Below are 144,179 nucleotides of genomic sequence, written 5' to 3'. Positions count from 1 at the left end.
CGCAACCATTGCCAAGCCCTTGCACGTGTTGACGGCGAAGAACCAGAGGTTTTATTGGGGCCCTCTGGAGGAAGAGGCATTCCAGCAGCTGCGCTCACGTCTGACAGATGCACCACCATTGGCCTTTCCGGATTTTGGCCTCCCCTTTATCCTGGACACGGACGCCAGCGATGTGGGCATCGGCAGTGTTTTGTCGCAAGTCCAGCAGGGTCGGGAGGTGGTTATCGCCTACGGTAGTCGCGTGCTTTCATCAGCGGAGCAGCACTACTGCGTCACACATAGGGAACTCCTGGCAGTCGTTCACTTCGTGCAGCAATTCTGACCCTACCTGTATGGTCGCAAATTTACGGTCCGCACTGACCACGCGGCCTTGTAGTATTCGCTCCGCATCGACCAGCCTTCGGGCCAGCTGGCCAGATAGATAGAGCACCTGCCGGAGTACAGGTACCAAGTAGTGCATCGCAAAGGGACCAGACATGCCAACGCAGACGCATTGTCCCGACTGGCGCCCCAGGGCCCTTGTGCATGCACCACAGGCGGGGCACGCTGCAAGGAGGCGAGGCCGGAGGGGACGGTCATCGCTCCTGTACGCACGGCGGAGGGCGCACAGGGTGAGGTCCAGCTGACCGACCACGACCTGGGGCTGACCTTGGACGATTGGAGACGGCTACAGCTGGAGGAAGCCCCACTGCAAACGCTACTCGCCTCAGCAGAGGCAGGGGGGGAGGAGTACATCGTATGGGAGGACCTCCTCATGCGATGAGACCCGACAGGGCGCCGGCAATGCCTGGTAGTTCCGGAGTCGCTGCGTCAACAATTGGTTATGGACGTACACGGCCGCCAGCTGCTGCACCTGGTGGGGCGGAAGACACTGTACACATTACAGGGTCGGTACTTTTGGCCAGGTATGACCGCTGACGTGCATCGATGGGTCGCTACCTGCGTCGAATGTGCTCGGCGAAAGCCGCCACCCCGGGTAAGCCAGGCGCCTCTACAGCCCATCACGGTGACCAGGGTCAACGAATTGGTTGCGTTGGACATCCTGGGACCACTGCCGGTCACGCCACGGGGAAATAAATACCTGTTGGTCGGAGTCGAGTACTGCACGAGGTGGCCGATGGCGTGGGCCCTCCCGGACCAAACGGCACAGACCATCGCCGATGCCTTCGTGGGAGGCTATGTCCTTGATAAGGTGGCACCGGAGCGGTTGCTCATGGATCAGGACAGGAATTTCTCCTCACAGCTATTAAAGGACATCTCCGTATCATCCCAAGATCGATGGGATGGTAGAGCGGCTTAATCGCACCATAGCGGCCATGCTGTCCCAAGTGGTGGACGAAAACCATTCCGACTGGGACCTCCACATTCCATCGGTCTTAGCGGCGTACAGGGTGGCCCCGCACGCGGCGACGGGGTTCTCGCCGTTTTTCCTGATGTACGGACGGGATCCCGTTCCGCCTATTGAGGTGCAGCTGACGGACATTCCCGCAAAAGCTGACGCATGACCGAAGGCACTAAAGACCTCCCTCATTTATTTGAGAGAGGCCCGCCAAGCAGCCGAGGCCGCATCGGCCACGAGCCAAGAGAGTAATGTATGGATACGGGAGAGGACAGTGACAGCCAAGCCCTTTAAAGTCGGGGACCAGGCATGGCTACACTGTCCTCAGGTGCCTGTTGGCCTCTCACCAAAGCTGCACCGACCCTGGAAAGGGCCGGTCGAGGTCATTAAAGCACTCCGACCGCAGTGCGTCCAGGTCCAACTGGGTAAGCGACGATGGTTTGTACACCCCACCCTGCCTTAAGCCATACATCTCTCCACCGTCATCTTCACCAACATCACCACCAACATCACGGCCAACATCATCATCATCATCCCTACCCAGGCCAAGGTCGCCGACCACCACGCGCCGACCGGCAGGGGGTTCGGTGCCCTGTGTTCCCTTGTCACCTACAGCACCCCATGTAAGGCCTGACGGAGCGGCGGCACGAGCGGGGGCCGGAGAGACAGCGGCGCCAGGCAAGGCGACACCGGCACCACCGAACCAGGGACCGCGACGAGAGGGCCTTCGAAGGAGGGGGCCGCCACGGTCATCTGCTGCCTGTGGATGTCCGGGCTGTTATGGGACGCTGGCTGGAGACCTGGGCAGGCCGCACAATTGATTTTGTTGTGTTATATTGCATTGTATGGTTGTGGGGGGGTTAAGGGCTGTCGTCACTGTCAGTGGTGGGAGGCATGGGGAGACTTAAATGGTCCATGGGGGAGGCAGAACCGAGGACGGTAATTTTTTCTCCATCGTGTACACGTAAATCAGATCCTCATCCATAGGTGCATGCACACACAAATGCTCATGCTTGTGCATGATATGTCTATATTTTAACATAATAATTACCCAAAAAATTGTAATTCATATAGTAATGGTCCATAGGGGATTCGTCAGAATCGAATTTGTCTAATTCAGTAATCATAGCTTGAGCAAACAGGTTTAAATAGTAATGCATGACAATCAACCCCTTGCTGTAACCAGATTACTTAGTCAAGTACCTGAAAAAATATTATTCCTCTATTAAAAGTGTATTCAGATTACTGTTACTTGGTATATACAAATTATGATTATTGTGCTTTATTTTTTTGGCCATTGAAAGTGTTTTTCAAAAACAATAGGGGGCATGGTTTGATCAACAGAGTAAGGGCAGCAGCAGCCACCATATATGGGTCTGATTGTAGAAGCCAACAGCAAGGTTTTTGGCTATGTCAGTCTAACATACGCGTGGCACTTGACCGTTCATCTTGCAAAGCTTGAGTCCACCAAGGTGTTCGACACTTTGGGTCACAAAGACGCCATCACCAAACTGACAAACGGGTACGAAGGAAAGACTGCACCCAGGCCAGACAGGACACTAAAAACCTTCCAAACTATCAATACCGACAACACATTGCTGCCACTGTAACAAGATGTGTGGTTCCAGTATTGGCCTCATCAGCCAACTGCGTACCCACAAACCCTGACCATCATTGCTGTCCATGGACGATCATCATACTCGACTTCGAGGGATCCCGCCTGATGATGATGTGTTGATGTAATTTAAAAACAGTTAACAATGTAGCTGCATTGGCGAGTGAGGTTTGGCATTTTTCCCATAAACGCACGTGCCTAGCATCACTGCTGAACATCCCAGCTCTGAAATAATAACATTATCTACGTTAAATTAACATGACGTGTTATTTAGAAGAAATACAACGTACAATAGCTTAAATGTAATAATGAATTCCAGATGTGGGATTAGATTTCTTCTAAAGCCATGTTAAATCGGTCATCCGAGACAGAGGTTCCATTTGAAAGTGACCCTCTCAACACTTGGTTAGTTTTGCAGCACTGGGTATCGAGCATTGACGCTGACAGTGAAGCTCCACGGAGGCGTTAGAAGGGAAAATGTCAATGCTTGGTCACCAAAGCAGTTGCATTAGGGCATGGATTTTGCAATGTCAAAATGCCCCGTTTATTGCCAGGGTGGCTGGCTAATAGCAATTTCCTTTCCTCCTCGCAGTGGTGATGCTGCTTTATTGCCCGGCACAGGGATTATCGCTCGAGCGGGCATCGCCGTCGACAGCGGTAGGAGTGGAATTACTCAGCTGACGTTTTTGTTATTTCGGGATTGCTGAGATGAACAAACGGCCACACATAACTGACTGATAGTGATCAAGGGGCCTCATACAGGAGTTGGGTGGAGTCAAACACAGTCCCTTGCAAATCAGCATGAAAATAGAGGACGCTTTTTGTAGATGTTTCCATGATGACATGCAGCATCATTTAGTTCTACCTTGCCACAAATGTAAAGGTGAAGATAAGTAATGTTCTGAGCCTAGGCATGGTTACGACCTTGTCTATTATAAGCAATGTAAATAATACATGATAAATGTGTATCCATGCTCATATCTGTGGAATGTCCACATTCCTATGGAGGGAATTGGGGTGGAGTGGTGACGCAGTGGCGGGCGCATTGCACTCTGAACCTGGCGATTTGAGTTGTATTCCAGACCACAGCTAACATCAGTGGTGAGTGACACCTGTGGTGAAGTATGGTAAAAAAAGAAACCTTATGACCACTGCATCGTTGGCAAATTATATATGAACAAGTCCTGCCCCCCCACACACCCCTTCCCTAACGTGTACTGACCACAGGACGACAGTCAAACAACCCCCATGACCTATATCGACCACGGACAAATTATGGTATCTGGACTATTTACCTTACAGGCGATCTCACCAAGCGTCACTCAAATGTTTATTGCGATGCACATGTCATTTTGCTGATCACAAACGAATTACCTTTCAGACGGAACCCTTCGCCCATTGCCAATTATATCAGCCAAGGCATCTTTGTAAAAAAAAAATCTGCATCTAAAAAATTCTAATTTACAGTACTTATACCACAGGATGAAGGCCTCCCCACGTCGTGCTGGTCGTGTAAGTTGTTGGGAAATTCTTCACCGCATTGGTCAGTGTGTTTAGATGGACTGGTTCATGGTGGCAAGATGTAAACTGCCTCGCCTGGTATATAGGAGCTCTTGAGTTCGATCCCGACCCTGACGATGTCTGTAGATTTGTAGTTTGCATGTTCTTCCTGTGGTCATTTGGATTTTTGTCGAGGTCCTCTGGTTTTCCCTCCACATTTATAAACATGATAAGCCACTTGGCTGAGCTATCATTTGTGTTCAGATCGCTTCTGAAAAAGAGCTAAATAGCTAAGTGGGCCTTACCTGGTAAAATTTAATTTAGTTTAGTTTAAATTTCGATTTAAAGATGTCGTGACTGCAGGGATTCATCTTCTTGGTTCTTTTGTAAAGTCACGTAGAATGGAAATAATAAAATAATAAAAATAAAACATAATAAAATAATTCTCACGACGTTTCGGCCACAACGCAAGCAGCCGTCCTCAGGTGTAGAACAGGTCTGTCGAGAAGACAGAGTCTGAATGTCGTGAGAATTATTTTATTATGTTTTATTTTAATTATTTTATTATTTCCATTCTACATGACTTCACCGAAAGAACCAAGAAGATAGTTTAGTCTAGTATATCACTCACTGCTGACGGATTGTCGTGGCTGGGAATCGAACTCATAGAGCAGTGCGCTCACCTCTCTGACATGTTTCCATCCCATCTAAGTGTTTTTACACGTCGTATTGTACAATAATACTCAAGGTTTCTTTGATTAACGAGAACCCCTCAGAGTGAACTCGGAGAATAGTTCCCATCTGCAATGTTTTACCCTCGCACATTTTGTCTGCTCAGCCTCAATATCCTGCGGCTTTTGTTCGACCAGGCAATAGCTTGGCATTTGGAATTCATCGCCATCAGTGTTAATGAGCTTCCAGGCAATGGGGAGCCCCTGTGAGGGAATAAATAGCCCATCTTTGCCCCAACACTGCTGCATCAAACATAACGCCCTCTCCTCCTTTCCTAATCGTCGCTTGCGTTTCCTTGTACTTTTACTTTCCTTATAAAACAAAACATTACGTAGGAAAAAGACCCGTGCATAGTGTCCCAAATACGCTTGAATGAACAACAATCAAATCGTAAGAGGACTGCCGGTTGCCTTCTGGAGCCAATACCACTGACAGTGAGCCAACACAACTGAGATCCTCATTTAAAATCATGGATCCAGCTGTGCCTATGATGAAGGTTTGTTTTCATCACAAATGCGCATAATTACTATTTGGCTATTGCCTTATTTTTTAGAGTGAGACAAAAACGTTTACTTTTATTACCTTTATATGCAGGGCCAAATAAAAATCACCATCTGGTGTTGAATAAGAAGCACAATTCATAATAAACAGCTCATTTTCTGTAGGCCAATCTCCTGCATGATGATGTGATGTTATTGGAAATTGGAAATATGCTTGTTTCATGACATGGTGCCAATAGCACAACTGAAATGAATGTTAACATTTCAATTTACTACAAGTCTGTACTGTACTACATTTTGTTCAGCTCTTTGTTGATCAAATGCTGAATGAAGGCCTCTCAATGCTGTGTCGGTCATGGCAGTTGTTCGAGCATACTTCACCAGTCTGATCAATGCGGGTTAATGAAGGGTGGTGCCCTGCAGGTCTAGTTCAGCTTTGACTCGCGACTGATACTGACTGTGGTCAGGTGTCGAACTCAAGATACTATTTTCATAGCGCTGTGGGGAAATCACTGCACTACCGCTCCCCCCCCCCCCCCCATTTGCTATGCAATTAACTCTCGTGTTGTGGATAAACCATGCATGCTACTCCTCACTCTTTGAGAGTCGATGACTCAGTGTCAACGTGACCACAAAAGTCTATAAGTAAACCGATTACTTTAAGTCGTGATTAAAACCAGTGAAACATTATGCATCTTCACCCATATTCTACGTAGAGAAATACATTTCTAAGACAAATTTACATATGTTTTGCATTGTCCAAATTTACGATATTCCAGGCCACCCCTCCAGATACATTAATCATGACTACAGTCAATCATACGTTGACTGAATATATACATGTCAAACATATCCATGTTTCCAGAGTGTGTGTCACCTCAATGTTTTTTCCTGATGACTTGTAGTGTCCCTTCAACTTCCGTTGAATGGCAAGCAGAACACGGTGTTCTTAGGTGATGCAACAGTGACTAATACCAGCAAGCCCTCATCTCAAAACCACAGGATCCGTGCAGTTTTGAAATATCTTAACTACAGCTCAGCTGTGACCCTTCTGGATACACTTCCAGTTTGGCAAATTGGCACATGCATGAAGTGACATGTGGTTTGCATCACCAGTAAAAATGCGCAACTTACAATTGGAAGGTTAAAATCAGAGTTGGGAGACCACTCAGTCTATTAGCCCTTCTGGGAGTGATACGAAGTGAGCCTCGTTTGAGAATTCAACATTGGTCATCCTACAGAGAGACTGACCCCTGCCACAAATATATGGAGTTAGCAAGGCTGGCTCAGAGCCAACAACGGATGAGTGTTACAGACATTTTTCTCTTTGGTTCTTTCGGTGAAGTCACGTAGAAAGAAAAATAAATTAAATAATAGCATACGACGTTTCGATTGTAACACAAGCAATCATCATCAGGTACGAATGAAAGAGAAAACAAACCTAGGAAACTTACAAATATAATGCAATACAACACAGAGAGTCGGCTAACATAACAGTCAACACCCTGCCTGGTTGATTACGTTCTTCCAAAGATTGCTAAATTTGAGAGAGAGACAAAACACAGACACGGAGAGACATTGACAGACATACAAGCAGAGAGAGATAACACAGAGACACACAGAGAGAGACACACACATAGGCACACAGAGAAACAACGCCTCTGTGTCGAGGCCTTAAATAGAGAGAGAGGGGGGCAGAGAGAGGTGGGGGGGGGTAGAGAAATTAGCATGTCAATGAGAGATTTGGAGCTTTCGTGACTGCATGAAATACTAGAGCGACAACACAAGAGAGAGAGAAAACACACTTAATCAACCAAACTTAGTAAAATTTGGAAATGTAATGCAATGCAACACAGAGAGTCGGTCAACATACAATTAACGCATAGCCTGGTTGATTACGTTCTTCCAAAGATGGCTAAATTAGAAGTTAAGTGTGAAATTTTGAGAGAGAGACAAGACACAGACACGGAGACACTAAGACAGACACACAAACAGAGAGAGAGACAACACAGACACACACAGAGAGAGAAAACAAACTGCAGGAAATACTAGAGAGACAACACAGAGACACACAGAGAGAAAGAAAACACACTCTCTCTCTCTCTCTGCCCCCCTCTCTTTTTATTTAAGGCCTCGACACAGAGGCGTTGTTTCTTTGTGTGGCTATGTGTGTGTCTCTCTCTGTGTGTCTCTGTGTTATCTCTCTCTGCTTATGTGTCTGTCTATGTGTCTCCGTGTCTGTGTTTTGTCTCTCTTAAATTTAGCAATCTTTGGAAGAACGTAATCAACCAGGTAGGATGTTGACTGTTATGTTAGCCGACTCTCTGTGTTGTATTTCATTATATTTATAAGTTTACTAGGTTTGTTTTCTCTTTCATTCGTACCTGATGATTGCTTGTGTTGCAATCGAAACGACGTATGCTATTATTTAATTTATTTTTCTTTCTACGTGACTTTACCGAAAGAACCAAAGAGTAATTCCTGCAGTCACGAAAGCTCCAAATCAAGTTTAGACTTGATTTGGAGCTGTCAAAGCTGGGATATTGAAGAGATTTTAAGACACTTTTATATTCTGGTGTAAATTGTCTGAAAAAAGTAGGCACCAAAGTATAGCTTCCCACTGAATTGGGTTTTATTTCAACTTTTGTTTCAAATATATCTGCTTTATCTGAATCATACAGTCGATATCACTCATTAAAAAAACATGTATTAATCACACCATTTCAATTGTCTTATCAGATTCATGCCATGAGGTGCAGTAATGTCCTTCTAAAACTCCTTCGATTATCAGAACATCATATCTTGTTAAACGGAGCCTACACGGAGTGAGGAGTTGTGGAACTTGGTTGCATGCAACTGAATGGCATATGTGGACGTCTGCCTCCAGTTGCGGTTGTTTACAGCATAAACAGACTCTACTTTCAAGCGATATTTCTAGTGACATTTCAAATTATTTTCCAACTGTGATCTGTTGATTAATTTCCAGCATTTACGTGGCTTTGCTTCAATATCACATTTAAAACAATGACAGATGAAACAACTATAACTGCCAGTTCTTCATCAGTAATTAATGAAGCCATTGTTTATAATACCTGACATCACCAAAAGAATAAGCCAAGTGGAATTACCAAAATCAATGACATAAACTTCTAAATGTTTGGAAACTTGTTGCACAACCACTCGCTAAGATGTGGACAAAGCAGTTGCAGTCGATGATTAATTTGCCTGATTTCATGAGCGATTTGGTTGAGCAACTGATTTCTCGAGTGTGGAATGGGCTTTCGGGAATGGTCACAAAACTACTTCTGAAGCTGGAGATTTCTGAAAGTTACAAATCAATGCATCATTATGATCAAACAAGTGTTGGATGGCATTGATCGCCATTCATAACCTTAATTCAGTGGTGGGAACTCCACGTAACAATGGCAGGGCCCAGAGTCTCCATTAGATAGCCACTGTTGACTTTCTACAAAGTAGTACCAAATTTTATCAGCCCAGATGAATGATCGGCTGAGTTGACCCCTGATAGGGCCACTTGGATGAAGGAGGCAAGAGAGGAGATTTGCCCTGGGCATCACACAAAAACAAAGGGCCCCGCACCAGGCCTGAATTTTTGTTACTTATGAATAAGGCCTCCAGCCCTGAGCCTCCAGTGACCTCTGGGATGCCCTGCCTGGGCAGAGTTTCTAACTTGCAAGCGTCCAATTGTTAGTCAAGCGCTCTGCCACAGTGCAGTACTGTAGAGTGTGTGAGCATATTTCACTAGTCGCTTTTGCAAAACAGATAATGGATGTTGCCGGGGCACTCACATGGTTAAATCAAGAACATCAATCAGGATACATCCATACTGCACTGTTTTTGATGGCATCCCAATATAAATTATGGATGAATGTTATAGAGAGGCATTGCTGTCCCATATATCTATTTGCCATAAGATTTACTGTATAGCACAGAACTATATATATATCTGAGGCAACAGCATTGAAACTCTGTGTTCATATTTTAAAATGTCAAGTCAAGTTTAAATTATTTAAAGTAGTTAACGATTTAGCAGGGTTTAACAAAGACCATTGTCTCCGAATTACAGAGACGTTAGAGATTCCGTGACATTAATAAAAAAAACAGTAGGGAATTTATATTCTTGGGTCTTTCGGTAAAGTCACGTAGATAGGTTCAAAGAAAATAACAAAAAACGATGACGTTTCGATCGCAATACAAGCGGTCGTCTTCAGGAAAAGGGGGGTTAGCTTCCCAGGCAAACTGTGTATAAGGGTTCTAAATGGGCGTAGCCCAAATGTCAGCAGCCAATGAAAATGTAAGTGGTGGACAGCCAACCCGACGGTGGTTGGTTTTCCACCAATCAAAGGGCTGCCAGGTGAAAATTAGCATGTTCAAGAGAGATTAGCATGTTAATGGGAGATCGCAGAGCTGCAACCAAGGGGTCGGCGCGCGAAGTGACTGTGAAAGCGCAAGTTTGAAATGGGTGTAAAGCACAACTAACATCGGAAGGTGATAGGATGGGAACATTATAGCCAATTATGACTTAAAATGGTTGATAACGTCTTTCCAATGATTGCTCAGTTTGTACCCATCTTCTCGGTTGAAATTGTGTCTGTGTCTATATATATGGATGACTTCATGAACAAATCTTTGTTGATAGCCAGTGGGCTTGCAAAGTACCTTCGTCTTAGAGAAATCTATTTCGTGTGAGCCCACCGCATTAAAACAATGATCAGCCACGGCTGAGGTATTGGTCCTACCGTGTTTCAGATCTGCCTTATGTTCACGAACACGGTCCGAGACATGTCGCTTAGTTTCCCCAATGTAACTACTACCACAGACACAGCTTAGTTTGTAGACACTCACAATCTTCTCACAGTGAATTGAACGTGTTGTCCAGTGCCACCTAGCTGGACATGACACCAACGTATAGGTGTGTTCATCACCTAAAATGCAATCAGTGACAATAAATATAGCGCTACAATACAACTTTAAATGCACAGCAACAAATGCCATGTCATTTCACGACCACCGTATTTTCCTATTCTTTTTATTTCACTGGTGCATTCCATTTCTTGTGAGAATAGCATGGCAGTGTTGTTCGAGTTACTTTTGAGAAGTAATCGGTATGAGTACTGAACACATGAGGGTTTCAGAAGTAACAAAGTAATCCCTTATCTTATATTTTCAAGTTAAAGCAATCTGATAATAGTACTTTATAACTTTTTTATCAATACAGCACTGGAATAAGTGTAACGTATGCCGTCTTATTTTTGGAAATAACAGCATTGACTAGACTATGATTATAAACTTTGAAGCATGATCTACTTCATATGCATTGGATTCTGTTGTCCTCTCAATCACCCGAGCTGCTCATTTCCAATTTTGATTGTTCATGGAATAATTTAAAAAGGAAAGGTAATCTTAAAGACAAATAATGGTAACCTGATTACAAATGGAAAACCGAGTAACAACTGGCATTTTGCTGATTAATGCATCACTTGAAATGCATTAATCCTCAACACTGACAGTTGTCGTGTACAATCGAAAATGAAGGCAGCATTTAAATGAACACATTTTCTACCAGTATGAGTGGTTGATGTGAAATGGCTGCAGTCATAAGGGTACACTTTATCCACAAAGATGAAAACAGCGGGTGGGAGAGAATTGGGAGTGGGTAGGTTATGGTCTGGCATTTTAGCTTTTCCTTTTAAAATGCTTAAAATGCTCAGTTCCAAGCAGGATCAATGCATGTTACTTAATGCTTTCATCTGTCGTTACTGGAAATCACGTGCTCACATCCCGCCAACACGCGTATTGATTGTGAAATGATGCAACGGTCAATTAACCTGTTCCAAGCTTGCAGCATGGCTCACTGGAGAAGATTGTGTTTTGTAGGTGACATAAAATGCGTCCATCATCGACGGCTGCATTTGCTGAAAATCTCTCTAAATTGTGGCACAAATTGAGCCAATAATATCTTCTACCACACTGATGATGGTAATGCTGCTATTTAAGCAATCTATAATGTTTTTAAAATATTGAAAGTCTTGTTTATTATGACAGCGATTATATATGCAACTCCAAGTGTTGTGTTAAATGGTTGCACATGACTGTACGTACACAGATTGTGATTGTATACTGCAAACTGAAATGAGCGAAGTGCTCTTTGGGTGAGACACCAAAGCATTCACTTTTAGATTATGAAAAAACATAAGGTAATCTTTGAGCAAAGTTTATTGACAAAACCAAGATGCGTCTGCCACAAGAAACTATACACATTTCGTCATAAGCACTCTGAAATGTCAGCTTGCTAAAAGCATGGCAGTAAAAAATACTTGATCGTTCCCTTTGGGCTTTGCCAGCACCACGTTTATATTCAGCCTGCTTTATCTTAGGACCGATGCTCTAAGCAGACGCCGGGTGCAACCGAGTTACAAGCCCGTGGCTGCGTTGCTTCTTGGGGCTTATGTTCACTGAGCGAGCGAGCTTGAGCTTTGGTGCCTTGTTGGTATCCAAAGTGCGCTTACCACCTAATCCGTATGGGATGGTGCACTGCAAGGGGAAGGGTCGTGGTTTCACGCTGCATGGTGTTGACAAGCGTCAACGGCATGTGCAAGGTCACTGCAGATATTGGGCGTGGACTTTACAGAGCCGTCGGTGATAAGAGGAATTCGCCGTACTGTGTGCCATGGGATTTATGTGCGTGGCACTGAAGATAGAAAGCTGGACTTGTGACTGGATAGTTGCGAGTTTAAATTTACATTTATTAGTATACTCAGTGCATTGTCTACAAAGTGGTAATCTGGTACTTGCTCTATCAACTAAGCAGGGATGATTGTCTGAGTTTGCAATTATTTTAAAACACATAACAGTGAATGGGATGAACATCCTTAGCAAAAACCCTTTAACAAAACATGCTTTGACTCCATGAGGCTTTCGTAAATAAAATATTACGATTACTGTATGTGTCATCTTCAAGTGGTGACTGAGCATTTGTCCAGCATTGTGTGTCTGTCAGTCTTTAATAAACCAAATATTTTTCTCACCGTAAAAGAAATCGGTCGTTTGTAACATGCAAATTAACTCTTGCATTGCACTGTTTCTATTCAATGTCATGTGCAGTCGATTACATCAATGAGCCACTCATGGTCGACAATTGCAACCATGGGGAGTACACATTATTCCATGGCCATTTTGAATGCAGTCAAGTTGCATTTTTACTGGCCTTAGGAATGCAATGTGAAAATGTGCAGGAATTGAACATTCGACTTAATTCATGTTAAAATGTTGACATATAATCTATCATTCATTCATTTATACATCTTTCACATTTTATTTAAATATTAGTATGAAGAGAAAGCTACAGTCAGTTCATAGGCCGAGGAAAAGAGGAAGGTCTTGAACCTGGACTTGAAGAGGGGGTGGGAGTCGACATCCTGCGTGACTTCGGGGGAAGAGTTCCAGACTACCAAGGAAGCACAGAAAAAAGATCGATCTATCACCGAGTAAAGGTTGACTGAGTGCTTCGAGCTGGAGTGGAGAATCTGTGGCTGGGAGAAGAGTGTGCCATGGAGGATCTTGAAGGCAGCGAGGGCAAGACTGAAATTGATCCGGGATTGGATTGGCAGCCACTGGAGGGATACATTTTTGTGCAGACGAAGGCACGAGGTTCTGCTAAGTTGCGATTAGTGGGAAGAGAATCAGAGCTTGGAATCAATGACAACTCCTATGTTGTACTTTTGCCAGTGTAATGTCAGGGTTTATGAGGTACACACTCACACAAAAATTTTGAATGAGTTTGGACTTGTTGCTTTTTAGGCGTCGATCAGTTGTGGCAATATTAAGCTGGAGAAAGATTAATTCGAAAACTAGATGAGACTACGTCAAGGTGGAATGTGGGAGTAACAATGAGGTTAGGTTCATAGAGTATATGACGATGTTGAGCTCAGTGTCATCAGCATAAAAATTATGGTCAACATTCAAGCTGCAGGCAATGTTGCCAAGAGGGAGAATATATATTGAGAAAGAGCAGGGGACCAAGGATGAATGTGGGCAACATAGTATAGGGGTTTCTGAGAGGAAGACATACCTCGTACGGAAATGTATAAGTAGAGGATTGAGTGGTCAAAACAGAACCAGGAGAGGAGTGTGCCGGAGATAGTGAAAGTTACGGTGGCGCTCAAAGACAATGGGGTGGTTTACGATGCCAAAAGCAGCAGCAAAATCTGGGAGAACACTCATCTTTCAAAAGTAAGGTTGACATCTCTGGTATTCTACAGTGGGTTATGTAGTCAATATAGCAGTAACTGTGCGGTCGTGACGTGTAACAGCAGATAGAATTCCACTCGGATCCACCCCCGTCTACGCATATCGCAAAGACCAATCATACCCTAGTGTCACTATAATGAGGAAATTGTGACAGCAAGCTTGAATCCTGGGATTTCACTCATTAATGTGTAGTTTTCGAAGTAACAACACTCTGTAGCATGCTCAACAGCCCAATGTATGGAACGTAGGTTACTGCAATGGCCCAGTTTTTGCCGCAAACACGCAAAGTGGAACGGCATGTCAACATTGAAAACGAGTCTACACTATGGGAACCTCATTTGCCAGTAAAAATATGATAATTGGTTCTTTACCCCTCTATCTGGCAACAAAACTGACACCTTTTTACAAGGAGTCATGTTTGCATAGACCGCAATACCTGCAGTCATAATACAAACAAAAGAACATAACTCTGAATATGTGCACTGTCCTTAAAGTTGATTGATCCACACCCGAGACAGCTTTAGAGCCTAGTCTCATATGGGTTGGACCAGATGACGCCAAAAGGCGCACAACTCAAAGACAATGCACCATCAGAGTATAAGAGCTCGGGGCAAGCATCTACACTATGGGAACCTCATTTGCCAGTAAAAATATGATAATTGGTTCTTTACCCTTCTATCTATATTTTTACTGGCAAATGAGGTTCCCATAGTGTAGATGCTTGCCCCGAGCTCTCATACTCTGATGGTGCATTGTCTTTGAGTTGTGCGCCTTTTGGCGTCATCTGGTCCAACCCATATGAGACTAGGCTCTAAAGCTGTCTCGGGTGTGGATCAATCAACTTTAAGGACAGTGCACATTATCAGAGTTATGTTCTTTTGTTTGTATTATGACTGCAGGTATTGCGGTCTATGCAAACATGACTCCTTGTAAAAAGGTGTCAGTTTTGTTGCCAGATAGAAGGGTAAAGAACCAATTATCATATTTTTACTGGCAAATGAGGTTCCCATAGTGTAGATGCTTGCCCCGAGCTCTCATACTCTGATGGTGCATTGTCTTTGAGTTGTGCGCCTTTTGGCGTCATCTAGTCCAACCCATATGAGACTAGGCTCTAAAGCTGTCTCGGGTGTGGATCAATCAACTTTAAGGACAGTGCACATTATCAGAGTTATGTTCTTTTGTTTGTATTATGACTGCAGGTATTGCGGTCTATGCAAACATGACTCCTTGTAAAAAAGTGTCAGTTTTGTTGCCAGATAGAAGGGTAAAGAACCAATTATCATATTTTTACTGGCAAATGAGGTTCCCATAGTGTAGATGCTTGCCCCGAGCTCTCATACTCTGATGGTGCATTGTCTTTGAGTTGTGCGCCTTTTGGCGTCATCTGGTCCAACCCATATGAGACTAGGCTCTAAAGCTGTCTCGGGTGTGGATCAATCAACTTTAAGGACAGTGCACATTATCAGAGTTATGTTCTTTTGTTTGTATTATGACTGCAGGTATTGCGGTCTATGCAAACATGACTCCTTGTAAAAAGGTGTCAGTTTTGTTGCCAGATAGAAGGGTAAAGAACCAATTATCATTGAAAACGAGGCCAAGTTAAGCACCAGAGGTGGCGTTAAGTTCAAGATCAGTGTTTTTTTTATTGTCTACGGGACTATTTTATATGGGTTAAGGTCAAGGCAAGTGTTATTGTCTATTTCGCAAGGTTATTAAGGGATAGCATTCTCATTATGTAACTGGCTAGCTTTGCTAGTTTCAGGGCTAGTTCCCGATTAGCTAAGCGTGCTTTGACCCTTATTGAAAAGCCCTTTATCTTAGAGTAGTGGTTTTTAACCTTGAATGCAGCCTCAATCGTAAAAAAAATTAGAATGTTAATAAATACATAGCTTTGATGAAACAAAGTAGTTGTACTCAGGTGCCCGTGCTTAATTTGTGCTTCGATGATTTACCTTCGAAGAAAATTCTGGCATATCTCGCACCCCCAGAAAGAGCATATCGCACCCCCAGGTTAAGAACCACTGTCTTAGAGGGAGGTGGTGGCGATGCAGTGAATAGTGACTGCTCTATGAACCCTGTGACCTGAGATTGATTCCCGGCCATTATTGACATCAGTGAGAGACGATATCTAAACCAGTCCCCTCCCACACACACCCCCACTCCTTCGCCAACCCACACTAGCCTGTGTGGTTAAGTACAGTCAAACAACTCCATGACGAGCATGCCATGGGATGGTCTTCATTTAGCAGTGGATTGGCAAAGGGCTATAGAAAACGACTTTTAAGTTTTGGAAGCCTTTTTACCTTCAGCATTTACAGTGCCTCCTTTGGCATTGGCTCAGGGCTGCCAGTTGAGATTTATGCTGCTCGTTTGAGCAAGGAAACACTTTGACTTGACTTCTGTTAACACCAGCCTACGTTACTGACGAAACAATCGACCGAACTTCCCTTTGATTCACGTCACGCACAAAGCAGCACAAATTTCGATGAGAATTGTCAGCTTTTATCATGATCATGGGAATATCTCCATTAAAGCACTTTCGGTCTGTCATTACACCATCCACCACTTTGCATGAGGCCCCTGAGCACGTTCCCTCCAAAGCATCTGATCTAATTCTATTTCAGGCAATGACATGAACATACTTTTTCAACGGTGGAATTCATGTGTAGTAAGTTCGAGGAGACGAGGTCGGAGTTGAGGCACACTCAGTTTATTAACTCAGTGACAGGCACACTAGTTGAAGGGGTAACGGCCCCTTCACCCGTACTATGGGAAACCCACCCTAGTACTATGCCCTCTGTCCTGTTCCCCAGTCCTCCTCTACTGGGCTACGGGAGGCTGACTGATCTGGCCCTGGCAAGCACAGATCTCGGCACCAGCTAAGCCGGCCTTGCCCTGACAAGGGCAGAGGTCCGGGAGCTCTTGGGCCGCGCCGCTGGCTTACCCAGCTCGGCCCTGACAAGGGCAGCGAGACAGGGGAGTCCCAGGGCTTAATCTCCGAGTCTTCGATCTTCACTGGTCAGCTTCGTGTCGTACTGCCTCGAGCTCTCTGGCTCCCCGCCTTTTATCGGGATCCCCTCAGAGGGCTGGGGGCGTGGGGGATCACGGATGCGGACGTCGGTGCGACCACCCGTGTATGTGAGTGCACACACCCCTGTGTTTCTCGTCCGCCGTTTCTCCCGTAATAACCCCTACACATGCATGAAACATGTTTTTTTCTAGGGAGCCATGAACAGTCCCACGCTGTTTGGCCGTTGTTTATAGATTAAAAATAAAAACTGAAAGTGTGTTTTTTCCCAGTGAAATGACGGAGGGATGCTACTCATCTCCATTTACAGCCCTGAGATAGTTGCAGAATGTGCATATTCCTCTAGCACTCGCTCGGGCAAAATGGTACTCGTTTTGATTTTCAAAAAAGTTGTACTTATTTTATAGTGAGCTGTGTGATAAAGGTCTTTCCAAATCCCCACTGGCTACATATAAAATCATTGCACATCACTCAATTCAGCACGATTTACTGCTTTGGCTTTAAATAGGGCTAATAAGTCCATTTGAGCTGCCACATACTGTGTGTGAGTTTTACAAAACCGAGCAAAGGGACATATATTGCCGTAGGGTGCAGCACATTGTGACTGACTGGGAAAAGAATCGAAATGCTTCCAGGCAGTATTGTAGATGTAACAGACGTGGGTATACAGTTTCTTAACAAATTAAGCGGACAATGTGCCTCCTTCACATATCTGTCACTCCGCATACAAAATAAAAGTACTGTTTACCCATCCGATCAGTCACACAGCTTTCTAGCAGTGCATAATTGGTTGAACAAAAGCAAACTCTGGTATTGCATTGGCATTCAGTGTTTCATCACCAGTCAGGCTTGCTTGAAGCAATGCTGGTGAATGGTCTGAAGTGTATAGAAAATGACCCTCTCTCTTACATATAGGTCCTAGTTCTACACAAAACTATATAGCACATTGTACACAACAATAATTAGTGTCTTTGTGGAGAATATAACAAAATTACGTATTTTTAGATTGTAAGTGTATTGACAATGTCCATCACTGCAGCCACCCTCACCTGTCAACCTGAGAAGGTCTTCAACATGGTATTCGATGGTGCTTGATGGTGCTGGATGAGGCCTGTTACTGAAACCCTGACTGTGACCTCTGGATTTCCACTGGCACTTGTTAGTGCTGGGCCATGGTGACTTTAGTGCTCATGTGGCCTTCTTTGGGACTCGATGGAGACTCGTTAGCTCCGGGTCATGTGCTAAGTCAGCTTGTCCCTCTCCTATGCATCCTAAGCCTTGCTTGCCATGTCCACTGCATTATTTTTGTTCTGTATTTATTTTCAACATTTTTGCCTTCGTTATGCTGACCTCATTTATGCAGTGCCATTATATGTAGATGTATTTAGATGCTTAATGAATGCAAAAAACAATATTTTGCCATCACTCAATCAGCCTTATCAGAGCTTCTGTATTTATCAGAGCTGTTTTAATAAATGGTTATCTATCCAGGTAGTGCACTATGTCTAACTGAATGGGAATCAATATAGTTTATGCATTCAAGGAATAGTGTGATTGAAATATATTTGAATAGTTTTTATCGCATCATGTCACAAGACAAATCAATTCCGATCTGGCATTCTCAGTGAGAGAAAAACAATATTATCATATAATATGCTTCTGTATAAAGATTAAGCAAGACTAGTTTACAAGTCCCTGTAATAGGCCCCTTATCCAAACCAGGTGGCACATCCATGCCCTGCAAATAATGTTTGCCACATGAAAAGTGGAGCAAAATTTGGTGGCCCCAGAAATACATTAAACCATGTCTCACCTGCACATGAAAAAAACACCGGTCAATCATTTGGTTAGTTGCCTTAACATGATTGAATGCATGTGCTCTGAAAAGTAATGTTATGGCTGCATTCTGAACAATGCCATAGCTTTTTCCCTTGCGTACCCATGTCATATGCTAAAAGCCTGCTCTCCTGGAACCACATGCAATCCATACAATCCACAATAGTTGAGTACTCCATTAATTGTAGACCTATAAGCACATCTTATCTACAATCGAAGATAAAGATAATCAGGAAGCACCCAACGACGCCAATTAACACCTCTCAACACACAGGCGGGGTTAAATGAGCATTTAGGAATCAGATTGGTCATGCCTTCTGAGAGGAGGGATTGTATTGATGTTGCCGGATACATGTGACCTAATTGACCACAGTATTGTTGATGGCAGGGCTTAACCTCTTAAATACTGGCGTGGCATTAATGTGATACATGCACAACTGACCTTCTTAAAAAGCCTCATTGTATAATGTGCGTTCGCACATTATACAAAGTTAAACTCCTAGTAGAATACTGTCTTAGAACTTTATACAATATTTAATGTACACATGCAGGACATTTGTAACGCTACTGCTGGATGAAGGCCTCCCTCCACCATGTTGGCCATGATCTGCTATATTTTTGCCACGTTGGTCAGTGTGGGCTGGGGGAGGCAGGGATCATAGAAGTACAGTACAATATTTGATTTTTCAGAACTCTCCTGTGCTCCCCACAATGCAACCCTAAACTGATTTTATATGCTTGCTGTTTAATGTGTTTTAATAAGTTGGTCAAATGAATTCCACTTTCTGGGAATTTGCAGTGACCCTGCATGACTGTGAAAATGCTTGTGGGCCATTTTAAAAGTGGTAGGCTTCATGTGGCCATGGGTTGTGTGAATTGTTAGCCGGATTTGGTACACAGGCCATAGGTTCCCACTCTTTTCTTTCAAAGAAAAACACCCAGAATGTGTCATCACTGGTTATTACTGTGGATGTGATAACCATAAAGTACACCCTGTCTACTTCACAGTGCACGTTAATGATCGCCTGATGCCATTCTAAACGAGTAGGCCATGGTGTGCCGGTGTCATGGTCCAAGTTTACAAAAAAAAAAAGAGCTGCAAATTACTCAATTGGGATTACAAATGGCGATCATCATCATCCCCTACTGGCAGACGAATGCCCACTTGCAGGCCGGGCACTGAGTCACCTTTTACAGGACAAGGACACCTGTCAATGAGCCGTGTCCTTTCAAAGTTTTAGATGAGATGCAATCTAAGATGCAAAGCTCTTTTCTGAGGGCGAATATATTTCTAATATATTATAGGGGCCGTCCATTAATGACGTCACGCGATTTTGGCCGATTTTTGACCCCCCCCCCCCTCGTCACACGGCGTCACAAAAAGTCAGACCCCCCTCAAATATTACGTCACAAAGCTCTGTCCCCCCCCCCAAACCATATTTCTATTTTGAAAATAAAACATGCTTCAAATCACTTTAAACTATTGTCATTGTAGTGCGTATTTAATGTGGCGCTGCACTCTGATGTTGTAGGAGAAAACATGTATTAAAAAGGAGGGGTTGGAAAGCTCAAATTTAGCATAAAATTCACTTGAAAATATTCAACGTCTAACTAAAACTGCAGATGTTCAAAATATTGTATTGGAATTATCTTATAATTATAAAATACTAGCTTTACTACCCGGCTTCGCCCAGGACTTGGATTCACCACGCCCGGCCGCATTTGCGTCCCCAGTGGCGATGTTCAAACACCACACCAGTTACTCGTTTGAGGTTGAGTCGACCTAGGGGAGCCCCAGGACCGGTTAAAATAATCGTAACTGGTGGTGGCCGTGAGCGGGAATCGAACTCGGTTCGCCAGGTTCGTAGCGCAGCACGCTAACCACTACACTACCACTCCCCCCACATACACACGCGCGCGTCCATAGGTACACATACACGCGCGTCCATAGGTACACATACACGCGCTTGCTGCAGACACACACAACTTTCAGGGTGCGTACGGCAGTAAACGACTCAAATAATAAACCAATGCTGCGCGAAGAACGCGTTAGACCTGCAACACATTTGGATGGCACTTTACTCGCGGAGGGTTGGGGGGGGTGCGTCACGTCAGCAGACACACTGCATGACGTTTCCGCATGCGGGTGACATCACAGATGTGACGTCACAGCTCACTTGCCGTGCAAAATATATCCATTATTGCGCCCCCCCCCCCCCCATGCAAAAGTTTATTTTTATACTTTTTGCATGGTGTTCAGTCTGGAAACTACCCGCATGCCAAATTTCAAGTTTGTTGCATTTTGTGAAGTATGCTAAACATTTCGAGCAGACACACATATTCACAAATTTCCCTTTTATATATATAGATTATAAAAGTAATTATAACTATGAAAAATATACTTGAAACTGTGTAGTAGAACGAAGCTAAATGGATAGTACAATTATAACAATCACATATTTATTACACAGAATGAAAAGCCCTGGTAGAATCATCAGCATCAAAATGTTTAATAACAATCATTCAAAACATTTACTAAATGTATGCTTCTCCAGAAGAAGCAAAATGCTCCTTCATGGAATAAATAAAAGGTGACCTTAGTAAATTTAAATAATCAAATAGTTAATAATGAAAATAATCAAAAATAGTGTTGTTATAACAATTCAATTTAATTAACATGTATTTAAAGTTGCGCATTTTGATGTGAAGTCACATTTCTCAAACCCCTCCCTTCCCCCCTCGTCACACATCGTCACAATTGTCTGACCCCCCTCCCCCCCCCCTAGGTGTGTGACGTCATTTATGGACGGCCCCATATATGATTCATGTTATTATAAAGAATTTGTGAGTTAAAATGTCCCCATACAAAAAAAATGAGCGTCTATACCCTGGACAGTTGTTGAACGTGGTGGAGTGGATCTAAATGATGGAATAAGGAGGTACTCGAGAGCAGCGTGGAGTACTTTTAGAAAGCCGAGCTTCACAAAGAAAAGGAGCATACCAATGTTTATAAAGAAACGTGGGAGGTGGCGGTGGCTTGGGAGGCCTTCATCCAGCAGTGAATTGGTCACAGTTGCTGAGTAAGAGCACTTCTAACAATGATGATTGTGAATACAGGCTATTGTACCGACATGATATCCGCAGTCCTGCTGCTGTGAGTACTGGTATTGCTCATTCACCCTTGCTATGAAGAGAAAACAACTATCATATATATGTTTCAACATGCATATCCCAAAGAGGCAAAACATTATTATCACGTGTCTCTGTGTATGATGTAAATCATGGAGACAGCACAATTTGAGCAAAGATATTCTCAGACGCTGAAACTGATTCTGACTAATGTACCATGAGAGTCAATAGGCCAGCATAACTGCACATGCTTCAATAAACATGAATACTGAAGTCATTGCTTCACAGCCTTTTCTCGACTCAAATCACACCTCAAGCAAACATGCTTTGCAAAAGGCCTACCCTTGAGCACACAAATCCACATGGGCAATGGTTAATAGTGCTCACACACATACTTGCTAATTCCCGAGTACATGTGGGTTAAAATATGCACAAAAGGCAAAGACCCCCCGTAAAGCCTTAACAGACTGTTGGGGCAAGTGCTGTTAGCGAACACCTACGAATGCCTGCACGGTACACGAAGCGGTGTACCGTGGCCATGTTTACACACAGCACCAGATGCTCATTTGAGGCTGAGTCGACTTAGGGGAGGCCCAGGACCGGTTCAAATAATCGTCTCTTGGTGTTGGCCGTGAGCGGGAATCAAAGTCGGGTGGCCTGGTTCCTAGTACCACTACACTACCTCTCCCATTAGGTTAATACTGGAGTAACCTCCTGGTTACACCAGTCAACGAGGGATTATTTTTTCCGTCGTGCATTCCAAATATGGGAGGGGTGGGTGGGGCTGGGTGGAGAGGGGAGGGTGGGGAGGGTGGGGCTGCGTGAGGAGGGGAGGGTGGGGAGGGGCTGGGTGGGGAGGGTGGGGAGGGGCTGGGTGGGGAGGGTGGGGCTGGGTGGGGGGTGGGAGGTGTGGGGCTGGGTGAGGAGGGGATGGTCACCCCGTGCTGCCCTTATAAAACTCAACGTTTTACAGGTAGGAACAACAGGTTCCACACTGCCCACCAGGGATTATTTGTCTGTCTGTCTGTCGTGCATATCCGGAATTCCGCCCACCCACGCACCTCCCCACCGAACACCGAGCTACGCCGCGATTGGTTGACGATGTCGGGGAGGGTGGGGGGGAAGGGTAAACATGCCCACTCATCCAACTGCCCCCCCACCTGAACGCCGCGCTGTCCAACCAAGTTCCTACCTGCCCACTCTGAAGGAGCGTTTAACCTACTCACGCCGGCTTGTGCCCGCCCTCACAGTCGGGCATATTTGCGGAATACACCACGCCGTCGTTTACCCTGGCCATTGACCGAGCAACCCAACGTTACTACCAGCTCCCTCCGCAGGAATGTGTTATATGCACACACTCTCATACTTGTGTGCACACAAATGCATAGGGGCCGTCCGTAAATGACGTCACGCGATTTTGGACGATTTTTGACCCCCATCGTCACACGGCGTCACAAAAAGTCAGACCCCCCTCAAATATGACGTCACAAAGCTCTGCCCCCCACCTCTCAAAAAATATATAAAACATGCTTCAAATCGCTTTAAACTATTGTCATTGTAGTGTGTATTTAATGTGGCGCTGCACTCTGATGTTGTAGGAGAAAACATTTATTAAAAAGTCTATTTAATTAAGTAGAACGTGTTGTCACATTTATCAACCCCCCCCCTCGTCACACATCGTTACAAATGTCTGACCCCCCCCCCCCCTAGGTGCGTGACGTCATTTATGAACGGCCCCCTACACCCTCATCATAACAAAGACAAAGAGCGCCACTTTTCTCCAGAATTGACTGTTGTGCTGTAAGCAAGTGCACAACACATGAGATTGTGAGGTGGACAACACTATACACAACCAGCTTTCGTCTTCCCCGGCGCTGACGTTTACACACCCCACTATCTCTACGCATGGAAGGTCATTGCAGACTCAGATACAACTTGGCCCGAGTGTTAAAGATCGGGAACCAAATCCGTGGAAGGTGATTGGCCAGGAGAGGTGAAGGGGAACGGCAGAAAGTTGTTAAAGGAAAAGTGCGGCAGGGGATCAGGGAATTTGCCGAACCTAAAGCGGCAATATTGTCACAGCAAAGCTGTTAGCACATTGTGTAAAGTATCCTGCACAAAATACTCCACACGCTAACTTGACTTCGGGGAAGTCGAGACCAGGTTTAGATATAACTTACAAGGCCTCCCCCTTCCCACCTAGTGTACATTCACCATTCCTCTCGTTCCAATAACCACTCAAATCTCCACCACTTTTGAATCTTATTTTTCAATTAACTATCATGCTGTATTTACACTGTGCTTTGGATAATGGTGCTGTATTCTTCAGAGCCAGCTTTGTGACATCCGGTTGGTTACATATTAACCACAGGTTACATAAAGCACATCCCTTTTTTCCATTCCTGTGGCTGTGGCTCAGTTGATCGTGGCAATTAAATGTAAGATTTTCTCGTCAGCTAGTTTAAAGTCCAATTTACCAAAATAATAGTACTTTAAATATTCCATCAACATTGTCAGACACTGCTGGATGAAGGCCTCTCTGCACGTGATCACCATCGCTTCTTCCACGGGGCAGTGCATTGATGTTGTGACTTGTGAGGCAGCTTGAGAGATTTTAGGGCGTAAGGAACTGAAACCTGAGGAGCAATGGATGTATGTTGAATTTCTTTTGCACCATATATAGACAACTGTGCTTATCGGAGGTGCTATATAAAGTCAGATAGCACCCACAGGATTCACATACTGAGAGGCATGATCAAATGTGCTCCCTTCACCAACCTGCAGTTACCAGTGTGGTAAAGTTTGGTAACAAAAACATTGTCTAAACATATGTATTTGTCAAAGCCCAATGTGGTTGTATTGTGGCGATACTGCTCAATGTTTCATGTTGATAACCATTGTTATATCTTGATTTGAAGCTTTCGTGACTGCATGAATCCATAATCTTTGGTTCTTTCGGTAAAGTCACGTAGGTTTAAAATAAAATAAATGACGACGTTTCGGTGTTGCGCCCGAAACGTCGTGATTTATTTTATTTCATACCTACGTGACTTTACCGAAATGACCAAAGAGTATGTACCCATTGTTATGTGGAGTTTCCACGTTTATGTAGAGATATTTAGATTGTTCTCTATTCTGTTTCTCAATTTCATTGCAATTATGTAATGCCATGAGATGAACAATCCAATGAGAACAACAGCGCAATAAATGACTCACTGAAGCATGACTCAGAGTCCCTTCATAAATCCCTTCAAGTGACCTGTTTCATCCACACATTATTCGGTGATGCTGCGTTGACAGTGGTGTAAGAGCACATATAAGAACACATCTCGACATGTTCATCAATAACACTGCTATGCAAAACTAGGACCATTTCTCGAAACGTCTACCGTTACATTTGTTCCGTTAAAGGCAGTGTTATTGACGGACATGTTGAGTTTTTCTTTTGATATCACAGCAGGGGACCCACATTTCCAGATGCCCTGCTACAGACAGATATAGTATATCACATGGCAGAGAAGCTCTTCATGGTTTACAAAATGTGTATTTATCTGTGAGTCTGTCTATGTCTGTGCAGACTTACACTGAGAAATTTCAAAATATGAACAAATGTGGTCTCAAATATGGAGCTAGGAGGACTGTAGAAATAATATCGGACAATAAACGCATTGATTTACTTTGTGGAAAAGTGTGAAACGCTTAGGGAAATGATTTTTCTGGGATACAAAATGTGAAGGGTGTATACCTATTTGTGCCATAACATTTTACCAGATAAAGCGTGTGCCAACAAAAAATGTTTAGACAGCTCCCTGTCATCTCTCTTCTAAGTTGCACAGCGCTGTTGTGTGTTTTGTAGATTAGTTTGCGTTGCAATACAAGCAGTGGTCAAAATGCCATTTCACGTGCGATGAAGAACCATGATAATCGGAGGTTGCCGGAGTATGCAGTAGAACAATGATGGCTGTCAGAATAGCTCAATAATCCTAATTTTATCTTTATAGCTGACCTCTTGCTACCTCGTAGTTATACCGGGCTTCTTGCTAATTTTAACATAACCCAATGGGTAAATAATGGAAGTCATGCAAATAAACTCAGTGGCAGCCCGTGAGCTAATTTGTCTTTCTCTTGACTATTTGGTAGGGTGTTTTTCACTTGACTGTGGTGCTGTTATTAGGGTTTTTTCTTTATAAACTGTATTGCTGTTTAGTTCTATACAGCACCTTTTGATCTCCAGATGAAATTTTTTTAAAGTTTAAATGATTAATATAATAAATATATAAAGTTCAGAAAGATTGCATGTGCCACTGCTTGTCAGATACTTGCAGGCCGTATGCTATGAACAGTCAACAGTCTCATGTGTATTGATATTGCTTCATTTCAAGTCAAACAAGCCTGAAGCAATACACATCTGTGTTCGTGACACGAGCTGTGGAATGTCCACATTCAAATGGCAGGTCAAGCACATCCATACCTTAACGCCGTCAGATATCAATATACCACAGTACTTCTTTGTGCACAGTAACTTGTAAATATCGTGAAAACACACGTCCCAGGTAGTGCATACCAAGTAAGGTCGTTAAGATCATGCACATGGCCCTCCTAAAACAAAGGGCTCTAGTGTGGTGAGTTTATTAGTCTCAAGCTTCCATCTCAATATACTTTTTGTCACCCCAATTACATTTCAACCGTGCTATCAGAATCATCTCATGAGAAATTTGTATTTGGAGCCCTTGCAGTGAAGAGCTCTTCAATGTATGTTGGAAAATTATTTCACAGCACTGCTTTTTGAGGACCCTTTTATTGCCTCTTTTCCACACTAGGCAATGAAACTTCACACATACCGTGTTTCAGTCTGTAGGTGTTTGTTGTATCAAATTCAAACTAAACGCTTGTGGTAGTCCTCAGGGCTGGAATAAACCATCGTGGTGAGCAAGCTGAGACCATAAACATGCTACACAAATATTTAGTTTGATTTTGATGCAACAATATTATGTTTGTCAGACTTTCTTGTGATACCTAGCATACTCACACGAATGTGTCATGTTATTATTTTTGTATGTATTATATTTGTTTACACAATCTCAACTCTCTTTGAGGAGCGTTATGTCAGGTTTTCGCAGTGGGGGGCAATTTACTATTTGTAATGCAATGTTTCAGCATTGGGATATTAGCAACATGAATGAAAACCAAAAAAAAATGGAGACTAGATTTAATACGGCACAACAACAGTCTCAATTGAGAATTTTACAACAATATCAACTGGGCAACCCCACCATGCAATCACGATGCTGTCAATGATGGCGTTAACTCGACTTCGACCTTCCAAAGCCAGAGAGAAAACGGTGTCAGGCAACATGCTAAGAGATACACCCAGCCAGTGCAGAGGCGAAATTAAAAACATTGTTTATATTTAATCTTTCATTGCACTGGACACGGCAAACATTCTTGGCAATCCAAGGCTAACAGCTGCCACAAGTAGAAGGCTGAGGTAATATCTAAATGGTGCTATTCTCAGTGAAGCATTAAAAACATGTGAACTTTACACTTGGGGTTAATTCCCATTGAGCGCACAACGTGAGGGACATGGAGACATCGATTGTGCTGAAACATAACGAGTGACCTATATTTTTCGATTTAAAGCTTTCGTGACTGCAGAGATTAATATTCTTGGTTCGTTCGGTAAAGACGCTGTCTTTCCGACAGCTCTGTTTCTTCACCTGAGGACAGATGCTTGCGTTGTGGCCGAAACGTCGTGAGAATTGTATTTTATTATGTTTAATTTTTTATTAGTTTATTATTTCCCTTCTACGTGACTTTACCGAAATAACCAAGAATATGAGTGACCTATATTTTGTCACCATTAACGAATACATTTTTATTGCCATTCTCTTTTTGTTTCCGCTCACAATTGGGTACCAACTATTGAACAGAACCGAACATGGGATGTCATACTGACACTTTATGTTTTGTGTGACATGCTTAATCAAGGTCTTCTGTAAACATTGATGTGGGTAATTTTCCAACCGTCTGGATATTTGGACAACCCCAAATCAACTGCAAGGGGGTGATCAACAGGGATGGTAGTAATCTGCAGAAGCATGATACTCCTTCAGTGACACAAGAGGTTTTTTAAAGTTAGATTGCGTAAATTGTAATGTGTCGTTAAACCCGCCACCACCCCACACAGCCAATTAGTAAGGTTTGTTACGTAAACAGAACATTCCAATTCGTTGCTAGTATAGCACACAGGTGTGTTGGAGAGCAAATCCATAACTTTTACGATTTGAGTACGACGTTTGGCCAGTAATTACAACTAGCACCATCAGGCGACAGCCAGATTTGTGGAGAAGTCCTCCTGTTTTGTTTTTAAATAGAAGGATAAATGTTATGTCATTTGTGAGCCCCTCAGGTGCGAAGGCCAGAGGGGGTGGGGGTTGATGAATGCATATAAATTACAATGGGTACCCATTACCTTTTGGGTTACTCATATGGTAATCAAGCTACATTATGCATGCACATTGTTCTTTGACATCCTGTAGTTTATGTACATTAAAATCCCAGTACCTATTATTGTCTGCTCACAGTTAATCGGCATCGACGAGTGGTGACCTGTATAGGCATGCAGTTAAATCGTGTGTTACTTGATGATTCGCTTCCAAGCAGTACAAAGCCTGTAGCTATCCGAATGGTTAAAATATATTTCTTCTCTAAATTTCGATAGATTATCTAATTAGTCTTGGCCAGTAGTAGCTAGTTTTGCACAGAACTTCAACATTATCAAAATAAATTGATTGTCCGTGTTGGCACGTGTGTTCTAGCACTGCCGACAGTTGTGTTGGGGAATATTTAATATTCCTTTGGTGTTATTTTAGTATCGTGCTGATCATTCGTCTTGTCTGACCAACATAGCATTTGCCACTAGAGCAATTAATCTGGTACACACATTCTGTTGATAGCTTCGGTAATACATCTTTAGAATCAGATATTAGTTCCAGTATTTTATGTACCGTGCCAAATCCGACTCGAATGTTTTGTTTTTTCAAAAATCTGTCTAGTTTATTAATGAAACAGGTGGTTTTATCCACAAATCAGGCTGTTGCCTGATTATGCTAGTTGTAATTACTGGCGAAACGTCGTACTCAAATTGTAAATGTTGTGGATTTACTCTCCAATACACCGGTGTGCTGTTCTAGTAACGGATTGGCATGTTCTGTTTGCGTGACAAACCTTACTAATTGGCTGTGTCGGGTGGTGGTGGGTTTCACAATACATTTCTTTTTACATGAACTAACCCAAAAAAAACCTCTTATGGATAATAATGGTTGCGAAAGCCTACGTGTTAAAATCGTTCAATAACATTTAGCTTATTTTTGAAGGATAAAATTTTTGCGAGCAGTAAAATAAAACCATAGCAAAAAAAGTTTGTGTCTTTGTAGATATCTGGCTGTCTGATTATTATTAGCCAACTAGTCTGAGAGCTCTGCAGCTTTCAATCATTAGCTCTGATTTTATTTGTAGTGACGTGCCTTTTTCCATTTCCACCCATAATGAAGAGTATGCATAATTTATGACCACGTCTTTACATCGTTAACCCAGGGATTGTTCACAAGAGGGATAATAATGCCGTTACATATTATAAGAAGTGTACACGTGCCCTAGGGAAGGTGGCTATTGCATTTCCTGTTGTGTGACTCAGAATTAAAATGGCAGCCGGAGCATCGACATATTCAATAAATAGAAGGTACGGTAAACGTGTTAGTTATACAGTATATAACACACGTCCTGTCCAGAACCAGCCGTCAAAGTGTATCCCAGCTCAAATGAGTAAAGAGGTGGTACTCATCTCCACAGGCTGTCCTGAGCTGGAGGTGGAATTCCACATTCTAATGACAGGCGACAGGCTATTGACTTCACGTGAAGTTAAGTATTCCTCGTTCTTGGGACCTCCTTTGCCAGTACCAAAATATGATAATAGGGTTTCCCCTTTTTTATGGCAACAAAACAGGTGTTAAGATGTCAAAACACCAAACTTAAACCTTTTTACAAGGAATCATGTCTGCATTAACCACATGGCTTGTGATCAGAATGCAAACAAAAACAAACAAAACATACTCTGATAATATATCCATTGTCCTTGAAACTTATTGGTTTCAAGGACAATGGAGACAGCCTACAGCAAGAGTTTGCCGCGAGAGTTTGAGAGAGGTATGGCAGGGTACAAGGATCCTATCATCTGCAGCCAGTGCCTCTTATTTATCTCCTCAAACATATCTATTTTGTTCCATCAGCTAAAGAATATAAAAGTAGAGGGCACTGGTCAGACAAGGCGGCACGAGTGTGGTACAGTGTGACTAATTTCGATGCCACCATGCACTACACGTACTGTGAATGATTGCATAACTTTTTTTGTCATCGTTTTTAATCTGGTGGGTTCTTTTCAACATTTTTTTCCGCCTACCATTATGTATCCCCCCGTACTCCCCCCATCACTGAAAAGGCACAGACGTATTAATGAAACCTTCGTCAATGTCACAAGGGGCCAATATCCCTCAACAAAACAGTAAAGGCACTGCCACTGAATATTAAGTGCTACCCTACATGAATACACGTCTAGTTAGCAAGAGATGGTATTGATCTCACAATGCATGTTTGGACAAATGCTGTTGGTTGGTCTAGAAAGTCAATTGACTGAGACTAAAACATTATTTTTTTACATGGAGATACAGAATGGTGGCCGAATTATGTATTTGATTACCCACAATACACTGCTTTATTTGCACTAAAATTTGGCCAGTTATTACGTGTACAGTCCTGTACATTATACTGTATCCCATTCGGCCAGATAGGACTGTGGTTATACCAACTTTGGAAAGAGTGTGAGTTCAGTTCTCAGCGATAATGTTAACTGAGCACACTTGGAATGTTATTGTAGATCTGAATAAAAACATGCAAATAAGAAAAAAGGTAGTACATTCCGGTCATTGTGAAGGAAAATGGCAGATTTGTGATCTGAATCGTACAAGAGGGCATGCAAAATAATATTTGGGCTGTACTTATCTCCAATGATGACCCGATTCCAGTTTGTAAAGCCCAAATTCACATGCCCTCATGTTAGGAACAATTTCGCCTGGCACAGTGCGGAGGGATTACGGGGTTATTTAAGTCATGTCACAAGACAGAAAAGCATCTTTCATCTGCTGTTCTTACAATTGACACATCATCGAATACTTTAAAGCATTTCTGCGCTGACATGGCAGAACTGCTTCCAGAGTCACATTAATAGGCCTACCAACCACTGTTTGCATCTGGTTAATTTCAGAGTACAGTACTGTAGTGTGATTACAAGAGCAATGCATGCATATTAGATATAGCCATGAAAGAGGCGATTTTTTTTTCGTATCACTTAAACTTGCTGTGTGAGAACATTCAGACAAAAAATTTATGCTGTAATTGTGTTTCCTGTAGAATTGGTCATAATGCACTCATAAAATTTCACATTCCTACTAATATCATAATGGATACACTGATAATATTACAAATATTGTGCTGTATTAAAACCATCAATAATATCGTTTTGCAATTGAGTAAAATGTATATTGTGCAAGCTTCGGATTTTATATAAGTTATCTAAATACCGACACATGCGTGTCCATTGGACTCAAATACATGCCGTTGGTCGACCTTGCACGCTGGAGGAATAAAGATGTTTGAATGGGAATGCACGCAGGTAAAAGGTTGCAAAGATTTCTAGAATCCATTTTACAACTCCTCCCACAGCATTGTAATTTGAATTAAATTGTTGGATCAAGCATTCTTGTCCATGTTTTATATTAACTGCTGTATTATGCTTTTGGTATGGACTATTTTTTGCTCGTTAAAATTGTTGTATTTAATACGTACATGCAACAGCTAGTATTATTATTCGACAGCTTTTCTAACTTTGGAATAAACATGTTCACAACATATCCTTTATACTTAAGGGGTTTTATTTTTAATCAAAGAGCTTGATCGATATTCAACAGCACATAGCAGTAGAATTTGAGGCAATCGCACACGAGATGTTTACAATATATACCTCTGGGAGTTTATAAAAAATAACACTTGATATACTGATGTAATTTTTGTATAAAATGATCAAAAATCTTCATACTCCCAAGTGTGTGTGCATGTCACATCATTGACTTGACTGAAACGGATGTCGAATTAAAATATTTAAAACAATGGATTATAGACATCCTGTATAATTTTCTGTATACAGTTCATTGAAGACAAATTAATAAAGAATTCCAGTGAATTGGATTTCACTTTTTTTTTACAAATACGTTATCTCTGAATACGATTGTGCTTAAATAAATGTGTGCTGAATCATCAGCAGACACCCAAACACTGGGTTATAACTGTAGATCAGCAGCGTGCAAATATACTGTTTTATTGCTCTATTAATCATAATGTTTGATCTCAAACATCTTAGGTAACCTATTAATCGGATAATCAAGAGTAATCATTGCAGATCTGAGCACAATTGTGCCTATGAAGCTGATGGTTCAATCTGTCACAATCCATGGCATGTGCAATCTGTAGCTTTCTCTGCTCAATAAATCAAATTCAGGTTACTCTCTTTTACCAGAGCAGAATGCATAAACCTTCTTTCTAAGAGAAACACGTGTAGCCATAATTTACCCAAAATGTTATAATTAACTCCCTCTATGATTCAATAAATTGTTACAATTCAGAATCAGGATTTGATTGACTAATATTGTTTTTCCATCATGGTGAATGTAGAATCTGTTTGGCATTTACCTGGGATTGATTCTAAATATTGTACATTATTTCAATTGATGTGATTTAATGCATTAAAACCCAAACTGGCGAAGTGAAGGACTGGGTTCGTGAGGTAAGATATCTGACCAGCTAATAATATATACAGTGAGGGAAAAAAGTATTTGATCCCCTGCTGATTTTGTACGTTTGCCCACTGAAAAAGAATGATCAGTCTATAATTTTAATGGTAGGTTTATTTGAACAGTGAGAGACAGAATAACATCAACAAAATCCAGAAAAATGCATGTCAAAAATGTTATAAATTGATTTGCATTTTAATGAGGGAAATAAGTATTTGACCCCTCTGCAAAACATGACTTAGTACTTGGTGGCAAAACTCTTGTTGGCAATCACAGAGGTCAGACGTTTCTTGTAGTTGGTCACCAGGTTTGCACACATCTCAGGAGGGATTTTGTCCCACTCCTCTTTGCAGATCTTCTCCAAGTCATTAAGGTTTCGAGGCTGACGTTTGGCAACTCGAACCATCAGCTCCCTCCAAAGATTTTCTATGGGATTAAGGTCTGGAGACTGGCTAGGCCACTCCAGGACCTTAATGTGCTTCTTCTTGAGCCACTCCTTTGTTGCCTTGGCCGTGTGTTTTGGGTCATTGTCATGCTGGAATACCTATCCACGACCCATGTGCAATGCCCTGGCTGAGGGAAGGAGGTTCTCAGCCAAGATTTGATGGTACATGGCCCCGTCCATCGTCCCTTTGATGCTGTGAAGTTGTCCCATCCCCTTAGCATAAAAACACCCCCAAAGCATAATGTTTCCACCTCCATGTTTGACGGTGGGGATGGTGTTCTTGGGGTCATAGGCAGCATTCCTCCTCCTCCAAACACGGCGAGTTGAGTTGATGCCAAAGAACTCCATTTTGGTCTCATCTGACCACAACACTTTCACCCAGTTGTCCTCCGAATAATTCAAAGGTTCATGGGCAAACTTCAGACGGGCATGTATATGTGCTTTCTTAAGCAGGAGGACCTTGCAGGCGCTGCAGGATTTCAGTCCTTCACGGCATAGTGTGTTACCAACTGTTTTCTTGGTGACTATGGTCCCAGCTGCCTTGAGATCATTGACAAGATTCTCCCGTGTAGTTCTGGGCTGATTCCTCACCGTTCTCATGATCATTGCAACTCCACGAGGTGATATCTTGCATGGAGCCCCAGGCCGAGGGAGATTGACAGTTCTTTTGTATTTCTTCCATTTGCGAATAATCGCACCAACTGTTGTCACCTTCTCACCAAGCTGCTTGACGATGGTCTTGTAGCCCATTCCAGCCTTGTGTAGGTCTACAATCCTGTCCTTGACATCCTTGGGGAGCTCTTTGGTCTTGGCCATGGTGGAGAGTTTGGAATCTGATTGATTGATTTCTTCTGTGAACAGGTGTCTTTTATACAGGTAACAAGCTGAGATTAGGAGCACTCCATTTAAAAGTGTGCTCCTAATCTCAGCTTGTTACCTGTATAAAAGACACCTGGGAGCCATAAATCTTTCTCATTGAGAGGGGGTCAAATACTTATTTTCCTCGTTAAAATGCAAATCAATTTATAACATGTTTTGCATGCGTTTTCCTGGATTTTTTTGTTGTTATTCTGTCTCTCACTGTTCAAATAAACCTGCCATTAAAATTATAGACTGATCATTTCTTTGTCAGTGGGCAAACGTACAAAATCAGTAGGGGATCAAATACTTTTTTCCCTCACTGTATACCTTTCAACCTATAAGGTTAACCCGTATTCTTGTGCAGGGAAATTGAGTTTTCAGGTCCATACGGCATATAGACGTTTCAATACGGGCAAAACATTTGTTTTTGTCTATTTGTTTGGAGTTTTTTCCGTTGGAGGATGAACGTTGAGATTTATACGGGCACGAGGTGACCAATAAAGTCTGAATTAGTCTGTCATAAGGTAGGCACTGATAAGGGATTGACAGGTATGTATATATGGTGTAAACTGTAAATTGCAAGTTGTGTGAAGAAACCCAAAAAGGAAAACATATGTAAATTTAAACTATATTAAGAATGATTCTTAATGCCCACTTACACAAGACTCTTAAGCCAGAGCTAGTGTAATAAAAAACTCTTCAACAGTGTAGATCTCCGTTGTCTTTTATTCGGGTTCTTGTCTCTCTCTCTCGCCCCTACGGCGTCCTCGCTCAGACCCGCACCTCCTCCACCGTACACCCTGCAGCCACACTGCTGCTCCGCTCCGCAGCTACACCGCTGCTCCGTCTGCAGCCACACCGCTGCTCCGCTCTGCAGCCACACTGCTGCTCTGTGTGCCCCGCACACTCTGCCAGCTCTTCACGCCCGGCTGGCTTCCTACACTCCACTAGCTCTGCTGTGCCCCACGTACACCGCTGGCCGACGGTGCCGTGGCCTTCCTCCACGTGGCAATCGCGCCACCCTCTCGCCACTGCCCAGCGTGGCCTCCTCCTGTTTCCACCCCTTCTCAACTCCCAGATCCCTTCCGGTTCTCCCCCTAAATCCTCTCTCTCACGTGACCCTGACTCCTCCTTCTCCTCACGTGATCCAGACTCCGCCCCCTCATTCCTTGCTCGCATTACATGACCTCCCCCCCTGATGAAAAACCCAGCCGTCCCCGGCTGCAACAGAACAAAATAATGCGAGCAATTTACAACCATCGGGCATCACCAGACAACGGAGATTATAACAACACAACAACAACAAGAACAACAATTAACGAACAACAATAACAAGAACAACAATTAACGAAAGGAAAGGGACTTGGAATGCGTGCGGGTCGCTGGCCCATCCCGAACGGGAGGCGGCCCCCCCACAGACCGTGACCGCGACAGGGTTTTAAGAGCGGCGGGATCGGAACCGCCCATCCGCTGTTGGAGGCCCGTCAACACCAAAGTCCCATTCCCCAGAGAGATCCATCGCCGGGGTCTCCCGCAATCGCGTCCATGGTGGGGTTGGAGGGGCAGCGGGGTCAAGTGTCCCCGTCGCCGTGGTAGGCCCACCCGGAGCAGGATTGGCTGCATCCGCCTGTGTCACGGCCGGTTCGTCTGTAGAAGGCACGACAGGCACGCTTGCAGGTTGAACAGGCAAAGTCAGAGGCGCGTCGGATGCAAAAGACACCGGCAAGGCAACATTAGGAGATGACGCATCCGTCTGCGGGGCCACGTAAGGTTTCAACCGAGACGTATGGACGTACCAGCGCCGCGATCCAAACCGAACACGTGCGGACTGCGGGTTAGGAACCTCAATAAGCTCAACCGGCCCCTGCCATGGTTTGTGCAACTTAGGGGAGGTCCCCGCCCACACCTGCGGGCAGTGCAGCCAGGCCATGTCCCCCACTCGCCAGGGGGATTTCCCTTCCGAGCGCCGAGCGCAACGTTCGTTCCGGGCCTCGGTCTTGGCCGTAGCCAATTGGGCCCCCTCCCGTGCCTCTGCCACGTGACGAACAGTGTCCTGAATGTACTCGGGGAGAGGCTTAACAGGACCCTTCGTCCCCGTACCCAGCTGCACGTCCACCGGCGGCACATTCTCGCGGCCGTACATTTGAAAAAAAGGTGAATACCCCGTCGACGCATGAGGCGTCATCCGATATGCGGAGAGTACCCCAGGGATATGCAAATCCCAATCAGCCTGTTTTTCGTTAACCGTGTGACATAGCATAGCCGACAGGGTCCGATTTAGCCGTTCCACCATGCCATCCGTTTGCGGGTGGTAGGGAGACGTCCGAACCTTCTTGGTTCCCAGTGCAGCACACACCTCAGCCAACAATTTCGAAGAAAAATTCCGCCCTTGGTCCGTGAGCAACCTTTCCGGCGCCCCTTTGTCCATTACATATCCGAACAGGAACGCGTCCGTGATAGACGCCGCCGACTGGTCGGGTAAGGGCCAAGCCATCGGCCAGCGGGAAAGATATTCCACCCCGACCAGCAAAAATGTATTCCCCCTAGCGGATGGCGGGAAAGGTCCCAAAATATCCAACGCCACCAACTCATTAATCCGAGACACCTGTATGGACTGCACTGGCGGCACATATGGGTGTTTAGGCGGCCTCCGCCGGGCACATTCGGGACATGCCCGAATGTGCCCGACGACATCAGTCGTCATGCCGTGCCAGAAGTAGTCCCGCTGCAACGTCAACAAGGTTTTCTGCACCCCGAGATGTAATCGAGTGTCGCAGTGCAGAGTCCGAATCAATTAGTACCGTAACGACGACGGCACCACCAGACGCCAGCGATCGTGCAACCCTTCCCTCCACATCAGCAAGCCATCCCGGAGAGCGGCTCCCGGCGTCCCACCGGACAGCGGTCCCCCCGTCCCCTTCGCAGCCCGACCCCGCAAGGCCCCCAGCGACTCATCAAGCAATTGCTCGCGAATCCATACCGAGCGCGGCAGGTTCAAAACCCCATCAGCCGGTCCTGGGCATACGGGAGCCTCGGGCACCTCGACAGCTGATATGACAGGCCGAGGGGGTTGCGGAACCCGCGTGCACCTATTCGTACCCGAAGCGCAAGCGCAAGGGGATCCCTGCGGCAATCTGGAGAGTGCGTCCGCGTTCGCGTGACGCGACCCCTTCCGATATTGAATATCGAACGAAAATTCCTGCAGGGTTTCCAACCATCGTGCCAATTGGCCAGATGGTTGGTCAACTCTCAGGGCATATTGCAAAGCCGCATGGTCCGTCCGAACAATAAACGTACGACCGTATAGATACGGCCGATATTGGTGGAGAAAATGCACAATAGCCAATAGTTCGGGGCGAGCAACGCAGTAGCCGGTCTCTGCCGGAGACAGCACGCGGCTACCGTAAGCTACTACGCATTCTACACCGCCCTTGGACTGTGACAGAACGGCCCCAATCCCGTTGTCACTAGCGTCAGTATCCAGAATAAAAGGCCAATCAAAATCTGGATAGTACAACGTCGGTGCCGTCGCCAAACGATCGCGTAGGCCCTCAAACGCCGCTTCCTCCATCGGCCCCCAGCTGAACCTCCGGCCCTTCGACGTAAGGAGGTGCAATGGCCTAGCGATCGTAGCAAAGTTCGAACCTGCGATAATATGAAGCGAACCCAACGAACCGACGTACGTCCCCCACTGTGGCCGGAGTCGGCCAGTTACGAACGCACGCCGTCTTCTCTGGGTCCGTGGCCACCCCGTCCGCACTGACTATGTGGCCCAAATAACGCACGGATCGTTGCAGTAGGTGACACTTTTTGGGTTTAAATTTCAAATTGGCGGAGCGCATCCTAGCAAACACCGCGTCCAATCTCTGCAGATGTTCCTCTAACGTGCGGCTGAAGACGATAACATCATCTAAATATATCAAACATATCTCCCACTGCAGACCCGTTAACACAAGCTCCATCAGCCGCTGAAAAGTGGTGGGGGCAGCGTTCAAACCCATTGGAAGATAATTAAACTGAAATAAGCCCTGCGGTGTACGGAAAGCCGTCTTTTCCCTTGAGGACTCGTCCAGGGGAAGCTGCCAGAATCCCGACGAGAGGTCAAGCGTAGAAAAAAACTTCGCCCCAGATAAGGCATCGAGGGAATCATCCATACGCGGCAGGGGGTGCGCGTCTGCCACTGACACTTTATTCAATTTGCGAAAATCTACACAAAATCGCATTTTCCCATCCTTTTTCTTCACAAGGACCACCGGCGCGCCCCACGGACTGTTGGACGGGGAAATAATGTCAGCAGCCAGCATATCCTCCACTGCGCCGTGAACATGATCCCGCTCCGTCGGACTCAACCGATGCGGGTTCATCCGAATCGGAGCGGCATCCCCCGTATCAATATGGTGGGAGAGCAAGGAGGTGCGTCCCAAGTCGAAATCGTCCGAACTAAAAACTTCGGAATACCTTTCCAACAACGGGCGAAGCGCGGACCGTTGGTCCCCAGTCAAAGACGTGTTTTCCTGGCACAACTCTGTGGAGGCCGAGACTCCCCCTACCAGGCCCCGGCAGTCCCGGTCATCATGGGCCGTGAAAGCCGTCGTAGCGTGAGCCAAAACCATTCCGGCCGGTACACTAACATTATCCGCGCTTCCATTCAACACTTGTAAAAACGGACAATCGTCTGTGCCCCGACCTGCGTCGAGCCACACGTTATAGCCGTGGACGGCGATAACAACACACCCGCCGCTCCCTCAATGCCAGGCACAGGTTTCCGATACCTCAACGGAATAAGCATCTGCGAACCAGGTGAAATATCAACAGATACCTCGGACAGCGCCTGTACCTGGCAGACAGGAGCAGACTGGCCCCAGGGCGACGGCAAGAATGACATTTTACGACCCCCCGGTAATTCAATACAATTATGATTCACACTTATTTGAATTGGCATTTTTGCCAGGAAATTGGTCCCCAACAACCAGGGCACTGCGAAGGACCTGGAAATCAACACGGTTCCTGAAGCCGACACCCCCCCAATTGATATGCTGGCGTCCACCTGGCCCACAATGCCCATATTTCCCCCGTTCGCCGCAATGCAAGAGTCATAAACCGGTCGCACCCTCCCCGGCGGAATGGCTAGGAGATGGAAAATCACGTCGGAGATAATAGTCGCGGACGCACCTGAGTCCACCAAAATGCGCACATCGACCCCTTGGATCGAACCAGGCACAGTGGACGACCCAGTAGCAGCCGCCACCACCCTCCGTGCCAATTTCCGCCACTGCGTCAGCGAGCGACACGGGTCAATCACCGCCCCCCCGTTATTAATGACACACGGACCGCGCGGCGATGGTGATGCATGAGATGACAGGCCTTGCCGGATGTCTGATGCGTACCGACTTGCCTGTCCTGGATGGTCCTGCCGCGTCGCGTCCGTGGTCGAGGCCTCCTGCTGGGGCAGCCGCGGAATGCGAGCCCAACAATCTCTGGCGAAGTGGCCTTTACGGCCGCAGCGGAAACAGCCAAGTCGGTTCGCCGTGCAGCACCCCCCTGTCTTGGCGCTCCCGCGCCGGCGGCCCGGAGCGCAACCCCACTCCCCCTCGAGCAGGCCACTGGGTGGATGCCGCCATCAACACCTCAGGACCCCTGTCGTCCCGAACGTAGACAGCCTTCTTCGGGTCCCATCCTGTCGCACTGCCTTCGACCGAGGGGCCCCCCGTCCAAGCTGACACCTGTTTCCACCGTCGAAGGTTAAATTGGGCATCCAGGCATTTAGCCGCCGCACGGGACGTTAACTTATCATGCCCGCACACTGGCATGGGGATGCCCAAGTCCCTGGATAACTCCAACATCTTCCCCAATATCAGGGGTTCCAACAAATCGGGCTCCGTCTCCGGATACGCGGCCATAGCCAGCTCCATCACGGCTCCCCGGAATGCCACCGGCGATTCTTCAGGTGCCCGTTGTCACTGCACGAACCTACGATGAGCATCGTCCGGGGGTTCATACGCCTCCGCCATTTCTTCAAACACCCCCTGTAGCATCCTCTTTTTTTCGGCCTTGATGGAGCGGAAGAACCTGACGGACTCGTCGTCAAGAAGCGTTGGCAGAACCTCCAATGCTTCCGCGTCCGTCCATTTCGCGGATCGTACAGCCGCGTGAAAACGGCAGGCGAATGCGCTCCAATCTCTGCCGATGGAGAACTCTTTCACAGTTGTTAGACGATGGCTGCGGGTCCCTGCTCCGCCGTCTTCCGTCGATGGTGAATCGAGCGGCAGCGACAAAATGGCATCACTCCGCAACGTGTTCAAAATGGCGGCTCCCTGCGGTGGAGGGCGCAAGATGGCGGCTTCCCGCCGTTCCTCCCCAGCCACGCCCAAGATGGTGGTTTCGTGCCGCGTGTCGGAGAGGGCCGACTGCGTCGGCAAGGCCCCAGTCGGATGGTCCCCGCTTAGCCTCCCCAAACTCGTCGTGAGCGTCACAAGAGTGCATAACTGCGTTAAAACAGCCTTCAGGGACTCAAGTTGGGCCGCCACGTGTCGCCATCCTCCGTCGGCGTCCACCAACGCGGACGGACCTGCTGAGCCGGCAACGTCCTGCACCCCCGGCGCGTCACTCGTCCCTGCGTCGCCTCCTCCCTCCATCGTCGGTAGCGCCACCGCCGGAGGAAGATCGTCGTCAGAAGATGGTGCAGAAGATGGTGCAGGGACGTTCTTTCTTCTGAGCTGTTTTGACATGCCGTTTCACTTCCGACACCAATGTAATAATAGACTCTCCAACAGTGTAGATCTCCGTTGTCTTTTATTCGGGTTCTTGTCTCTCTCTCACCCCTACGGCGTCCTCGCTCAAACCCGCACCTCCTCCACTGTATACCCTGCAGCCACACTGCTGCTCCGCTCCGCAGCTACACCGCTGCTCCGTCTGCAGCCACACCGCTGCTCCGCTCTGCAGCCACACTGCTGCTCTGTGTGCCCCGCACACTCTGCCAGCTCTTCACGCCCGGCTGGCTTCCCACACTCCACTAGCTCTGCTGTGCCCCACGTACACCGCTGGCCGACGGTGCCGTGGCCTTCCTCCACGTGGCAATCGCGCCACCCTCTCGCCACTGCCCAGCGTGGCCTCCTCCTGTTTCCACCCCTTCTCAACTCCCAGATCCCTTCCGGTTCTCCCCCTAAATCCTCTCTCTCACATGACCCTGACTCCTCCTTCTCCTCACGTGACCCAGACTCCACCCCCTCATTCCTTGCTCACATTACACTAGGATTGTGGTTAGCAACAGTATTTAGGGTTTTAATATGAACATCTGAAGCTGTTTGCAATCACCAGTGAAACGTTGTGCTTGATTTGTAAATGTTGTGGGCTTACTTTCCAATGCACCGGTGTGCTGAAATAGTAAATAAATGGAACATTTCGTTAACGTGACAACCCTTACTAATTGGCTGTGTTGGGTGGTGGCGGGCTTATCGACATATTTATACTTATGCGATCTAAGCCAAAAAATCTTTACTAAGGATGGTTTTGTGTTATCACCAATGGTAAATATTTTACTCCTCTACAGGTGTAGAGGAGTAAAATGGGGACGTGACGTCATGTGTGCCGTCCAGTGCGATGACGTGACGGAACGTGGAACACGGAACGTGACGTCATGCGCGCTGGGCGGCTCGATGACGTCATATCTTATAGAGTATTTAAGGGAGACCCCGTGACGAAAGCGGGGTCACTGTGGGAACGGGTAGAGTAAGAAGGGTAGAGAGGGAGTCAGGGGTAGAGAGGGATCGAGTGGAGAGTCTGGGGAGGAGTCGGTGGTAGCCGATAGAGGTGCTCTCTCTCCGGTCGGTGGAGTCCCCGATCCGACACGAGAGAGACTGAAGCTAGCCGGCAGGGACCCAGACTCAGAGTAGGACCCCTGACCCCTGGGAGTTGTGTACCCTTGTGATAATTTGTAAAGCCACGTAGCTAAACATAATAAAAATAATATAAGTAATAATAGAAATAAAAAAATAAATCATTTTTTATTATTATTGATTTTTATTTTAACCTACGTGACTTTACCGAAAAACCAAAGAGTATGAATCGTTGCAGTCACGAAAGCTTCAAATCTAGAATTTGTGTAATAAAAGACTCCGTCAGCCACTGCTGGTCTCCGTCTGTCTTTTATTCAGGTTCTTCTCCGCACCCCACTGGTCTCCTCCACGGACCAGCGTCGTCTCGCGCGCGCCCCATGCACACGCTTCCTCCTCGGCTCCTCCACTCGTCCTCACACCCCGCTGGTCCTGACAAGGGACCAGCGTCTCCTCTCGCGTGCCACGCACGCTCCTCTCGCGTGCCCCGCACGCATCCTCTCGCGTGCCCCGCATGCTCCTCCATCTGCTCCTTCCCCCGCTCCGCACACCGCTGGCCGACGGTGTGCCGAAGCCCCATCAGCCATGTGGCTGATGGCGCGGCGGCCACCCAACGTGGTCCCGCTTCTTCACTCCATCAACTGGCCTCGATCTCTTCCGGGCTCCCCTCTATAACCTCTCTCCCACGTGACCCTGACTCCTCCCTCCCAGATCGTTAGATCCGGCCTTCCCACACTGCCCCGCCGGCTCCACCTCCATTCACCTCGCCTCCCATTGGAGCCGAGGTGAACGGCGGCCCCTCCCACACGCCCCCCATACCGGGCTCCGCCCCCAATACCCCGGGTCGTGTGATTGGGCCAGAGTCCAGCAGCAACCCCATTTACGCTCGCATTACATTTGTAAAGCCTTTAATAAACCTAAGGCGAAAGCCCTCAACTTACCTTTGTCTCCGAGTGCGTCCTGGGAACTCCTCAACACAGGTGTACACAGAGTGGCATTGACAGAAATGTGCAACAATTCACATGTTAGTCATCAGATTACTCGACTGCATTGGTTTATCAATTTCGATACATGATACATGCATTATGCAGAAGAATATATGTATTTTTTTTTTATAGAGGCAGCTACATTTACCACTGGAAAAAAGTATTGAATGGCAAATGGACAAATCTTTACACCTCTACTAATACGACAGTATTTAGAATTACGGAGATTACTGATACTAAGCAGGGACTGGTTTATTACTTTGATTTGAGTATTCATTGTTTCAATAAATAATAACGTCTATGATCTGGTCAGCAGCATGGGTTAGCGTGAGGGGAGCAGCAACCGATGCATACAGAGGGTGACACAAAGCTGACAAACATGAAACATAATTGAAAAATGTGGATTAGATCGCCTAAGTATAAGTGTGTCGTCACCCTCCACCACCAGACGCAGCCAGTAAGGGTTGTCACGTGAACAACGCGCCAATTAATGACTACTTCAGCCCACCGGTGTGTTGGAGAGTAAATACACAACATCTCGAATTTGAGTACAACGTTTCGCTGATAATTACATCCAGCATCATCGCCCGGTGGGCTCAAGCAGTAACTAATTGGCACGGTGTTTACGTGACAAACCTTACTGGCTGTGTCGTGTGGTGGAGGGTTAAGGCACATCTATACCTAAGCGATCTAACCCAAAAACCTTTATTATGAATAATATTGGTCGCGAAAGCCTACGTGTTATTATGAAACAGTGCTGTTGTTTATGATATTACATAATCTTTACATATGTTCATTTGATGGGTGTATTCATACAAGTAATCAAGTACAGTAATTGGATTCTTTCACTTTGATTTTATGTTTCTTTTAAAATGTCAAGTAATTGGTAACGGGACACTGATTAGTTATTAGAATTCATACTCCCAGGCCAGAGTTTATAACTCCTTCATAATGTACAGTATACTCACTTGCATTTCTGAGAGATTTCAATAAACTTAGAGTGTACATCATCAAGACGAGCAACAGGAGAATACGTTTGCAGGTTTGTATAGCCAGTCATGAGTATGCTGCACTTTTTAAAGTTTAATCATTTTGTAAATCTACACATTCGAGGTTTTCAATGCGTTCTACGCAATTTTATATCGAGCCATAAATTACTGTACAGAATATAGCAAATCAAATGTAATTTAATACACATAATACAACAGAGGAAGCACTAATTTATTTTTATTACGTTAATCTAAAACTCCATTGACATTTGCATATCGCCATGCTGTACATTCAAAAGTTTCCTCCATGTGTTCTCTTCATTGAACAGTTTATTCCTTATTTAGTGACGCGTGTGCATTGGCAGTACTCATCTCCGTTGGTGGCCCTCAGTCAATGGCATAAACTACACACTATGGCAGGAGCTATTCTCTTTCAAAGGACTCCAACTGGTGAAATTATAATTTATTGGAGCTCAGTTTTTACAGTTGAAGTATCTGGTTGAATTATGCTATTTTAAGCACTTGAAGGGGAATCAGAAGGTTGAAAATGAAAACATGTTGCTGAATCAGCAGGCTAAGCTCTCCTGGATTAATAGTATGGATACAACATTTTGGGAACTTAACAGTATACGTCCTCTGCAGAAATCTGGCCCCACTTTTAGGGATGAGACATTCCTCAGTACCCGTGACATGGGGCTGCCAGTGGAGATGGGCACCACATAATTATTTGTCAGAGCAGGGAGACACTTTGACTTTTAGCATTGGCTTTGATAGTTTATAAATCGGTTGATACATCTGGCATTTAACTCAATGCTGCATTAAACTCCAAAGCACGATAACGTAGACACAGGCTTATAAAGGTCGAGGCAATAATGGAGATTGTTACACTACTGTCTTTTGCATCTGAAATTTCCTGCTGCAAATCAAATATTTTTCTGGCATCCATTCTGCAGTGTTGAAAATAAAATTAATACAGTTAAGCATAGATTTCACTATTAAAATAAATCTAAATTGCATGTCCTTATTTGAAATACATTTACGAAATTTGGATTTCTAATTGGTCATCTGTGCAATTTGAGCCCAAAATGTCTCAGTTACATTATATATATTTCTTTATTATCTATATGCTAATTTGAAAATGAAAATTACTCACAAATTAATTAGTTTGATCTATCAAATATACACAATATAATACGTGCCACAGAGCAGTTTAAGTCCTTAAAGCATATTCCTTTGCTACATCTGGGATGATTTGCAAAAGGTCTGAAGTAATTGGTGTCTTTTTAAAAGGGCATTTCATGAATTTGTGTGTGTGCTCACAACCTTAAACCGTGCAAAACAGATTTCAGGTCCAAGAAGCTTTCTAGCTCGAACCCAAGTTTACAGGCACTCATTCATTCTCGTGATTATATGCTGAGTATCCAGTATTGGGAGAGTTACTTTAAAAAGTTATCAGCCTATCATTATGATTACTTAGCAAATACCTGACTACATTTGACCATGACTTTGAGTTCTATATAAAAATTAAAATGACTCCACAACTAATAAAATATCAGTTTAAGAGGTCTTTAGCAGATGCCATTGATGCCATCACATCTTTCCATCCATTGATTCCATTCACACAGTCGACACCTGACCTCCAAAGGATTGCTTCGACAATCCCATCACCACCACTGTCTGGCTTTGGGATTTCCCCTTGGTCAACTATTTCTTGGTAACCTGCTCTCCTCCATCCTGCATATGTCTCACCCCCATAACAACATTGTTTCTTGTCAGATTCTATTCCATCTTCAAAGTGGCTTATCCTATCCTGTCTTGAAATATCTCGCATCCTTCGCATTGAGTTTTATTAGAAGGCCAGAAGTATTGCAATGTAATCCTGTACTGTATTTGCTGTATATGAAGGAAGAAAATGCATAATTGTTTTAGGTTGATAGCTGTTAGGTTGAATATACTGTTCTAAAATAGCACTATTCTATTATGTTAGGCCTTGCAGAATTATTTACATTAGAGTATATATGCGAGGGCTATTGTTGCCCTCTTATTATCCCAATCTGTTTATAATCATTCCGACCTTCAAAGTGTTTTGTAATAATTTCCGATTTTATAGAAGAGAAAATGTTTTTATATATTCTGCTGGTACGAGCTAGATAATAGTTAACTCTAATTGCACATTGAAAATTGAGTCGTAAAACAGCATCACACGTACCTGCCATTGGTTATCGAATCTACAGCAATTCTCATGCCAACAACCAAATCACCCTGAATGTGCCCAATCTCAACAGATTGTGATAGCCGAGGAGGCTTGAGTCTGGTTAATGCTTGGACAATTGACGAACTGTGCCTAACAGCTGTGTTGTAGATGTAGCTGGTGTTGTAGACATATGGCTGTGAGGAATACAAAGGCTGCAAGGGGCTCGTAGATGGCAATGCAGCAATAGGTGTAGTCGACAAATAGCATAGGAGTACTCTCTATTTGTTTTTTTTTATCTATTTGTGTGGAGCTTTTAGTATTATTCCCTCCTATGCACATGGGCTCTCTCTGGTAGTTGTTTTTTTTCTCCGAATTTATGTTATTGGCCAGAACCCTCCCAAAAATTAGTTCTATAACTCAGTGAGGCTTTCCCGAGTAAATAAGTAAATAATTGGCATTATTGGTATTATTCAAAACAATACCACATTACATATTATCTTGGGACTCTAATATGTCTGAACAAAAACAATAATCGTTATTATTGGCAATAAAAACAACAAACAAAAACTTGTCCTCTCTCCATCTCACATATCCATGTCAAAGTTAAAGTATTTTCTTGTGCAAAGAAGTACACGGCTGTGCTCATTTCCATTCACAGTGGCCTGTAGCCAGTGGTGGACATTCAGCATTGCTGTGGGTGGGGGCCCATTGTGTATACAAGACAACTCTGATGAAATGCCCTTCACATGCTACTCTCCCTCATCATGTGGGTCCTGCCCACTCGCCCGCCTCTTATGACCTGCGGTTATTGCTGCTGATAAATTGCTGCCCCCAAGGCATCAAACTCACCCAGGGCTTTCTTCTGCCCCACTGCATACTTTCATAATGGTAAATTCTGCCAAGTCTCGTTTTTTTGAAAAGTGACAATGATAACCCATGATTTTTTTTTTAATGTTTTCATCCAAATTGCCTCCCTGCTCAAACAACCAGTGAACAAGTATTCTTCATTCATATATGGCAATGATCCAGTGGTGGAAATTGTGCATTCCTATTACAGGGGCTAGTCTATCCATAAGACAACCTCAATAGACATCCCACTAAGTAATACCAATTGTATGGGCCACCATAGGGATAATGAGCATAAGTGACCCCCAATTAGGATTTTAACTTGCAACATTCTCATTGTGAGATTGACGCTCCACCACAGCATCACATGCCTGGTATAGTATTTCCATATAACCATTTTTTTTTTTAAAGCAACTGCTTTTTCCATGACTACCTCTTGATCTTTTCATAAGAACACACAGCTTGTTGGGTTTTATTTACATTGCATTAATTTTTCCACAGCATTAATTGCTCCCTATGCCATAAATGCCCATTACTCTAGGAAGCTCATGAATCAGTGTGCAAGCCTTTCCTTTGTTCTTTTATGCAGTTGTAGTCATCCACGAGGCTGTCAGGAATTGAGACAGACAAGCCCTAAAGACAAACAGATTTTTCGAAAATACATTTTGCTCTGGCACTTACATCAACATAATAAACAGGCAAGTGACAATATACACAGTCAGTGTGCACAGCCCATTTGCTGCAAAGTACAAGGCTCTTTTGTTCTCTTGTGCCGGGAGAAAAACTACTGACAAGTTGCACATTTTCAATAAAAACCATTTGGGTAGGGAGCAGAAGGGAGGATGAGCAGCCCAAATGCCAGAAAAGGCCACATTCCTATCCAACATAATTCCCCAGCCACTGCCATATAAGCCAGAGAAACAACAAGCTGATAAGAATTGCAGAACGCCCTAATCAATGGACAGTGTTATCCACAATTGTTGTCCCAGGTTTCCTCAGCTTGTTAAATGGTGTGCCATGGTGATAAATATCTCCGTGAACCGCATCACGTCCACATAAATTGTGTGACCTCATTCCCTCCCACTTCACCTCAACCCATCCCTCTCCTACCTCAGGCTGGTGTGTGACCCCAGGACAGCAGACCATTACTGGGCTAAAGGTGAGGTCAGGAATTATGTATCCAAATTTTGTTTAAGACAAAAGCCAATGTGATGGACATTTATCAATAAATATGGTTACAAACGTATGAACAAGGGGAGCAAGGTGAGTGATATACTCTGGTCCCTGGGTTTGGCCAAAGGCTAGTGTTAAAGTCACAGGAACAATAAAATTGGATTAAGAACCGGCTCAGCCTGGAACCAGCACACATTCAAGGTGCTGGGTAAATGAGGCATTGCTTTGCAATCAGTAATAACACCCTTGTTCTGCGTGCATAGAGCGGCCATTGGATGATAGTCAGCAATGGTGCATCCTGAAAATAAAGGGTATGTCAGACAAGGTTAAATGCAATTGATCAAAAGTTATTTTTTTTCCTGTGGAGGGACTAGCTTCTATCATAGTAACGTAGAATTTCCACGATTCGTTTTTTTCATGACCCAAAGACCATTCCTTGATATGATGTAATGCATGTTGTAATGCACTCCTTCCTACCTGTTGAGTACCAATTGGAGTTTCTCAATTGGAGTTTCTTAATCTCATGATATAACTCCAGTGGGCCACTAACACAATTTGACTATAGTGATTAGTAACATTCCACGAATAACATTAGCTGATTACATTTATCTTATATGCTGGCAGAGATGAATGTGCACATTAGCCTTGAATTACCCACATATAAAGTTAATGGGTGGCCATGGTCTAACTAATCATGGAGCATTGCTCATCTTCATTGGCAGCCCTTAGTGGTTAAAAATTTCAGATTTCATATAAACACATACAAACATGTTGTTGCCATTAAAATGTTAACAACAAAAATCTCAGAAAGAAAAAAACACGCCTGAACATACATATTAACCCTTTATATTGAATGCATTTCTCTGTATGTTTTGAAATATTATTTTACATATGCCATTTTCTTACAGCATTAGATTATGTATTAATGTAGACTGAAATGTCCGTGATGTATCCACATACAATGAGCAGAGTTAAACTTGCAGATTAATGCGTGCATATCACCTTTCTCGTTGTTAATTACTTCACAGGCATAACCATCATTTTCACCCATACATGTTCCTTTTGAATTGATTTGGAGGGAGGTCATTAGAGCTTACGAACTACCACCATGAAGTATTTGCACAGATATCTCAACTTTCAGCTGATACAATGGTCACAACGAGTCCAATACAGTTGGCTAGCCCTTCTAAAACCTGTGTGGCTTTTCTCAGCAATCACTATCCCCAAGACAATGTTACTTAAGCTGGGCAAACATTGTATTTCATTATGGAAGGTAAACTGAGACTGTAAAATCCCTTTGTTAGTGGAATGTCAATTTTGTCTCAGTTTTGGCGCTGTATAGTTTAACTGGTTGCATTTTACAAGTCACTGTTGTTTTACTCTCATATGATCACAGTTTAGTTGCCATCCTGCAGGGAATACTTTGGCAGATGGTATTTTTTTCCAGGAATACATGGAGATGTATGGATCAGGTGACAAAACGGGCCAGTCACAAGATAAAGAGGTCATTACAGCCAATTTTATATATGCAACCAAACCTTGCCATTGCTTGCTTTCTACTGCTAAATTTCAACAATCTAGAAATCTAAATTTAAAGTGATACTTTTTAATTGCAATACACCATAGCCCAGGGATGTAATAAAACATCTAAATAGCATCATTGTTATTCCCAGAGTGCTGAGCTTGGCACTTTATAAGCCTACAGCCATTATACCTTTAAACACAAGTAAATCAGGTTAGAAAAGTTACTTCAGTTTATGCAGAACTCACTGTTTTCTAAAAAGGTAAATGACTTGGAATTTCAATATGATTGTGAATCAGGCCAGGCTATATAGAGTGAATTTGCTTATGTAATTGCAAGTAAATTTAGATATTAAAGTTTTGTAAAATCACTGTAATTTTTCCTCTTGGAATGATTGTAGTATCAAGTGCATTGTTTGTTTTTAAATATTTATGTTTATTAATTCAGTTTCTGAAATGTTTATGTTTGGTTCCTGTGGCTGCATTGTTTTCTCATTTCAGGCTGATTGTTGCTGTTGGCTAAATGCACAACTCACAAATAGAAGGTTCGAAGGTTAAATCCTTATTTGTGCTTCTGCTGAGCCCATCATCTGTCTACAGGTAATAATATCAGAACCACTTTGTGGGTAGCCAACAGTGGTTGTTCTATGAAAAAGCTGACACCTGCCATGATAATGTTGAATTTACAACACTTAGTCAGTGCCATCATTGGAGATGAGTGTCACCCCGTTAAACTTTTGAACATTTTGGCTTGACATTGATTTGGCAACCAGTGTATGGATCATGTAATCCTATTCTTCTCTATATCGAATCTATAAAGGAGAATTAAACAAATCTTAATTTAGCAATGAAACAAAATAACGTATGGTCTCCTGATGAACATCCTGGATTTAAATATATAATTTAGGAACTTTTACAGCCATAATTACAATTAATAGGTAAGGTACGGTATTCCCTATGCCATCTCAAAACATATCATTCGTCATCTTCAAAAACGTCATTGTTTTTAAAGCATGATCCTGTAAAGTGTGATCTCTTACCGTAAGATAATCATTCTGCCCGCCTTCTTGCGACCCTAAAGGACCATCACCCAAAATGTGAAAATACCACTATATATTTTTTGCTATGATACATATAATAATGCCCAGAGCTAATATCAATCCACTGATAGATGCAGGCCTTCCTCAAGCTGTCAATAATAGGGTTTGTCTGACCATGCTTCACTGGTCTATTAGTTCAGATATTTCTGGGAATGACACTCACCAATGATGTTAAACGTGGCTGGGATTCAGAGGCAGGCCATTAGGTTCAGAGTGCACTGTGTGGTAACTACCGAGTCACCTCTCTACCTTCAGTTTTATTTCATTTTCAGTTGCATTTATTTGGTATAGCCCTGTGAGCCATTCGGCTCTTGAATCGGGTGCAACCGCGACAAACAAAAAACAAAAACATGAACAAGAAAACATCTTAAAGTGACTATGCGCAAACAGAAAAATCCAGGAAAAAACTGCAATGTCTTCAATTATAAAGCAGTGTTAATAACAAAGGCGGTGAGAGTAGTTTTTTGGATTGTATCTATAGCTAAAGATGTTTTGTGATGAAAGGCACAGTTATAGATTTATATATTTTAGTCGCAAATAGCTGTGTACTAAAAAAAATTACCATGTCAATCTTCCCCTCACTTTCAGTCGTAACATTAGTAACATATGTATAAACAAAACATAACAGTTGTAACTTTCTCACATGCAAAAAAATCCAGAGTTTTCTGGCATCAGATCCCAACTCACGTGTCAGCATTTTGGTTTGTCCATGCAGCAGCCCTGGCTGTAACGCCGTGTTTTACAACACAGCGTAAAACAAGGATTCTTTCAACAGCCGTGTGATTTAACTCAGAATAGAGGTGAGACAATGCGATGACCTGCCCTGGGGCATGGGCTGGCTTGGAAAGGCTGAATTAAATTCAGCTGTTAGATTAAGCACATCAGATTTGCCTTTCGCCCATTTGTGTACGGCAGAGCATGTGGCTACAGCCAACAAATAATGCTATACTCTTTTGATTGTATTCATGATTCAGAATAATGGAAACTGATCGAATCGTAAATGGAGGGGGTGTGGAAATGGTAACAGACCTGGCATTCACATTGCTGTATTGTTGTTAGTCACTCTGCCAATCTCGGGTATTGCTGTAAGCTCTCTTTAGGGTAATGGACAAAAAAACTCAACTCATGAATTAATAACACTGTGGCCTTAAAACGAAAAGTATATAATAGGCGACGTATTATGCAACGGTCATGTGATCTTCACGTGATCAGCAGGAGGAGCACCGGGTGCCTCTCGGAGGACGTGAGTGATGAGGCTCACACACTCGGCAGGACGAGGTAGACGCTGCCATTTAAACGCACATCAATAAAATGCTAAATTACGTGAATAAATCATACGTTGGAAGAAAAAAAAATCAATGCTTATTGAAGGGCATTCTCTAAAGTTTTCATGCCCTTTTGTCAACTTGGCTAATTAAGCCATAACATCGCTGGTAATGTGAAGCGCCTGTTCTAAAGAACGGTGGCGCATGCCTGTCATCAGGCAGGGTGGGTGGAACATGAAGGGATTATACTGGTAGGAACCCACTGGTTTCCCCAGCCCACAGGGGATTATTGTGGTGGGGAGGGAGGGAGGGGCTGGGTGGGAGGGTGGGTGGGGTGGGGCTGGGGCTGGGTGGGGAGGGGCTGGTCACCCCGTGGTGCCCTTATAAAATTCAACGTTTAACCTACTCACACCGGCTTGTGCCCACCCTCACATTCGGGCATATTTGCGGAATACACCACGCCGCCGCTGACCCTGGCCATTGACCGAGCAACCCAACGTTCCTACCAGCTCCCTCCGCAGGAATGTGTTCATATATGTGAGTCACTCAACCGCAGGGACACGAGGTGGCAAATCTATGGCAGTACTGAAAGTATGTTGCTTCACTATCTGTACAGTAAAAAAGTACAGCCAGGATCACGATGCATCCCAGACAATTTGTGCTCACGCCTCTGCTGGCAGAAGGGTCTCTGAAGACTTAGAGGGATCAACCACCTAGATTATATTTGGTCTACTCTTCCACACTGGCCAGGCGTCTTTGAAGAGGTGAACATTACCCACATTGTAGCCCACCACACGCGATCTGCTGATAGACTGTGATGTACCCATTTATACCGTTGGGTGTACAGAGGTGTAGGGATTTAATTCACGTGTCCAGTGTTTCAACTGTTGCGATGGTAGAATGAACCGACAACCTCTGTATTGCAACTCCAGTTTGATAAATATAACCATTACACAACTCCAGTGTGATAACCATTGCACAATGGCAGCATCCCCATCTGTAAAGTAGTCTTTATTAGCATATGTTTTTTTTGGGTAATTCAGTTTATTCCCACAAATATAAAGACCCAGTAGGAATTGTCATGCATTCCGTGGCAGGACCCTCCTGGAAATGAGTCTTGAGACTTTTTTGGTCAATCAGATTGCTGATAAAAAAAAGCACAATACTGTCTTTGATAGAGTGCTATTTTTGCAACAATCTTAGTTTTTAAAAATTGGACAGATGGGAATTCTCAAATCCATTTTTTAAATGTCATAAATGAAACGCAGATTTTTTTTTTTACAAAAATGTATACACAGACATTTCCTTAGCTCACTGGACATTCACCCCAGTGGCTGATTATTGTATTTTCACCGAGTCACCATTCCCAGAAAACCTGGAGCACGATCAGATATACTGTACAACCTTTTACTGACACCTGGTGGAAGTAGGTATTAGTGTACTGCAAGTCCATTAGCTAAAGCCAGTTTTAACATGAAAAAAAATCGGACTGCCTTCAACAAACAATGGGCAGTTCTCATATCTGTTGTCAGCTTTGAGCCAGTCGCAGACATTCCATACTGTGTTTCTATAGTGGGAGCTTATCTATCCGTAAGACAATCGTTGATGGCTTATGTAAATGTAATTGTTTATTCCTACCTAGGCATTGAGGAAGCTTACAACAGTGCACCAAGATGCGTGGTGTGGAGATGTCTAAAACACATTTACGTGACAATTCATCATGGTGGTTTATGGGTCTAATTCTTAAATGGGTCTAATTATTAGTTTCTCGTTTGTACTTTCTATTGATGTGTTGTCTTTAACATTTCCTTCACTCCATTATCCTCAAAATATAACATTCGCAGATCATTTGCATATAATTTGCAAGAATTGTAAATAACAGATTCCTACTCTGTTTTACGTATCATGAGCAGAGACATCGATTTAATCAATGAGTAGATGCATAGGTACATGCTTTATTAAAAATAAATCTGACCACATGCTAGAAATAATTATGAGCCTATAGCCATATACCATATTAACCACTGTGACCAAATAACATGGAATGTGCCCGATTTGCTCTGAAAATTTTAAAGGAAAATGAGCAGGGTTGTGCTTCAATATTGCTAGGGTGGAGCGCCACCACGCACAAACCACGTCACAGAGCCGAGTGACGACATGTAGGCAGCAGAGGGCAGCGCAGCAAAACCCATGGGTTTACCGTATCTCTCCAATTCCCGCCCACATCTCCGCTGCCCGTCTTTAGCTACTTGCACTGACCATCGTGGATACGTACGGTCAAATAACAGCCACGCCACAAACTTATTTTGCACCCACACGTAGCCAACCGTGCTAAACAGGTGCTTGTAGTAATTGTATATTTACATATCCAAGTACAATATTGAAGCAGATGACTTTCGTATTTATGCATATATTTTATTTCTCACTTTACTGAAACTGCTTTTGCCCTGCAATATATTGTGAATACAATCACGTAAAGCCGTTGGGAATTGATGCAGTCATGCAAAGAGCTCACAAATAAATAACTTAATTTTTTTGTAATTTTCAAATGATAAAAAAACATTTGCATTGATGGAACCGCTACACTGAGATTGCATGCAAAAAGTTAAAACATATATATCATAAAAAAGTGAAGTAAGGAGATACAGTCTTTCAAAATATAGTTGTTATTTTACAATTTTATTGCCATTCTTTTTTGTTTCCGCTCACAATTGCGTACCAACTTACCAACTATTGAACAGAACCGAACATTGGATGTCATACTAACACTTTATTTTTGCGTGACTTGCTTAATCAATGTCTTCCGTAAACATTAATGCGGGCAATTTCCCAACGGTGTGGATCTTTTGACAACCTCAAATCAACTGTAAAGGGTTATCAACAGGGATGGTAAAAATCTGCGGAAGCATAATACTCCTTCAATTACATAACAGATTTTTCTTGGGTTAGATCGCATAAATATTAATGTGTCGTTAAGCCCGCCACCACCCGACACAGCCAATTAGTAAGGTTTGTCATGTAAACATAACATTCCAATTCGTTACTAATACAGCACACCGGTGTGTTGGAGAGCAAATCCATAACATTTACAATCTGGACGTTTTGCTAGAAATTACAAATAGCATCATTAGGCGGACAGCCACAAATCTGGCAGGATTTTGAATTTTCTCTCGAACACACCGGTGTGCTGTACTAGAAACGAATTGGCATGTTCTGTTAACGTGACAAACCTTATTAATTGGCTGTGTCGAGTGGTCGTGGGTTTAATTAAACATTTATATTTACGCGATCTAATCTAAAAATAAAACTATATTATGGATGATATAGGTCGCGAAAGCCTACATGTTAAACACACTCTTTGAAAGTTAATTTTTAGGACATTACCAGATGTTTTCTGATACATTAAATCAAGGTATAAATATTGTTGGTGAAAATACAATATGTTAACTAAGTCAGCTTTCCTGAAAACACTCATTATTACAATCAATAGAATATTATTATTAGACATGAAAGAAGAACTTCATAAAAATATATATACAATATTGCTGGTGTGCTCAAAATAAATAAAAAAAATACTGTACGAGCAAAACAACCATGATGTGCAGGCTTTTTGAAATAAAGTTATTTATTTTCAGGACATAACTGCAAAACACCTCAGAATACTGTTCGTAAACCTAGGGCAACTATTGAAGATATAACAGGATCAAATACATAGGTGGAAGAGAGCACGTTGGAGTGCTTTGGAAACAACATACCAATATGCAACAAGAAGGTTCTGAATGCACATTGACTACGATAACATATAGATCAGGGAACATGGACATCAACAAAGAAAATGAAACAATAGTTTAAAGGTGTGCGCAGAAGATTTGAGAAGGGCATGTTTGGAATGATAATGAGAGGCGTCGAATAACAAATGCTAATTTGAGACTTTGTGTGGAATGTTAAGAAAGTAAAAATGGGACTGCGCAAGACACTATGCTAGAAGAGATGAGAACCATTAGTCAACACCAGAGGTCGCAACCGGGTACCCGATACCCGTACCCTACCCGATACCCGGCGGGTACGGGTACCCGTTTGCGACCCTGGTGCGGCCGGATACGGGTACGGGTAGGCCTTGAGTCACTGGTGAGTAACTGTTTGTCACTCATTTTCCAACGTCTTGTCTCTTCTCACAATTCAAGTTCCTAGAATCAACCCACCCGCGCCTGCAACATGGCTTCATCCCAGAGGTCGCAATCAGGTACCCGATACCCGTACCCTACCCGTACCCGGCCGGGTACAGGTAGGGTACGGGTACGGCCGGGTACGGGTGCCCGTTTGCGACCCTGGTGCGGCCGGGTACGGGTACGGGTAAGGAATCAAAACCCGTTTGCGACCTCTGGTCAACACCAGGGGTTGTCAATCTGCGGCTCCGGAGCCATATGCGAGTCTTTAAGGACTACTTCGTGACGTTATTCAAAAATAAAACAATAAAAACCTTTCTTGTTATTTTGGTTGCCGACCCCTGGTCAAGAGAGACGAAAGAATGGCATATTCTTTGTTTCTTTCGGTAAAGTCACGTAGATAGAAACATAATAATAAAAAGAAAGTGAATAAAAATAATACAAAAAATATATAAAAATATTCACTTTTTTTTTTCTATCTACGTGACTTTAATGAAAGAACCAAAGAATATTCATTCCTGCAGCAGAGGTGTAAAAAGTACTCAAAAATGTTACTCAAGTGAAAGTACAAGTACTGAGGGAAAATTTTACTCAATTATAAGTAAAAGTATCTGGCTAGAATCTTACTTGAGTAAAAGTAAAAAAGTACCACATTAAAATTGTACGTGAGTATTAAAGAAGTAAAAGTAACATCAATAATGAAAACTAGAGATTCTTGTTTAAGCTTTTAATCTCAAAAAACATTAAATGACATGCATACAATGTTTTATCCTGCTTTAGAACTGTTTGTATTTAATTATCAAACTATAAGTCTATCTAATGCCAGTATGCAACATGCTACTCAAAGTTGTAAAACCTCCAGTGGCGGCTCCTGCAAAATCTCTCAGGGGGGGCAAATGTCTGGATGATTGATAAGGATAAGGTCCACCCATGCAATGGATAAATTAACAGCTTAAGCATGTAAAGGCAACTTCACTTCTTTAATATTAATGAAAAATAAAGTGACTCTTACAATACATCTTGTTTGTTTCTATACTCACTATTAAAACAAACCACTCAAGTTTATTTGATTAAAGATTCCACTAGGTGTCGACAAATTATTTTGTTGGATGAAACGTGCTTACGTATGATGACGTAAGCACGTATGATGACGTAAGCACGTTAGGGCGAGCCCTCCCGGAAGCCATAAAGAATGCATTGCAGCGCCCCCTGTTGTGTATATGCCCCCCTTTTTAATATTTAAATTTTTTTTTTTAAGAATTATTCTGCCAACATAGATAATATCATTTTTTTTAATAGACGCGGCAACGTGGGAACGAACACGCCCCCACACTCCCACAGAGGCCCCCACACACTAACACAGATGTGCGCACACCTCATTTCAAAGGAAAGAGGGCATGAAAGAAGGGTAATCAAGATCATAAAAACTCCCCGAATTTCACACAGGAGGAACAAGGGAGGGGGGAATGGCAGGCAGAGGGTCGAAATGACACCCTCTCGTAAAAAAAACCTTGCAGGGCCGGGCACCGCGGAGGAAGAGATGGTTATGTTTTTAACAAAGAAACAGCATTGACGACAAAAAGCACACACGGGTCTTTGAACCATGTTAGATGCACAAGTAAACTTAGCCATGAAGATTAAGCAAACAGTATCCATCCTCACTCCAATTGGAAAGCAGACTACAGTCTGCACCAAAATCGCGACTCATCATTGTTAATTAAATACTGACATTATTTACCTTTAAAAAATTTCTACACGGCCGGGCCGAAGCATCGAAGAACAATTATGGCATATATTTCGCTCCAAAACAAAATTCCTAGCAGGGATAGCAGATTAAACAATCACAAGAAGTCAAATAATAAGTACGGAATTAAAGTGAATATCCTAGGAGCTAACGGCGAATAAGGCTCTCAAAATTAACCAAACACAACGACCCAGGGGAAGCAGCAACACGACCGTCTTTGTCTTTCCGAGAGGATCTCCACACGCAGGCACAAAAGCAAGGAAATGAGACCAATAAAACTCCCGGGCAATGGCTCAAAGGAAATTAACACGCTCTGGGAAATAAATAAATAAGCGCATGCGCCGGGTGCTTCCACCGTGGAAACAACCGTCTTTGTCTTCCCACAACACGGACAGCAAAAATTGCACACGCAAGGAATAACATCTCCATGAGAGATCGGGTCACGATGAAACATCGGGAACACGGTTTCGGCATAACTGGGGCATAATGGAATAAGTCGCATTTCAACTTCCAAACCAAAACAACTTAAGCTGTGTGAGACAAAAGATATGATCCCCGAGCGAGGGCGGAAATAATTAAGCTCGCTTAACGCGTAGGTTGTCGCGACAAATATTATTCAGTAACAAAAACATGGATTCGAATATCTCTTTTATATATATAGAACTCGACGCGAATCATCGGTCTGGCTAATGGATATCTTCGTTGGCGCCATCACGAGCCCCCCCCCTTCCAGAACGACACACAGCTGTGTCTTCAAAGCTAATAAACACACGGACGAACACGCACGCGAAACACACGGACGGACACACACACACACGGATGCAGATGGCCCCACCCACAAGAAGGTTTTATGACAGACTTTGAACAACTCGGGAAACTGAGTGGATATTCTCGATATAAGCCAAAAATAAAAATCCATTCAAAACAGATCGTCAGGGCCTCTGGCCCCATCACAGATCGTCAGGGCCTCTGGCCCCATCACAGATCTTCCGGGCCACGGGCCCCACCACAGATCGCCAGGGCTCCGAGCCCCATCACAGTTCTTCACGAGCTCCGGCCTACATCTCATCTCGTCTCCGGGCTAAGGCCACCAGAGATCTCCAGGGCGACAGCCATCTCTTCTCGTCACCGCCAGCGAAGAAGCTCTCGTCATCCAGAAGGACGAGGTTCGCGTGGTGCCGAGGTGCATCGCCTGCTGCAAACAAGCACACGAGACTCAACCACCTTGACGTGCATCGCCGAGGTGCATCGCCTGCCGCAAACGAGCACACGAGACTCAACCACCTTGACGTGCATCGCCGAGGTGCTCTCCTGCCGCACACGAGTGAATGAGCCAGCTCCCTTGCCGCCACCACACACGTGCTCGCCTGCCGCACACGAGTGAACGAGCCAGCTCTCTTGCCGCCACCACGCCGAGGTGCTCGCCCGACCGCGCCGCCAATCTTCGTACGGGCTCTACCGAGGAAGGAGTCTGCAGCCGCCGATCACCGCAGCCGCGACAAAGAGGACCCTTCTCCGAAAGTCGTTCGTACCCACAACTTCCCCCACCAATAGACCCACACACACGCACGCATCGACGCCCCACTCACCTGTGAGACTATCCTATCTAGTTCACCCTTACTGTCGTATCAACCCTACACAATTATTGGAAGACTGATTATCAACTACATGAACCATCAGCTGGCCATGAGGAATCGTGGCCCATCGAGTGATTAAGAGTCCGTCGGTTATAAGAGTGAGGTTGGTTTCCGTGCCTTTCCCTTGTTCCGCTCATCACATAGGCGATCAATAGACTCGTCGAGGCAAACTCAACCTCCCGAAATTCTCATTACAAATCGACCGTGCACAGAGAGAGAAAATCTTGTCAAACCAGTTCCCCTTTGTCAGAGAATCTCGCCGAAGAATTAATTAAAAAAATCAGACTCGCTCTCCCCACACCCGCCCTCACATAGACCTTCGCCTCTGGGATACAATAAGTGCTGTTTATTACCGCAAAATGAAGTGTGTCATGTTTGTTTTCAAACTCGGCCAGTCGCCGATTGTGATCGATACAAAACGAACTAATGAGATGCCTGGTGGAGAGGTAGAGGTTACGATTGCATAATAATTTTTGGTCATTCAGTTCGTTAAATGCACAATATCGAAAATGCATAAGAGTTTTGAGTTATTCAATTTAGTAAATGCATAAGTGTTTATTCATTCATTTTAGTCAATGCTTAATCTCGTAATTGCATAAGAATTTTAGTTATCCATATTAGTCGAATGCACAATATCGAAAATGCATAAGAGTTTTGAGTTATTCAATTTAGTAAATGCATAAGTGTTTATTCATTCATTTTAGTCAATGCTTAATCTCGTAATTGCATAAGAATTTTAGTTATCCATATTAGTCGAATGCACAATATCGAAAATGCATAAGAGTTTTGAGTTATTCAATTTAGTAAATGCATAAGTGTTTATTCATTCATTTTAGTCAATGCTTAATCTCGTAATTGCATAAGAATTTTAGTTATTCATATTAATCGAATGCATGATATCGCAAATGCATAAGTGTTTGGTTATTTATGAATTATTGACGCATGTTCGACCTGCATGATAGAATGTCACATGCTTGTTAGAATAAAATTGCTTAACACCAACTGTTCGAGTGATTCTTTCCAAGTCCATGCAAAACCATCTTATTTTTGATAACTGTATCCTGTGATGAGATATGAAAATGGAGACCTAAATATCATAACACACACTAGGATAATCGGTAAACGTTTAATCATTGATCATCGTGTTATCCTGATTGACATAACTCTGGATAAACGAAGCTGAGCCTAATTACCACAACTGCTCACATTAACATCATCGCAAGCATCCGCATAAATTACTACGATTATCTCCGCGATTATCATAATTTATGCATACAATTACTCACACCATCATAATTTATGCATATCATTACACGCATTATCATAATTTATGCATGTTAATACACACATTAACATAATTAATGCGATTTGCGCATTTTTCGGAAAATTATAAATTTTTATTATTTTCATCAAATTTCATAACTCCAACACATACAACACCCCGTTCGAAAAAAAACATCTTTGAATGTAAGTCTATGGGACCACTCGGGGCGATTCTCAGCTGGAGGGAAACCGCCCAAAAAGAGGCGATACTCCACAGAACGTAGCATGACGCTGATTGGACTATATCCAGAGGCACAGTGACGGCTAGCGTGACTCTGTGGTTGAATGACATTGGTGGTGTGTCGCCCAATCGCCCGAATGAAGAAACCGCCCCTGAAAACCTCAGATTTAACTTAAGCAGAAGCTGATTTTCAAAATTGTGAGTGTCATGCCTAGCTCTTTTGGGGCTGAAAAGCAATCCCGCAATGCTGAAAAGCCTCTCACAGGCAGCCGATGCAGGAAGAGGTGTATTAGTCTTGATAGAGAGGCTGCAAATAGCAGGGAACGTGAGCAGAGACTCCCTGGTGTCTGAAACACAGGCCAGATATTCATTCAACTCTTTGCTGGCTTCATGTGTTGTTGGTTTCAAAGAAGCGAAAAAATCTTCATCATCAGATGAACTGTTGGTCAATTCCTTATTGTGGTCCAAAGGCTCCAGATGCACTCTGATGTAGTCCATGCCTACAAGCAGAGTGAGCAGACACAAAGAAAGGTTTGGTTGAGGGACTTCTGACTGGGAACAAATTTTATGGATTTTGTCATTAACTACATTTACATGCAGTCATCTACATGTAAATGTCTAAAATCATGCAAATCCCTTATTTTAGCATACATTCTAACGGCATTTCCAAGCCACATATGATACGAGAGTTTTGTTTCAAGAAACACTGAGGGATAACTACAACCTGCTGCAAGAATACTATACATCAATATTCATATTGAGATCACAGCCAAAGATCGGATCATAATATTCCTAAAAAGTGCAAAAAAAAAAATATTGGTATGGCTCAAATGTTGCCCAGATTAGAATTCGTCAAGTGTATGTTGCTTGCATTCATTTACCTCGTTTTATGATGGTTTCATCATTTGTCCAAGAGGTCCGAAATTTAGGGAGAAGGATGGCAGCTGCGATGATCTCAGGATCTTCAAACATATGCTTGAATCGTGTTTGGATTCCTTGTTGTAGTGCATCCACAAGTGTGTCACAGTACCTGAGAGAATGGTGGAGTCGCTGAAGTTTCAAGCTTAACTGATGGACACTAGGTAGCAGCCACCCCAGCTGTGTATTCGTTTCCGTTTGCAAGATGTCGAGTACTTTTGCAACTGGACGCATTGTGTTGGCCCACTCTGTCAAGAACAGCATTTCTGCTGGATTAAACCTACAGGAGAAATCGGCATAATCAAAGAGTATACAACAACAACAACCCACATTTGTTTACATCAATAGAGGGGAAAAACACTTACATTGGAACCTCAAGAGAGGTGCATATATTCCTAAGTGCGCCTTCTCCTGCTTCTTTGCAAATTTGAAGAATTCTGTCAACAGCCATAAAAGTTGAATTCCACCGCGTTTGGTTTGGCCTTAAAAGCTGAAGCCTGCTTTCTGCTTCAACAGCTTCAGCTGCTAGAGCCGATCGGCTGCTTTTATTTCATAAAGCTTGGCATTTGCCAAAGACAGATCTGTAGAGTTTCTTGTAGTGTTCATTTGAGAGAGCTTTTTGGGCATCAACGCTTGAGACTAGGTTAAGTAAGTGACAGCCACACTTTTGATGTTTTGGTAGCTGGAATTCGAAGCCATCGTCTTGGTCCAGGACTCGAGAGGCATCTTGGAATTCCACACCATCACTTCCCTCACCACAGCCTTCAGAATCAGTGTCATCACTTTCACACCTTCTTGCCTCAGTCTCGATATCATTGTTTTCTACACCAAAACTCTGAAAGCCTTCAGAAAGTTGGAACCACTGTCTGTGGTTGTGCAAACAACCTTGTCACGTATTTCATACTCTGAGTGGATATCATTCATAGCACTGGCCAGTACCTCAAAAGTATGAGAGCCCATTAATCTTTTGCAGGCAAGTGCAGCGGAATGTCTTTCAAGACTTTCAGGGTTGATCCAGTGAGCAGTTACACCAATGAATGACTTTCTACATGCAGTCCAACAATCTGTTGTGGTTGCAATCCATTCAACTTCACTCATGGCAGCAGTCACTTTCTGTTTCATGATCAGAGCAGCTTCAGCAATCTTGGAGCGTAAAGTAGGCCTTGTAATGACAGAAATGCCAGGCTGCAATGTACTAATCAGCGCTTTAAATGATGGCAGATCAACAGTGCTGAAAGGATGAAGTCCTTGAATGATGTACCTTAATATAGCTTTGTTCACAGTGACTGGAGACACATGTTTGACTGGAAAAACTGAGTCAACTTTCAGTTGCTTACTGCTGGAAGCATGGGTGGAGGTCCCGATCTTTCTCTTCTGTGCTGTCAATTTAGAGTAGTTTTTGAGGTGATTTGGTGCATTCTCTGTAAAAACAACAAATAAATATTTGTATTCAATATAAATGTAACAATTACACATGCACTCTCTGATTACAGCATTAATAAACTGACATTTGCATCCAATTTCACACTTTATAATGTTAAATACTTGTTGATTTTAGAAATACAGTAGCATTTAGTGACTATCAAACATTCATTTTATTTCTGATTATATTGACAAAAACACAGGACTGTAAGGCTGACATGACATGGTGAATTGATTTCATTACATTAGTTTTGACGGTAACACTTTACAATAAGCTTCGTTAGTTAACTACATTAGTTAACATGAACTAATAATGAACTGCACGTATACAGCATTTATTAATCTTTGTTCATGTTAATTTCAACATTTACTAATACTTTATTAAAATCTTGTTAACATTAGTTCATGCACTGTGAACTAACATGAACAAACAATGAACAGCTGTATTTCTATTAACTAACGTTAACAAAGATTAACAGATACAGTAACAAATGTATTGCTCATGGTTAGTTAATGTTAGTTAATACATTAACTAATTAACCTTATTGTAAAGTGTTACCGTTTTGACAATACAACATGATGTTTGGTAATTATTAAAAATAAAAATTTCTCGCTTGGTTTTCTTGTGTTGTGCATGAATTCAAACACAATGAGAGCACGGAACGATAATGATGATTCAAAGCAATACTGCTATAGGCGCCAAATTTCCCATGGACCTAACGGTACCATAGCAAATAATTTACAGACAATTACAAATGCATTTTAGCATTTTATTACCTGAGCCTTATATTGTCAATCGCATGCATTAGTGAAAATAGGCCTACTACACATATAAAAGGCGCACCGTCAAGGTCAAAACATGCACATAAAAAAACTATCAGTAAAACAAAATACTTAACGTACTTACCTCAATATGCTTCCTTAAGTTTGATGGCGAACTTTTGAAGGCCGATATTTCCTTATTAAGCGGGAGACAAAGGACACATTTCATCTTGAATTAATCCTTATTAATACCACTAAAAGAAAAGAATTCGCTAAGATACGGCCACGGGTGCTCTTGATCCTGTGGCTGATTTTGGACTGTGCTCGCAGCTGAATCACGTTCTTCCTCCATTTTCTTCCACTGATTGACTGTTATAATTTTTCTAATTTCCAGGTCAAGGTGCTGTGCATTGTGGTAATAGATGTGACATGACGTCACTTCCAAAGGACCAATGAACATGTCTGACCAATTTCATGTAATGTGAAAACGATTTTCATAGGCAGAATAAATAACATTTAAATTAATCTGGGCATCAGCGCAATTCAATTGGTTTGGTAATAGCAAGGGAAAATAGAATGAAGTGATCTCCAAAAAATAAGTAATTTTTGACTGTAAATAAAATTGTAAGGAGTAAAAAGTACTTTTTTTTCTAAAAAAATTTAATTAAGTAAAAGTAAAAGTATTGATTTTTATTCGTACTCAAGTAAAGTAAAAATCCCCAAAAATAATACTTAAGTACAGTATTCAAGTAAAATTACTCAAGTACTTTACACCTCTGGATCCAGCCGACCAGAGTGTTAAGTTGTTACACAGTGCATGCACTGCATTATTGCTAAACAAAAAATCCTGCATGATCTGGAGAGCTTTGATTACAATTCCATTGGACATCTTTTGTTTGTACTCATGTGGGAGATAGCCTCGGCTTGGGGAGGCCTTCATTCAGCAATGAATTGTTCATGGTAAATGATGATTATAATGGTACATGTAGCTGCTTCACACAGCCCGGCCTCCCACTGAGCCCAACAGGGGCTCCACAACTTCTCCTGGGTCCAATGTTTGGACAACCAGGACCAAATGTAGTATCACTCAACTTACCGGGACCACCGGGTCTACCACTCGGATGACACAGGAACTACTACCAGACGACTGATCAGACCAAAGAGCAGTGGCGGCTCCTGCAAAATCTCTCAGGGGGGGCAAATATCTGGATGATTGATAAGGATAAGGTCCACCCATGCAATGGATAAATTAACAGCTTAAGCATGTAAAGGCAACTTCACTTCTTTAATATTAATACAAAATAAAGTGACTCTTACAATACATCTTGTTTGTTTCTATACTCACTATTATTACAATCCACTCAGTTTCTTTTATTAAAGATTCCACTAGGTGGCGACAAGTAATTTTGTTGACTGAAAAGTGCTTACGTATGATGACGTAAGCACGTTAGTGCGAGCCCTCCCGGAAGCCATAGAGAATGCATTGCAGCGCCCGCCCTTCGAAAAAAAACATCTTTGAATGTAAGTCTATGGGACCACACGGGGCGATTCTCAGCCGGAGTGAAATCGCCCAAAAAGAGGCGGTACTCCACAGAACGTGACATGACGCTGATTGGACTATATCCAGAGGCACAGTAACGGCTAGCATAGCTCTGTGGTTGAATGAGATTGTTAATGTGATTGAAAAAGTCCCTTTCACACATTGGTGGTGCGTCGCCCAATCGCCCTAATGAAGAAACCGCCCCTGCCAAAGAGACTACCGCTGGCCCACCGGGACTGCTACTCAAATCGCTGGCACCACCAGAACCACAAGAACAAGCACTGAGACCACCAGGAGCATAGGATTCCCACTCAGACCACGAGGGCTACCAAATGATTGCATTATCACTCCATCGTGTACACGTAAATCAGATCCTCATCCATGGGTGCATGCACACACAAATGCTCAAGCTTGTGCATGATATATCTATATTTTAACATAATTACCCCAAAAATGTAATTCATATAGTAATGGTCCATAGGGGATTCGTCGGAGTCGAATTTGTTTAATTCAGTAATCATAGCTCGAGCAAACAGGTTTAAATAGTAATGCTTGACAATCAACCCCTTGCTGTAACCAGATTACTTAGTCAAGTACCTGAAAAAATATTATTCCTCCATTTAAAGTGTATTCAGATTACTGTTACTTGGTATATACAAATGATGATTATTGTGCTTTAATTTTTTGGGCATTGAAAGTGTTTTTCAAAAACAACAGGGGCCATGGTTTGATCAACAGAGTAGGTTAATGAAAGGGCAGCAGTAACCACCATATATGGGTCTGATTGTAGAAGCCAACAGCAAGGTTTTTGGCTATGTCATTCTAACATACGCGTGGCACTTGACCGTTCATCTTGCAAAGCTTGAGTCCACCAACGTGTTCGACACTTCGGGTCACAAAGATGCCATCACCAAACTGACAAACGGGTACGAAGGAAAGACTGCACCAAGGCCAGACAGGACACTAAAAACCTTCCAAACTATCATTAACGACAACACATTGCTGCCACTGTAACAAGATGTGTGGTTCCAGTATTGGCCTCATCAGCCAACTGCGTACCCACAAACCCTGACCATCATTGCTGTCCATGGACGATCATCATACTCGACTTCGAGGGATCCCAGCTGATGATGATGTGTTGATGTAATTTAAAAACAGGTAACAATGTAGCTGCATTGGCGAGTGAGGTTTTTGCATTTTTCCCATAAACGCACGTGCCTAGCATCACTGCTGAACATCCCAGCTCTGAAATAATAACATTATCTACGTTAACTTAACATTACGTGTTATTTAGAAGAAATACAACGTACAATAGCTTAAATGTAATAATGAATTCCAGATGTGGGATTACATTTCTTCTAAAGCCATGTTAAATCGGTCATCCGAGACAGAGGTTCCATTTGAAAGTGACTCTCTCAACACTTAGTTCACATACGGCGTGACTTTGGTTAGTTTTGCAGCACTGGGTATCGAGCATTGACGCTGACAGTGAAGCTCCACGGAGGCGTTAAAAGGGAAAATGTCAATGCTTGGTCACCAAAGCAGTTGCATTAGGGCCTGGATTTTGTAATGTCAAAATGCCTCGTTTATTGCCAGGGTGGATGGCTAATAGCAATTTCCTTTCGTCCTCGCAGTGTTGATGCTGCTTTATTGCCCGGCACAGGGATTATCGCTCGAGCGGGCATCGCTGTCGACAGCGGTAGGAGTGGAATTACTCAGCTGACGTTTTTGTTATTTCGCGATTGCTGAGATGAACAAACGGCCACACATAACTGACTGATAGTGATAAAGGCGCCTGATAGAGGAGTTGGGTGGAGTCAAACACAGTCCCTTGCAAATCAGCATCAAAATAGAGGACGCTTTTTGTAGATGTTTCCATGATGACATGCAGCATCATTTAGTTCTACCTTGCCACAAATGTAAAGGTGAATATAAGTAATGTTCTGAGCATAGGCATGGTTACGACCATGTCTATTGAAAGCAATGTAAATAATACATTTTAAATGTGTATCCCTGCTCATATCTGTGGAATTTCCACATTCCTATGGAGGGAATTGGGGTGGAGTGGTGACGCAGTGGCGGGCGCATTGCACTCTGAACCTGGCGATTTGAGTTGTATTCCAGACCACAGCTAACATCAGTGGTGAGTGACACCTGTGGTGAAGTATGGTAAAAAAAAGAAACCTTATGACCACTGCATCGTTGGCAAATTATATATGAACAAGTCCTGCCCCCCACACACCCCTTCCCTAACGTGTACTGACCACAGGACGACAGTCAAACAACCCCCATGACCTATATGATGTGAAAATGCCTTAATTCAGCAGTGGATTGACAACTGGTTGCAAATGAGTATTATTATTGTTATTGTGGGAGTAGTAGATTTCTCCCGAGAAGAACCACTCCTTGAATTTGCAGAGCAAGGTATTTATTTTATCGACCACGGACAAATTATGGGATCTGGATTATTAACCTTACAGGCGATCTCACCAAGCGTCACTCAAATGTTTATTGCGATGCACATGTCATTTTGCTCATCACAAACGAATTACCTTTGAGACGGAACCCTTCGCCCATTGGCAATTATATCAGCCAAGGCATCTTTGTAAAAAAAAAAATCTGCATCTAAAAAATTATAATTTACAGTACTTATACCACAGGATGAAGGCCTCCCCACGTCGTGCTGGTCGTGTAAGTTGTTGGGAAATACTTCACCGCATTTGGCAGTGTGTTTAGATGGACTGGTTCATGGTGGCAAGATGTTAACTGCCTCGCCTGGTATATAGGAGCTCTTGAATTCGATCCCGACCCTGACGATGTCTGTAGATTTGTAGTTTGCATGTTCTTCCTGTGGTCATTTGGATTTTTCTAGAGGTCCTCCGGGTTTCCCTCCACATTTAGAAACATGATAAGCCACTTGGCTGAGCTATCATTTGTGTTCAGATCGCTTCTGAAAAAGAGCTAAATAGCTAAATGGGCCTTACCTGGTAAAATTTAAATTAGTTTAGTTTAGTATATCACTCACTGCTGATGGATAGTCGTGGCTGGGAATCGAACTCATAGAGAAGTGCGCTCACCTCTCTGACATCTTTCCACCCCATCTAATTGTTTTTACACGTCGTATTGTACAATAATACTCAAGGTTTCTTTGAATAACGAGATCCCCTCAGAGTGAACTCGGAGAATCGTTCCCATCTGCATTGTTTTACCCTCGCACATTTTGTCTGCTCAGCCTCAATATCCTGCGGCTTTTGTTCGACCAAGCAATAGCTGGGCATTTGGAATTCATCGCCATCAGTGTTAATGAGCTTCCATGCAATGGGGAGCCCCTGTGAGGGAATAAATAGCCCATCTCTGCCCCAACATCGCTGCATCAAACATAACGCCCTCTCCTCCTATCCTAATCGTCGCTTGCGTTTCCTTGTACATTTACTTTCCTTATAAAACAAAACATTACGTAGGAAAAACGACCCGTGCATTGTGTCCCAAATGCGCTTCAATGAACAACAATCAAATCGTAAGAGGACTGCCGGTTGCCTTCTGGAGCCAATACCACTGACAGTGAGCCAACACAACTGAGATCCTCATTTAAAATCATGGATCCAGCTGTGCCTATGATGAAGGTTTGTTTTCATCACAAATGCACATAATTACTATTTGGCTATTGCCTTATTTTTTAGAGTGAGACAAAAACGTTTGCTTTTATTTCCTTTATATGCAGGGCCAAATAAAAATCACCATCTGGTGTTGAATAAGAAGCACAATCTTACCTATATAATTCACTTTTTGTCTGTCTGTCCGTCTGTCTGTCTGTCCGTCTGTCTGTCTGTCTGTCTGTCCATCTGCATACGCTCGCTTGTGGGGGATTTGGCTCTCGGACCGTCGGGTTCGCCGAGATTAAATTTTGCCGTTCGGCACGCCCCCGGCCCCGCGGTGAAAATAGGCATTTCCGATTTTTCGTCCCTAAACTTTAAATCGGACCGATTATCGATTTAGTGCGATTTCTCTTTATTTATTTATTTACTATTGCCGACCGGCACGTGACGAAGCACGCCATTGCGCATGCGCGAAGGCGGTTGCCCCTGGCAACGGGCGGTTGCCCCTGACAACGGGCGGTTGCCCCTGGCAACGGGCAGCAACGCCGACACTGCGGGGTGGACGCCATTTTTCATTCCCATTAAAAATATGCACACGCATTAACACGCGACGCTGAGGTAAATTAATAAAAGTTTCACGTCCTCTTCACTCCCCCCCCACCCCAATGTGTGCAATTACTATTATAGGGTCGGTAGATAATAAAATTATAGCGATTAGACAGTATTATTGTAGCGCGGGGGGGGGGGTAGCGGCCCCAGCACCCAGCCTCGGCCGGGTGGGCAATCTAGGCGAGGCCGGAGGCTCTGCACGGTACTAGGCCTCGACACCCCACACATGTCAGGCAAAGACTTTTAAACATAACATACCAATGAAAATACAACTGTGTAATTAAAAATTTAAACCCGACCGCGCCAAGAATCGATTCTCTCAATCGCGAAAAGGAATCGAAGGTTGTAGATTCATTTAGAATCGGCTTATTCCCGTTTAAAATAAGTTGGTTATAGAGTCGATATAAACTGCTACGAATGGGAAATATCCGGCGTTGACCGGGGCAAAAATATAATTAAAAACTCCTGAAAACTTTAAAACATAACATACCAATGAAAATAAAACTCTGTAATTAAAAATGTAGCCCAAGCGCGAAAAGAAGCGATTCTTTGCAATCGTTGCGAAGGAATCGAGGGTTGTAGATTACTTTAGAATCGCCATATTCCCTTTTTAACAAACTGCGTGCTTAACATTTCCAACAGACACACACATTCACACGTTTAGCTTTTACATTTAACATACAAAACGTCAGCATGTACTGCTGTCATCATAGGCAAAAATATATACACCCTCACCACTCTCCCTCACCACTCGCCCTCACTCACCCTCACCACTCACCATCACCAATCACCACTCACTATCACTCACCACTCACTATCACTCACCACTCACACTCACCATCATTCACCCTCACCATTCACTCACCCCACTACTCACTACTCACCCTCACCACCACTACTCACCCTCACCACTCTCTCACCACTCACCCTCACCACTCACCCTTCTCCCTCAAAACTCACGCTCACCCTCACCAATCATCCTCGCCCTTACCACCACCAGTCACCTCTCACCACTCACCACTGACCCTCACCACTCACCCTCACTACTCACTCTCACCACTCACTCTCACCACTCACCCTCACCACCACCACTCACCCCTCACCACTCACCACTCACCCTAACCACTCATTCTCACCACTCACCATCACCACTCACTATCACTCATCACTCACTATATACCAATGAAAATAAAACTCTGTAATTAAAAATGTAGCCCAAGCGCGAAAAGAAGCGATTCTTTGCAATCGTTGCGAAGGAATCGAGGGTTGTAGATTACTTTAGAATCGCCATATTCCCTTTTTAACAAACTGCGTGCTTAACATTTCCAACAGACACACACATTCACACGTTTAGCTTTTACATTTAACATACAAAACGTCAGCATGTACTGCTGTCATCATAGGCAAAAATATATACACCCTCACCACTCTCCCTCACCACTCGCCCTCACTCACCCTCACCACTCACCATCACCACTCACTATCACTCACCACTCACTATCACTCACCACTCACACTCACCATCATTCACCCTCACCATTCACTCACCCCACTACTCACTACTCACCCTCACCACCACTACTCACCCTCACCACTCTCTCACCACTCACCCTCACCACTCACCCTTCTCCCTCAAAACTCACGCTCACCCTCACCAATCATCCTCGCCCTTACCACCACCAGTCACCTCTCACCACTCACCACTGACCCTCACCACTCACCCTCACTACTCACTCTCACCACTCACTCTCACCACTCACCCTCACCACCACCACTCACCCCTCACCACTCACCACTCACCCTAACCACTCATTCTCACCACTCACCATCACCACTCACTATCACTCATCACTCACTATCACTCACCACTCACACTCACCATCACTCACCCTCACCACTCACTCACCCTCACTACTCACTACTCACCCTCACCACCACTACTCACCCTCACCACTCTCTCACCACTCACCCTCACCACTCACCCTTCTACCTCAACACTCACCCTCACCAATCATCCTTGCCCTCACCACAACCACTCACCTCTCACCACTCACCACTGATCCTCACCACTCACCCTCACCACTCACTCTCACCACTCACTCTCACCACTCACCCTCACCACCACTCACCCTCACCACTCACCATCACCACTCACCCTAACCACTCACTCTCACCACTCACCCTCACCTCTCACTCACCCTCAACACTCACCCTCACCTCTCACTACTCACCACTGACCCTCACCACTCACCCTCACCACTCACTCTGACCACTCACCCTCACCACTCACCCTCACCACTCACCCTAACCACTCACTCTCACCACTCACCCTCACCACTCACTCTCACCACTCACTCCTCACCACTCACGCTCACCCTCACCACTCACCCTCACTACTCACTAATCACCCTCACCACTCATCCTCAGCACTCACCCTCACCACCACTACTCACCCTCACCACTCTCCCTCACCCGCACCATTCACCCCTTTCTCTCACCACTCACGCTCACCACTCATCCTCACCAACCATCCTCACCCTCACCACCACCACTCTCCCTCACCACTCTCCCTCACCACTCACCCTCACCTTAACCACTCACCCTCACCACTCACCCTCACCTCTCACCACTCACCCTCACCACTCAACCTCTCCACTCACCCTCAGCACTCACCACTCACCTTCACCACTCACCCTCACCACTCACCACTCTCACCACTCACCACTCTCACCACTCACCCTCACCACTTACCCTCACCTTCACCAATCACCCTCACCAATCACCCTCATCACTCACCCCTCACCCTCACCACTCATCCTCACCACTCACCCTCACCACTCACACTCACCACTCACCCTAACCTTCACCACTCCCCCTCACCACTCACCACTCACTCTCACCCTCACCACTCACCCTCTCTACTCACCCTCACCACTCACCACTCACCTTCTCCACTCACCCTCACCACTCACCACTCACCCTGACCACTCACCCTCACCACTCACCACACACCCTCACCACTCACTCTCACCACTCACCGCTCTCCCTCACCACTCACCCTCACCGCTCACCACTCACCCTCAACACTCACCATCACTGTGGTGGTGGTACCTGCTATCGTGACAAAAGTACAAGCTGACGTTTTGTATGTGTAATGTCAAAAGCTAAATTAGTGAATGTGTGTGTCTGTAAGAAATGTTAAGCATACTTGGCGACACGTAAGCAAGTTTTTTTTAAAACGGGAATAGGGTGAGTGGTGGTGGTGAGGGTGAGTGTTGAGGGTGAGTGGTGAGTGGTTAGGGTGAGTAGTGAGGGTGCGTAGTGAGGGTGAGTGGTGAGCGTGAGTGGTGAGCGTGACTGGTGAGTGGTGAGGGTGAGTGGTGAGGGTGAGTGGTGAGGGAGAGTGGTGAGGGTGAGTGTGGTGAGTGGTGAGGGTGAGTAGTGAGTGGTGAGCGTGAGTGGTGGGGGTAAGTGGTGAGGGTGAGTGGTGATTGGTGAGGGTGTGATTGGTGAGGATGAGTGGTGAGTAGTGAGGGTGAGGGTGAGTGGTGAGGGTGAGTGGTGAGGGTGAGTGGCGGTTGTGAGTGGTGATTAGTGAGGGGTGAGTGGTGAGGGTGAGCATGAGTGGTGAGTGGTGAGCGGTGAGAGTGAGCAGTGAGGGTGAGTGGTGATTGGTGAGGGTGTGATTGATGAGGATGAGTGGTGAGGGTGAGTGGTTGTTGTGAGGGTGAGTGGTGAGAGTGAGTGGTGAGGGTGAGTGGTAATGGTGAGTGTTGAGCGTGAGTGGTGAGGGTGAGTGGTGAGCGTGAGTGGTGAGGGTGAGTGGTGATTGGTGAGGGTGTGATTGGTAAAGATGAGTCGTGAGTAGTGAGGGTGAATGGTGAGGGTGAGTGGCGGTTGTGAGTGGCGGTTGAGAGTGGTGATTAGTGAGTGGTCAGGGTGAGTGGTGAGGGTGAGTGGTGAGCGTAAATGGTGAGTGGTGAGGGTGAGCGGTGAGGGTGAGCGGTGAGCGTGAGTGGTGTATACTTGGCGACACGTAAGCAAGTTTTTTTTAAAAATGGGAATAGGGTGAGTGGTGGTGGTGAGGGTGAGTGTTGAGGGTGAATGGTTAGGGTGAGTAGTGAGGGTGAGTAGTGAGGGTGAGTGGTGAGCGTGAGTGGTGAGTTGGTGAGCGTGACTGGTGAGTGGTGAGGGTGAGGGTAAGTGGTGAGCGTGAGTGGTGAGTTGGTGAGTGTGAATTGTGAGTGGTGAGGGTGAGTGGTGAGAGTGAGTGGTGAGGGTGAGTGGTGAGGGTGAGTGGCGGTTGTGAGTGGTGATTAGTGAGTGGTGAGGGTGAGTGGTAATGGTGAGTGGTGAGCGTGAGTGGTGAGTGGTGAGGGTGAGTAGTGAGCGTGAGTGGTGAGGGTGAGTGGTGAGGGTGAGTGCTGAGCGGTGAGGGTGAGCAGTGAGGGTGAGCAGTGAGGGTGAGTGGTGATTGGTGAGGGTGTGATTGGTGAGGATGAGTGGTGAGCGGTGAGGGTGAGTGGTTGTTGTGAGGGTGAGTGGTGAGGGTGAGTGGTGAGGGTGAGTGGTTAGGCTGAGTGGTGAGGGTGAGTGGCGGTTGTGAGTGGTGATTAGTGAGTGGTGAGGGTGAGTGGTGAGGGTGAGTGGTGAGTGATGAGTGGTGAGGGTGAGTGGTGAGGGTGAGTGGTGAGAGTGAGTGGTGAGGTTGAGTGGTGAGGGTTAGTGGAGAGTGGTGAGTGGTGATTGGTCAGTGGTGATTGGTGAGGATGAGTGGTGAGTAGTGAGGGTGAGTGGTGGTTGTGATGGTGAGTGGTGAGTGGTGAGGGTGAAGGGTGAGGGTGAGTGGTGAGGGTGAGTGGTGAGGGAGATTGGTGAGTGGTGAGTTGTGAGGGTGAATGGTGAGGGTGAGTGGTGAGTAGTGAGTGTGAGTGGTGAGGGTGAGCTGTGAGTGGTGAGCTGTGAGTGGTGAGGGTGAGTGGTGAGTACAGTCAATATGCACTGCTGTAATCATAGTAGGCACCACCACCACCACAGTATGTACTGCTTTCATCAGAGCAGGTACCACCACCACAGTATGTACTGATGTCATCATCGCAGGTACCACCACACTTGGTATGTACTGCTGTCATCATAGCAGGTTCCACCACCACAAAATGTACTCGTCTCATCATAGCAGATACCACCACAATATTCACTGCTGTAATCATAGGTACCACCACAGCAGTATACACTGCTGTAATCATAGTATGTACCACCACAGCAATATGCACTGCTGCAATCATAGTATGTACCACCACAGTCAGTATGCACTGCTGTAATCATAGAATCTACCACCACAGTCAGTATGCACTGCTGTAATCATAGCAGGTATCACAGCAGTATGCACTGTTGTAATCATAGCAGGTACCATCACAATATGCTCTGCTGTAATCATAGCAGGTTCCACCACAATATGCACTGCTGTAATCATAGCAGGTTCCACCACAATATGCACTGCTGTAATCATAGCAGGTACCAACACAGTATGCACTGCTGTAATAATAGCAGGTACCACCAGTCAGTATGCACAGCTGTAATCATAGCAGGTACCACCACAATATGCACCGCTGTAATCATAGCAGGTACCACCATAATATGCACTACTGTAATCATAGCAGGTACCACCACAATATGCACTACTGTAATCATAGCAGGTACCACCACAATATGCACTGCTGTAATCATAGCAGGTACCAACACAGTATGTACTGCTGTAATAATAGCAGGTACCACCAGTCAGTATGCACTGCTGTAGTGATAGCAGGTACCACCTCAGTCGGTATACACTGCTGTATTGATAGTAGATACTGCTATCGAGTTGGTAGATACTGCTATATAGAGTTAGTAGATACCAAAACAGTCAGCATATACCACTACATTCAGTCAATACTGCTACAGTCAGTATATACTACTATACAGTCAGTACATACTACCACGGTGAGTAGCTACTAGAGTCAGTAGATACTATTATAGAGTGAGTAGATACTGCTATAGAGTTAGTAGTTACTACTATAGTCAGTGGATAGTACTATAGAGTCAGCAGATACTATACAGTTAGTCGTTACGACTATATAGTCGGTAGATACTACTGTAGGCACAGTAAATACTACTATGGTCAGTAGTTACTACAGTCGCTAAATATTACTACACAGTCGGAAGCTACTACTGGCTCAGTAGATACTACGGTACAGTCAGTAGATACTACTACAGAGTCAATAGATACTACTTCCTCTATTGTATATGTATTATGAGAATATATCCGGCTCACTGACGTATCACAACTTGTCATGGTGATTGGCTCTGCCGGTCTGGGGGGAAAGCCTGGGGGCATGGCCCTGACGTGATGGAAGGGTGACAGCTATGGAGATTGGTTCTGCTGGCTTTGGCCTCAGCCAATGGGGAGATGAGTCTGGGGCGTGGTCCCGGGAGCTGACAAGGGAGCCTGGAAGATTCGATGCAAGCTAACGAGGATTGGCTGAAGCAGACCACGTGACCCGGGTATTAAATAGGGGTAGAGAGGAACGACACGTGGTCAGAATGGGAAACAACGGAGGAGGGGGCCACGCGGGAGCGGGGCTCTGAGTTGCCACGTGGCAGTGCGTCTCTCTCGGTCTATCTGTCCCTTCACGTTGCCTATCGGCAGCGTGAAGTAGCTGTAACCTAAAGTGAATAAAAGACGGATTCCAGAAGTCGTCTCAAAGAGCTTTATTACATTGGTGTCAGAAGTATCTCTTGAGACCGTTTGGACGATCCTTTAAGATGCCCAAGCACCTCAAGAAGAAGAACCCACCGGTTCTTCTTCTGAGGCGGATGCTGCGGGTCCTCTGCCTCCGGCTGCTGCTCTCCCCGACGCCGCTCATCGCCGACAGGCTTGAGAAGCGACGTCCTCGACTGCGGACGAGGGATGGCGGCGACTGGCGGAGCAGATCGAGTCGCTCCGCGCGATTTTGCTGAATCTGGTGACGGCGATCGCATCCTCAGCGGCCCTTGGTCGGCCACGTGGGGTTCAGCCGAGTGCCGATGACCAGGATTTCCAGCGGAAATCGACGTCCGCCATTGTTCCTGCCACGCAGGGAGAGGCCTCCATCTTGGGCGGGGCTGCTGAGATGAAGCTGCTGGACGCCATCTTGGGAGGGGCTGCTACCACGCGGCCGCCGAACGCTATCTTGGGCGGGGCTGCTGCGATGAAGCCGCCGGACGCCATCTTGGGAGGGGCTGCTACCACGCGGCCGCCGGACGCCATCTTGGGCGGGGCTGCTGCGATGAAGCCGCCGGACGCCATCTTGGGTGGGGTTGCTGTCACGCGGCCGCCAGACGCCATCTTGACTGAGCTGCGAAATACGCGGGAAGCGAGAATGGAGACGCTCGAGGCGTCGAACATTCACCGCGGACATCGCCTTCCTGAAATCAAGGAATTTGTTGCTGGGGGCGATTGGAGTGCGTTAACGTGGCGGTTCGAGTCAGCCTTTCAATCCGTACGATGGACGGAGGCACTGGAGGCGCTGCCCACGCTGCTAGATGATGTCTCCCTGGCGGTCTTTCGATCCATCCTGGCGACCAAGAAGAAGACGCTTTGTGACGCTTTCACGGAAATGGCGGAGTTTTACGAACCGCCGACGGCGGCTACCAGGAAATTTATGTCACGTCGTCGAGGACCAGAGGAATCGCCCTTGGCCTACCGAGGGGCGCTGTTGGCGCTGGCCATGGCTGCCTACCCCGACTTGTCAGCTGATCTCCAGGATCCTCTCATCCTTTCCAGGATGATTGAGCTGGCCCAGGAACTAAACATCTCGTTGCCGGTATGTGGCCATGAACCGCTTACGTCGCGATGGGTGGCGTGCTGCTTGGACGCCAAGTTCAACCTGAAACGCTGGGATCGGATGGCGGCATGGACAAAGAATCCAGAAATAGACGGTCCACCGTTGGGGTGGTCTCCACGTCGGGTCGTCCACGGCTCCGATGACTCCGGCGAGGATGAGGTGATGGCTGCTGTTTCTCGCTGGGTCCCGAAACGCCGGTTGCGCGACCAGCGTGATGGGGCTGGTCGACCACGTGCAGGGCCCGGGACGAGCGACCGCCGGGCGACGACGGCCACGTGTTTTAGGTGTGGCCGACGAGGCCATTTCGCCCGGGATTGCCGCTGCCGACCTCAGCCTTCTCAGCTCCCGTCGGGCCAGCTTCCATCTCCTCCACCGGACGCGGATCCACGACACCCTCGGGCAAGTTGGCACACATCAGAAACCCGGCAGGTCTTGTCACATCACCCATCCACTCACACAAATGTTTGCGCTCCGGACGGTAATTGTGGTGCACCTGTGTCGATGCCGCACTCTGCGACACAATGAAAAAAATTGGTCCATAGGGTGATAGCAGCCGCGTCGGGCTCATCGACGGTACGGGGTACCATCGAGGGGATCGAGGTTCATATTTTGGTGGACACAGGCGCGTCTGCCACCATCATTTCAGATGTAATTTTTCATCTCCTGTCCATTCCCACATCACGGATCCGACCGGTTAATGACGCGTGTGTTGCTGCTAATGGGGGTAGCATGGGTATTTTCGGACAAGTTGATGTGCGCATTGCTATCGGGAATATTACCGCGGAGGGACCAGTGTTGATTTCTCACTCACTGGCCGTCCCATGCCTATTAGGCACCGATTTGTTGCGCCACATGCCAGTTAAGATACTTGTCGACCAATGTTGCTTAGAAATGCCAGGGGGCCATAGGATGTCGTTCCTGCCTTCCCTGCTGGGCCGTTCGCCCCTGGGTAACGCAGTTAACGCAATTGTTGCTGCCACGGTAGAGGTGCCGTCGGGCTCGCAAATGCTTATTCCGCTGCGTTACCGAAAGCCTTTGGATGCTGCGGACGGTGCGACGGGTGTGCTGTTATCCCCGTCGAATTCGGTGGCTAAATCTTTTTCCCTGGTAGCGGCTCAAACTATCGTTCAGCCGGGTCAGGCCCCATTCATACAAGTGTTGAATGGGGGCCCGAACCGGGTCTTCGTTCCGGCTGGATCGGTATTGGCTCACGCCACTACCGATTTCACCAGCTTTGAGGGTAAACCACCCACTAAAATAGCCGCTGATGGACCTCGATACGATTGCTCACAGGATCGATGGATCACGGATTTGTCCGGGGAAAATACATCCTTGTCGACCACGCAAAGGAGCGCTTTGCATTCATTATTGTTAGAGTACGCTGACGTTTTCAGTAAAAACGATTTGGATCTCGGCCATACCTCACTCTTGTCGCACCATATTGACACCAGTGCGGCGGGACCGATTTGTATGCACCCGCATCATATGAGCCCTGCTGAAAGGGAACACGTGTGCGGTGCGGTGGACGATATTTTGGCGGCTGATATTATTTTGCCGTCCAACAGTCCTTGGGGCACGCCGGTGGTGCTGGTTAAGAAAAAAGATGGTGGGACGAGGTTTTGTGTAGATTTCCGCCGATTGAATAAGATATCCGTGGCAGACGCATACCCCTTGCCACGGATGGATGACTCATTGGACGCTTTGTCAGGGGCAAATTTTTTCTCCACCCTCGACCTGTCGTCTGGGTTTTGGCAGCTTCTCCTCGATGACGCGTCAAAACCAAAAACGGCGTTCCGCATGCCACAAGGCCTCTTTGAGTTTAACCGTTTACCTATGGGCTTGAATGCGGCACCGGTGACGTTCCAACGCCTGATGGAACTGGTGCTGGCGGGGCTGCAGTGGGAAACATGCCTCATATATTTGGACGATATCATCGTATTCAGCCGCACGTTCAAGGAACACCTCCAACGCCTGGAGACTGTCTTTCAGAGGATGCGCTCGGCTGACCTAAAATGTAAACCAAAGAAATGCCACCTTTTGCAACGGTCCGTCCGATACTTGGGTCACATCGTCAGTTCGGACGGTGTGTCCACGGACCCTCATAAAACGGAGTGTGTCCGCGAGTGGCCCACGCCCACTTCAGTGGGCGACGTACAGCGGTTTATTGGGTTTGCATCCTACTATCGCCGTTTTGTTAAGAACTTCGCGACACTGGCTAAGCCACTGCATGTTTTGACGGGGAAAAATCAGAGATTTAAATGGGGTCCGGAGGAGGAATGCTCTTTTCAATCTCTTCGGGATCACCTTGCCACGGCGCCTACGCTTGACTACCCAGACTTTTCCCAGCCGTTCATCCTTGACACGGATGCTAGCGATATCGGCATAGGAGCCGTTTTGTCGCAACGGAAAGACGGAGTCGAGCGAGTGGTGGCATACGGCAGCAGGGTTCTGTCCCCTGCTGAAACGCGATATTGCGTGACGCGACAGGAACTGTTAGCGAGCGTACATTTTGTTCGCCAGTACCGGCCGTACCTGTATGGAAGGAAATTCCTCGTGCGCACTGACCACGCGGCCTTGCAATATTCGTTGAAATTGGACCAACCATCGGGGCAATTGGCTCGGTGGTTGGAATCGTTACAGGAATTTTCTTTCGATATCACGTACCGCAAGGGTACTCGCCATGCCAACGCAGACGCTCTCTCCAAGTTGCCACCCACTCCTCCCTGCGCCTGTCTGATGGGTACGCACCGCTGTGCAGCGCTGCCTACCTCGCCCTGTCCAGTTATGGGGGCAATGTCGAACGATGAAGGCCAGGATGTACCCGTTGGCGCCGACGATACACTGCGTTTGCCGCACTCGGTGTGGCTACGGGAGCAAGAGGCCGATGCCTCTCTGGCTCCGCTGCGGAAACTGATCGGGAAACCGAGAGCTCATTTGGCAGGATGAAAATGGCAGATGTTCCGGGGCCAGGCGGCACTATTGATGTGTACTGATGGATTGTTTGACCGTTCACGCCTGGTCGTGCCGACATCCCTTCGCCACGACCTGCTCCGCGCTCTGCTCGCTGACAAATTGATGCACCTCAGTGTGCAGAAAACGTTGGCCGCGATGCAGCAGGATTTTTTTTGGCCCGGCATGACGGCGGATGTCACTGACTTTGTCCGGTCATGCCATGATTGTGCGAAGAGGAAACTGCCTCGGCAACATTATGTTCCGCCACTACATTCGATTGAGGTATCTCGTATCAATGAACTAGTTGCTCTGGACATCCTGTTCCCTCCAACGGTTAGGGGAAACAAATACCTTTTGGTCGGGGTCGAATATTTTTCTCGATGGCCTATGGCCTGGCTTCTGCCTGACCAAACGGCCGCGTCCATCACCGAGGCTTTCTTGAATGGTTACGTCATGGATAAAGGAGCACCCGAAGGGCTGCTCACGGATCAGGGACATAACTTCTCCTCCAAATTGCTTAAGGATGTGTAATAAAGGACTCCTTCACACGTTGTCGCTCTCCGTTGGTCCTTTATTGGGTTCTTTTCCTTTCACCCGCTGGTCCTCGCTCCGACCCTCGCCGTGCGCCCAGTGCATGCTCCATGTGGCTCTCTCTCTCTCTCTCTCTGTCGCCGTACGCCCCACGCACGCTCCATGTGGCTCTCGCCATGCCGTCACCTCCGGCCCCTCCGTGTGCTCTTCCTCACCCGCTCGGGCCACACCGCCCTTCGGGTCCCCCACACCCGCTCCGGCTCTCTCTCTCCCGTGCACTCCCGCACGCTCCGCTACCCGCGCACACTCCACCCCAGTACGCCTATCGGCCCCAACCACGTGGCAATGGCGCCACTTCTCCCTTCACCGCCAGCGTGGCTCCCCTCTGTCGTTCACTCTCTTCTCCCCCTGCTCCTCCTCCGTCTCTCCCTAATATCCCCTCTCTCACGTGACCAAAACTCCACCTTCTCCTCCTGCCCCTGTCTCTGCCCCCACTCCCCCCGACGACCAGGCTCCGCCTCTCCAATACACCGGCCCGTGTGAGTGGTGCGGAGGCAGCGCCCACCCTGTCCTTGCCCGCATTACACTACCCCCCCCCTGATGAAAAAGCCAGCCGACCTCGGCTGCAACAGAATAACAATAATGCGAGCAACACATGACACACCGGCATAAGAAGACAACGGAGAGAAAACAATAACAATTAACGAAAGGGAAGGGATTTCGAACGCGTGCGAGTCGCCGGGCCGTCCTGCACGGGGGTGCCCCCCCGTGTGGACCGTGGCCGTGACGGGGTTTTACGAGCGGCGGGACTGGAACCACCCGCCGCTGTTGGAGGCCCGTCACTCCCAGCGTCCCGTTCCCCAAAGAGGCCCGTCATCGAGCCCTCCCGCAACTGCGCCCGAGGTGGGGTTGTAGGGGCAGCGGGGTCAAGTGTCCCCGTCGCCGTGGTAGGCCCACCCGGAGCAGGAATCAGCTTTGTCCAGCAGGATCACAGCCGGTCCGTCTACAGTAGGCACGACAGGCGCGATTGCAGGTTGAACAGGCAAGGTCAGTGGTGCGTCGGTCGCGACAGACACCGGCAAACAACATTAGGAGATGACGCATCCGTCCGCGGGGCCACATAGGGTTTCAATCGGGACGTATGCACGTACCAAACCCGCGATCCGACCAAACACGCGCGGACTGCGAACTAGGAACCTCAATAAGCACCACCGGCCCCTGCCACGGCCTATGCAACTTAGGGGAGGTCCCCACCGGTACCTGCGGGCAGTGTAGCCATGCCATGTCCCCCACCCGCCAGGGGGACTCACCATGCGAGCGTCGTGCACAACGTTCATTCCGGGCCTGGGTCTTGGCAGTAGCCAATCGGACCCCCTCCCGCGCCTCCGCCACGTGACGAACGGTGTCATGAATATAATCAGGGAGAGGCTTAACAGGACCCTTCACCCCTGAGCCCAGCTGCACGTCCACCGGCGGCACGTTCTCGCGGCCGTACATCAAAAAGAAAGGCGAGTACCCCGTCGACGCATGTGGCATCATCCGGTACGCGGAGAGTACCCCAGGGATATGCAAATCCCAATCAGCCTGCTTTTCGCTAACCGTATGACAGAGCATCGCCGATAGGGTCCGATTAAGACGTTCAAACATCCCATTTGTCTGCGGATGGTAGGGAGATGTCCGTACCTTCTTGGTCCCCAGTGCAGCGCACACCTAAGCCAATAATTTAGAAGAAAAATTTCGCCCCTGGTCCGTAAGCAACCTTTCCGGTGCCCCTTTGTCCATTACATACCCGAACAGGAATGCCTCCGTGATCGACGCCGCTGACTGATCGGCCAAGGGCCAGGCCATCGGCCAGCTGGAAAGATATTCCACTCCAACCAATAAAAATTTGTTACCCCGAGCGGATGGCGGAAAGGGCCCCAAAATATCCAACGCCACTAATTCATTAATCCGTGACACCTGTATGGACTGCACTGGCGGAACATATGGGTGTTTAGGTGGTTTCCGTCGGGCACAGTCGGAGCACGCCCGAATGTGCCCGACGACATCAGTCGTCATGTCGTGCCAAAAATAATCCCGCTGTAACGTCAACAAGGTTTTCTGCACTCCGAGATGTAACAACTTCTCGGAATGCAGAATCCGAATAAATTCATATCGCAGCGACACCGGCACAACAAGCCGCCAGCTATCGTGCAAGCCTTCCCTCCACATCAGCAAGCCATCCCAGAGAGCAGCTCCCAGCATCGCATCGGACAGCGGGCCACCCCTTACCTTCGCAGCCCGACCCCGCAAGACCCCCAGCGAGTCATCAAGCAATTGTTCGCGAACCCATACCGAATGTGGCAAATTCAAAACCCCATCAGCCGGTTCTGGACACATGGGAGCCTCAGGCACCTCCACAGCGGACATAACCGTCCGAGGTGGCAGCGGAACTCGCGTGCACCTATTTGTGCCCGAAGTACAAGCGCACGGTGACCCCTGCGGCAATCTAGAAAGTGTGTCCGCGTTTGCGTGATGCGATCCCTTCCAGAGCTGAATATCAAATGAAAACTCCTGCAGGGTTTCCAACCATCGTGCCAATTGGCCAGACGGTTGATCAACATGCATTTCCCATAGCCCTTCCCTTTGATGCTGCTAATCCTGCATAATGCACGGTCTTAAGTAGTACTAATCACAGACCTGCATTTCCCATAAATATGCAAAATTCCTCTTGATATGCATATTCTTTTGTCAAGGCGCCCTTTTCCCCCCTTCCAACCCAGCTTATATATATATGCTCCAAGCACGTGTGCTGTTTCATTCAGACGCTGTCGCCTCGACAGACCTGGTTTTCACCTGAGGATGGCTGCTTGCGTTGTGGCCGAAACGTCGTGAGAATTGTTTTATTATGTTTTATTTTTATTATTTTATTACTTCCCTTCTACGTGACTTTACCGAAAGAACCAAGAAGAGGTTGATCAACCCTCAGGGCATATTGCAGAGCAGCATGATCCGTGCGCACAATAAACGTACGGCCATATAGATACGGCCGGTATTGGCGAAGAAAATGTACTATGGCCAAGAGTTCCCGACGAGTAACGCAGTAGCAGGTCTCCGCCGGAGACAGCACGCGGCTTTCATAAGCTACTACGTGTTCGATGCCGTCCCTAGATTGGGACAGGATGGCCCCAATCCCCGTGTCACTCGCGTCGGTATCCAGGATAAATGGCCGAGTAAAATCTGGATAGTCCAGCGTCGGTGGCAATGCCAACCGATCACGTAGGCTCTGAAAATGCCACCTCCTCCGCCGGTCCCCAATTGAACCTCCGGCCCTTCGCCGTAAGGAGGTGTAAAGGCCTCGCGATCGTGGCAAAGTCAGGCATGAACCTGCGGTAATAAGAAGCGAACCCAACGAACCGACGCACGTCCCCCACTGAGGCCGGAGTCGGCCAGTTCCGGACACACGCCATCTTCTCCGGTTCAGTGGCCACCCCGTGCGAGCTGACTATGTGGCCCAAATAGCGCACGGATTGCTGCAACAGGTGACACTTTTTAGGCTTAAACTTCAATTTAGCGGAGCGCATCCTCGCAAACACCGCGTCCAACCTCCGCAGATGTTCCTCAAACGTGCGGCCGAAGATAATAACATCGTCCAAATATATCAGACACGTGTCCCACTGCAGACCGGTCAACACAAGTTCCATCAATCGCTGGAACGTCGCCGGGGCGGCGTTCAAGCCCATGGGGAGACAATGAAATTGAAGCAAGCCCTGCGGCGTACGGAAAGCCGTCTTTTCTCTCGAGGACTCGTCCAGGGGAAGTTGCCAAAATCCCGATGAAAGATCGAGAGTAGAAATTTTTTTTGCCCCATGACAAGGCATCGAGGGAGTCATCCATACGCGGCAGGGGGTACGCGTCCGCAACCGACACTTTATTTAACCTGCGAAAATCGCAATTTCCCATCCTTTTTCTTCACAAGTACCACTGGCGCGCCCCACAGACTGTTGGACGGGGAAATAATGTCGGCGGCCAGCATATCCTCCACCGCGCCTCGTATATGATCCCGCTCCGACGGACTCAACCGATGCGGGTTCATACGAATCGGAGCAGCATCCCCCGTATCAATATGGTGGGAGAGCAGAGAAGTGCGTCCCAAATCGAAATCGTCCGAACTAAAAACGTCGGAATACTTTCCCAACAGCGTGCGAAGCGCGGACCGGTGGTCGCCAGTTAAGGACACATTCTCCCGGCACAATTCTGCAATCCAGCGATCGTCCTGTGCCGTGGAGGTCGAGACCCCCCCTACGAGGCCCCGGGGGCCCCCATCGCCATGGGCCGTGAAAGCAGTCGAACAATCGTCTGCGCCCCGACCAGCGTCAAACCCCCCGCTATAGCATTGGACGGCGACAACAACACACCTTCCGCCCCCTCGATTCCCGGCACCGGTTTCCGATAATGCAGCGGAATAAGCATTTGCGACCCAGGTGGAACATCAACCGATACGTCGGAGAGCGCCTGCACCGGCGGTCAGGAACGGACTGGCCCCAGGGTGATGGCAAGAAGGCAATTTGGCGGCCCCCCGGTAATTGGATACAATTCTGATCCACCCTAATCTGAATGGGCATTTTCGCCAGGAAATCCGTTCCCAACAATCATGGCACAGCGAGGGACCTAGAGATCAACACCGTCCCAGAAACCGAAACCCCCCCAACCGCAATGCTGGCGTCCACCTGACCCACAATGCCCATACTTCCCCCATTCGCCGCTATGCACGAGTCGTAAACCGGTCGCACCCGCTTTGGAGGAATGGACAGGAGGTGAAATATAACGTCTGAGATAATGGTCGCGGACGCACCCGAGTCCACCAAAATATGCACGTCCACCCCTTGGATGGAACCCGGCACAGTGGATGACCCGGTAGCGGCCGCAACCACCCTCCGTGCCAATTTACGCCACTGCGTCAGCGAGCGACGCGGCCCTTCCAGCGCTCCCCCGCCAGTAACATTATCCGGACCCCGCGGCGAAAGTGATGCATGAGGTAACAGGCCTTGCCGGGTGTCTGATGCGTACCGACTTGCCTGTCGTGGTTGTTCTTGACGCGTCGCCTCCTTGGCAGGGGCCTCCTGCTGGAGCGGCAGGCGAGGGCGAGCCCAACATTCCCTGGCGAAATGGCCCCGACGGCCACAGCGGAAGCACAACAGATCGGGCCGCCGTCCGGCGCCCCCCCTGTCCTGGCGATCTCGCAACAGTGGTCCCGGCCCCAACTCCGCACCCCCGCGAGTAGGCGGCTGGGTCACGGCTGCCGTCAACTCCGCAGGCCTCCTCTCGTCCGGCACATACACGGCCTTGGACGGGTCCCATCCCGTGGCACCGCCCTCGATCTTGGGGCTCCCCGTCCAGGCTGTTTCTTGCTTCCAACGGCGCAGGTTGAATTGCGCGTCCAGGCACTTAGCCGCTATCCGGGAGGTCAGTTGTTCGTGGCCGCACACAGGCATGGGGATGCCCAAATCCCTGGACAGCTCCAACATTTTTCCTAAAATCAAAGGCTCTAGCAAGTCAAGCTCCATGTCCGGGTATGCGGCCATAGCTAATTTCAAGACGGCACCCCGGTAAGCCACGGGAGATTCCTCTGGAGCCCGTTGCTGTTGAATAAACCTGCGATGGGCATCGTCGGGGGGCTCATAAGCTTCCGCCATCTCTTCAAATACAGCCTTCAGCGTAGTCTTTCTCGCGGCTTTAATGGAACGGAAAACCTGACCGATTTGTCATCCAGAAGCGTCGGCAGGACTTCTAGAGCCTCCGCATCCGTCCATTTCGCCGAGCGGACTGCCGCCTCAAAGCGGCAGGCAAACGCACTCCAGTCGCCGCCAATGGAGAATTCCTTGAGCGTTGTCAGCCGATGGCTGCGGATCCCCGAGTTGCCGTACTCCGCCGACGGTGTTTGACGCGGTGGCGACACGACAGCGTCCTCCCGCATAGCCAAGATGGCGGCCTCCCGCGGTGACAAGATGGCGACTTCCCGCGGTGACAAGATGGCGGCCTCCCGTGGTGACAAGATGGCGGCTTCCCGCGTTTCGTCCGCGGCCCCGCCCAAAATGGCGGCGTCTTGCCGCATGGCGGAGAGGGCGGGAAGCGTCGCGTGGGCCCCAATGGCGGACTGCTCGCCGCTCGGGCGATCCGGCCTCGCCGCCGTCGTCACCAGGGCGCACAGTTGTGTCAGCGTGGCCCGCAGCAACTCAAGTTGAGTCGCCACGTGCCGCCAGCCTTCCTCGGCGCCCGTCGAAGCAGACGGCCCCGCCGCACCGACGATTTCTTGCACCCCCGGCGTGTCGCCCGTCCGCACTTCGCCCACTCCTTCCATCGTCGGGAACGCCGCTTCAATTGGAAGGTCGTCTTCGTCGTCCGAGGATGGTGCAGGTACGCTCTTCTTCTTAAGATGCTTAGACATCTTGGTTCACTTCTGACACCAGTGTAATAAAGGACTCCTTCACAAATTGTCGCTCTCCGTTGGTCCTTTATTGGGTTCTTTTCCTTTCACCCGCTGGTCCTCGCTCCGACCCTCGCCGTGCGCCCCGCGCACGCTCCGTGTGGCTCTCGCCACGCCGTCACCTCCGGCCCCTCCGTGTGCTCTTCCTCACCCGTTCGGGCCACACCGCCCTTCGGGTCACCCACGCCCGCTCCGGCTCTCTCTCTCCCGTGCGCTCCCGCACGCTCCGCTGCCCGCGCACACTCCACCCCAGTACGCCTATCGGCCCCAACCACGTGGCAATGGCGCCACTTCTCCCTTCACCGCCAGCTTGGCTCCCCTCTGTCATTCACTCTCTTCTCCCCCTGCTCCTCTTCCGTCTCTCCCTTATATCCCCTCTCTCACATGACCCAAACTCCACCTTCTCCTCCTGCCCCTGTCTCCGCCCCCACTCCCCCCGACGACCAGGCTCCGCCTCTCCAATACACCGGCCCGTGTGAGTGGTGCAGAGGCAGCGCCCACCCTGTCCTTGCTCGCATTACAGATGTATGCACTGCGCTGGGCACAAAGAAAATCCGCACTTCTCCTTACCATCCGCAAACGGATGGCATGGTGGAACGGTTTAACCGCACCCTTTTGGCCATGCTTTGTCACACGGTAAGTGAAAAACAAACCGATTGGGACTTGCACATACCCCCGATTGATGTGCAACTGGGTACGGTGGGTAAACAACCATCCCCGTCCTTGCCTAATCACGTACGGGACTCGCTTAAACGGGTTACAGAGGCGCGAGAAGCCGCCAGATGTGCGACGGCCCGTACGCAGGCAAGGAACGAGAGGTATGCGCGTCGATAGCGAACTGACATGCCTTGGTCGGTGGGCGATCTGGCATGGCTCCATTGCCCTCAGGTGCCAGTGGGAACGTCCCCTAAACTGCACAGGCCTTGGCGAGGGCCTGTGAGGCTGGTAGACATTTGGAACCCCCAGAGTGTTCGCATCCAGTACGGCCAACGTCGTTGGTATGTCCATTCGTCGCGACTCAAACCCTACGTTGACCCGCGTGCTGGCCCCTCATCTCCACTTGCTGACCTGCCGGCGTCTGGCGTGCCGAATGTGCCACTTGCCTCGCCGATTGAGCCGATTGATCCCCAGCGGGGCTGTGTTGTACCCCCCGCAGATGAACAGGTTTTGAGGGACAACGAGACCCCGGACGTCCTTCCTCCAACAGGACCTATCCCAGTTACGACCGAAACCGAACATTCTTCTTCTTCTCCACGGCAACCACCTCCTGCAGATCGGGCGGCGAGGTGACCATGCGTGAAAAACGAAGAGAGTCCTGCGTCGCGTACGCGGTCGAAATCTCTTCCGTTTCGTTAGTAATGATTGCCTTGCAGTCCGTTACCCTGTTGTTACTGCGCTACAGGGGCGCCCTAATGTATGTCTGTTGTTAATGGTTGAATTCCTCGGCGCGTAGACGCCTACTCCCCCCCTTACCTTTTTAATGCGTCTCAGACGCCCTAATAATGATCTAAATTGGATTCGGCTTGTCACCCTTTTCCCAGCCGATACGGCTGACTTTTTACACCGGGGGGGGGGGGGTGATGTAATATGAGAATATATCCGGCTCACTGATGTATCACAACTTGTCATGGTGATTGGCTCTGCCGGTCCTGGTTTACAGCCAATGGGGGGGAAGCCTGGGGGCATGGCCCTGACGTGATGGAAGGGTGACAGCTATGGAGATTAATTCTGCTGGCTTTGGCCTCAGCCAATGGGGAGATGAGTCAGGGGCGTGGTCCTGGGAGCTGACGAGGGAGCCTGGAAGATTCGTTGCAGGCTAACGAGGATTGGCTGAAGCGGACCACGTGACCCGGGTATTATATAGGGGTAGAGAGGAACGACACGTGGTCAGAACGGGAAACAACGGAGGAGGGGGCCACGCGGGAACGGGGCTCCGAGTTGCCACGTGGCAGTGCGTCTCTCTCGGTATATCTGTCCCTTCACGTTGCCTATCGGCAGCGTGAAGTAGCTGTAACCTAAAGTGAATAAAAGACGGATTCCAGAAGTCGTCTCAAAGAGCTTTATTACATATGTAAGATGTGTAGGTATATATACCTACGAGGGGTAAAGATATTTTTTGAGGGGGGGGGTCCACAATTTTCGGAAACCTTTTACATCAACTATTTACCCCACACTTTTTACAACTTTTTGGACTTGTGCAAGCCTCTTATATATTTGTTGGTGGAGAAATGTACAAACGGCCCACTGGGCTTTGACAATACCTTAGTATCTGTGTATATATATGTAAGGTTTTAAAGAAATATTTTTTTCACCTGGGCACGCCGGGTACTTCCGCTAGTCACCTATAAATTGCTGCATTTTCATCCTATTACCTTTGGGTTTTTTTTGTCTGAGGCAAGACCACACAAATATAATTAATTGGAGCAATTTACGCAGATAACACTTGTCAACAAAAAAAATCCTTTTTTTCTGGCCTGGACATTTGCAGCTGTTTTAGACTAAGTTCAGGGTGCTGATTCCAAATCTGATCTCAGATTTGCTCAATCACATTCAAGTTCAAGTTAATTTATTAGGTATAGCCCTGTGAGCCATTCAGCTCTTGAATCGGGTGCAACCGCAACAAACAAAAAACAAAAACATGAACAAAAAACATCTTAAAGTGAATATGTGACTAAGTGCAAACAGAAAATCCAAGAAAAGACAGCAAAAATATTGCAGAAAAAACACCGTACACCAACGCTGTGTGCAAAAATCCCAGTGGGATGCAAGTCAAACAACAACCACAAGACAGCTTAGATTAAGGCCATCAGTCTAACTCTTTACTACAACAAACAAACATGGCTAAACCAATACACTTTTGGATATCACCAAAATAAAGCCATGAAAGCAATGAAAAAGCAATCATAGGAAATGTGACGGAATTTTCACAATAAATGGCATAAACAACATGTACTACCAAAACCCTGCAGCCATAGCTGGCTGCATGAGTCACTCCACAACAGCAGGAGCATCAATCGGAGTATTGTAATTTTTCAATGCACCTTTAAGATCAGCACACTAAATCAAAACACAGGTCATACTTTGTAGCGATCATCCGGAGCGAAACATTTTATTTTAGGTCACTGAATAGCACTGGCAGCTAGGGGTGTACAACTCCTCTAGAGCAGTTTTGAGTGAAGATCTCATAGGTAGTGACTCAAGTTTCAATTTATTGGCAACAGCATTCCAGACCCTGGGGGCATCAATAGCAAAGGCCCTTCCTCCAGTATATGTACGGCAATAGGGAATATTAAGCTGGTAAATGAGTGTAGACCTTAGGTCAAATTTGTTCTTTGAAACAGAGATGAGATCCAGCAGGTAATCTGCAGATTTGTTTGCAAGTACATCATGAATAAATAAGATCTGGTGCACAAGCCGTCGAACATTCAGAGATGTTAAGTTTGACCCAATGTAGAGGTCACAGTGGTGAGTCCTATATGGGCAGTTCAATGCAAATCTTAAGGCCGAGTGATACATTGAGTCAAGCTTCTTCAGTACAGTACTTGGGGCTGATTTATTAACAATGTCACAGTAATCAAGTAGAGGCAGTATGGTAGCTTTAATCAATTCCAAACGGAACATAGGGGGGAAGCAGTGCTTGTGTCGATATAGAAAACCAATTTAAATTTTTGTCTTTTTCCCAATATAATCAATGTGATCTTCAAAATTCAGTTTTGAATCCAGGATGATCCCAAGATACTTATAGATCTTAACTTGCTCTATTTGATCATTATTTAAGGAATGTAATTTGGGGAAAATAACTTCCCGCTTTAGTCCTGGTGAGAAGCATAGCACCTTGGTTTTGGCAGGATTTAGGACTAGTTTAAGAGCAACTAGCTGATGTTGTAGTTTGTTGAAATCACTCTGGAGCTTGGCAATCACGTCATCCGGAGAGCGGCCAGCAGTAATTAGTACCGTGTCATCTGCAAAAAGATTTACCCTGGAATAATCCAGTTCAGTGCCCAAGTCATTTACATAAAGAGAGAACAAGAGGGGGCCGAGAATGGAACCCTGTGGAACCCCTTTTGTTATCTTAACACTGTTTGACCTCCAACCATCTGTGAATACAGTTTGGGTGCGAGAAAAGAGGTAATTTTTTAACCATTTTACTGTGTTTTCGGAAAAACCGAGGCAACTTATTTTACTAAGCAGGATGTTGTGGTCTACTGTATCAAAAGCTTTGGACAAGTCAAGAAAAAGACAGGCGCAGTACTGCTTATTATCAAGGCTACTGTAAATGTGATTCATAGAGTCTAATGCAGCAGATGTGGTGCTGTATTTTTTTCGGAACCCAGATTGTTTTAGATGTAATAGATTGTTGGCGGACAGGAAACTGCTAATTTGGTAGTTCAATAATTTTTCAAAAATTTTCATCAACGGGGACAAAATTGAGATAGGTCGGTAGTTATTTGGATCATCTTTAGGGCCCCCTTTGTGAAGTGGACGAACATAGGAATGTTTCCATTCTAGAGGAACTGATGCTTCTTTGATGGACAGGTTGAAAATATGGGCTACAGGTTTGTATATTAGGTGACCAACACTTAGTAGAGCAAAGACGGGAATACTATCTGCTCCGGTAGAGGAGGACCCTTTGAGGTAGGACAGTTGTTTCAGAACATTACTTTCGTGGATTGGCTGAAAACTAAATTCGCTTAATGTTTGGATAGGGGTGTAGGAATTTGCATGAGCAGGGGTGACTCCCAATAGATTATCAAATAGGGTACCAGCTTCAGAAAAATGAAGGTTAAAATTGTCAACTATTTTTTGGGGACCTGAAAAATATTCCCCATTTCGATTAAGCTGAACGGGCAGATGATCTGTTTTGGATGCCTTTTCGATACATTTGATTGTTTTCCAGAAAATCCTGGCATTTCCATGAGATTCAAGGAGAGTAGAAGAGAAGTAGTCATTTTTTGCATGCCGTATTTTTTTGACGCATCTATTCCTTAAAATCCTGTATTCTAGCCAGTCATTAACCAAATTACTTTTCTGAGCACATGCCCAAGCCTTGTCTCTAGTTTTCATGAGCTTTGTAATCAAAGGATCAAACCATGGTGAACGATTGCCTTTAGTTTTAAATGTAACCAACGGAGCATGTTTGTTGAGAATTTGGAGAAACGTGTACCTGAAGGTCTCCCAAGCCGTAGTCAGGTTTGGAATATCACAGACCTTGTCAATATCCGAGTGAAGCACATCATTAGTAAATGCCTGTATGCTGAAGTGTCTCATGGAGTGCTTCTCAACCAATTTAGGGGGGGCTTTGGGTCTGGCTGATGATCTCACCCCAAAAATGAAGGAGTGATCACTAAGGTTATTACCTAGAACACCAGTCAGTGCGAAATTGTGAGGGGCATTTGTCAATAGAACGTCAAGCAGAGATGACTGTCCCGGATTTTTTAGGTTGGGTCTTGTGGGGACATTTATTAATTGAAACAGGTTAAATTCATCTGCAAAATTTGTGGCCACGGCCGGCGGGTTTAGCCAATTCCAATTTAGATCACCTACTAAAACTATTTCACCTTTAGGGAGGCCCCCAAGAAGCTCTCTCAGTGCAGATGCAGCTTCAACATCTTTACCACTAGGCGGTCTATAGCAGCACACTACCAACATGTGTTGATTATTAGGGAAAGTTATTCTGAGAGCCAGACCTTCAAAGCAACATTTTTTAAACAAGGAGTGAGCTGGTGAACATGCAATAGTATTTCGAACATAGATGGCAATTCCACCTCCTTTAGATCCTCGGTCAAGCCGAAAAAGGTTGTAGTTGTCAATCGTCATTGACGACAGGAGTGAGAAATGTTTCTGTTAGGCAAAATATGTCCGGGTCAAGATTTGCTACTTCTAGTTTTAGTTGACTTAATTTAATCAAAAGCCCTCTGATGTTGACATGTAGAACACCAACACCTTTTCTGCCAGAAAAATCTACAGAATTATATGAGTTCTTTACATTTGGGCCAGGATGAAGCTCAATACCACCCAGAAATAAGAAAAATAGAATTAATAGTTTGCACAGGTATTTTCTGTGAAAGGATGAAGAGCGACGAACCTTGGACGAATAGCAGCAGCTCGCAGATGGTGTTATTTTTAAGAGCAGAATGAAGTTTGGAAGGAGTGCTGGTGAAGTAATGGGACAAAGATAGGGTTTAAAAGGATACAATGATGGAGTGTAGAAGTGTCTATAAGTTGTTTCATTAGCAGGTGTAGTGGCAAATTTAGAAATTAATTATTGACGCGAAGTAACGCGGGTAGCCGTTTGTAGAGTTGAGTGTGGCACTAGATATGGCCGGGAGGGATAGTAGTAAGATACACAGCAGGTGAATTGACATCTTTAAAACACTAAATGTAAACACACACACAGCTCACTCACACGCAGCTCACCCTCACCCACTCTCACGCACAGCCCACACCCATGCAGCACAACGCACACGCGGCCGCACACGCCGCCGCCATCTTGCTGCTGTTGTTGTTGCAGCTGCTGTTGTTGTTGCAGCTGCTGTTGTTGTTGCAGCTGCTGTTGTTGTTGCAGCTGCTGTTGTTGTTGCAGCTGCTGTTGTTGTTGCAGCTGCTGTTGTTGTTGCAGCTGCTGTTGTTGTTGCAGCTGCTGTTGTTGTTGCAGCTGCTGTTGTTGTTGCAGCTGCTGTTGTTGTTGCAGCTGCTGCTGTTGTTGCAGCAGCTGCTGTTGTTGCAGCAGCTGCTGTTGTTGCAGCAGCTGCTGTTGCAGCTGCTGTTGCAGCTGCTGTTGTTGTTGCAGCTGCTGTTGTTGTTGTAGCTGCTGTAGCAGCTGCAGCCGACCCAACTGCAGTTGCAGGAGTCATACACGAAGCAGCCGCAGCTGTGTGTACTACAGCAGAGCAGCAGCGGCCGTGCGGCCTGGAGGCGCCGAGGCCAAATAGTTGCGTGATGTGGACGTGGAGAGGCGAGATGTTTGGCCCATCAGCTTCATTGTTCTGCTTCCATTGACGAGCACCCTCCACGTAGGCCTCGACGTAGGCCCCCACGTGGGCCCCGACGTAGGCCTCGAAGTAGGCCTCGACGTAGGCCCCGACGTAGGCCTCGAAGTAGGCCTCGACGTAGGCCCCGACGTAGGCTTCTATGTAGGCCCCCACGTGGGCCTCGACGTGGGCCCCGACGTAGGCCTCTATGTAGGCCTCCACGTGGGCCTCGACGTAGGCCCCGACGTAGGCCTCTATGTAGGCCCCCACGTGGGCCTCGACGTGGGCCCCGACGTAGGCCTCTATGTAGGCCTCCACGTGGGCCCCGACGTAGGCCTCTATATAGGCCTCCACGTAGGCCTCGACGTAGGCCCCGACGTAGGCCTCTATGTAGGCCCCCACGTGGGCCTACACTCACCACTCACACCACATCGATTACCACTCACACCCACCACTCACACCGCATCGATGATGGGAGAGAGACGCAGACTCCAACTATACAGCAGCAGGCGTCAGGATTGGGATGGAAACCACGACCTGTATACCAGGCGAGGTAGTTAACATCTCCTAGCCACCGTGATGATGATGATGGGAGGGAGCTACGTCTACAGGAGATTATACAACGATTAAAGCCATTCCCCGTGTTCAGTGTACAAACCGTACACCGCGTTAAGAACAAATCGACGCACGACCGGACCTCTGGAACCAAACTAAATACTATAATTAGCGCCAAGCGTTGCGAAAGAAGTTCAACACACGTCTTGCTGTGGATTTCACACCTGATGATGATTGCTTGTGTTGCAGTCGAAACGTCGTGAGAATTTAATTGTTTTATATATTTGTATTATTTTATTATTTCCCTTCTACGTGACTTTACCGAAAGAACCAAGACTATACGTATGTACGTACGTGCCGGGGCCACGCCGGTCACCCGCGGGTTTGCGTTGAGAGTGGCTGAGCTGGTACGACCGAGGTCAAATGGTAACAGGCCGTCTAGAAACCCACGGTGGTCTGTGCTCCTGCAACGGAGGAGTAGGAGGAACATTGACACTACACGAACTCTCTGCCGAAGCCCTCTCGTCGTAACTAACGATGCTACAAGTCAACTTTAAACTGGTAGGAACCCCACCTGGTTCCACCAGCCCACAGGGGATTGATTTTACCCGAAATTAACTCTGTCACTTATGATTGCAAGTTGTTGCGAGTCAGTGACTGCTTTAGTGTTAAAATATGGTGCTGTATTTTTAGGATAGTGTGTTTTATAATATAATTTTATGTAGATATCCACATTTATTTAATATTTTTCTCCTGCAGTTATTATTGAAAATGCAATATTTGATATCTCAAAAACCTGATGTGATAGACAAAAACTGATGCCAGATTTGGAATCAGCACCCCCAAAATTACCTTAAAACCGTTGGAATACCTTATGCCAGAATAAGTGTGTTGACCAGTGTAACCTCACGTTTTAGGCCAGGGGGGTCAGCATCCTGCGTACTGCGGAGCCGCACGCGACTCTTCAAGTGACTGCTTCAAGAGTCACCGTCTCGAATTCACCACCACAGTGCATTGCGGCTCTTGTTCATATTGCGTTTTTTTTTTCAACGTACAGAATTCGAAATAAGTGGCTCATTTTGTTTGTTTTGGTTTCCGATCCCCGTTTTAGGCATATGATTTGGCGATGATGCTACTGCTTCTGCGTCGTAACAACACGGACTCAACACACCCGTCACAAACGCTGCGGCCGTGACGTATCAAAAAAATCGGCGACGTTTCGGTCAAAGGGCCAGTGCCAATGTTGTTGACGAATGTGTCGAGTTTCCACATCCACTGCATTAGAACACCGCCAATTGAACCTTATGGCTATGCTCTTGCATAATTTGCTCTCGCATAATTTCCGTGATGCAGTCATTTTAGTCTGTTGATAGTCGGCGATGCGGCAATCGACTCATCTCGACGAGCTGTACACGATGCACTATTCAACGTTGAATTTTTCGTTAACGGATTTTTCATGCTATGGTTTGGCGTTTCGACATCGTGGAGTAGCACTGATTTCGGATCGATTGGTTACCCCAGTCGCGGAGTTAAGTAACACCCCTGGGAAAAAAAATAGTGTCCCAGAAATAAAATATTTAATTGCCTCGGCCCATTTTGTATTACTCGGTTACCCCGGGGTACCGCCATGAGGATCGATTGACACCCCACCCCCACTGAACTGCATTGCGTACCAGCCTATAGCACGGCTCTTTTGCAACAGCGAACTGCAGCGGTGGCTTGTGGTCGTTATAATAAGCAGTTCTTATGGTTGATGAGGAGGAGGTGATGATGATGATGATGGGTTATACCATACTAAATGTGCGGTGTACAATTTACACTTTCCCAACCTGCCGCCCCCAAACTTTTGCAAGCATCGCGGCTCAGACATTTGTAAAGGAGGAGAACGAGGCTCCAAATAATGGGATTGAGCAATTTTAATGGCACTCTTTAAAATAAACAGCGAAGAGGCCTGGTGGAGTTGGGGGGTGTGTGAGGGGGGAGGAGAGGGGGAGGGTATTGGATGTAATGGTGAAAGGCGAGATTGTGTCGCCCTTAGGAGGAAGTGGGATGGCCAACAGATTAACTTGGCCTGGCTTTTGCACAAGTCTCTTCTGGGCAGGAGTACGTCTCTACGAAGGGACATATTATAGCCCGTGGTCGAGACTAACTGCGGAGTGACAGCCAAAGGAGAGGAGAGGGGGGGACAAGCCCGAGAGGACGTAGAGCCGTAGAGATGGAGCAATGAAATCAGCTCGTGTGCAGGAGCCGGACGGATTGGGTTACATCGCACGGCTGAGACTGGAAGGCAACGTCATACAGCAGTGGATTGATCATGGCTGATGAGAATGATCGTGGTTGCCACAGTCATATCCTATCCGCAATTCTATTATCCGCCATCTTCTATGGGGATTCTCATACAGTATTTGAATGACAATAGCATAACTAAGAACGTTGATGTATTGGAATGACGATTATATTGGCATAATTCACAACATTACGCCTGGCAAGTGGTAACTGGAATGTTGGCTGATGACTGTGCCCATCTTTCCTCCAGGGTGGATAGAAATTAGTTTTAATTCTGTGCAAGGCCGTAGCCATGGAGTCAACATTGGGGGGGGACCAAATCTTCCAGGGGGTCTGGGGGTTCCAACCCAGAAAAAAAAAATTAAATTTGGAAACTAATTTCCTGCCTAAAATACAGTATTAAAAATTCACTAACACATGGGATGGACTTTTTGTTTATTTTTTAAAATAATGTCTAATAGTGTATTGTATTACATTGCTCTGTTTTAACTTTTTTTTTACCCATTTCTTGTTTCATTGTTTGTAATGGCATTGATTTATATGAAGACAAGTCCAGATATTGTGGCCAAGGTTTAGTACCTTACCGAAAAAACCTAAGAATATTAATCCTTGCAGTCACGAAAGCTTCAAATCTAGAATTAGTAAATTGTTGTTTTTATTTACATAGCATAGCAATTTTTTTATAGCAATATATGGGGGGGGGGACATTTTGAACATATTTGAATATTGGGGGGGGGAAGTAAAATGGTGGTCGTCTTTGCGGTGTCAATGATTCACGTCACGGGAATGTGGAATGTAATCTAGATTTGAAGCTTTCGTGACTGCAGTAATCCATACTCGTTGGTTCTTTCAGTAAAGTCATGTAGGTAGAAAATAAAATAATTCACGACGTTTCGGGGGCATCATCAGGTGATGATGGACGCTTGTGTGTGCGCCCGAAACGTCGTGATTTACTTTATACCTACGTGACTTTACCGAAAGAACCAAAGAGAATGTGGCATGTACTGTAACAACAGTTTTTTTTGTAAAAAAAAAGAAAAAAACTGAGATCTTCACGCGAGACTTTACAATGAGTGTGGAGTCTCCGTTAGGGGCAGTTACGGGTAAATCCCCTCTCACGCCATAAAGCGTGAGGATGGAGTGTGTTGTGTTGTGTGCTGCGAGCAGCTGACACGAGGCACCCCCCCCAACCCTCCCGGGGTAAACAAAAGGCGGCGGGTGTCGAAGTCAGGACGGACAAGGGTCGCATGGCGGCGTGAGCACGACAGCAGCAGCAGCAGCTCGGCTGTGCCCGCCCACTCTTCATGCTCCTCCTACTCCTCCCACTCCTCATGTTGCTCCTCCCACCCTCCTCCTGTTGCTCCTCCCTACTCCTGTTGCTCCTCCCTCCTCCTGTTGCTCCTCCCTCCTCCTGTTGCTCCTCCCTCCCTACTCCTGTTGCTCCTCCCTCCTCCTGTTGCTCCTCCCTCCCTCCTGTTGCTCCTCCCTCCTCCTCTTGCTTCTCCCTCCTGTTGCTCCTCCCACCCTCCTGTTGCTCCTCCCTCCTCCTGTTTTCCTCCCTCCTCCTGTTGCTCCTCCCACTCCTGTTGCTCCTCCCTCTTCCTGTTGCTCCTCCCTCCTCCTGTTGCTCCTCCCTCCCTACTCCTGTTGCTCCTCCCTCCTCCTCTTGCTTCTCCCTCCTGTTGCTCCTCCCACCCTCCTGTTGCTCCTCCCTCCTCCTGTTTTCCTCCCTCCTCCTGTTGCTCCTCCCTCCTCCTGTTGCTCCTCCCTCCCTCCTGTTGCTCCTCCCTCCCTCCTGTTGCTCCTCCCTCCCTACTCCTGTTGCTCCTCCCTCCTCCTCTTGCTTCTCCCTCCTGTTGCTCCTCCCACCCTCCTGTTGCTCCTCCCTCCTCCTGTTTTCCTCCCTCCTCCTGTTGCTCCTCCCTCCTCCTGTTGCTCCTCCCTCCCTCCTGTTGCTCCTCCCTCCCTACTCCTGTTGCTCCTCCCTCCTCCTCTTGCTTCTCCCTCCTGTTGCTCCTCCCACCCTCCTGTTGCTCCTCCCTCCTCCTGTTTTCCTCCCTCCTCCTGTTGCTCCTCCCTCCCTCCTGTTGCTCCTCCCTCTCTCCCGCCTCATCATCAGCAGCAGCAGTGGAGTGATCATTATCAGCAACCGCAAGCAAGCAGCGGGGTCCATCGCGACTCGCACGGCTCGCTGTGTCGCAGACTTGACCCCGCCATCTCGCGAGGGCGGTGCAGAGAAGGAGGCTAGCGGCTTTGAAGAGGAGGGAGAGCGGAGATAGATAGCGAGCTGCGTGTGTGTGGTGTGGCGAAGTTTTCGTGGCGTTGTGGTGGTGGTGAAGTTTTGGTGGCGTTGTGGTGGTGAAGTTTTGGTGGCGTTGTGGTGGTGGTGAAGTTTTGGTGGCGTTGTGGTGGTGAAGTTTTGGTGGCGTTGTGGTGGTGGTGAAGTTTTGGTGGCGTTGTGGTGGTGAAGTTTTCGTGGCGTGGTGGTGAAGTTTTCGTGGCGGCGTTGTTGTAGTGGTGGTGAAGTTTTCGTGGCGGCGTTGTTGTGGTGGTAAAGTTTTCGTGGCGTTGTGTTGGTGGTGGTGGGTTGTTTTAGGTTGTTGTGGTGTGTGTGGGGGTGGGATATTCACACGCGTGTGTGTTTTTGTTCACCGTGTGCGTGCGACAGGGTGTTTGTTGCGTGTCTGTAGGGTGTAGGTGAAGGCGTATTCGCCAGGGTAACAACTCTGTGTGTGTGATAGCTTGTTTGGGGGTATTGTTTTTATATTGTTACGCATGCCTGTAACGGTTACGTGTGGTATCGGGACACATTGGTTTTGTTGAACTCTTAAACCTCGAGATTACATCGGTTCGTGTGTGGGGGGGGCGTGCTATTTGCTATCACTTATTCCAAAGCCTTGGCGTATCGGCGCACGTGTGTGACATTAACACTGATGTGGTGAACAACATTCACTGGGTGGTGTGCACGATTTGTGGGTGCGTTTCACCATACCGTGTGTGTGTGAACACAATACTATACACGGCAAGAGAGATTGTGTGTGAGCTAAGAGAGAGAAGAGTGTGTGTGTGTGGCGAAAGGACACCACACCCCACACAACAAACACAAAGGGGTGAGCGAAGTTGTTGTTGGGGGAGGAACGAGCAAACTGCTTCCACACCTGCACACGATGGGTGCCAATCTGCTTCCATCACCACTCCTGCTGCTGCAGCTGCTGCTGCTACTGCTGCAGCTGACATCGCCTGCATGTGGGGTGGCCTACAGGGACGTGCCCACTCAAGGTGAGCACATCTCTGCCCATCGTTCCCTGCTTTGCCCTACCATTCATCGATTCGTCGCGTTGGTGGGCCCACTTGTTAAGCTTTGAAGACGAAAAAAAAGGTCAAACGGCCATCGCGTCTATTTTTATGCGTGTGGCTTTTTCAAGGCCCCCCATGGTGGTTGACGAATGTGTGTGTGGTTGTTGTTGTTTGTGCCTGTGCACCACCGCTGCCAACGCAGCGTTGCCATGCACATGTTTATTAATCGGATGCGTCATCCGTGACTTCTTCATCTCGCACGCTGGAAACATCCCGTGGGGATGAAATGCGAAGAACGGTCGAGGTTGGTGGTTTGTGAGTTGCCCGGCTCCGCTGGTTTGTTTTCTGTAGCCGTCGGTGATTTCTGAGGGCGGGGAGCGACAATTGGGCCAATTACGATGTCGATTATTAACGATCGATTCGTTCTGATGTTGGCCGAGCACTTGGGGGCAAACTTGGACGATTGGAGGAGACGCGCCCCGCCGTTTTGCAATGTCCATTTACGCACCTCCCGAATTGGCACGCTTATTACGACAAATTTTTGACTTATTTTATTTCTACCTCCGTGACTGCCGAAAGAACCAAAGAGTATGGATTCCTGCAGTCACAAAAGCTTCAAATCAAGATTACCACGACTAACTTGATTTTTTTACCAGGCAAAGGTCCACTGAGCTAAAATATCACATTTTCAGAAGAGACGTGGCCGCAAATGTCAGCTCAGCCAAGTGGCTTTTCGTCATTGTGTGAACATTTAGATCAGCCAAATTATCTTGTAAATGTGAAGGGGTGAAAAACCGGAGAACAATCCACGTGACAACGGGGAGAAAACACGCAAACTACAAACATACAGCAGGCGTCGGGGTAGGGATCGAACCCACGACCTCCTGCGCACCAGTCAAGAGGGAGCTAACATTTAACTTGTTTCGTAAGTAGCCAAACTACGTACGATGCCAAATAATTCCAGCATTTTCACTGCACTGCGTTTTGTACTCTGCAGTACATGTGCAGGACACAAACTTAACTCTGTCCATCATGATGTTGGTCATCGGCGGGTGTTACCGTTGCTGCTAACGCGCCGACTCCGATGAATTGTTACACAAAAAAAAACGAGGCCCGTTGTAAATGAGTCTTGAGACTCGGGTGTTTTCGGTGGCTCACAAGGTCTGAACGCCGGGCCTGTGATCTGCTAAAGCCGCGATGCTCGAGGGCAGTGATTTGACGTTCCTGGTCGCCGATGGACTGGCACCAGAAACAACCCAACGGCGCATTTCGTTTTTGGTCTGCAACTTAATTTGGCTGAATTCCAAGCTCCGCTGAGAATTGCAAAATATATCGGTTTGAGTGTCATGGGACGAATATGTTTAGTCTCACGTGGCCAAGCTTGTGGGAGAAATTGCTTCCAGCCCATGATTGCCTGGACCAGTTGTAACTTGACGGAATGATTATCAGTGGTAGTAAAGCACTTTCATAGCCACTTGTGCAGGCCATTCTCTTATCTACTGCTTCGAGAGATGCGGATGGCTGATTTCTCTCGTGATTCGATGGCACAATAGGCATACACAAATACATTGTCCTTGGAAATACGTCTTGGGGGATTTTCTGGATGAATTACATTAATATAGCCGTGTTATTGTACTGTGCCCGTAACGATTTTGTTGATTACTTTGTACAGATTTGGTCATACAATCTGACGGAGTGTGTGATTTTATTGTGAAATGTTGTGGTACTTGAATAACAATACGTGGTTCTGTATTTGCACCTCGGTTGTTTGAATACTCTTTCCCCTCCCCCACCCGCCAAACTCGGTAACCAGCATGAGAACCAACACACTTGTGACCTTAACCCAGATTTTTAACATCCTAAACTGAGCCCATAACTACGCCTCAAATATTAACTGCAAACTATATATTACAGCGCAATGGATCAGCTGTGAATGGTGTTTTTGGCAGAAAACCGGTTTAGCGTTCTTTTGGAAATTTGAGAAGCCAGCCAAACGTTGAGGACCCTTCCAGTAATCTCGCCACGAATGTAGTAGTGGTAGTCAGATGTTTATCACAGTCGGCCGTGTGACGCTTTCTGAATGTATCGCCATCGGACAGATATAGGAAGCATGTTGCATAAGAAATGTTGTTGTCAATGGAGTTGGTATTTTTTTGCTGCTGCCCTCTGCTGCCTCTGCTGCAGCTGTAATAGCACAGTGTTTGTGCATCACGATGTGTGTGTGTATATATAGCATGTATTTGTTGGGTTAAGGATTTGGATTTATTGCGTGCTTAAATGTCCCAGCATTTCGGAGCACCTTGCATTACATCTCACCTCAATCATGCCAAAAGGCCAGTTGTAGTGTTAAATGTCCCAACATCTCAGAGCACCTTGCATCACAGCTCACCTCAATCATGCCAAAAGGCCAGTTGTAGTTTTGTTCTTCGAGCCAGGTGAGACCCCCGATGCCAGCTTTTCTCTGTGCAGCAGAAGGGGACGCATCACCGGCAAGGCGAGTGGGTGGGCATTAGTCTGGCCAATGGACGAGACCAGTGATGGAATTTGAGGCTTTCGTGACTGCAGGAATCCATACTCTTTGGTTCTTTCGGTAAAGTCACGTGGCTAGAAATAAAATAAAGAGCAGTGATGGAATGTCAGCTAATAAGAGGGAACACGCCCGAGAGGATGACCTCTATGCAGATGGAGCAGTGTGGCGTTAGCTCGGGTGCAAGGGGGCGAGACTGTGGCGTCGCAAGACCTCGAGGGGACGGTGCCGATTTGAGAATTCCTTCATCCAGCGGTGGATTGATCTTGGCGGCTGTAAGTTGATTAATGAATCTGTCTGGGGAGTTGGCAGAGGATTTGGATGGCCTGGCAGGCAAGTTGGAAGACGTGGCTTAAAGTCAGGTGTTTGTGCTGGCAGATTGCTCAAGGCTAATTATGAAACCAGCACTGGGTATATTTGAGTCCTGTGGCATCTTCTGGATGGAAGACACCACCAGAACCGGTTTGTGACCGCACCCTCGCTTGTTGCCTTGCTGCAGCATTCGCGGTGCAGAATATCGATGTATTTAAATTTTCCCCACTCCTTAATACGCGAGCATTGTCTTGCACGTAAACGGCAGTCAATGTACGACTAAGACTGGCCACCGTCGGAGAACTGGAATTTTGACCAGTTGCTCAGGCCTGCCAGTAACGTTAAGGGACGACCCAACAATCCTCCCTGAAAGTATTGGGGGGGGACACTGATTTGTCAACACCATGCAGCAAAGCATGAGTAACCTAAGATGTGCGATTCGTGCGTGTTTGTCGTACGTATGCGGTGGTATCGGTGTAAGTCTGAAACAACCCTTGATGACCACCTGTTACAAACTTGTGCCACAGTAGTCAACAGTGATTCTCGGTTCCTCTCGATTTACAAACGGAGTGTCCCGAGACATCTCCAAGGGTTCAGATTGCGAAAGCGCTCCTCGTGTATGGTTGTGAACGACGTAGCTTGGAGGACTGGTGCGCGTTTGCAAAAACACGCGGTTACGTATGTATATATTTTTTCTCACTTTTTTGCGATAGTGTGATATCCGAGCGAGTCAACTTAACCTTTGGCTAGGGGCGGTGTGGGGGGGGGACAGCATTTGGGAAAACTACGATGGGCGAAAAAACATGTCCCGACCCATCTATAAGATCCGAGCTTGTTCACACCCGCATCATTGTTCCTCGCTTGAAATAGATGTCTTCTCAAAGTTTGATAGCGGTGCGAAAACGATCCAAAAGCAAATTTATATTCCCCCGCGATTGATGCGACCTCTGCCGTCGCCCGCGGCTAAATGACATCGACAGCGGTGTGAGTCTGTATTTTGAGGTCTGTGCCGGCGGGACGGGCGGACTCGTTACCGGTGGAGCCAGGCCTGGGTGGGAACGTCAAAAGTGTGGGGAAAGGAGTCGTGCACCACGAGCCCCCCCCTCACCCCCTTCGGGCTGGTTACGCGAGCTGGCGAGACTCGACTCGCGTTCGTTCGCCTGCTGGCACGGGGCCACCTCCACCGGCGCTTTAAAGCGTCCATTTGTGTTTTTGAAAGTTTCGCTGCTTGCGGCCGTTGGTCGCATAACACTGGTCAACAACAAAAAAAACTTTTTTTCTGGCCTGGACTTTTGCAGCTGTTTTAGACTAATTTCAGGGTGCTGATTCCAAATCTGATCTCAGATTTGCTCTATCACATCTCATTTTTATGCTATCGGCATACCCCATTTTCATTGATTTTACCAGAAATTTACTCTGTCACTTATGATTGCAAGTTGTTGCGAGTCAGTGACTGCTTCAGTGTTAAAATATGGTGCTGTATTTTTAGGATAGTGTGTTTTATAATATAATTTTATGTAGATATCCACATTTATTTAATATTTTCTCCTGCAGTTATTATTGAAAATGCAATATTTGATATCTCAAAAACCTGATGTGATAGACAAAAACTGATGCCAGATTTGGAATCAGCACCTCAACATTACCTTGAAACCGTTGGAATACCTTATGCCAGAAAAAGTGTGACCAGTGTAATCGTCCGTCTGCTGCGCCTTCTTTTGAGTGCAGTCGCACCACCGGGCCGAGGATGGTGAGGTCGTGTGTGACCCGTAAGGATTTTAGAAAGTGACGCCGCAACACTGTATGGCATCTTAAAACAATGTGAAGCCGTGCATTAGTTGAATCGATGTTTAGATTGTAGAGGGGCGGGCTTGCAGTTGCTTTGGATATCACCATCCCCCCTCCTCTTCCCTCCCATGTGTGACCCTGACATGGATATATCACCTTTACCAGAATCGTGGACATTCGTAAAGAAAATGGAACTAAAACGTAAAATTGCATCAAGGAAGGTGGTGTGATGCATGCTAGGATCACACGAATTTGAGAACGTACACAGGTTGGAGACGTCATTGACTGAAGAAAAGTAAGTGGGTTTTGTGTGCAGGCCGTGTTTCTAGGAGGGGACGGTGATTGGTCGGTGGTCGAGACTAACGTTGGAGTGGCAGTCCATGGAGGGAATGTCCCCAAGAGAGCGTCCACCAGAGAAGCTCGTAGCGATGAAATCAGCTCGTGTGCCTTTTGAGGGATGACACTGGCTTGGGCGGGCCTTCATCGAGCAGTGGATCTGTCATGGCTAATGACTCTTATTTGTGCAGCTGCCACACCGTGTGGCCGTTCGTCACGCGAAATGCGTGCGATTTGGGTGCCCGATCGGGATTCATCACGCCCGCGATGTGCAAGCGGCAACCGTAGGAAACATCTCCCAGTGAAACCAAACAAAAACGTGTGACCGGCCCCTTCATTAGTGGCTCCGCATCGGTCGGACTTGTTTACCCCGAGCTGCAGATTGAATCCGCCCCGTACGTGTTGCCGCTGTTGCCGGGGTGGCACAGCAGCCTTTTTGACGTGGCGCATCAAAATGTTTGCCGATAGCCACGGGTAACGAGCAGCGGCGCAGGACTGAGATGAGTTAATTTTTGTTGTGCGAGCGAGCTTGGCTGCGGGTGACGGCAATTGTCAGCGTGCCACGGAGCACAGCTGTTGGATTTGTGCTCGGGTCTTATTGTGAAATTCCTATTGCACAATTGTTTTCAGCGCTATGGACGAACAGGCATTTAAGAAGAAGAATTGTGTTCACTCGGTTGTAACTAATTTATGTAAAACTTTGGGATGATAGTTTTGTCTCCACGGTGTGGCGTTCTCACATCACGGTTTTCGTTGGTGGCTTCGGAGCATTCGAGCAGGGGCTGTGGGCACGCGACACGAGGGGACCCGTCGCGGTGACCTCCGCTCGATTCCTGGCCATGTCTATCGTCGGTGGCTAGCAACATCTGAACCGGTCCTGGGGGAAACCCATCTGTTCACCGACGTGCACTCGCCACGTGTGTGGTGATGGTGGGGAGCGTCGAACAATTTCCCCACGACTAAACGTGGCCCGAGGGAGACTGTGTTCTCCAGCAGGGGATTTATCGGAGTTGTAAATTAATAAATACATCGTATTGTATGTCGTCTTTTCACGAAATGAAAGTCCTTGTGTTGCAGTCGCTCTTTAAGGCCCTAGGATCTTACACGCAGTGTCTTAAGGGTGTATGGATTTTTGACATTGTGTGCGGCCGTAATTATGAACGCCCAAGATATGAGAATTGGCATTCTGAAAAATCTCCCCTCCCAAATCCGTGAAGCATGTTAAGAATAAGGTCCCGCCTGGCTCCACCGCGCGTCATTTTGTACCATGCCTTGCTCCCGTCAAGAGCGTAGTGGTAGATTGAATCTCTGGCCGTTGCCTTTAGCCATGCATGACAGCAGATGTAGGGGTAGCATCCTGGATTTCTGGCTCTGGGCATCGCTAGCCTCGGCCCACCGATGAGTGAAGGTTCCTTTTTATGCTGGAGTCGGAAATATTATTGCCGCGTTTGCCCCTTTTTCACATCCACTTTGCAGCTGTACCGTTGTAGGTGTGACGGGGGCGAGATGTTAACTTACCTCTGGCTGGTATGGAGGATTCCGACCCTGACACCTGTGTATTTGAAGTTTGCATGTTTTCCCCGTGGTCGTGTGGATCTTTCTCCGGGTCCTTCGGTTTTTCCCTCCACATTAAGAATCAATATTACGCATTTAGGGCACTGGTTAACCTTTACTGCAGCCTTGCACCACTTTGGTTCTCAATCGTAAAAAAACAAATGTATGTAAAAAAATATGCTTGTTGAAACAAAGTAGTTGTACTTGCGTGCCCGTGCTTAATTTATCTTTCGACGATTTACCTTCTAAAAAAATCTGGCATAACTCGCACCCCCGGGAAGGGTGTCTCGCACGCCCGGGGGGGTGCATCTCGCCGGTTTTATGGTATTTGGCTGCTTCTGAAAAGAGCTATGTAGCTCATTTGACCTTACCTGATAAAATAGAAATAGTTTATAGTTTTTGTTGTTGTTTTACCTTGCCTCTCAATGATTGATTTTGAGCCTCCAGTTGTCTTTTCTGGTGACTTGCCCTGTACCCCGTGTCCTTGCTTTCATCGAGTGTGATCGCAAACAATTTGGTGTGCAGTGTTTTAATTGATATCGCATCGCTATCCTGCGATAAGATATCAGTGGCTAGGCATGACCATGACCTTCATCCAGCAGTGCGTTTTAATTGCACTGTATTAGTGGTTAGCTCTGTGCTACGAGCCGGGCCCGCCTCTAGTTGGATTCTTGGCCATTGCTAACACCAGTGGGGAGTAACATCTGAAACAGTCCTTGGCACCCGTTTCACCAACTCCCATTTTCACCGGCGTGGTGAGTGAGGGTATGGTTCATCAGTCCTTGCGACAAAAAGGCATAGGGAAGGCCTCTGAAGGGCCATTTTAATCCGTACAATTTTAAGTTGCATCTCCAACACAATTGGAAATACAGTACAATGTTTTCAGTATTATTGTTTTTTTAATAAAAAGGCCAAATACCAAGCAACAAGAGTTACGGGTGTAAGATCCCGTGTAAGTGAACGCCAAATCTGCCGGTTAGCCTGCAAAGCGGAGTTGTGTGCAGCGCTTACCGTGTTACAAGACGGGAACTGAAGTGAAAATGGTCGCACTGAATTTGGCGCAGACCCCCTCCACCTCCGCCTGCATCGCCCTTTCCGGCCCGGGCACGTACGCTCGCCCACGCCACAGCTGCTGGCACCCACCGCTGCACATGTGTGATTGCAGAGGGGGAGAGGAAAAAATACTACCGCGATCGGATAATGGGGCAAATAATCAAAATCTGTATCTAACAACAAAAAAATATCTTTCCAATCATGTAAAACAACGTCTCGTGGCCAAAAACAATCCGTTCCACGACGGAGCGTGTGTTTTTTACATTTGACGCATTGACCTGAACAGCTACTGGCCGCGTTGGCCCTACGATGGGGCAGTTGCCTCTCCTCCCTCCTCGTTGCCGATGGTCGGAGTGAGCGGCACAGTAACTACATCCAACGGGGAGCGTCTGCACGTACAAGCAGCGCATTGTGTAGCACTGCTGGCAAACGGGCCAACCCCGGCGCAACCACAACCACCACCGGCGGCGGCAGCGGAGGAGGCAGTAGCATCTCCGCCCCCCACAAAGAGCCGGTTTGTTAGAGCTAGGAGCACAAGGCCCCTGTCTTCATCGCTAACGATGCCCGCTCCTCGTTATCTCTGCTGGGTACCGGTGGTCGCTTCGGTTGCCTGGATCGTGCCGGGGGAAGTGCGGCGGTCGGGTCCGTGAGTGTGCGTGTGCGCACTAAGCTACGACGCCCGACTGAACGGCTCCAGGGCCTCCCGGAGGTCAACTCTGCCTCAAATGAGTACCTGGTGCGGTGTGTAAAACATCACCACTTGGGAGACAAAGGCGGCCAGCCGTGGAGTTGGCCACCCTCCCACCTCGTGTGCCGTGCCGGCCTTCATAGTTACTCGCTAACAGCACTTGCCCCTACGAGTCTGTTAAGGATACATGGGGGGGTGGGGGAGGGGGGTCTTTGTGCGAAAGTTGGGGAGGCCGTTCCCTGTCTGTCCACGCAGGTTTTGTTGTGGGCGCAACTTGGCTGGGAAAGCTGATGCTTGCTTTAAAATCTAATTGTATGCAATTCCTTATTCGACACAAGGGCAAACCATTAAGCAAATGTCGCATGATAATAGTTTTTTTACCCTTTTATCTGGCAACAAAACTGACACCTTTTTTACGAGGAGTCATGTTTGCATAGACCACAATACCTGCAGTCATAATGCAAACAAAACAGGACCCTGCGGGGTGGGCTGGTAGGAATAATACTAATATCGGTACAGGGATATCGACCGGGTATAGAGGAGTTAAAGAAAAAAATTAACTGTATTCTAGTGTAACGTTAATTAAAGTGTTTGTTTTGACAAGAAACGCTGTGAGATTTAAAGACCCCCCACCACCACCCCTCCCACCACCCCCCACCACCACCCCTCCCACCAGCCCTCACCACCACCCACCACCCAACCCCACCACCACCACCCCACCACCCCCCACCACCACCTTCTGCACTAGGCCTCGCGAAGCCTGCCGCACTAGGCCTCGCGAAACCTTCTCTGCAGTAGACTTAGCGAAGCCTTCTGCACTAGGCCTCACGAAGCCTCTGCAGTAGGCCTCGCGAAGCCGTGCTTTTCGTGCACAAATAAGGCGATTAAATGTCTCGTCTCTGTGTTAATAAGCCTCCCGCACTAGGCCTCGCGAAGCCTGCCGCACTAGGCCTCGCGAAGCCTGCCGCACTAGGCCTCGCGAAGCCTACCGCACTAGGCCTCGCGAAGCCTTCTCTGCAGTAGACTTAGCGAAGCCTTCTCTGCAGTAGACTTAGCGAAGCCTTCTGCACTAGGCCTCGCGAAGCCTCTGCAGTAGGCCTCGCGCCGTGCTTTTCGTGCACAAATAAGGCGATTAAATGTATCTCGTCTCTGTGTTAATAAATGTTTCTTGTCTCTGTGTTAAAAAAACGTGCTGCGTTTCAGTAAAGTAATTTTTTTTAAAAACGTGCTGCGTTTCAGTTAAGTAATTTTGAAGCGAAGTTTAAAGTTTCGCCGTGAGGCGCCGGAAGCGACGGCCATCTTGTTTAATTGACAGATCCCAGGGGGAGCGGGCGACCATCTTGTCGGACAGGGTCATGCCAAGTGTTTGCAGTAGGGGGCGATGTTGATACACGGACGGACGGACAGTCGGACGGACGGACACATTAATCTATTGGTGGTCTGGTCCACTTCGTTCCTACCAGTAAAACATAACTCTGATGACAGTGCATACATTATCAGAGTTATGTTTTTTGTTTGCATTATGACTGCAGGTATTGTGGTCTATGCAAACATGACTCCTCGTAAAAAAGGTGTCAGTTTTGTTGCCAGATAAAAGGATAAAAAACCAATTATCATATTTTTTACTGGCAAATGAGGTACCAATGGTGCAAATGTCGCATATTGACGTATTTTTTCCTCCCCAAATTGTTTTTTCTATCTGCATTGCGTTCTCAGAATAATAAGATTTCTATGCTGAAATTGGCAGCAAGTAGTGCATCACCCTGTGTCAGAACAGCCCCAGATGACGATGTCGCAATATTACTTGTGACATGTTCCAATGACCTCTTCAATCCACACGGGTCCAAACTTTTGTTTGCACTTAAGCGAATGTGTCATCACGTCAATAAAACTAAACGTAGTAATTCTCATTGGGAAAATTTCGATTTAAAGCTTTCGTGACTGCAGGGATTCATCTTCTTGGTTCTTTCAGTAAAGTCACGTAGAAGGGAAATAATAATATAATAAAAATAAAACATAATAAAATCATTCTCACGACGTTTCGGCCACAACGCAAGCAGCCGTCCTCAGGCGAAGAACAGAAACGTCGTGAGAATTATTTTATTGTTTTATTTTTATTATTTTATTATTTCCCTTCTACGTGACTTTACCGAAAGAATCAAGAAGATCTCATTGGGATTTAGCCAAATTTAAGTGAAAACCAAATTAAAGTTTTTTTTATTGTGCATTCGTTGGTGACTGGGCCTAGACCATCAACTCCGCTGCGCTTCAGAACCCGGTTTAATCACCGGCGGCTGCAACTACGCATTTGAATCCTAACGTCACGCGATGGTTTGTTTTAAACGGCACGTCTTTTTGATGGTTCTTCATCGTTTTCAAAAATGTGGCCAGACTTCTCGGGTCATAACAAAACGTAAAAGTAAACACATTTTTACTTGACCTACTGAGCTACATAGCTCTTTTTCAGAAGCCACAAATGATAGCCCAGCGAAGCAGTTTTAAAACATCGACAGTAGAAGAGACAGCAACCTATTTGCTCTTCTGTTTCACCACGCACCGTTATCTAACAGCACAGCCCTCAAAGCCTTGGCTGCGAGACCACACCTGAACCATGTGTGTTTGTGTTTTCATAAAACCTCTTGGCTGGCCCCTGTGCGTGGTGTGGGGGAGCGGTGGTGCAGTGGTTAGCGCGCTGCGCTACGGACTCGGCGATTGGATTTGGATTCCTGTTCACGGCCGACACCGGTGCCGATTATCATGAACCGGTCCTGGGCCTCCGCTCTGTCGACTCGGCCTCAAATGAGTACTTGATGTGTGTGTGTAAACATCGTCACTGGGGAGATAAAAGGCGGCTGGGTGTGGTGCTCAACATCCACCCCCTCGTGTGCCGTGACGGCCTTCATAGTTACTCGCTAACAGCACTTGCCCCAACAAGTCTGTCTGGACCAGGGGGTCCGGCAACCAAAATTACGAGCCATCTTTTTATTTGGTTAAAAAAAACCTCAATATTTCAAGAGCTGCAATGCACGTGGTGAATACCAGATGGTGGGTCCTTAATGAATAATATCACGAAACGGCCTTTGAAGAGCCACAGGTTTCTGACCCCTGGTCGAGACTACAGAGTGATTGAGGGGACGAGATCTTGGTCTTTGTGTGTGTGCATAAAACTTGGAAAAGAGAGACTCTGTGTGAGCGAGGAAGCTGACAAGGGGTAGAGAAGAGGAAATATAAAGGGAGACATTGAAGACTAGGCTCTTTACAGTGAACACCTGCCTAAACATTGAAAGGCCCGTGTCAATATTAAGGAGCTCTTGGCTATGATGGCAGTTTCTCGTCACGAATGCTCGCAGCTCCCCCCTTTGCTCTTTAAAGTATAATTAAATGTCCACTCCCTTGGTCAATCCGCTGCTGGATGAAGACACCCCACCCACCTCTACATGGCAGTCATGGAATTGTGTTTGGCCATACTTCCCCCACGCTAGTCAGTGCGTATTTGTGACGGTTTGAAGGTTGGGAGCGCTTGGAAGTGGTAAAACGTCGAGTTTTTTTTCAGTGCTCCACTGGATGGGTCTGGTCAGGGGCCAGGCGTCGTCTAACCGCCGATGTTACCCTTGGCCGTGTATCGAACCTAGGTTGCCAGTCTTGTAGCGCGGTGTCCTCAAGCGCTGTGCGGCCGAGCTGTTTGCCACAATCGTAAAAAAAATCTCTTTGGAAAATCCCCGGCCTTTGGTTTTCTGCTCTCGATTTAAATGCTCGCCATGTGCAGCTGCGTTTGTTATAGATCGGTGCGGTCAGGACTCGGATAGAATTTGCTTATCCTGGAGGAGGAATCCGATGAGCTATCCTATGAAGAGCTCTTTCACAGGATGTCCAGTCGGGGCACGCGGTCAGAACGTAATAACAACAAACAGTACAAAAATATGATAGGAGTGCAAAGTAGCAGAGGGAAAGGTAAAACGAATCGCTTCAAAATATACCTACTGAAATTGAACCTATTTATTTTACCAGGTAAGGCCAAACGGAGGTATATATTATTTTTTACGTGGTTTAGGCTGGCGTAATTCGGCGTTATGGGTAATTAAATGTATCGTTGAATAGTATTTTGCTTGCATGCGGAGATGGCGATGTTAACTGCTATGGGGGGAAGGGATGTTTGTCTTTGCGTGTGTGCGCGGCTTGCTCGCTGCCACACAACTTGAGTGACACGCCATCCCATGTGCGCTCTAGTCCGTAATCTTAAACAAATGTACCCCTGTGACTTGCGCCTGGCAAATGGGGGGAGCTATTTGCCAATGCACGGGAACACTTAAGTCCTTGGGCTCAATGGTGACATGACAGCGTAAGTGCACTTTACCCTCACTTCAAATGCTTAATCTCACCATCGGTATACATGGCAATAATGAAAATGGACATTTTTTAAGTAAACAACCAAGTACGTCTTCTTGGTTCTTTCGGTAAAGTCACGTAGAAGGGAAGTAATAAAATAATAAAAATAAAACATAATAAAACAATTCTCACGACGTTTCGGCCACAACGCAAGCAGCCATCCTCAGGCGAAGAATGAAACACCCCAAGCTTGGAGCGTATATTTAAGCTGGGTTAGAGGGGGGGGAGGTGGGAAGAAGAGCGCCTAAACAAAATAATTTGCATATCAAGAGGAATTCAGCATATGGAAAATGCGTAGGAGGTGGGCGGGGGGGGTTCCAAATCAATACTATGCCCGTGCATTATGCAGGATTAGCAGCATCAAAGGGGGGGGGGGGAAGGGGGGGAGCATTAACAAAGGAAAGGAATGTTAATAGTATGTAGCTGTAGTTACTAAACAACCACGTAAAAAACTACAGTATAAACTGCATGACAAACTAAAGTATAAACTACATAGCATCATCAGTAAACTTACTATACTCTACAATAAGCTGAGTTACTAACAGTAAGTAATACATGAAAAATTCTACGTTGTAAAAAATTATATAATATGCTTCCATCTAAACTTTATTCTCTTACATCACACGCGTCTATACCGTACTATATACTTCCATAGGCAAAACCAACATTAAATTACATACTGTATTGCTATAAACCACCCTATACCTTATACATTTTTAATATAACACTATGTATTATTCTACCCTCCCTAATGTGTATCAAAATGGTTTATTACGTCCTTCCAGTGATTGCTAAGCCAGAATCCATCTTCTCGGTTAAAATTGTCTCTGTGTTTGTAAATGTGGATCGCCTCATGTACGAATCTCTCATGATAGCCAGATGGCTTGCAGAGAACCTCTGTCTTGGAGAAGTCAATGTCATGTGAGCCCACTGAGTTGTAACAGTGATCTGCCACGGCTGAGGTGTTTGTCCTACAGTGTTTCAGGTCAGCTTTATGTTCACGGATGCGGTCCGAGACATGTCGTTTGGTTTCCCCAATGTAACTGCTACCACAGAGGCAACTTAGTTTGTAGACACCAGGGTACTGTATGTCTGGAACCACATCTTTTACAGACGGTACCAGATCACGGATTTTATGTACTGTGTTGAATCGGACCTGGATCTTGTGTTTAATCAGGATTTTGGAGATCTTTTTTGTGACCCCAGCAATGTAGGGTAAGGTGATGGTCTTGAAAGGCTCCTCAACAGGATCCTTCTTGGTGGTTGGAGTGATGGCTTTGCGGATTGTGTAGTCGGAGTAACCATTAGCCTTAAGAGCTTGGCGTACGTGTTTGAGTTCCAAGTACGTGTATATGAACATAATCCCATTTCTGCCACGGGAAATCCTCGCCAAGCCTCTAGACTCGTTTTCAGGAAGGTCCCACATTGGGATGTTTGGCCCAATTTCATTCATGAGCGGTGTGTGGGAGAAACCGGAGTACTCGGAGTTGGCAGGGGGGGGGGGACCCACAACTCTGCACTGATGGATTCAACAATTCATTGCACTAAAACTTGGCCACCTTGCAGCCCACCAAACATTACTTGGCTAATAATAAAAGTACTGAATGTTTCGGTGTAGCCGTGAATATTTTAGGAGCTGACTAATAGAACAAACATATTAATGGATACTCACTCGCAAGGCGTCTTCACTCCACATCAGCTGACCACACGTGCGCATGTCATTTACAAGCCTACAGAGAGGCCGCATAGCACGGCATCCTCGTGCACCGCTAGCGTTTGCCTTGCAGAGCTATCCACGGATAGATACCCGCTAAGATGACAGGCATAAGAGGAAAACATAGTCCTCTTTCAAAGCCTCCCGACGTGTGTCCCACTGTCTTGCCTCATGGCAGATGTGGAGCGTGCGTTCACAGGAAGTTCCTGTTTTTTTATGCTAATGTTGGTCACGTGACCAGGAAGTGACGATATTAGATTTCCACTGTACCACGCGGGCGTCAGCCATTACACAGATAAGCCAAGATGGTGGCACGCATCGCATCTCAGTGAGACCACAGCCGCACTTGTCCATTGTGGGAGCTTAAGAAGCATTATCTGTAAGTTGTTTATATTCCTATAATATTGGAAATGCTGTTGTAATGTTGGAATGACCGTTATAGCAATGTAAATGCATTTATGGTGCCGTTAAATTGTTGTAGTAAATACGAGGCCTAGTTAGTAACGAAGCCTGTGACTTTCCTTATTGTGGATGTTACTTGTGATTTAGTAGGTCGAGTCAGACTTGTGCCTATGTTGCGATCCTGAGAGTGATGACGAAGTATCTCATCCACAGTTTAGTGTTAAGTGTAATGCTGTACATTTGGGGTGCAGTGGGATGAATACACTATGTGTCTGTATGCAACGCACCAGCTTGTGCCTTTGTCTAGTTGTTCAGGGGTAATGTGGGGGCCTGGTCCTTCCAGGATCTATTGTTATCTGAGACAATGTTCTGATGCTGTGGTGTTCATTGTGTGGGTGTTTCCGAATTATAACAGATGCTGTATCTGTGTTTTCTCACCAGTTTTACCTGTTACAATCAATAAATGACGATCGGAGTTGGACGGTCATCCTGGCTCCGAGGGTTTATTGAACACATGGTTATCTACTCGACTAGCGGTGCAACGCAGCGCACGGCGAGGCCGAGATACCCACCAGGATCATCAATGCAAGGATGTAAAATCGTTTAAAGCACCCTCCTCTGCGAGAGATGGAGCCGTCGCTTCACAGCATGTGTTCAACTGCTGGGACGAATGTAAGAGGGGCATTCGAAAACCCAATGGGGCATCCTATAAATGGATCTCCCTGTGTAACGAAGCAAACTCCCCTCAAGACTGTACGTGCCACAGGTGCGAGTGCAGTGACACCACCAAGACAATGTTGTCACTCGCTCGATGCCATCATCGCAGCGGTGACATGGATCACGTGCACAGTCTGTCCGGCTACACGCCGCCACTGCCTGCACCGTGAGCCCAGACCAGATGTCCCGCTTGTCCGCACCCACTGTGGCTGCGGCATCACTTAATTTGTTCCAGTGACTTTGTGGTCAGGAACGGTGAATTAAGTGAATGCCATGTAAAATTCATGCGGGTTATCAAGTAATTTGCTTTGTTCATACATCGGTGTGACCTTAAACGTTGTGCTACCTCAGGTGGACTAGGGAGAGACGAGGCTATGATTCGCTCCCCCGCCGATTAAATTATTTGTCGCCTAATGGGCTTGTAATCTGATTTGACAATCTCGAAACAAATCCAAATTGTTGCGTCTCGTTTTTGCCATCTCGTTTCATTGCTTTTTTTTTCCCCTGCCTTATTTATACCGTCTATTCTGTCGGCCTAACGGCGGTAGCGTGAATAATGTAAACTACCTCGCCTTGTTTACAGGAGGTCGTGGGTTCGATCCCGACGCTGATGCCTGTATATTTGGAGTTTACGTGTTCTCCCCGTGGTCACTTGGATTATTCACCAGGTCCTCTGGGTTTTTCCTCCACATTTAGAATCAACATGCATTTAGAGTATTTGGCTGCTATAAGTTCTGCATTGCAAGCCACTTCGTTCAGCTATCATTTGTGGCCAGGTCACTTATCAAAAAGAGCTATACAGCTTCTGGGCCTCAACTAGTAAATATAAATAGATAATTGGCGTGTATTATAATCGATCCTCGTGCTCGCAATTCCCTGGCATCAACAACGGTGTTGACCACGTTAACTTAGACCTGACATTCTTGATCTTGAAGAATCCGACTTTGACCGATGAGCCGTCGACATCCACCACTCACGATGGGCCCCTGCGGCGATCATCCACGACTCCCCGCTGAGAGGTGCCCATCGTTGGGGCGACGAGCATTTTCACCGCTCGCCCGATCTTCCACGCCACCGCCCCCCCGGGTTTAATCTGCAGGCCGACGTGCAGTTAATAGGGTTTCTCTGCAGCCGGTCAACCAATGGCACCAGGGTCTGTTCCGTAACCGTCTGCCAGCGGGCGTTCGATGCTTCACTTGGCCTTAAAGCGTGCATAGCTTGGAATAGGTGCCAAGTTTGATGTCACCGCCACTTGATGGCGAATGACGTTGTTGTTGGGTGGATGAGTGAGGTGAGTGCATTTGTTGTGACCCTGCAGTGTGGTGGGTGAGGGGCCTAGTTGGTGGACGGTGGGTTGTTAAGTGACGGTGTGTTGTAGTTGTGACCTGCAAGTGTGGTGGTTGAACGCAGCAGTGTTCGTGGATGCGATGAAACGGCCTGGTAGCCCGGGTCCTCAAGTCCCTGCGTGCAGCTCCCCCCCTCCCGCTTCCCGTGCCAGCGGGTGCCAAAAATACACCCACGGCTGTCGGGGTCACTGCCTCGGTGACATTAATGCAGTGTAATGAGAGGCCTAAGTAATTTGAAGTTGATGCCGATCCGGGGTAGGGATGGTGGAGGCAATCATCGTAAAAGTATTAACTTATCTTGTGCCACGTGGGTGGGGTTGTTTGACCATACCTCACCACACTGGTCTGGGCAGGTTAGAGGCAGGAAGTGCAGCAAATTGGGCTTTTGCTGCACTATCCTCTGGTCTCGCCATACCAACAACCCCTGGTACTGGACATCTGTGAAAAGGAGCTTCATAGCGCATCGGATTTCTCCAGGATAAATAAAGATTCTGGTGACCAAATCGGCAGAGATGCGTACGACCCTGTCAGGCTAAGCAGGGAGCCTGGAGAGTGTTGGAGTGAGCAGCCCACCAATCGCCTCATGTTATCCATAGCGCTGCATGGCCACGTAGCCACGGTGCTGCGGTGTAAAGAAGTAAACCACCTCGCCTGGTACATAGGAAGTCGTGGGTTCGATCCCGACCCTGACGCCTGCTATATATTTGGAGTTGGCATGTTCTCCCCGTGGTCGTGTGTTTTTTTCCGGGTCAATCGGCTTTTCCCTCCACATTTTAGAAACGTGCGTTTGAGCGTATTTGTCTCTGTATAGATTTCCACGTGGTAAGCCACTTCGTTGGGCTATCATTTGTGGCCAGGTCGCTTTTCAAAAAGAGCTGCATAGCTCAGTGGGCCCTACCTGGTAAAATAAAATGGTTTAGTTTACATTATGGGTAGCAAAACCTATTGCTGCTCGATACTAATACGCTCCCATGTCTCTACTACCCGCCTTCATCGCCAGCAGTAACTAGCTTTGTGAAGTATGGCCAAATTAATTCACTACCCGCATAGCATTGGGAGGCCCTCATCCAGCAGTAGATTGATGGAAGGGCATTACGCTGATACACTACAAGAAGAAAGCTGTGTGCTCACAGCTGATACCATCGTGCCCGTGTGTACGTGTGTGTGGTAGTGTAGTGGTTGGCGCGCTGCGTTACGAAACCGACTACCCGGGTTTTGTGTGTGCTTGTGCGAGTGCCGCTGTCTTGGATCGTCTGCACGCTCACGCCTGCACGTGGTCGGGTTTCCACCGCGAGCACGCGGCCGACACACTGGTGGACGTGCTGCGTTGTACCTTGGGGGGTGGGGGTGAGGCACAGAGCCGGAGGGATTGACATCACTACCCTGGAACTCGCCAACATTAAATCCCGAACGCGCTGGACAGGGAGAATAAAAATTAACGCTGCCATAGATGCTGGGCGTGAAGATCTCCGATTACCCGGCGGCCTGTCGCGTGATGTGTGCGCCCAGGCATCGTCAACATCCGCTGCTTTTTGCCTTCACTTGGCATCCCAAAGCCCTTCAAGAATGTTAATCAAACCCTAAATATAAGACCGGAAAGTGCGTTATTTACATTTTGCCAAGATCTCCTTTTTCTTGTTTTTAATAAGTGGGAGTTTTTTAAATATATTGTGCAATTTTATGTTTACCGGCGTTTGGCATGATTCATTGCATGTGTTTTGCACAGTTGAGGTTATTATGGCCCCAAATTAGAATCTGTCTTGTGCTGATTTGGCACATTCGAGCAGACTGATTGCCCCAAAACCATCTGTTTTAGAAATTCATTGCTCCTCATACATGTGTAACCCTCTTCCAATTTTGTTTATTGTTAACTTCCAGCCCTTTGTCAATCCACCGTTGGATAAAGGCTTGCCCCCACACCGTGGTGATCATCGGGGTTGTTTGACCATTCTTCACCACACTGGCACGTGCGGTTTGGTGAAGGTGGGTAGCATAGAAATCCAGTCCAACATTTACTGCACTGCCCACAGCGTAGGCCTGCGGCAGCCTGTAACACCTGTTTATGAATGGTGGTTGCCCATCCCAGCTCGTACTTGTGACTGATATTTTCCTGCATTTCCGAGTCCTGTGGAATGTTTCTAGTTAAAGACCCGGTTGCCAGTTGACTCGTCTCCTCCATACTTCTTACGGGGGGGGGGGGGGGGATAAAATATCAAAACACTTTGTGGAAAGTCTGCAGTGGTTTGTTATTAAACTAAAAACCTCAGCAATTTTTTTATTTTAACTGGTAAGGCCCGTTGAGCTACATAGCTCTTTTTCAGAAGCAACCTGGCCACAAATGATAGCTCAACAAAGTGGCTTATCACGCAGAAATGTATCGCAGCCAAATACTCTGAACGCACGTTGATTCAATAACGCATGTTATTGCGAGACTGCTCTGCTGTGGCAATGTGGCATTTCCATCGCTGGAAAAAATAAAAACCCATCGCAGATTAACCTCAGCTGGCAGCGCTGTCGGACTGATGAGAAACGTTCGGAGTGTGATGCTCTGACTTAAACCAAGATCAGTTCTTGGTACAGTCTTAGGTTGATGAAATGGGATTTGTGAATGCCACGTGGCACGAGAGAAATAGAGTAATTGCCCTTCAACCCTTTACGCCGTCCTTGTCCCCTTCACGCCGCACGTGGTTGTTGTGTAGCTGGTGCAGTTTGTTATGTTTACCGTGAGCGATTGACCGACCCTCTCAATGGGAATACGTCTTGAAGCTCCACTCCACTCCTTCGTACACAGCCAGCTCTCGACGGCTGATCGCTTTAAGCGTGTGTGGTTCATCGGACGTGCCGCTGCTGCCCGTCGTGAGCTGTCTGTTTTTCTCGCTTTGATGTTTCCACTTTTGTTCCTTTATTGTGAAAATCGAATGAGGGTGGCCCATGGGTAATGAGGGCCACCATCAACTTTGTTTTATTGCCACGTGACCGTGTGTCTACAAATTATGATTGAGGGTCGGAGAGCGCCGTGCCCCCGTCAATGTTTCCTCGCGAGTCTCCGGTGTTGCGCGAGACATTCCGCAGCAGCTTCGGCAATTTGTCAACTGCATCATTTCCGTCACGGGAGACGCTGCGGTAATTCTCTCTCCCACCTGGTGCCACAGTGCAATTTCGGCCGTGGCAATCGGTAGAGCTGCGTTTTTTTTTCATGTAGACGTTCCTGGTGCCATGTGGTGTTTGCCGTGGGTTTGTGCCGCCGCCGTCGCCGCTTGATCGTTTTTATCAGGAAGAGTTTTTGTGGTCTGGTGCGGTCACGTGGCCAGCAAGAGATTAAACTAGACTATTTTGTTTTTTCTAGGTAAGACCAAGTGGGCTATATAACGCATTGTATAAGAAGTGACCCGGCCACAAATGATTGCTATGAGAAGTGGCTTCTCACGTGGAAATGTATAGCAGCCAGATCTAAATGAGGAGGGGGAAACCGAAGGACCCGGAGAAAAATCCACATGACCATGGTGAGAGACATGCAAACTCCATATATACAGGTGTCAGGGTTGGAATCAAAGCCACATGCAAACTCCATATGTACAGGCGTCAGGGTTGGGATCAAACCCACAATCTCCTGTACACCAAGCGAAAGAGAACATCTCGCCATCGGGGCACCCACTCGTCTGCCCACCCCCCCCCGGATAATGTTGGGGTAGGTGCCTACAATGTAAGAGTAGAAGTCGCAGCCTTTGGGGTCATGCACAGGGCACGGCTGGGAGGGGCGCACAAACCTGTTGCTGAGACAGACTCTGCTTTATTCCCGATGGCCGTGGACCACCGTTTGAGCGAAAAGTGTAGCTCCACTGGGGTCGATATTGGCAGCGGTGGCGTGTGACTGCTTCAAACCACAGCGTCCCACACGCAAGACTGTAACAGGCGGCTGGTGGCGGTGGCGGAACTGCCCTGGCAGCGGCCTTGGCAAACTATCCCAAAATAAACAAACATGCCACAAAGGGCAAATGTGTGCAACACAGTGCAGTCAAAGAGATTTAAATTCCAAACACTTGCGCCAAAACTTCCTGTTGGCTTTTCCAACTATTAAGATTTTTTGAGAATACGTTTTTACCCTTTTATTCAACGGTTTTACTTAACTTGATTCCTCTGTTTGTCGTGGTCAAATCTTGTAATCAAAATTTAGTCCACTTCCTGTTGTCCAATCAATTCCACATTTTGCACACGTACTCAGATCCGGTGACTATGCATGCCTGTATCACAATCGGCATCAATTAATCAACTAATTCGCTATTTTAAAGCAATTCATATTTTGTATGGGCGCCTTATTATTTATGTTTGTGTAGGTCAAAGACGCCGCGGTCCCTAAACTTTAATCGGCTCGTACAAAAATCAGGCGCCGCGTGTCTCAGGCGCCATTGACGAACTTCTCAAAGACCGTGAGTTAAACGAAGTAAATAAAAGCGTTGTTTAAAAAAAAACTTTTTAAAAGGAGTTTATCTGGCAAGAAAACAGGTGGTAAATTGTTAAAACGCCAAACTGAAACCATTTTACAAGGAATCATGTCTGCATTAACCACAATGCTTGTGGTCAAAATGCAAACAAAAAACATACTCTCATAATATATGCATTGTCTTTGAAACTGATTGGTCCACACCAGAGACAGCTTTCTTTTGAGCCTAGTCTCAAAACGGTGTTTGACCAGAGGACGCCAAAAGGCTTACAGCACAAAGACAATGCACTATCAGAGTAATGAGAGCTCGGGGTGAGCATCTACATCATGGGACCTCCTTTGCCAGTACACCTGTTTTGTTGCCAGATAAAAGGGGAAAAACTTATTCTGCAAGGATGAGCGTGGTATGTGTAATGGTTTATGCTCCTTTGACGAGATCAGAAAGGAGGGGTTTGTGAAGACGGGCAATGTAGAAGTAAAGTAGAATAGTGGATTTTTGCAAATCGTACACTAAGTGTATGCTATGCTATTAAAAAATTTTTTTATCTCCCTAGGAAAGCCTCGTTTGAGTCTAAATTATTTTTCGGTGAGGTGTTTGGGAGGAAATCGTGTGGACTCTGAGGGGGGGAGGGGGGAAACCCACTGGGTTCACGAGGTTAGGGTTACGAGTCAAACACTCAACACTACCATCTTGCCCTGTAGCCCCATGCCTGCTGCAGACTGCAAGCCCTGGTGGTCTCCCGTGCATGTACTGACCAACCCCCGAAACCAACGGCACCAGAAGATCTAAATCCATTCTGGAATGGAATTGTGAATCCAGAAATTTTGACCGGACGTCAATTTTTAAGGCACGCTCGGTTGTCCGCTGGCTCATGTCGGGGTTCATCATGGAGATGGAGCCATGGGGGTCAGCTCATGTGTGGGTGCTGGGTGGATGGTTACAGTGTGGGACCGTGTCGGTTGGCGATGGCCTTCATCCAGCAGTGGATTTGTTGATGGCCGCTGCTGATGACGACGACGATGATGATGATTATGATGGTTGATGGCCGTCGTTGAAAGCTGGGTAGGTAGGGGGTGTGGTGCTCTCCAGCCTGGAGATGAAGCCATGCGCTGACGAATTGGAAGCTGCCAAAGGAGTCCGTTTTAGATACGTTTCACTTTCGTCCTGTTATAGCATCGACAGCTAAATTTACGGAAGAATCTGATGGCGGTGGAAGTGAGGGGGGGGGCGGGGGTGTTTGGGATGTGTGAACGTGACGTTTGAGGAAGAGGTGGCCCACAGCCCTTGCGAGTTGAGCAGTGGCTTAGTAACGACGTTATCAGCTCGGGGGGGGGTTGGCAATCTGTCAGATGGGGCTGCGATATTTTATTCGTCTCCCACGGTCGCACCGAGGCTATGATTTATCGCAACGACTCTTGCCTAATCGCATCATTATGCTCACGGTCGTGAACATTTAACGCTGTGGGGGCGCTCCGTCTTCGGAGAACGCAGCCACTGCAGCTCCGGAGTAGCTCTTGGCAATATAATTGACGTGTATATAATCAAATAAATATCCCAAAAAGGGACTTCTACGTCGAATGTTCTTTTACTCGAGCTACAGGGTGGTTGTCAAGGGGGCCCCAACTCATAGCTTGGACTAGCGAGGGGGGGCCAAGGCGCACCCTACCCTCGCGCTCGTTACACTGCTGGAGTCGAGTCGAACTCAATGTGGCTCTCCGCTCGCTCAAACAATATTCTGATGGGTTTCGGCGATGTCGGCAGCTCCTGGGCCAGTTGAGGGAAATTCCACGTTCCTATGGTGGGACCCTGCCTAGATTTTTATAAAATGGTCACTGTTGGCTTGGTACAAAATGGTGTTCATTGTAGTGTATGGCCTCGTTGGGCTGTGGATTGCAGAAATAGCTACGGACTCTTGACTATCTGTGCGGAGCTTTGCTTGACCTGCACGCGTTCTGTGACCTGTCCGTGCCATGTGAACTGTGCATGGGACTTCTGACAAAAATTATCCCCCAGTAGAGCCTTAACAGTGTTGGGGCAAGTGATGTTAGCGAGCACCAAATGAAAGACCTCAACAACAACCGAAATTCGCCACCAAGTGGTAGTGACATCACCATGGTGCTTTGTGCCAGGCTATGGTCATTTTAAGGCCACAAAGTGTCGAACGCCTGCTGGCAGGAGGTCACGGGACAGACCCAGGTGCCATGTGTTGACTGAGATGACTGACCAATGCACCACCTGTGCCCCCTAGCCGCCCGGCGCTCCGCTCGTTGTGAGTATCGCTCCTCTGCCTTCTATTGTTGTAGGAGGGCGGCTACCTCCAACTGCCCAGTAGCATCCTTCACGAGCCTCATCCACAGAGGCCGATCTTGACACCACTGGTACTGGTCACGTGACTTTCATGCAGTACGAGACCTCTGAGGCCATGTGAGCCATGCACGTGCCGCGTGACGTGCACCGTGCGTGACCTCTCGCGCCCTCTGTGACCTCTAGCGCACTCCGTAACCTTTTGCGCTCCCCTTACCGCTCGCTCTGTCTCCGCGCAGGGCTGGCGTTTGTGGCGGTCGGGGCAGCCCGGCAGGGTGCGTCGCGCTCCGCCAGGGACGTGAGCCCCCTGCCCAACGCGGCGTCGGCATCGCAGCCGTTGAGCACCGGAGTCAACGACGTGGACGACGACAACGACGACCCCTGGGGTGGCGAGAGCCAGGACGGCGCCGACAACGGCACCGCTCACTTTGAGGTACTGGACATGTGTGGGGTGGGGGAAGAGCTTTTATAGCTCATCGGATACCTCATGATATCAAATATTGCGATTTGTTTTTATTTCTGTATCGCGGCAGCTCGGACCCTTGCGACAGAAGCGCCGCCGATGGTAAACAATGTGGTTTCCAAGAGTGACCAGCGGACACGGACAAATTACTTTACACGCGCAGTGTCTGTTAGTTTTTTAAATTCGCTTGCAGTTACTCGCAGACAGTTGATTTACCTCACAATTGGTTAAAATATCGATGTTCGTTATTCATACTTTTTTTCTCAACTGTGTCAGGTCAAGCAAGAAGGGGGGGAGGGATACATACTCGGTTGAAATAAAATTCAACAAGTGGGGTACGGTAGTTGCCAATAAGTAATATAAAAAAATGCTTTTTTTATAACACGCTTTAATTAAATGTACCATACTAGTAATAGCAGAACTCCACGACTTCAGGAAGTGGCCCCGAGGCTTGCCATAACGTAATGGGCCGTGGTGGTTTACAGCCAACGTGAGTTGAGCGTGGACAATTAGAACGAAGACGAAACATAACATATAAAAAAGATGGTTTAAAAATATTTTTTTTTATGATAGAATATAGTATTGTCTTCGGTAAGACATGAGTATACGAAGTTTGCAGTCGATACCACATTGGGAAGTGTGTTAAAATTGAGTTACAAGATTTGTTGATACGACAAAACAACAGACAGTGAGTTTAATAAAAGCGTGTAATAAAGGTTGACAATAACCACTGATGAAGGGCCGATTTGTGAAATAGATTGTTACCTGGGCATGGTGCGTCAAACATTGAGCCCTACTTCTTATGGAAAAAAAACCCGTCTGCTTAAATTGATGAGGAGGGCACAGTTTGCTCGAATAAAAACGCCACTGTGTCAGATGTACCTGGGCAAGCAAACATTGGAATCCGCGCTAGCCAGGCGATGATGCCATTTTAGTTTTGTGGTGTGCGTTGAACCGTCGACCTCCATGAATGAACCAGATTTTGTTTTAAACCGTAGACAATTGCCTTCCAATTGGACAAGCCACCGCATTACGATTTGGATCATTTTGCAATGTTCCCTGCGAGTTAGCCTAATTTTTTTTAACTGCTCATTCCGTGAACTCAACCGAGGTTGCGTGGTTTTAACGGTGAAATTCTGATGGGGAGGTGGGGAGCCTTGGCTTGGCAGTCCCTGAGGGTGACGGATTAAGAGCCTTTTTATCGTCATTGCTATTAGCATGCCCCCTTGCCTGCTCATTGTCACTTACCACAAGCATGGGATTTCATTAACAATGAAACGTTGCAATGCTGCTCCTTTTTAATGCAGCTGCTAGAAAAGAAAACTGCAAACTCGTTAAGTAACAAAAACAACCTGTGGATTATTCAGTGATGGGAATCGCAGTCGGCGTACAATAGAACCTGCATTTAACAGGCGGCATATTGTGACCTGCGTTCATTTCAGTTTGGTGACGCAGCGCGCTGCCTGGCACAGGCAAAACTGCTCGTCCAAGTGGGGATTTTTTATTTTTAATGAGAAATTCATTTTTTTGGCTTTAAGCTGAACATATGTTAAGCTGAAACAGCAGGAAATGCTTTCCTTGTCTTTGTACAGTCTGCAGAGCTCAAACACACATGCCTTTTTGGGGGGAGGGGTGTGGGGAGCGAGGCCTCGGCAAAAGGCTCAGGAAGGCTCGCGACCCGAACTCGGAGCCAAGAGAAACAGAGATGTTTGTACTGCTGGGACTGAAACCCCAATATTATGGACGTGTCAACACATTCCTCGGCTCTACATTACGTGTTTATGCGTGGCGTTTTTTTAGATGTGTAGTGATCGTGGCAATATTTATGAGCTTATAAATAGTAAACACTGCAGGCATGAAATGCGTGGATTATATTCCGCTTTCTTTTTTTACGCTGAATAACTACATTTATTTCGGTTCTTGTTTTTTTTGGGTTTAAATTGGAAGTCTTAAGAAGCTTGTAATAATGATGTGTTTGCCGTGCGTTTTAATGACATTGACTCTCAAGCGAACATTAACAAGCCCTTCTGAAGCCTAATTTTTCCACGTGCCGTGGGAGTGGAGACCGTTTAAATCGAACGCTGTAGTGTTGGGTGGAGCAGTGGCGCAGTGCTTTGCTCACCACAGTACCTTGCCGATCTCGCCAAGGAGCATATGAACAATCGCGTGAACTCCGGTCATCCTCGCAGCGGCTTTTGGCTGGCCATCGAACAAAGACGGTCACTGCATCCCCGCACTTTCAGATACGCTTCTGTGGCCGTCTGGAATGCTTTTCCTTGTGATATTTAGAAACCTTTGTCCTTGGCGTGCTTGGCTATGTACAGTGGTGAGAGTTTTAATAAAATACGCACACATGCATACAATGGCGCAATGAACTCTGGCGAGCTGAGATCAATTTTGGGCCACGGCTAACATTGTGGGGGAGGGGAAGCCTTCATCCGGCAGAAGATTGAAAATTTTCCATATATTAAGCGGTCACTCGAAGCGACCTCAAAAGCAGTTTTCAGTGATATCCTCCTATTCCTCCTACCTGCAAATGCCCTTCACACGTGGGTCGATGGTGTTGCTCTACAAGAGCTCCGAAAGTACTTATAAGCAACGTTCTTTTTTCATTTACTAGGTAGGAACCACTGGGCTATATAGCTCTCTTTCAGAAGCGACCTGGCTACAAATCATGACGCAACAAAGTAGATTATCATGCGGAAATTCACAGCCGCCAAATACTCTAAGCGCATGTCGATTCTAAATGTGGAGGGGAAAAACCGGAGGACCCGGAGAAAAATCCACGCGACCACGGGGGAGAGACATGCAAACGCCAAACATACAGCAGGCGTCAGGGTTGGGATCAAACCCACGACCTCCTGCGTACCAGGCGAGGCAGTTAACATCTCGCCACCTAATGTAACCTTCACCCTGCACCGCGATGCCCATCACCAACAAGTCAGGTGAAATTTTACGAATATTACGCAAAAAATTATTTGAGAGCAGGGCTGTTTGCGCAATTGATATGAAAAAAACCCACCGCTCGTTCCGCTCAAGCCAGCAGGCCCTGAGCTAGCGCAGTTGTGCGTGTGGCGACGCCAGCTGGAACGCCACGCGATGCGCAACAGATCCGTCCGTGCGCAGCTGCGTCCCACGCCACTCGTAGCGCCCGATCCTGCTGCGTTGAAAACGGGATTTTGTTTCCGTCGCTTAGATCGTCGGTCTAACGACGCGGTGATTTGAAATGACGACTGCCCGAGGGAAAGGGTGTATCTGCCCGTGGCTGTGGCCAGGTCATCGGCAATTCGCATTATCTGGGTTTACTCAGAATCCTCCCAGCCAGGGACGCTCTCGTCGCCACAGCTGATATACTCAGTCCAGCCACTATCGTACTAGCCCTACCTCTCGCCAGCTACCCATACTAGTGCCCTACCCCTAGCCACAGGTCCACACAGGCAGGAACAATAATCCACTTGCTGCACTGCCATCTAAAACACTGCCCTTTCCCTGCCCCCCCCCTCCCTCGACCGCCGCCTCCAGAGTGGTGGATCGCTGGCTCCGCGCCCCGGTGGAAAATCACCGCTTGGGCGAAAAATCCTCCACGCCGCCAGTGCTCATGTGCCGCGCAGAGCGTTGGGTTAAAAAGTGTGTGGCGAACAGCCACCGCAGCCCCCCCTCCCCCCCCCCACCCCACCGGCGGGATCTCGCAGCCAACCTCGATGGCGTTGCGTGCGTCCGGTTTTCGCACAGAAGGCCGCCTTGTCTCCCACGGTCCGGGACGTCGCTTCTCGAGCGCCACCACCGCCGCCGTGGCCGCGGTGGCTTGCACAGGAAGCGTGGCTGCATTGTAAAGTATTTGAAAAATGCCGAGGGTTTCACCACCCAGGAATTTTAAGCCTCGTGCCAATGAACGGATGAATGGAGGAATGATGGACGTTTTATTTATTATTATCATTCTGTGCAAACGCCCCCGTGCGTGGACAGGACAACCACAGCTACTACACTTCGCGAACCTACCGGCTCGCCGACCCGCGCGGCCGCGAGCTCTGGGTCAACATCGACAAGATGCAGAACCAACACGTGCGCGTGCACGGCATCCTCTCCAACACGCACCGGCAGGCCGCGGTGAGGCGCACGCATCGTAGTGATTTGGCGCACTGCGCTACGAATCCAGCGACACGGAGTTTGATTCCCAATCACGACCAATAACAGTGACACGTGTTTGTGTGTTCCGTGGCGCGTGTTCCCATCAGCGGGTGAACCTGTCGTTCCCGTTCCTCTTCTACGGACACCACTTGGAGGAGGTGACCATCGCAACTGGAGGTGTGACCCCATGACCCACCTCCCCAAGCGACCCCCCCCCCACCCAGTGTTTGTAGACGCTAATCCCCAGCGGGCTCTTGTGCATTGCGTGTACACGTACGGGCCATTTCGTTAATCCACTCCTGGATGAGGATGTAGCGGGCCTCGGAAGGTGGGTGGGGAGGTGCTATTTAACTGCGGAGCGTAGTATATTTCAGCAATGGATCTCCCTGCGCACTCCCCACAATGTAGGCACGCAGCCTACAGGGCCAGTTTGATGCGCAGGTGTGTGGTCGCCCATCCAAAAGCAACTCTCCAGGCTCAACGCCGCTCTTCTTCTGAGGTCTGATAGTGGGAATATTGCGGGTGAGGCTCAAGTGGACTTCTTGCCTGGTCATCGGTCTCTCGCCACGAAGGGGCAGCTCATAATGGATTATAACAATAATAATAATTGAATGCTATTAGGATTCACGCCATTTTTCATTAAGCAAGGCTATTACGGGGGGCCAGGTGGGCGCTGTGTATCACAGGCTGCAGTAGATCCACAGTAGGGGCAAACGTCTCCATGCGTAAATTCCAATTCCGTAAATTACAGGCAAACTTTTCAAATTCCCGCACCTCCAATTTAGCACGGTTGGCTACAAACGGTGCAAAATAAATTCTACATGCATACAAATTTTGACCACGACACTGGCGCGGGAATCTCTTAACGCCCACCGAGTGAAGCGGGCGTAGTTAACGATGGTAACCGGTGCGGCCTACTGCTGGATTTGAACCGCGAACTTGCGGAGCAAGTGACGAACGCTTGCCGGCCAGGGCCGCATCACCGGCGCCCCCCCCACCCCCCCCCCCCGTGTTATTATCAAGCCTCTGGGAGCTATGCACTTTAAAATCGTCGATGGAATTTATTTATTTCGAACTGCTTTTTGTGTTTAGTTTGTTGTCCTTTCCCCCCACCCACCTCGCACCTCTGATTGGCGCCGCTGGCTACGTACGGTGCGAAAGGTTCTACATACATACATACATGGACCCAGTGGCCTGGTAAAGGCTGGGAGAGAAAGAGGAAGTTCTGCGGGGTGGGGGAGTTGGGGGGGGTGAATTTATGCGCTCGTTGCGACCTGTCAAAGCGTGTTAGGCTCCCTGTGCAGGTCAGCGTGTCAGGTCAGCGTGTCACCGCGGGCGCCCGCGTGCGTACGTGGGCGCACGTGCAAGCGGAGGGAGAAAACAAAACCCAGCGCCACCCCCACCGCGGGGGCGACGTCTGGTGCCCTGGTTCACGGCAGCAGCGGGAAGCGGTCACAGGCTGAACACACGTACTACTAGCGTACCCCTAGCCAACTAGATAACAGATGCCAGTACTAACCCTACTGCTGATGCCACCTCCGGAGTTACCCCAAGGCCCCCCTTTCTCACGATTCGTTCTCTCCAGTTGTATTTGTTTCCACTTCTTTTTCCACTTTTTTCCACTTTTATTTTCTTCGGCCAAATTGAGCAACAACAAAATGTGAGAACAACATTATTGTGATTGGTGCAGTCGTCTGACTGTGCTGGGACCATGGGTTCACTCCATTGGGGGGGGAGTCCCTTGTGAGTTCTGTGGTTTATGGCGCAGTAGGATTACCACATTTCAGTGGTGAGGGTGGCCAAAAAATGGCTTATTGGTAAGAAAAAAAAATCCGATGCATTTTTTTTCTTTGGATCCCCAGCTATATACGATAGCAGGGTCACCATTATAGCAGCTTTTCTGATGCAAAGGTCAATGAAGATGTTGGAATATGTTTGAGTATTTTCGTTTTGTATATGAAACGTGGAGAGGGTATGTGGTGGGTACTGGCCATGCTGGAAACTAGTGGCATTTGCAGTCCCAGGTGATCCTGACCACAATCCCCTTTAGTGTTTGTGGGCGAAATAACCCCAGCATATTACCCTGTGGTATAGCTTACAGCACTGGGTTAATGTTTAGCTCTGAGGTCATGAAAGTAAACATCGGGTTTCTGTTCTCTGGCTGAAGTGTTTGAGTGGGTAAATAAACAGTTTGTTTTTATTGCCCGTCAAACTTGGGCAAAGCAAATACTTGAGTAAACTTTTTTTTCCCACCCCTGGGAGCCACCCGTCATTGCTCTTCAGCAGTGGCCGCGAGCTAACAAAATCTCGCTGCTCATCCTTCGTAGACGGATTTGTAAGTCGCCAAACTGGCATGGATAACCAGCATGTACCATCCCTTCCGTTGGCCTCGGCATCACCTGCATCCTTGTGAGCGGTGTGGTGACGACTGGAGGGGAGGGGCGGGGGAACAGATTTGTCAACCCACCCACACGCCCAATCCTGCATCTGTCAAATAGCTGCCAATCCTGCCGTGCCTGTCACTCCGTGAGACTTGGGAAGAGGAGGCCATATGCATGGAGGTTTCCCGCAGACCCCCTGCGTCAACCTCCGGCCGTGTGTGTAATACTTTGCGTGTCTAGCGCTCGGTGCATTTGGTGCCACGGTAGCGAGATGTTAACTACCTCGCCTGGTATACAAGAGCTCATGGGTTCGATTCCAACCCTGACGCCTCTATATTTAGAGTTTACATGTTTCTCTCCCTGTGGTTGCGTTTAAATTTCCTCCTGGGTTTTCCACATTTAGAAACTTTCATTTAGAGTATTTTGCTGCTGTAAATTCACACAAGCCGCTTCTTTGAGCTATCATTTGTGGTCAGGTCGCTTCTGAAATAGCCAATGAGCTCAGTGGGCCTTACTGGACGACGATTAACATTAGTGGCGGGTGATATCTTAACTTGTCCTGTCTACCCCCCCACCAATATGACCAACTCGCTGTGAGCAGCGCCACTCTAACCATTGTGGCCTTCGTCCAGTCATAGATTGACAGAGGGCTGGGACTCATACAGTCCGGAGATGTCACACGACGCGTGTCGAAATATGTCGGCGCCGGTATTTTACCGCTCCTCAGCGTGTCAGCGGTCGAGGTGAGCTGTCCTTAATGTTCGCGTCCACCCGTCCGGGCAGGGTTCATCTACACGGGGGAGGTGATCCACCGCATGCTGACGGCCACCCAGTACATCGCGCCACTCATGGCCAACTTTGACCCCAGCATCTCCAAGGAGTCCACCGTGCGATACTTCGACAACGGTGAGGGCGCGGGGAACGGACGCGCGGTGCTGCGGCGTCGCAACGGCGGCACGAGTGGCCGCCACCACCGCCAACGCTTGCTCGCTTTCTCGGGCGATCATTTGTGTGACATCGAAATCCAACCGCAGAGTGGTTTCCACGACGAGTGTTCATGTTGAACAGGACCCGCATTATTTATACGCAGTGCCCTTGTTTATATAACAGCTGCCAACTGAGCAGCATTTGTTTAAGGATGCTGACAGCTGATTGAGGCCCAGAAGGTCGAAACCGGTCCAGAGTCTTCTGGACGACAGGGGGGCTCGGGAAGCCACACAAATTCGCATGTTTTCTCATTGAAAATAGGTAAATTTCTAAATATCACCGTCCTGGTCACAAAAGCAAAGTTTGTGGGAAATAATAGCCATTTTCTATTCTTTTGAGGCATAAGCAATTACGAAATAACACTTACTACCCAGGAACAACAATTGTGTTACATCGTGTTATTCTCCGGGCCCTCCATTTTTACCCTCCAAATTTAGAATCGACATGCGATTAGAATATTTGATAAGCCACTTCGTTGAGCTATCATTTATGTTCTTATGTTTTTTCGGTAAAGTCACGTAGGTAAAATTTTTTAATAAAAATTAATAAAAGTAAAATAAAATAAAAATCACGACGTTTCGGAGGCAACACAAGCTTCCGTCTTCAGGAAGCTTGTGTTGCCTCCGAAACGTCGTGATTTTTATTTTATTTTTATTTTACTTTTATTAATTTAAATTTTTTACCTACGTGACTTTACTGAAAAAATCTAAGAATATAAATACTTGCAGTCACGAAAGCTTCAAACCTAGAACTATCATTTATGGCCAGGTCGCTTCTGAAAAAGAGCCATACAGCTCAGTGGACCTTACCTGGTAAAATAAAAAATAGTTTTTAACAGTATTTTAACGTCTCGCCACCACGGCGCCAACGCGTTAGCACACGAACAGCAGGGTCGGTACCGAGGATGCGGCCAGTGCTGGTGTCGAGTGAACACTTCGGCTGCAGTCCAACGTCTCTAGCCCGTGATGATGGAGTTGGTTTCATTTGCCCCCCCCCCCCTTCCGCCAACCTCTACAGTGCGGTGCTGCCGTTGTTTCCCCCTACGTCCATTACCACCTTTTCTGTGTTGCGGGAGATCATTCTTTCTGCCCCTCCCTCCTAATGCCACCCTTCCTCCCCCTCACCCCCATCCTATCTACCTCTCCATGCATCTCTCCAACCATCCAACCCACTCATCACTCCCAGTCTCTCTCTCTCCGTCTCTCTCGCCACTCTCATTAATTCGTTCACGTGTTCACCCGTGCACCCGCTCATTAATCGCTTTATTTATGGAGTGCCCACCGCAGACTCCTGTCCCCGACGCTCTTTGTCTCTTTGTGTCGCACGGAGCTGGGCAAAAGAGCAGGTTCCGTCAAACGCACGGCCGTCGCGAGCATTCGGGCTGCAGTTCTCTCTCTGTGGATGAGTGTGCAGTTGAAACAACTGTTTAACGAGATGCAGGAATTTGCTTGGTGAATCAGAAAGAATAGAGAAATGCATTGTCCCAAATAATTTTGAGATGTCTCAATGTCGGCTACCTCCCGGCGGTGGCAGTAGGCAAATGCTGCCGTCAGCATTACTCTGCATGGCAGGGGGTGGGAGGGCCAGCTGTCAAATAATCAAATTTGGTCACTGTTGTTGAGTGTTTTGCTTGCTCCCCCCCGCCTTGTCGTGCATCCCCGGGCGAGTGCAGGCACGGCGCTCGTGGTGCAGTGGGACCGCGTGCACCTGCACGACAACCCCGGCGCTGGCAGCTTCACCTTCCAGGCCGCGCTGCACAGCGACGGCCGCATCGTCTTCGCCTACAAGGACGTATGTCCACTCTCCGTCCCACCGTCCGTCTTGCTGTCTGTCTGTCCGTCCATCCTCCGTCCCACCCTCCGACCCACCGTTAACCCCACCGTCAGTTCGTCTGTCGTGTTGTGCCATTGTCGATGTGTCTCATCACAGGCCTGTGTCTGCACGTCTTAAGTCCGTTTCTGTACATGTCCTTCTGCCTGTCCGTTGGGTTGCTTTATCGTAGCGTCCATGTGTCTAGGTTTTCAGTGTGTCTTTGTCCAACTGTCATTGAATATATATATCAGTGTCTGTCAACACATGTTTGCCATTGTCCGTATGCCCTGTTTGTTTGGTTGTCTGTCTAAGTATCTTTTGTTATTTTTGCATCTGTTGGTTTTTATGTCTGTCTGCCCGTGTCTTCCAGTCTATATCCTGTGTGTTTGTCCGGTAACCCATCTGCCTGCACTGTCTATGGGTAGTCTGCACGGTCTGTCTGTCTTTAAAATAATTGGCAACCCTCTGCAATGTTATGACCCGACCAGTGCTGCCCCCTGCTGTGTTGAATAGAGTTCACGTGGGGTTCATTGTGGGATAATGACAAAACAGTTGTAAAAACGATAGCTCAAACATTGCTTCGGCAATTAAATTGGCTGCTTTCAGTCACGTGACCTCTCTGATACGGAGGAGGGTTGCAGTGCCCCGCAAGACCTCTGGAGTCTGCAGCTCTTGACGCCCACAAGCCATCTCTTCTCCCAAGTTCATCCTGCTCTGGCTATTCCATGCTTTGGTTACCCCTGCTATGACCAGGCCTGCCCCTATCGCAACCGCCTACCCACATCACTACCACAACCCCTAACCTTAATCCCAAACCTACTGTAACCACTACCACCTGTTTTGCACAACCACACCACCACTTTTAATAACAACCCTAACTCTTTATTTCAACCACCATCATAAGTATAATTGTTGTGAATCGCCTTTTGAATAAGGCGCTTTTCCGATGAGGAATTTAAACAGCCACTGGACTCTCCTTCCCCTCACCAGATCCCAGTCCCAGTCACGAGGATCAAGGGAGACAACCACCCGGTGAAGGTCGGCCTGTCGGACGCCTTCATGGTGGTGGAGAGTCTCGGCGCACTGCCCAGTACGTCCCCCAAGCGTGGGGTTCGCTATCGTCGATGGAATCGTGCATCATTAAATTCCTGATTTGGTAGGGGAGGGGATGGGCGACTGCACATTTCGCTTAACGTGCTGATGGCGACGAATGCCTGTTATCCATTTGTCAATCCACGGCTGGATGAGGGATTTCCGGGCGGGGGGGGGGGACATAGACAGGAATGGAGGAGCACTGCACTCTATGGAGGGACTCTACACCTGATTACACCAATGGTACAGTCCGGTGAAATAAAATTGGTTTCCAAATTGTTTTTTTTATTAAAATGAACACTTATGTTGTGATTACCGCCGCTGGCAACTCGTCAGATGTGGTGCCCGTGGTGAGCGCCGAGCGTTTTTAAAGGTCGCACTTGCCTCAAATGAACCACAATACCTTGCTGGTCTCGTTAGGGAGCATAAACCATCGAGCGATCTACAGTCATCCTCGCAGCAGCGGCTTTTTGCTGACCATCGTACAAAGACGGTCACCGCATCGCACGCTTTCAGATGCGCTTCTTCTTGAAATAATTTAGATTCCAAACTAATTTCTCGAACTGATATGTGTTTAGTTTGTCTTGCAGCCCCTGCAGCTCCGATTAGCATGGTTGGCTACGTACGGTGGTGCAAAAGAAGTTCAACACGTACGTATGCGTGTGCGCTGTGTCCCCAGTTCTGCGGCGCCGGACGATCTACGAGTACCACCGCGTGGAGCTCGAGGTGGTGAAGGTGACCAACCTGACCGTCATCGAGATGGCGCCACTCCCCAGTGAGTGCTCTCCCTCCATCCTCCACCCTTCAGTCCCCATCCCGCGTTCTTGGCAGTGACACGCGCACCTGTCTCCCAAGCTACAGTGCATTGTGGGTAAAATTGAATTAAGCAAAAACTCCACTCTTTTATTTTACCAGGTAAGGCCCACTGAGCTACATGGTTATTTTTCAGAAGCGACCTGGTCACAAATAAAATGATAGTACAATGAAGGGACCTATGTGGAAATATATAGCAGCCAAATAGTCTAAACGCGTGGTGTTGATTCTAAATGTGAAGGGAAAAACCGGAGGACCCGGAGAAAAATCCACGCGACCACGGGGAGAGACACGCAAACTCCAAATTTACAGGTGTCCGGGTTGGCATTGAACCCACGACCTCCTACATACCAGGCGATGTAGTTAACATCTCACCACCACGCTGCCCCAATGTGGCCCAGTGGTAGCGCGTTCGGGACTTGTAGCAGACGTTCGCAGTTTGATCCCCGGTCGTCGCCCTGGTTAATACTGCGGATGTATTCACCATAAAAACCACACGCTGTTCACTTCATGCCGGTGTCATGGTTCAAATTTGCCCAATTGGGAAAAATGACTCGTTAGATATTTAATTAGGTAAACCACAACGCAAGATTGTCCCCTTACTGGCATACTTTACTCGTCTGTCCGTGTGTACGGTGCGAGCGAGCCCATCGTCTCTCTGCTGCAGTGGCGATATCGTCCGTCTTCCCGCACGTGACGCCGCGGGTTCCCAGTGTCGGGTTGCAACTTGAAATTCAAAACTTGGACGGTTAAAAAAAGATACCACTCACCGCCACCCTTTACCCCCACCCCTCACCCCGCAGCGTGCCTGCAGTACACCAGCTGCAAGGGCTGCCTGACCGCACAGACCAGCTTCAACTGCAGCTGGTGTGGTCACCTCCAGAGGTGAGCTTGCTCCACTGCTGGATGACCCCCACCACCGCTGGCACCACCATGCCGTGCGAGTCCTTGGGATCATTTAACCACCGTGACCACGATGGCCAGTGTTTTTTTCCTTGCCTGCTATTTAGGAGGTCGTGGGTTCGATCCTGACCCTGACGCCTGCTGTATATTTGGAGTTTGCGTGTTCTCCCTGTGGTCGCGTGGATTTTTATCCGGGTCCTCCGTTTTTTCCCTCCACATTTTAGAAACATGCATTTAGTATATTTCCCTATGAATTTCCACGTGATAAGCCAATTCGTTGAGCTTTCATTTGTGGCCAGGTCACTTCTGAAAAGAGCTACATAGCTCAGTGGGCCTTTCCTGATAAAAATAATAATAGTTTTTTGTGAGTTAGTTGATTGTGTGGTTAATAGATCGCAGTCGACGTTGCTGATATTCTGCGTCCAAATCCTTGGTTTTGGCCTCCCGTGATGTAAACCGGGTTCTCAAGGGTTGCGAGTTTGTAGTCTCAGCCCAGTTAGCCAATCATGTTACTCAATGCGGTTTTTAGTATTAATTTACATTTGTAAGGTGCAGTTCATCTGTAGATCCCAATAACATTTTTATTAATTTAAGCTAAATTGCATCTGAGTGGGGAAAAATTATAAAATGTAGCATTGGCTGCCATGTCACGAACTTTTCTGTAGCAGATTGCGTGGGGTTTCAGAATCTTTATTTATCCTGGAGAAATCCACAGATATCCTGGGTTTACTTTATTTTGCATCTTTGTGGTGCGGTTGGGTGGCTCCTGATTGGAAGGTTGCGAGTTCAACTCCTCGCCCCAGGGTTCACTCAACGCTCCTTCCTCCTCCTCCTCATCGTCCATCTGGGTCGCGAGGACGAGGGACAGTGCTGTTGCAAGTCGGCCGCGGCTGTGTCCTGCTATGAGGAATGTGAAATTTCCAACGCCGTCTCCGGGGGGCTATAAACAGGAGACGAGCCTCTACTCGCTGCCGCCTCCTGTGAGGTGCTCAAGAAGTCTGCCTCGGATATCCAAGCCAAGTGACTGCTGCGCCCTGCGCTTGTAGAAACCAGTGCCACCGGCTGTGGGCCCGCTAGCGACTCCACGGGTTGCAGGAAAACAACATTCCGAGCTCCTGTGTGGTGGGATGCCTGGATGGAGAAGTGGGCCAGGGATGGGGGTCAGCGGGTGCGAGAAGGGGGAGGGGGGATGCGGGCGGGTGGGGAAGGGATGCGGGGGGGGTTGGGTGGGGTTGGGGGGATGGTGTCAGATGCCAGCTGATCCAGGCGTTCGCTGTCCTTGCAGGTGCTCCAGTGGGTTTGACCGCCACCGTCAGGACTGGATTGACAACGGCTGTCTGCAGGAGGTGCCGTCCAACTATTCTTTTCTTCTGCTGTGCCCACAGTCTGGAACTCCCCTTGCCCCAGCTATCCGTGCTATGAACTCTTTCTCCCTGTTCAAGTCCAGGCTCTCAAGGGCTTTTTTTTTGTGATACATAGGCCCACTGTTTCTATAGAGTGGCGCGTGCATGTTAAACGCCCTCCAAATCCACTGTTGATTGATGAAATAATGAGAATAGGCTTTACTCATCCTGGCAATGGAACGGGAGGTGTTAGGATGTTCAAACACAAAATAGATACATTTTGCAAGGTATCAAACAAACATGATCTTCTAATGTATGCACATGAGGCTGCCTTGTCTAACCACCGGTGTTTGCACCGTTTCATCTTTTGGTGTTCTCTGGTCTAAGACGATGCACGTATCGGAGCATGTATAGCTCTGGTTGAGCAGGACTACACGTTAGTTGCCGGTTGCTGTGGTGCAGGGGTCGGCAACCTACGGCTCCGGAGCCGCATGCGGCTCTTTACGGGCTGCTTCTTGACGATATGTACGTATGTACATAGATGCATTGCGGCTCTTGAAATACTGAATTTTGTACCGAATTGGAAAGAAATGGCTCTTCTTGTTATTTTGGTTGCCGACCCCTGCTGTGGTGGATGCATCGCCCACAGATGCCACTGGGGGGGAGGGGGAGCGGTTTCTTATCGCATCGCACGGCGGGGGAGGTGCAGCAGCGGCTTGGAAGTCAGGAGGTCCTGCAATGACCCCTGTCGATAATTATCAGACCAGTTGCCACAAAAGACAGCTCAACGGAAGTGGCTTATCGCGTCGAAATTTATAGCGGTAGCCAAATACTGTTAAGTGCACATCGGTTCTAAATGTCGAGGGAAAAATCAGAGGCCCCGGAGAGAAAAATTCACGTGACCACGGGGAGACGCACACAACAGGCGTCACGGTCCAGATCGAGCCCACGACCTCCTGTACACCAGGCGAGATAATTAACATCTCGCCACCGGGGTGTTCCACCGACCGCGCCGGGTGACCGGGAACCCGCGTCTTCTGTGTACGTCTACCACGTGTGACGACCGCGCTCGTGTCGTGTGTGCGCTCCGCGCAGTTACGCGAGGAACAGTGCGAGGAGGAGGAGGCGGCGGGGGGAGCAGCCGGGAACTCGAGCGACGTTTCGCCCTCGGGGCCATCTGCGCGGCAGAGCACCCAGCCCAGCTCCACCGCGGTCTCCACCGCCAACACGGCGACCACCAGCTTCGGCCCCAGAGGTAACGCGGCCGCTCCGTGATGGCCGCCCACTATTGCGCCTCCTGGACCAGCTGGACCAGCGACGAGCTGTAGAAGTCCGTTGGTTGATGTTGATTCTTAACGCCCAGTCGCGAGATATTAGCTCCTTTGTCTGGTATACAAGAGGTCGATCCTGACCCACTGATGTGTGTTTATTTGGAGTTTGCATATCTCTCTCCCTGTGGTCGCATGTATTTTTCTCCGGGTCCTCCTGTTTTTGCCTCCCACATTTAGAATCAACATCGTGCGTTGAAAGAATTTGTCTGCTATAAATGTCTACGTGATGAACCACTTCATTGAGCTATGATTTGTGGCCAGGTAGCTTCTGAAAGAGCAACATTTCTCAGTGGGCCATACCTGGTAAAATAAAAAAAGTTCAGTTTTAGTCTACTTCACTATCATACCGGTTTGTTAGATAAAATTTGATTTAATACACTTGTTTACCCAAACGTATTAAAGCCTCTATTTCAGAAGGATCTTAAGTTATCTCGGTAGATGGCTGTGTTGCTGCTGTGCGTGATCCCTATTTGAGAAATTTGTGGGTAACTTTCGATGTTTGGACCATGATGCTCGCACACAACACTGGCCTACTCTTGCAAATGGCTCCATGGGATATTAACCGTCCAGCATTGGGATCTTTTGGTCGACACCAGCGAACATTTCAATTATGGGTGCGAACCGGAGAACCCGGAGGGAACCCACGCAGGACATAGGGAGAGAACATTCAAACTCCGCACTCATGCCGGGTGTCAAACTCAGTCCCTTTCTTGTCGTTAGACAATTTTTACTTCTGCACCAGTCTGCTTGCCCTCTGTGAAACCCCCTCATGTGCCTGTCCGTCCTGTGGTCTGCTCTATTTCAGATGAAGGCAGCATGTCTCTGCATCTGAAGAAGTCTGCCAGTAAGTGCTTCTCTTGTTTGGCGAGTTGGAATGGGATGACAAAGGTGGAGTCTGAGATGGGCGTACACCTGTGGTGCAAGCGCTTTAGAGACTAGGGGTTGGTGTAGCACGGAGAGATTTGTGAAACTCCCAAAATGGGGTTGTGGCCCACCTGCCCTAGAGGAGTTAATTCTTGTCAGCCCGGTCGCATATCGCTATACAACATAATTGATGAACAGCTGAACAGGAAAAAAATCCAACTCTTGAGAATAAACACGAGTTCGGTGTTCACTTTATTGCCACCAAGCAACTACTGTCTCTACGTAGCTAGGCCACGTAATGAGAATGTGAGACCCTGATCTATCCACGACTGGATGAAGGCCCTCCCCAAGCCGCATCGCCGCCTCTCGCGATGCAGCGATCCGCCGGCTCGTGCACACGGGGGGGCCCGCCCAACCCGTCGCTCCGTAGGTACAGCGGGACGTCCCCTCGTCCGCCGCTAACTAAAACAAAACTTTTTATTTTACGAGGTGAAGCCCACTGAGCTATGAAGCTTTTTCAGAAGAGATCTGGGCACAAATGATAGCTCAACGAAGTGGCTTATCACGTGGACATTTATAGCAGCCAAATAGATTCTAAATGTTGAGGGAAAGAACCGGAGGACCCAGATAGAAATCCACGCTTCCATGAAGGAGAGGCACAAACTCCATAGAGGCACCGGGGTTGGGATCGAACCCACGAGCTCCTGAATACCGAGGCGAGGTAGTGAACCTCTCGCCACCGTGTACCTCCTCCTCCCCCCTAGTGGAGAGCTACTCACACTCCCCGTCGCTCTACGTGGGCTCCGTGCTGGGCTCGCTGCTCGCCGTGCTCATCCTGACGGCGCTGTCGCTCATCGTCCTCTACGTCTACCGGCACCCCACGTCGCCCGTCGGCCTCTTCATCATCGAGGTGAGGCTCGTCCGAGGCGGCCGCCACTCGCCCCGATGGTCCCGCTGAGGCTACACGGGGTGGGGATCTTTGTGTGTCTGTGTGCACGTCTGCGGCGCTCGCGGTAGCACAGCGGGTTGGCGCTACGAACCCGTCCACCCGAGGTTCGATTCCTGCTCACGGCCAACACCAGTGACGGTTATCTGAAGTGGTCATGTGCCTCCCCTAGGTCGACTCGGCCTCAAATTAGTACCTGGTGCTGTGTGTAAACTTCACTACTGGGGATACAAAGGCGGCCGGGCGTTGTAGGCCACCCACCCCCTTCGTAGGCCGTGCCAGCCTTAATAGGTGCTCGCAAACAGCACTTTCCCTCAACAGTCTGTCCAGGATATATGGGGGGGGGGGGGGGTGCGGATCTATGTCTTTGTTGGGTGTGGTATTTGCACTGCAGTGGAGGCAAATTTTGCATGGAACCCCTCCCCCACCCCCGCTCCCCCCCCCCCACCCAATTCCAAATCGTGCTTAATCTGTGCAGCGGCTGTGCGACCGCGTTGACGCATGTGTGTGCTCTGGTGTTGCACGTTGCGTTTGTGTGCAGCACCGGCCCAGCCGCTGGCCGTCGATGCGATTCCGCCGCGGCTCGGGCCACCCGTCCTACGCCGAGGTGGAGTCTGTGAGCCTCGAGAAGGACTGCTTCGTCGAGTCGTAACGCACGCCCGCCACCCTACTGGGGAGGAGGGGGGCACGGTGGTGGCGGTGGGGGGGGGGGGGGTTGGCACGGTGGGGAGGGTGGCGTGGCGGGACGGTGTCCGTGGAGGAGGAGGAGGGGGGTAAGGCAGCGTTTTTAAAAGCTTCCAGTCCTTGTGCCCGGCCACGGTCCGTCATTTCCACCTTCGCCAGTTCCCTCCGTTGAACAAAAATTAAATTGACATTCAGTTGGTTCACGCCGCACGTGCCTGACGCTTGAGGGAACTCGTGCCCCTTCATGTTAAAGAGAGCCGATTCAAATTCACACCGAGATATTTTGCGCGAGTGTGTGGCGCCCCTTGCCACGTAGAGGGTGCCGGTTCATGTGAACATCATCAAACCTAAGTCGCATGGGGACATGTTGATCAATCATCTGGTGTGTGCGGCGCGTCACAAATACATTTTGATTCGGGATGGAGGAGAGGTGGGGAAAAGTCTGAAAGGCCCATGGTGGTGGGACAAGGCGAGAGTGGGAAAGGCTGGGTGGGGGTGGAGGGGGGGGAGAATAGGGGGGGTGGAGGGGGGGATGGGGAGCGTGGAGGGGGGGGGGAGGGGGGTTGGAGGGGGGGGGAGATGCCTCTGTGATTAGCATGCTCTGTCCACTGCTGGGTGGATGTGAGCCCGGGATTGATGCATGGCTATCTTGGGTGATCGCCCAGCCAGCGCCCTGCTAATGGATTTAATGGTTCCCGCCGGATGGGGGATCCTTTGCCGTGTCGCCGAGCGGTTCGGTCCAACGCGTCCGTCGCTCCCGCAGGATGCACTGCGCGAGGCTTCACACGCAGAGCCGGCGCGCCGTGTCTGTCGCTTTGCCTGCTGGGGGAGAGCATGGCGGCGTGCTCGCTCTGCACGGGAAGCGAGGCGTGCGGCGGCGCGAGTTGGCACGGAACGACGCTACGTGTACGGCACACCGGCAAGCGTTCACCCGCGCACCCTTGCAAGCGTTCACCCGAACACTGGCAAACGTTCACCTGCACCCCAAGCGCAGATGTGTGCACACGCACGGAGCATAAAGTTGAGAGCACGCGCGCACGAACACGCAGCACACGTTTTTGCACAGGTTCACAATCACAGTTTGAATCGATTTGAGCACGGTGTGGATTTGAACACTGCACGGATTGAACACGACTTGGAATTGCACGGCACTTGGGTGCGGGGCACAAGCACACGTTTTACATGCATTCGTAGACTCCGTGTTGACTGCGCCGTGGCTCGGGAGGAATGCGTGCCGCTCGCTCGCTCGCCCGCGCGGAGAGGAGTGCAGCAGCAGACGCTGCTGCTTGTGGGGATGGATGGCGCCACCGACGCTCGCTTGGTGTGGAAGTGCCTTGTTAGTTTTTTAGCCGACGGCCCAAGCGGTCGCCCCGTCTGTTTACGGACGCGCGCCTTACCTTGTTGTTAGAGGAGGAGTATCGACGGGGATTTTTTTATTTTACACATGCTGTGATGGACTGATGGGTTTTATAACGAACAAAACGACAACAAAAACGATCGCGTAAACGTTATCGTTGAGTGTAAAAAGTAAAGTGTGGTGCATTCCATGGCAGTCGTTTGATTCGGCTGTGGTTAAGGACTACAATATTTTTCTGGGGGGGGGAGGGGAGCGGGTTGGTTTCGGCTGTCACCCCCTCCCTCTTGTCCATGCCCTCACGCGTCAATACGTTTTTTTAAGGAGGGTGGCATCGCACTCCCATGGAGAGGGGGAAAGGATGTACAAATTTAGACGGTGTAGATTTTAACAGTGAGAAGACTGATTGACGTTGCTTTTTAACCACGTGTTACTGACTTTTTAGAGTTGTGGAGTTCGTTCGAGGGAGATATTTTAAACGGTACTTTAACCGCCCTGCTTTGGTTTAAAATGTTTTAACATTTTCACGGTTGTTAGAATGAATTGAATATCAGCTCGGGGGGGGTTGTAAGGTACATGGCGAGGATGATTGGGGAGACGTGGTTTATTTTGTAAGGCTCTGCTTCGC

At 47.3% G+C, this 144,179-nt stretch overlaps 1 protein-coding gene and 1 long non-coding RNA gene across 3 annotated transcripts; one reads left to right on the top strand and one right to left on the bottom strand.

Annotated features, from left to right (window-relative positions):
- Nucleotides 1-63,309: 63,309 nt before the first annotated feature.
- On the bottom strand, nt 63,310-127,957 carry LOC144933943 (uncharacterized). Of its 2 annotated transcripts, none has more exons than XR_013637107.1 (3): nt 127,936-127,957; nt 64,362-64,412; nt 63,310-63,453 (listed from the first exon to the last, which is right to left on the bottom strand). It is a non-coding gene; the product is annotated as an uncharacterized LOC144933943 (long non-coding RNA). The 2 variants fall into 2 exon arrangements; XR_013637108.1 differs by lacking the exon at nt 127,936-127,957 and adding an exon at nt 108,410-108,453.
- On the top strand, nt 99,713-142,209 carry LOC144933939 (plexin domain-containing protein 2-like). Its single transcript, XM_078859269.1, has 14 exons — nt 99,713-100,863; nt 124,690-124,883; nt 128,880-129,020; nt 129,149-129,218; nt 132,206-132,328; nt 134,082-134,200; nt 135,212-135,311; nt 135,993-136,088; nt 136,930-137,011; nt 138,315-138,375; nt 139,468-139,627; nt 140,509-140,547; nt 141,332-141,477; nt 142,055-142,209. Exons 1-14 carry the CDS (start codon nt 100,752-100,754, stop codon nt 142,163-142,165), a joined length of 1,554 nt encoding a protein of 517 aa, XP_078715395.1. The 5' UTR covers nt 99,713-100,751; the 3' UTR covers nt 142,166-142,209.
- Nucleotides 142,210-144,179: the final 1,970 nt, after the last annotated feature.

Source organism: Lampetra fluviatilis, chromosome 1 (assembly GCF_964198595.1).
Source record: "Lampetra fluviatilis chromosome 1, kcLamFluv1.1, whole genome shotgun sequence".
NCBI lineage: Eukaryota > Metazoa > Chordata > Hyperoartia > Petromyzontiformes > Petromyzontidae > Lampetra > Lampetra fluviatilis.
The sequence above is the reverse complement of the archived record's forward strand: the minus strand, read 5'-3'. Positions and strand labels throughout refer to the sequence as shown.

Excerpts from the sequence above, each read along its gene's own strand:
- LOC144933939 (XM_078859269.1), top strand. The coding sequence starts at position 100,752 with ATGGGTGCCAATCTGCTTCCATCACCACTCCTGCTGCTGCAGCTGCTG. Across the intron at positions 124,884-128,879 it reads ACGGCACCGCTCACTTTGAG|GACAACCACAGCTACTACAC; the intron begins GTACTGGACATG and ends GTGCGTGGACAG. Across the intron at positions 129,021-129,148 it reads ACACGCACCGGCAGGCCGCG|CGGGTGAACCTGTCGTTCCC; the intron begins GTGAGGCGCACG and ends TGTTCCCATCAG.